General features: G+C 46.7%; 2 protein-coding genes across 13 annotated transcripts; one reads left to right on the top strand and one right to left on the bottom strand.

Moving 5' to 3' along the window:
- Positions 1–33,915: 33,915 nt before the first annotated feature.
- Positions 33,916–76,566, bottom strand: LOC119442484 (transmembrane ascorbate-dependent reductase CYB561). Of its 7 annotated transcripts, none has more exons than XR_007465717.1 (6): positions 69,109–69,487; positions 67,786–68,009; positions 57,330–57,538; positions 52,419–52,573; positions 42,792–44,156; positions 33,916–42,760 (listed from the first exon to the last, which is right to left on the bottom strand). XR_007465717.1 is itself a non-coding variant. In XM_037707384.2 (5 exons), exons 1-5 carry the CDS (start codon positions 76,507–76,509, stop codon positions 43,982–43,984), a joined length of 816 nt encoding a protein of 271 aa, XP_037563312.1. In that variant the 5' UTR covers positions 76,510–76,566; the 3' UTR covers positions 33,916–43,981. The 7 variants fall into 7 exon arrangements, 5 of the variants coding, with proteins under 5 accessions (XP_037563312.1, XP_037563314.1, XP_037563313.1 ...); XR_007465718.1 differs by having other exon boundaries at positions 33,916–42,776; positions 42,808–44,156; XM_037707384.2 differs by lacking the exon at positions 69,109–69,487 and adding an exon at positions 76,457–76,566 and having other exon boundaries at positions 33,916–44,156.
- Positions 72,576–142,625, top strand: LOC119442482 (beta-glucuronidase). Of its 6 annotated transcripts, none has more exons than XM_049662200.1 (10): positions 72,603–72,811; positions 117,011–117,109; positions 126,324–126,578; positions 128,227–128,342; positions 130,040–130,185; positions 131,249–131,439; positions 132,659–132,799; positions 137,711–137,883; positions 139,746–139,974; positions 141,013–142,614. In XM_049662200.1, exons 1-10 carry the CDS (start codon positions 72,710–72,712, stop codon positions 141,481–141,483), a joined length of 1,923 nt encoding a protein of 640 aa, XP_049518157.1. In that variant the 5' UTR covers positions 72,603–72,709; the 3' UTR covers positions 141,484–142,614. The 6 variants fall into 6 exon arrangements, 5 of the variants coding, with proteins under 5 accessions (XP_049518159.1, XP_037563310.1, XP_049518158.1 ...); XR_007465716.1 differs by lacking the exon at positions 72,603–72,811 and having other exon boundaries at positions 116,841–117,109; positions 141,013–141,680; positions 141,802–142,613; XM_049662202.1 differs by lacking the exons at positions 117,011–117,109; positions 126,324–126,578; positions 128,227–128,342; ... (3 more) ...; positions 137,711–137,883; positions 139,746–139,974 and adding exons at positions 82,958–83,212; positions 86,460–86,575; positions 87,852–87,997; ... (2 more) ...; positions 94,757–94,929; positions 96,245–96,473 and having other exon boundaries at positions 72,576–72,910; positions 141,013–142,625.
- The last annotated feature ends 1,554 nt before the right edge of the window (positions 142,626–144,179 follow it).

Genomic DNA, 144,179 nt, shown 5'->3' with positions numbered 1-144,179 from the left:
ACAAACATTAGCGACTCGTAGTATACAGACATTGCTTAAATAGATAAGTACATACAAAGGCAAACAGGACCTATCAACTATAATGATCAGAGTTGCCATTGCTCACATCGGCACGTAAGCGCGTAAAACTGCAGTGCCCCTTCCAAAACGAGAGATCTTGTAGAGAGGTTAGTGCCGAAAGCGTATTTTCTTTTATTATCGATCTATTGATGCAGACATCTATACAGACATCTGCCTTTTCTCGTCGCAGTTAGCTTCTTGTTCACTTTAAGTTGTGTTTTTTTTTCTTTCTTTTTTTGGCATACAGGTAGCACCTTAGGTTAAACTAACCTGGAAAGCCCTACATAATGATGTGAATGTCGCACATAAAGCTATACTTATCACGAAATAAGCAAATTAGACGCTTTGAGTACACGAATATTAAACAAACATCGTACGTAGGAAGAGAAACTGAAATAATGGAACCGTTGTCCTATTACTAGCGAAATTTCAGTGACCCTGGTGTCGGGCCCCTGACGTGGCGGCGTCGAAGACGGTCGTCGTCAGCGGAAAATTCGCGCCAATGTGCGAGCACACTCCGGCAACGTCGTCCCACTCCGGATCCGCAACCCCCATGCAGTGTCTGGCGCCTCTCGTCCGATTGGTGAGAGCGGACAGCAGGGCTCCCAGCGTCTCCACGCTGTGCGTAGCCGTCCAGAAGATTCCGGACTGCGCCACGGTGGCGTATGGCACTGCACGGGTCGTGGTCCACGACCGTCGACACACATCGTCGACCGAGACCCAGCCGTTAGCGGCGCTGCCGCCAGTCCAGGGCCCGACCGCCGATGCTCCCAAGCTTCCGTTGTTCGCGTCAGCCAGTATGAGCGCCGTGCCCGCCAGTGACACCAGGAAGCAAACTTGCCACGCCGTGGGAATCTTGCGCGACAGGCCGTGCTCTCGAACTTTGCGCCCGATGTCCGCTAGCGAATCCACGACGCCCTGGTTGTAGAGGAGGAACGTCTCGGAGAAAGGACGCACGCCTCGCTTTCCCGAGCTGAGTGGTGGAGGCCTGACGATCACGGCGCTGTCGTCGAGGGCTTCAAGAAGACGCAGGAACTCCGGAACGCCACCTCGGACTTCGGGCGCGTCGACTACGATAGCCAGCTCCAGGCCTGCTTCACTCAGCACCTTCTTTGTAAGCCTCAGGAACCGGCTCAGGCCATTGGGATCTGCCTGGGGCATTGGCTTCCAGGGAAATGCGACCGCTTCGTAGCCGTTCGCCTGAAGCAGACCGACCACGCGGGATGCAAGGTTCCGGTGCATCGTGGGCCCAGCACGGGTCAGTTTTTCGATGAACTGAGCGCCGCGGAATTCGACGAACAGCCACAGTTTGACGTAAGGGTTCCGCCTCTTGACCAGAGAGAACGCGCGGAATTGCCACTTGCCGGGTTGTTGAACGCCATAGTCGCCCAGCGACGCACAGCAGTAGGCGGCGTCTGTGCACAGGTGGTAAGGAAATAGATGCAGGTCGTACGTCACGTCGCGTCGCGATCTAGCGAGGCTGGCCTCGTTGAGAAGGCAGAACGACCTAGCACCCGTCAGGTAGGCGTCTCGCCGGTAGAGCTTGTATCGAGCGAACTCGTCTTCGACTCTTCCCACTAGAGCAGGGACTCTCGCACTCGGCATAGCGGGACGCTGTTGTGGCACTGCGGTGTCTTGGCGGAGAGAGCCGTTTGCGCTCTCATCCTGGGCAAGAAAACCTTGGCCGTCGATGCCGGTATCGAGATAGGAGCGAAGCCAAAGCACGGCCGTGACAAAGACTATGGCGACTGCGAGCGCACCGAGGCTGACAAATAGGCCGGCGCTCTCCGCCAGCAACGAACGCTTTTCCGCAGACAGAAGGTCCCTGCGGTCATCTCTCGTGCCAGTCTCGTGGGGATCGACGTCCTTGTCCAGCTCGGCCAGGAACCGGTCCTCATCTGAAACACCGCGTGTCACGCGATCCGGCGCCCCATATAGGTGCGTTAGCGCCCCAGCCCCTAGGAACTGTGCCGCACTTGCACTGCGATACATGGCACTGCGTTGTGGCAGTATCTCGCGGTGCCGCGCGTGCTTGCGCGTTCATCCGGCAGTGACCTCAGCCTAGCGGAAAGCAATACCTTGCACGTCACTATGTGCACGCAGGATTAAGCGCACATGTAGTTAGCGACTGTTTTTCACACTTAAAAAAATTTTGAAAAAAAAAACAGATTATTAATTGTATTCACTGTCGTAGCGAAATATCTTCGTCGTCTTCATCGATCTGTACATTTTTTGACACATAAAGTACAGTTGATAGGCTTGTAATGGCGCGAACACTTTCTTCAGTGCATGATTCTAACCAATCGCACCTATGCTGAAAGTCAATCAAACAAGAGTTATAAGAATGGATGTTTTTCATTTTTCTTTTCTTTCCTAAAACTTCCTCTGCGGCATAGATATTTATTTAAATAAAAGCGTGAAGGCTTTCTTCATGCAGAAATTGCTGTAGTGGCTTAGCGAACGTATCTTCCATGATCCAACGCCTATAATTGTCTCTGTGATCCGTTCGTAGCTTGGGAGCTCTTCGTATCCTTTCTCGAGTAAACCTCGTTCCTATGGGCAGAGTCACAATAAGTTGTAAATATCCGCTGTAGAAGCTAGAGAAGCACACTTCGGAGAGTTCTTGGTGTTTTATTAAGTTCTGAGCTGTGGTATAAAAAGCCCCCGAGCCAGAAGGAAAAGTCACGGGGCTTGGAGACGTGCAGCTACCGGAAGCCCATGGAAAACTACTCCATAATTGTTGTCATGTATGATTTCGAAGCATATCTTTCTCCGGTTGATAAGGTAGCCGTAGTGCGGTCTGTTTTTCTAAATGAAGGCGAAGACGAGAGACCTGGATGTATTGCAGCATGTGTGCAAGTTCACAAAAGCACACAAAACTTTAGAAAGAAAACAGACAGTGCGCGTGCCTTGGTAGAATGGAAGACACCCTCCATCCGAGAAAGACGACGGAGGAGCGAGCAGACACATGGTTAAGGTGCGTGTGTCCCGACGGAGAAATGACTTGGACTAAAAGGGTAGCGGGGCATTTCTTTGAGCAACAAACCTCCGTTAGAAGGGCAGTGAATTGTCCAGTAATTCAAGCTCGCCGGAGTATAGTCTCCAAGGCTAGGTGATACGGACTTTGGCATACATATCTGAGATTTCTGCAATCTGCGACTACACTGTAGACAACTACACGTACTCACTGCGATTGTTGCTGCAATTTATGTGGCCTCGTGGTGGCGCTGCGACAGCCGATTTGGTCGGGTAGCCGGAAGGACCACGATCATCATCATTATCATCGTTGTCGTGAATCAACGCTGTAGAAACTCTAACGGCTTCAGAAGTATATTAAATCTCAAAGCAAGACAGAGACCACGACAGTTACATACACGCAAGGGGAGAGAGAGAAACGGAGTGGGAAAGGCAAGGAGATTAACCCGGAAATATTCTGGTTTGCTACCCTGCACTGGGGGAAGGGGAAGGAGAAATGAAAGGCGGAAAAAATAGGGGAGAGAAAAAGCAGTCACGAAAAAAAAAGAGAGAGGAGGTTGTAAACGTTTGTGGGAACTAAAGTCTGTCAGATAGTCCACTTGAACGCAAAAACTTCATGAGTGCCTTGACTGACGCAAGATGTTGTATCACTCTGGCCACATGTTGTGGTTTAGCTACACTTCTTAGAGCAGAAGAACTCATGTCTAATTTCTCGCAGCCTGATAGGAAAGGATGGCTTGGAACGGGAAAAAATAGGGACTGAAATATATAGGCACCTCAACTGTTTCGTGCAATAAAAACAGAGGAAACCTGTCTTCGCAGGAGGTCAAAGTTGTTAGTCGATATCACGCACGTGATAATGTCAGAATATCACGTACTCTGATACATTGATAAACAGCGAGCGGAGATAGGATTCGACAACTGCCCCTATCATTGTAATTCGAGTGTTACTCTTTTTATTTCTGGGCACAAGCTCTCCCAATAAATAGATTATTAACGCAGTTTCTCACTGTCTGGTTCTTTACCGTCACTACAACAGGGACAATATACATGTTGTCACAAGTGGTTGTGATTCGCGACACGCTGGTGATGCGGTAGTCAGTAATTGTAAACGACGACAACGCTGTAGCAGTGGTAGCGCTGGTGCGGTTGTGATTAGTGACGGGCGGTTATGATACGTGACCATATATAGCAAAATATACTGCGACACTGTATTGCTCGAACTCTGCACAACTCATATTAGCCTCTTCCGTTTGCAGACCGCAAAGAAAACGAGATCTTCACGAGAAACTATTCATAAAGCTATGACACGAAAACTAAAGTCGAACGATCGCGAGGCATACAGTTTGTCGTCATACTGCAAACGTTAGGACAATGGATAGACGATATCGACAATCCGCGGTCGTTCTCCGAAGACGACGCTTGACAGGGCAAACACGCACGTACCTATATCGGTTCCGTTACCGTAAACGTAATGACAATGCAATCTTCGTGGCAGCGTTGCACACAGAAGGAGACGCACAGTATGACTCACTGCCCCTTCCATCCGAGCTTGTCCATTTAATTGCGCTCTGAAACAACGCACGTGGCGCGAATCACTGGAGGAGGCGCGCGCTCGCAAGAGCCCCAAACAAACCGAAAGCCTCAGACAGTTTTTTTTTTCTTCATCTCCACGAGAAAGCGTGGTGGGACACGACTACAGCCAAATTTCTCGTCCGTATCGCCAGGGCCATACCCATCTTCGACACCGATGTCCACGGCCTTTCCAATGGACCCCTCGAGCTCCCCAGAGAGCCCTAACATTCAAGCGGTGAGACGGCGTCCCAGTGAAGTGCGTTCATCTCCCGTTCAGTTCTCAATCTCTGACCGAGAGCAGAGGACGCCATGCTGTATTAGATTGAAAGGACGAGCACGAATTCTTTTTTTTTTCCTTTTTTTTTCTTCATTCCGGACTTAGACGCTCAACCCATACGCTAAGAGCCGAAAGAACGAACGACAGCGGACCTTGGAAGCGGAGTGCTAGAAATAAACAATGACTTCGCGCAAGCAGTCGTAAAAAATGTAAGGAAGAAGGCGAGGAGGAGAATGGTGGTGTCTGAAATAGAGGGGGGAGCGGGGTTTCACTTGCTTCCAGATGGAAGCATCGTTACCGAGGTCCCCCAATTTGTCGCCAAGACGCGATGGAACGAGAACCAATCAAGCCTAACTGTTTGTTGGAGCAGCGGCGAAGTGCGCTGAAGAACAGCGAAGTAAAGAAAAAATAAATGGATACGCGCTCACTTTTTCACACCAGGCACGAAACAAGTTAGAGAGCAGACAAAAAAACTGAAGAAAAAAAAGAGGATTTGCGTCATGTCTGGGCCTATACCATTTTTCCCCCTCAACCTTTTTGTCTCCGGAATGAGTATTGCGAGGATCGTGAAGTCTGCAGAAAAGCGGGACAAGTCCGTTTATACAAGTGCAGAAGGGACAGCAATACGTGTACACAGGCGTTATACTGGCAGAGCGTAAAACAGTTCGTGGTACATGCGCATACCTAATGAAAACTGGGTAATGCCGCGTGTAGACGAATAATTCTTGAGAAAATGTCCCGTTATGAAAAGAGTAGCGATGTCTCGCTCTTTTGTGCGGGTTCTGTGACCTTGGGTTTCCTTTGACGAAGCGAGCGAAGAAATAAAGGGCAATTCGCTTTCCGATACTACTAATACTATCTGGTGTTTCGCAACTCAGCCTGGTCTTAAAGAAATGTTCACTCTGTTCGTAACAGAAAAACCTTAGCTGTAATAATAAATACCGAGAGGGGCAGCAAAATAGGATCTCTATAACTTTTCGATAGTACGAAGGAGGCAGAAGCAACGACTGCACTAAAAATGTTGCGAGGGTCAGCCACAGAAAAAAAAAAAAAAAGGGGGGGGGGGGGGGGAGAGAGAGATTTGTCGTTTACGAACCGCTTCATGGTCGGCTGACTTTTCTCCGTATACAGCAGCTAGACCCCATTCTGCGCTGCGAACGGGGTCGACGGGAGCGCCTGCTCGGTCGTTTCGCGAAACAATCTGTCAGCCGACGTTGCAGTTCGGTATTAATCAAGGTTTGCCAGACGAAAGAATGGGTTGGGCAGCCTCGGAGGGCAGGAAAAGGAACAGGAGACAAAAGGGCCAGAAAAGGTCCCACACGCGAGCACATCCAGGGGGGGGGGGGGAGCCTGTTCTTGAAGGCCGGCTCAAGGAGGACTTGCGGAGGTCACGTATATCGCTTCAGCGGAGCGGGATAAATAAAGGATCCGACGCTGAAACACAGGCCCATCATTAACGTGAGGCCAACGGATCGGCAGTCCCGTCGACTTACAGAATGAACCAACGACCTGACGTAGTAACAGTATATAGTGTGCCTATATTATTTCTTTCCTGTCCCGCAGAATTTCATCTCGGAGGGAACGTGCCATGCGCAGAAAGCGCGACTCCTCAAGGCACGTCAAGTTCCTCGGTGACCTCGATATAACTAGAGAACGGTAACTAGTAATATTATTTGGGGAGAGTGTTTGGTGGGTCGCATGGGCTTAGTAGAGCGCGGGCTAGGCGGCGCTGTGGTAAACACAAGCAAAGTCCCGGTAGTTTCTTGAGAGGATATAAATCTGCCTACCTCCTGTGGACCTTCTTATTCTCTTCTTCCTCCTCTGCGGAATAGGTATAAATACGTAATAGTAGTATCCCTCCAGGTAGCGGCACATAAACTTTTTCATAGTAGGAGTATCACCGTTGGGTGGTCGTCCGATACTGTGTGCCTCTCACAGACTCACATAATTCGTACCGACCCGAATAATTTCTTCGTAACTCATCGATCGTGTTTTTTTTTCCTCCCGCTATCCTACATATATTTCTTGGGAATGCGCACAAATACACGGCGGCGATATCGGTCGTCGGCCTCATAAGATTAAATGCTGCGTCCGATATAATGAGATCGTATGCAAACAAGCAAGAAACTGCAAGGGTGGAATAGATAAAACACCCTATGCAATTTCGCTTCGTGATTCTTTTTTTTTTCTTTTCGCGGCTGCTAACAGCCAACTGACGCACTGTCGTTATCCACTATAAACCGAAGAGAACCCCGAAACCTCGGCGACGTATAGCACTCACACCCAGGTATCGGTCAGCTACCAACGGGCAGGCGGTTCGCTGAATAGCGATACGAGGCTTAAAGCAATTCGTCGATTTGTTAAAGTAAACGAGGTTTGCTGTAATGAAGCACTCCTGTCCACAAGCCCCTTAGGCTCGATACCCGTTCACCGCCGCATACTATACCGTGCACCGGCGTTAATAAGAAACAAGCTATCGAAAGGAAAGGAAGGGACTCGGAGGGAGGATCGCCGGGGTATATGTACGTATAATTCGCGAAACGCACGCGTGGCCCACTCCCGTGAAGCCCTCGGTATGCGCGTCGTACCCCATCTCGTCGTCGATTCGACCGGTCGTTAAAGAGAAAGAGAGAGAGAGAGAGAGAAAAATTGTCGTGCCGACAAGATTGGGATGGCAGCAGCAGCAACGTGGGCTTGGGCCCCGAAGTGTATAAACGATACAAACTTTCTCACGGGCACTATCGCTCCCATCGGTGCGTCCCATAGTTGCATTAAAAGGGAAGCGGGATCACGAGGCTCTCTTCTTTTTTTGCTGCCTCTCTTGGCGAGCAGCACAACCGCCGTTCGCCGTCGTGGTCGATGGTGATGAGAGCCCGTGCGAGTGCAGCGCGGAGTAATCGCCATTGTAATCGTCCCCGCGACCGCCCCATTCATTCATCGGCTGCCGCAGCTCGGAAGAAATCGCAGGGCGTAGAGCGAGCGGGAGCGAGCGTCTTTAACGAGTTCGAGGCCCCCTTTTATTCCCTCTCTTGCGTCGAGAAGCGCTGATGTCCTGCAGGTTGAGCGCGCGCCTTCGAGCGCGCGGCCGCCCATATACATAGATCGCTGCGGACCTCTCAGGCCGGCGAGAGCCCCGTAGGATAGCGCGGCGTCGATTATTTCATTGGGCCATTTGCATGCGTGTGTGTGTGTGTGGGTCGTCTTAAGAGAAGCGGAAGAGTATTACGAGCGTTATGGGGGAACGTCTTATGGACGTTTACCCGACGACTTGAGTGAGAGGAATATTCACAGCGCGGATGAGCCGCGATGCCGCTGCCCGCCGTTCGTGGGCGCTCAATCATGTCCCCATTCGACTGCCATCACTGACGTTATGGTCATCCGTTCTTCGAGTTCGGGCTTGGTTCGACTTCGCTGTTCAAGCCCGCTTGTATACACACCGTGTGTGTTCTGCGATGTGCGCTCATCGCAGAGCAAGCGCCTACATGTATTTTAGCGCCTTCGTATGGAGGAGGAGGAGGAGAATAAACATTTATTGTAGAACCAGCACTTTATGATGGTCGGGCCTAAGCCTCCCATGAGGGGACGTCAAGGGCTTGCCTCGCCGCCGCCTCACGGGCGTGCTGGGTCGCCCAGCTTCGGTCGTCGAGGGCGGAGCTCCGCAGAGCCTCACGCAACCTCGACGAGAGGGACGTGGTGTTATTGTGTGTGTACTGTGCTGAGCACTCCCACAGCATATGCGGAAGCGTAGCCGGGTGAGTGCCACACCACCCACAGCACTAACTTCAGCCTTCGTACGGAGCCTTTTCGAATTTATTCGGCCTAGAAGAAGGAAAGTAAAACCGTAATTAACGTTGGTGTTCGCGTACGACTGTCAAACAGGGGCAAAATTAGAAGGCCTAGAATGGAGGCAGACGGGATTGATGTGAGGAGTAACCGGCAGAGTAAAAATGCTCCTAAGTACCATATATAAAATGTAGCGGTACATGTGTATAAAAACACGAGAAATAAAGAAAATATTGTTTGAAATTGCGCAGAAATATGTAGGAGCGATCAGTTACAACACACTCGGAAATACAAATGAAACGTGCTCAAATAGACTGTCTATGAAAAAATAATATTCTATGGTTGAGAGTATAATTTTAGGGTTAAGAACAAAAATGCTGGTGGTTGTGCAACCAACGTTTTCTGTAAACTAGCTTGATTGAGACGTTGAATGCTGAGTTAATCTGTCACGATTTACAAGCCTTTGACCGAAATAGCGCGTATATGACTCGCCACTGTTGGCTTGACCTTAATTATTCTGTAGCTCATATCGATATCATCTCCACAGTGTAGACGGTGTTGTGAGGACGTGCTAATGCGTTTGTGTGGAATAAACAGAAAGCAATCTGTATAAATGAATATTGCAAACCTTTCCGTCTGTATTTCTATATGTCTCTGTCAAAACGTACAAGTATAAAGACACTGAATTACACGCTCCGTTACATTTTACAGTGCAATTCTTGTACCCTCGTTTGCCTCTGACCTTACGAAACCGATTGACCTTACCCGCTGCGAACTCGGCGAATCACGACGCTGCTTCCAGGTCGATTGTGATCCCGTTACGTTCTACACGTACCGAGCACAAAGCTATTCGCCGTGGGGAAAATTTACTCGTCAGAAAAGCGCTGTCGCGGCCGCAGAATAGTAACACGCCAGAAAGAATAGAGGAGAAAAAAAGGGGGTGGGGAAGAAGCAAAAAAACAAAAAAGAAGGACTGAGAGGCAGCGGGTATTCAGCGAGGTTGAAAAGGTGAATGAGGACTATGCGACACGTATACGGTGTACAGGGCGTCCCGTCCAAAACCGGCTCGAAATAGACGTTCCAAGCAGCGAGCACGGCAAGCGCTATACCCTCTCCCCTTGTCCTCCGGTTCGCACGCGTGAGCAGTTGTGCGAAACAAAGGAACAATACCCAGCGGAACGCGCGGCTTCAGCAGAGGAGGCGCCGGCAACGGAACGTTCCGCGAACGCTCTTTCCCGTCCGTTTCCCACGGGTGTATGTGCGTCTTTCGCTCCTGGATTCCCGATTACGAGGGCTCTAATTTAATTAGAGACGACTCTCCGGGTCGCGGCGGCCGAGGCACCCTGCGTCCCCCCGCCGCTCGTGCACCGCGGCTCTCGGCAGAAACGAGATTAAAACCGGCGGCGCAACAAGCGGACCTCGCGAGCTCTGCGCGCCCCCGGCCTGTCTGGCGCGTCTCGTGCTGCGCACTGCTGAAAGCTCGCTGCTTGCAGAGGTATGTTCAGCTTCAACGTGAAAGGAACAATGGCGCTGCGCGCATCTCCGGCTCGCAGAATGACAGCCGAAGGCTACACGCTTCCCAGCTTGAAAGCACGTTCTCCCGCTCCAGCCTGCAGTCTTCTCCACCATCCAAATGGTCCCCTCCCTAATGGTCGTTGACACCATGCAGAGACGACAGGGATGATGCTTCATTTCAGGCTATCTATCTATCTATCTATCTATCTATCTATCTATCTATCTATCTATCTATCTATCTATCTATCTATCTATCTATCTATCTATCTATCTATCTATCTATCTATCTATCTATCTATCTATCTGTTACCGCTGATGCCATCATGGCGTGCCGACGACATGAAAAGAGAAGACAAGCGCGTGTCGTCGTCTGAGTGCACGCTAAAAACGGATACCTGCCATTGTAGACGTAGCAAACAGGATCGCGAATGCGCCAGCCGTTGAGAAACGATTCTTGAGCTCTAAAGATGTAAGAACTATATAAAGCAGTTCTTACACACTAGCATTGCGATGGCGTTCCCATCAAGGACAAGCCTTCCCAAAGCTCTGAGACATGAAAAACGGATTTTCGTCGTTATTCCTGGCCTTCTCGTGACCGCTCGTGAAAATTTAAGAGACGCGCCAGATTGTTACAACATCTGAGCTGGTGCGCGCATCTTGTGCAGATGGATCTCCCGCATGCTCATCTGCTTTCGCCGTGCTGTGCGGAAATAGCACATAAGAACGTAACTACCCCACTCGCGGGGCAAGAAGGTTACGCTAACAAAAATAACGATAACTTGAAAGGGTTTAGAGGTTTTAGTATATAAGGGCGTTGGGTTAGTATACTTGAACGCTACCCAGATGGCGGTCCCTGGGGAAACTATAGCTCCGAGGACCAAATGGCATCACTTGCTCGCTGAAACCTGCGTACTTTCTTTCGTATACCTGTCGCAGAGCGCTCAGCCTATTTCCTACTTTGGTGTTCTCTGCTCTTAGCGATGCACCAAGACGCAGGGGTCCTGCTGCGCCGCTCCATGCACTTAAATCGAGAATACCGCGCGCAGACGGTGCAAATGCGGTTCTTTGTATCCGCCACGTAAGGCTTCAGAATTCCTACTAAGTTTACTAAGTAAAGAGCAAGAAAAAATTCGTCGTCCCTCCCCTTACCAGAAAATGGGGGTAAGCGAAGCTTGTCCTGGGTGCACCTTATGTTTGACGGTTATGTTTCTTGCGAGTAATTTGACCGTGAGCAAGGGAAGGTCAGGTAATCTGCTCTGCGTTGGTGGAGTGCCGCAGCTTCAGCGGCTCGCACCGTATATGATCCGCCCGTCGAAGACGCGCCCTTTCACGGGCGATCTCCCGTCGGCATTCGGCGAGAGCTACCTGTTGTTCGGGGGTACCCACAATGCGCGGCCATCCCATCGGTTTTCCTAGACTGAACTGAACGGAAACGAAGCGGTCACCGCGCGCGCGAGACCCTTTCCTGCCATTTCCCTCCCCGGCGGAAGTGAAACGGCTATAATTGGCTGCACACGTGGCGTGAGCGCGCGCCTATACGCAGCTGGCACCGTGCCTAATGACTCATGCTCCAGCGTCGGCTGAGCCGGAGTTTTAGCGTTACATCGCCGGCGCAGGCTAGTGTATACAAGCTTCGCTTGAAAAGGAGGGGGAAAGCAAGGAAACGTAAGCCATATACACAAATGAAAGGCGGAACACATCGTTATTAGCCGTGCGCCAACCGTGCTGCTGGTCTTGGCATCTGCATACGGCCTCAACTTGTTTGCGATGACACCCTCGTCGACGAATGAACGTACTCGTTCTCCGATTTAACAGAACATTGTCCAGAGGTTCATGGTATAGTTAGCATCTGTTTCCCAACATGGCAACGGCTTTCGCCTCGTGTGTTTTCTTACGTGCTTGCGTTTCAAGGAGGTATTCCCTTTCTCGTTCGTTCGTTCGTTCGTTCGTTCGTTCGTTCGTTCGTTCGTTCGTTCGTTCGTTCGTTCGTTCGTTCGTTCGTTCGTTCGTTCGTTCGTTCGTTCGTTCGTTCGTTTTTCGTTCGTTCGTTCGTTCGTTCGTTCGTTCGTTTTTCGTTCGTTCGTTTTTCGTTCGTTCGTTCGTTCGTTCGTTCGTTTGTTTGTTTGTTTGTTTGTTTGTTTGTTTGTTTGTTTGTTTGTTTGTTTGTTTGTTTGTTTGTTTGTTTGTTTGTTTGTTTGTTTGTTTGTTTGTTTGTTTGTTTGTTTGTTTGTTTGTTTGTTTGTTTGTTTGTTTGTTTGTTTGTTTGTTTGTTTGTTTGTTTGTTTGTTTGTTTGTTTGTTTGTTTGTTTGTTTGTTTGTTTGTTTGTTTGTTTGTTTGTTGTTTGTTTGTTTGTTTGTTTGTTTGTTTGTTTGTTTGTTTGTTTGTTTGTTTGTTTTCATTCCGTCTTCCTATATATAATATCCTTACTGAAAGGGCATAATTGCGCCCACAGTGTTCGGACAACGTCACATGCGTTACGCAACCTGTTGTGACGGTAGCTCTATAGCAACGGCGTCAGTCGGGCAACGTACGTCGCGCAAAATATCAAAATAGAACTGCCCCGTTGCCGTCGGACGAAAACGCTCGATCAGAACACGTTCTGGGAAGCTCAGCACGCCAAAAACCTATCGCACGACGTGGCCCCATGCAATTACAAACTTGGCAAAGGGTCAGCGTAGAAACAAAGTGGCGGCCAGGAATGAAGCCATGCACGATCATCACAGACGACATTACGAAGATTTCTCGATGGTCTACCTTATACCTGGAGACCGTTTCGCCACGCCAGTCGGAGTTATTGACCGTACGTTGCGATAAATAAATAAGTACCGGTCAGCTTTCCTTCTACATTTTTTTTTAATGTTATCAGCGAAAACAACGTGCGGGTAGATGCTTCCTCCATATAACACGTTATTCACTTTTGCTCTGATCACGCTACAGGCGTGTATTAAAGGTCCACGCTTTCGTGCGGTTCACGGAAGTACGGAGGTCAAGAAACTTTACTAGAAAGCGCTAGGTGAGTACTCCGGACTACGCGGGTGACATTGGCGACAATACGCGACAAACGAAACAGGTTGAGTGTGACCATGCAGGGCTACATTTACAAAATGCCTCGTACCCTCTCGCTTTGCCAGTCGCCTTAATTGACCGTCATGCAGCAGCGCGTTATAGATACGGTGGCGTGTTCGAGAGTCGGCGTTGCTGGCACGACATATTTCAAGGAGCATATTGCAAATGAAAACCGAAAAGGGACACGACCCATGCGCTACACACAGCGTAATTCTTGTTCTAGGACACAACACTTAACAGCTGTTATCTTTGCACTGTACCGCCTGCATTGAGAGGGAACTAACGAAATCAAAGCGGTAGGCACATTTTCCAATTTACCTTGCATTTTCCTTTTCACATTCGCCATAGTCTGTGACACTGACGGGAGTCGTCCACAGACCTTAAGTTCTTGAGCTATAGAACTCGCTTAGCGCTCGGTTGCGCCCAGATCTTGCACCGCAGTTTCAAGTAGTTTAACCGGTTTAACCTTGTATCGTGGTGTGCCGCCGGCGAGACATGACCAGAGGCTCCAAGCAAGAGGAGCGGAAGCGTCCCCGTTTATTCAACAGCCGTGTATATATACACTAAGTGGGAGAGGGTGTGTTCCCTCACCACCATCTGTCATGTGCGATACAGATATCGGTCACGTCACACGTGCCGTAGATGCGAAGCCAGCGCTGCGCCAGATACGATGCAAAGGTACGATACAAACCTTGTCTAGGGGCTTCCCCCTATTGAGCGTTTTATTCGCCAATAAAGTTGTTCTTCTTATAAGCTTAAAACGCTTTCTAATTGTTTGTTCCCGCTCGCGATTCGTTCCGGCGTGACATTACGTGTTCGCCGTTTGAAGGATCGCCTTTCACATCCGAAACTTTTTCTTGCGAGTGCGCTCAAACCTATAAAATGAGAATGTGCGACGTCATCACCCGATCGCTCCAGAGCGTTGCGGCAACGTCAGTGTGGTCGCGCCGCTCAGAATTCAAACTGCATTGGGACAATCAGCGGTCTCTAAAATCCACTGAACCAGCCTTCATTATCGTTAGCTGTAGCTTGTTATTGATCTCAATGACGCTTCGTTACTGTGTTAACAGAACTTTGCAGCGCTGTCGGAACGCTTGGCAAATGACAAGTCGAAAGTTGTGATAAATAAATGAGGATCGGTCAGCTCTCATTAATTTTCTTTTTTTTTTCAAATTCTCGTCGAAAGCAACGTACAGGTGGGCGATTCCTCTTTAACGCGTCATTCGCGTTTACTCGGATGGCGTTTACCAGGCGTGCTGGTTCCACCAAGAAATCTCCAAGTTTATTCTTATCTTACAAGTACTCGATATGTGCAGAGTTATTTGTCGCAGCTGGCCACTTTGGGGACAGCTTTCACTTACATTTTTAAGCAGCCATCTTGCGAATGGATGATTTTCGGTGATTTGCGGGCGATGAATGAAGTTCAGTTGTTAGTTCAGCCACCTTCCTGCGGCTTTGTCTATGTCTGCTTCTCGAATTTTTTTCTATTTTCAAGTTTATGGCATTCTAGTATACCCATGTACCAACTAGCCCAACAAGCCACTCTAATGACTTCGCAATGCCTGAGGTCACCACGCCTGCAAGGCCAGCTAGCTAGTTACAAACATTAACTGCTAACGCGAAACGGCCTGCAGGTTAAGCCACAGTGCAGTGCAAGAATGGCGACCCATCTGCCGTGGCATAGCCGGCAATCTCAGGGCTGGCCGGGCGGCGGAAGCTGCACACAGCGACTCGTACCAGCTGACCCTGGAATCCCATATTCAAGACTGTGACGCAGCGGAGCTAGTGGCATTCGCTGTGTGGCGCTCTCAGTGTATACTCTCTCGTAGGACGCAGAGATGCAATACAGACTACGTAATAGCTTCGACCCCGACTGTAACTTTCATATACCACATGATTTCGAAATGCAGTATCTTGTGTGCCTATACGCTTGAATGTCGCTTACACAAGACACTATTTACTTTTCTTTTTTTATTTTAAATTCATGTGTCAAGCACGTCCCACTTGCGGTGTTCAGGGGAACTCGGACCACTTAGTTTGTACCTGCACACGTTTTACAACTCCAGAGGCTTTCTTGAGAAACGCGGACGTCGATATTCTGAAAACTGGATTCTTTGGATTCGTGGGCGCTCTCGGCGACTGCACCTTTTACTCCCTTAAAATACGATAAGCTGAGAAAGTTGACTTTCTTCGATCTCGATTATGGTCACTCGGTGGCGTTAAACGCAGTCTCATCCGTGAAATCGGCAGTTTACTCAAGTGTGCTTTTTTTTTTTTTTTTAGACTGATCCACGGCTGATTTCCGCTAACCTGTCTAGGTCGCCCCTCAGGAGGTCACCACCGCTGGTACCCACGTGACCTATCTGCAAAGAGACGAACCGTTTCTGAATACCACTCCTTATAGCAGACGTTTTACGGTCGAAGTGAGCGATGTGTTGTATGAATGTTAACGCGTAGCATTCTTGGCATACGCCCAGACACTTTGGAGGGAACCGGTCCTTTTGCCACTTTCCCACATTGCATCGCCTTCGGGATTGGCGCACGTTGTAACAGCACAACTAAGGTTTCTTTGTCAAAGAAGAATGAATCAATCGTCATGCCAGCGTAGTCATCGTTGTCATCGTCATCGCGTCGTCGTCGTGCCGCCCTCATCGCCATCTTTGTCATGCCTTCGTCCTCACCGTCATATTTCCGTTATCATGCTACGCTTTCGTGCTTCTTTCGTGCTTTCTTCGTTGCCATCATCGACATGTTGCCATCGTCGAACCGTCATCGTCGTTATGCTGTGGTCGTCATTCGTCATCGCGGTAGTCGCCATCACTACATCTTCGTCGCTGTCGTCGTCATGTCATCACCATAATGTAAACGTCGTCGTTGTGTTGTTGTCTTGTCATTGTCATCACACACACATGCTCGCGTCACGCACACAATTGCTTGGCCAAAAAAATTTTCCAGTGCGTTAAAAAAAGAGGTGCAGAGACAAATGGACGGCAGAAAAGGTTTTTCTGTCGTACTTCTGTCTCTTCATCTCTCTTCATTGTTTTTTTTTTTATTTGACGCTCTGGAACATGTGTTTGTCTAAATTCCAACTAGCCCCACTCTCTGCCTTAAAGAGTTGCTTGCCTTGCATGGACACATTGTACCAACTGGTAACACTTTGGGCCACCGCAAACGAGGCTAGATAGCCAGCTACCCGCAAAATTCTTCGCAACACACTGATTCCGACAGTGCGTGGGATCCGCATATCGTACATATATATTTCTCTCTGTTGCCGATAAACCCTTCTAGAGATTGCGCAGCATAGACGCTCTTCTGCCGTCAGTGATAAAAGGCATTCGTCGACGCTGACGAGCACGCTATTCACTCCAAACTCTTTACGTTCTCCTCTCACTGTGAGCAACTAACCTCTAAACTGAAGCGAGATTGAACTGAAGCTAATGGAAGCGCTCGCCTCGCATTATACTTGCCTCATTATGTGAACCTTAAATGGTCTTGGATGACCTTGGTCGGTGTTGCGCAAAACCTAAGTTATAAAAGCCGCAAGCTTCTGTATTGCACTTACTCACATCGACGTCTGTCTTTCCTTGGTCCAAATTTCGTGCTGGCGTGTGTGCGCGTGTGGCTTAATGCTTCACGAGAGCTAGATCATTTATAATGACCGATGGCATATTCGCGGTTCTCTGTCGCTATCGGCCATATTCGATCCCGTTTCCTTTGCCATTGCTATGTGTACGGTTCCCCACCATAAACTTTGACTGATTGCTTCACTAACGGCCAAGAACTGTAGAGACCTTGTGGCTTCCTCACGAACCAAGATGAACTACGCTGAACGTGTCTGTCGCGACCTCTGTTATTCAAGCAGGTTGAAATGGGTGCAACCGAAACTTTCACGTTATGCACCAGCCACAATCGCCCCTTCGCGCTTGAGATTATTCGTCAATTCATTTTCTTACGCTCACGACACTTGTAAATAATTAGATTCGCGCATGAAACAGACGACCACAAATGGAATACGCGCATAGACGAGGCAAGCACTGCATTCCCTCTGTTATCGTCTGTTTCGATTAAAAATGAAGTTATTTACTACCACGCGCCAACTAGCCCAGCTAGACGCTCTTCGTAACTTCTCGACACTTGGAATGTTAGAGTTAGCGTTCCTGAGTGGTAAGAGCTGTCTCTTGTTGAGTGTCTCAATAACGCAGCCTTTCGTCAGCCAAGTTGATGATCCTTGATGAAAACTTCAGTATGCGCAGGCCACAATCTTTACGTGAGCGAATAGCGACACAGCATGGAAGAAAAATCTACATGAAATCGACGTTCGATAGCTTAGCTGATGAGGTAACTCCCCGATGCTGACTGCAGAAAATGAGGTTTCAATCCCGGCGGCGGTGACTGGAATGGCGAAATACTAATAGATCTATGTACTGATTTTTACGCGCACAATAAGAAACCCCAGATGTCAAAAGAAAATTTTTTTGAAAGTTTCCGCTACTGAGTCCCGCAAAGCTTTGGTGAATAATATGAGAAACGAGCCATCAGCTGTATTATCTACGAAACGCCGATGGTATTAAAATCGATGCAGTCGAACGCCTTGATGAGGAAATGCACCGCTACCACGAATATACAGGGTGTCCCAACTATCATGCACCAAGATTTAAAATATGCAAATGCCACGTAGCTGGACAGAACCAAGGTAATGTTGTTTGCCGTCGCTTGGAGATACTCCGATTATTTTTTGCATTCTGTCTAATTACACCATTAGTCTTAATTAATTAATCAACTTATCAAATATTATAATTAGATGAAAAGTGTCAATGACAAAATTGTAGAGCAACATGAGAAAGTACCGATGCAGCTATCTGTTGCTCAATACGTGCTACATAAGAGTGTTTTTCCGAGCGTTAAAGAAGCCAGCGAATAGACACAAAATTGCCGCGCGACTGGCCGCTCGAGGCACTTTGCGTGTGTTCGCGGGATTCTTTCACGCATCTGTCATCATCGTTTTGGCACGTAAAACCGCAGAATTATTTTTTAAATTTTTCTTTTTTTTTTTTTTTTTTTGGGGGGGGGGGGGGGGGCGTTACGACAAAGAGAGTGCGACGATATTTTTGATGCGGCGCTTGTAATATTGTGCCATAATGTGATCCAAGCCACCGAATTATTTCGATAAAAAGAACTTCATTGCAAAAATACTTAGCGGTAGCTGCGCTTACTATACACATAAGATGTGTATTTTCTTTCGGGGCATATTTGGCCCTTCGTAATATCAATCGTTGTAACAGCGTACTGTATAAAAGTTTAAATGTATTAATATCTGTCTTTATAGTTATTTTCATTACTACTATTTATTCTTATTTGGGAAACTGCTAGAACCACGTGACATGAATGACAGCAAACGGATGCATGCTATAATAACATGCTGCGTTATATTAACCAACTTCGCAATACGACAGACTATATTTGTCATACCCGAACGGCTGGCAGACACTGCACTGAAAGCAGTAATGCTTTTATAAGATTTAGTGCCATCTTTATTACCGCAAACCGACGCTTAGTCTAGCCGAAGAAAAGCAATGCTTCGGTCAAGGGCATCGAAGCAGCCCCATTACACGACTCTGGGTCACACACGTAGCATGTCGTATAACAATCCCATCGCCAGGTTCGTGCGTGCGTGCGTCCCACGTGGTGCCTGAGAGAGTGATCAGGGTTAAAAGCGAAGTGCCGGCTGGCGCCTTCGTTTTGCTCGGGGCATAGTTCAGGTCCAGTGCGCGCGCGTGCGGTCAATCAGACCCGGCCAAGCACTTGGGGAATTCGTGAGAGTTTGAACCCCGAACGAACGGGTTAGAGGGCGGGGATAAGACCGCACTGTATACCCTTTTCCAGCAGTGACCACTAACAGGCGCCCCTGGCGGGGTCACTAGCTCCTCAACTTTTGTTTCCCCTGAGGACAAGACACTTAAGCGGAGTGGTGCCCCGCCACGGAAAGCGAGAGCTCCCCCTTCCGCCGCCACCTTCTTAATTAGCGAAAAGACTTGTTCGCCGACGCGGCCTCCCTTCCGAGTCTCGAAAGCGTCGCGAAAGGATTGAACCGGCGTTGCGGGGCTGCCTCTCTTGCAAGACGGCGACGGGGAGGATTGTTGGCCGCGGTTTCGGAGTGTGTAGCTCGATGAAGAAGTTTGGCGTTCGCTGACCACCGCGACTTGCTCGCTTCGCATTCCTCTGTCGTCGGCGCCGACTTAAAGAGGGCACCCTCTTCACGTGTGTCCACTTCCAGTGTTGGGACAGCAGCAGTGGCGAATTGCTGCCTGCTCGGTTTCTTGTCAGCGGAAGAACTTCGCACGGAGAAGAAGGAGAAGTCTGGTGCCCCGGAGTGTCGTTCGCGAGCTCGCAAGAACTTTAACTTGATTCCTGTCCGGCCACAAAGGAAAGAAACCACTGTAAATGCGCGAAACGAAAGACAGGGAGAACGTTGCAGGTGTGGGCGCAACATTCTTAGTTACGTGCGTTCCCTTTGTTACAGAGTTTTCTCTTTTTTATCATAATTCTTACTTCATGAATGAGTGTTTTCAGTGTTTTCCTTTGTATTCTTTATTTCCCCCGTTTTTTTTACATATCTTTATTTTTATGTTATTTTTCACTCTGCATTCTAATCACTTGCAGTAGCACGCCAGACGTTTGGCTAGGCTCTCATACTTCCCACTTTTATTAAAGTCTCTCTCTCTCTCTCTCTCTCTCTCTCTAGATGCTTGAACATATGAGTCCCTTTATCAAGGCACCGACCGATTCGGAAGGTGAGCGGTATACACGTATAGGCTTGTTTCGCATCGCTTCGTTGACTCTCTCTTCACTTGTAGACGCCACAAGAGCCTCGTGAGTACGCGCCTGAACTCCTTTATCTTACAGAAAGTTTTCAAAACTTTCTGTAATCCCTCATTCATATCCAACTGAACTACGCTTGTTTGCTTAATGCTCACGAGAACTCGCAATCGTTGAGCTTGTTTAGTCCATGCATACAGTAACTCACTATCCGCACTCATGACTGTTGGCAGTATGGGTGAGTTTGAATGATGGCTTTTCGACCTCGTGGGTGGCTCTGTATAAGTTGATGCGTTGTCCGAATTCGCTTTTGAGCCGAAGGAAACGCGAGAAAAGAACACCTAATCAGTTCCTGTTTTGGTGTACTTCAACCATTGCAACGTCCGTGCAAGCTTGGTTGGCTGCAGTTGTTTAGTATAACACTAATGAGACAAACAACGCTGCTTACTCTGTGCGGATTCATCAGCGAGAATCTCGCACAAGTGTACCACCACTTCTATAATAAGGAAAGAAAAAATTATAGAACAGAAAAAAAAATCATGGTCAAACACATTCGGTACCGCACGCGACCAAAGCCTCTCATCAAGCTAGCGCCGGCGAATGATCGTCGTCGGCAGTGAGAGAAAAAAGAGAGGCCGTTTCATTGTCTATAACGAGGTAAACAAGCGAACTTCCTCCCTCGTCGGCCGTTATGACGTCCGCTTATTGTCGGCACGCTCACCGAACGCGGTGGCGCGCGCACAACGGCTGCAGACTGGCGCTCGCGCGTCAGGCGCTATATGAGCAGAATCATCCTCGTCGGACTGGGAAACAAGGAACGCAAACAGCCGGCTACGGCGCTTCAGCTGTCATTCCTCCTGACTTTGCTTCTTTTTTGTTCTTCGTCTTACTTTTCATCCAGTTCCATCCAAGAGCCAGGAAAAAAGAGAGAGAAGAGCAAACTGATCGGAAGAAGAGGGAAGAGGATGAAGAGCCGAGGATGCTAACAGGAAGCAGCAGCCACCGTGCAGGATGGAAGCAGGTGCGGCAGCGGCGAGCGGAATCACGCCGCGCGTTCAGGCCGAGCGCAGAACGAGAACGGCCGTCCAATTAGCAAAAGCCGCTCTTGTTTGCCGACCGGCTCATTGGGTCCCGGTGCGCCCCCGAGCCACCACGCATGGCGGCGTCGGAGGCGAGGGAATAAGGCACGCCGCGCTTCCCGAGAGCGCGTCCTTCCTGCAAGGGTTGTGAAGTGCCTCCCCGGCCGTAGGGAAAGAAAATCCCCTCGCGGCCGTTCCCTTGTTTCCTGGACACGATTGTTGCTTTAATTGTTGCATGCAGTACGCTGAAGACGCGACCTGCTCGATATCGGGAAGCGGGGGAGACGTCGACGTGCGACCCTATACCGCGACAACTTGTTCTGTACCCTTCCTCTTCTTTCTTAAAAGCGCTGGAAATGTTCAACGATGCCCAGGTTTTCAACTAACCCAACTTTCAGCATTACGTAAGCTCTCGAATGAAGTGATCGTCACTGATCTATCCAAATCAACGTGAGACTGCCGCTATGGGCTGATTGGTGCACATTCGGGTAACAGAAGCAGGATTATACATGTAGATAACTGGAGAGATCGATACGCAATTTTCCAAGCGGAAGTGCAAATCAAGGAAGAACTAGCCTCCAGTATTTGTTGGGTGTACGTTAGTAGGTCAACTTTAACCGCCATGGGGGTGTAGTGGTTTTGGCGAGGCGCTGCTAAGCCCGAGGGCGCTGGATCAAATCCCGGCCGCGGCAACCACATTTCGATGGGGTCGGAATGCAAAAGCGCCCGTGTACCTTGCATTGGGTGCACGTTAAGAACCCCCAGGTGGTCAAAATTAATCCGCAGTTCCCCACTACGTCGTGCCTCGTGATCATATCGTGGCTTCGGCCCGTAAAACCCCAGCATTTATAATTTGACCGGCCAACTTAGTTTACTCCCATTTTACTTCACCGATTCGAGCACCTGCTACCTCAGCAACGCAATTGGTTCCCGTCAGGTAATGGAAGAAACGGCGCTACACAAACAAAAGCGTCACACTTGTACTTTTTTTTTTTTGCACTTTCTTGCTTCCCGTCATTGTTGTCATGCTTTTGGCTCGTGTTCTCCCACTTTTTGTATGTCCAGTTATCAGCTTTGTTTCTTCTATTAAATGAAAAATTAAGAAAACGATTTGCGCTTATGAGAGGGCAAGTAAGAGTGCACCACCTCAATAAATGAAGCGATATGTTAACAAAGCGGCATAAAAGCGAACCACCTTACACACAGCAAATTTTAATTAAAGGCCACTTCTTCGCTGCTTTGTCTGGTGTTTTTAATTTATCCTTCATTTCTACAATTCATTTCTTTGTGTTAATTTCTCCAGTCGGCGGCACGCATAATCTGGTTTACCGCCTAGAGACAGCCGACAACGTGCAGTAAGACTTGCAGAAAGTAGTTAAATTCCCCTTTAATATATCTGTCACAATTCTACTTCTTGGGGTAGTTCTGACCTTGTCCTGTCAGCACAAGTAACACAAAATAAGTCGCGTGTGCTTTTTATATTAAATAAGGAAAGAACCAAGAACCATAAGGTTAAACGTTGCCATGGATGATGTCAGGATCGATAACTAAGAAAGACTCCCACTACACAACTTAATCGTTCTCTCTTAACAAGTAAATCCTGGTACATTGCGTGTGCGGAGCAACACAAAGTGAACGTTCAATTGATGCGAAAGCAAGGAACACGGGGCCACTAAGTGTATACGCTGTCCACGTCTCCTAAGCTCTACGCATCGTATCGAACGCGACGCGAAGCAACGACTTTCAACTGTGTCCCCAATGCACACAACTAGCAGAACAACCTCCCGCGAGAAAAAAGAACAAAAAGATGAGGGGGTCGCTCCCAAATAAGGAAGGCGGTCAGTCGGATTCCTCGCGTCCGGACAGTCGGCTCAGCCGGAGGCCGAAACTTTCGCGTTGTTATTCCCCTCGCGCCCTTCATTACGCGCGGACGCAGCGTATTGGCCTCGAGGACATACCGTGGCGCCCCCTCCGAGAAACGGCGCCGCTGCGTCGAAAGTAGGGTACTGCAGCAAACGGCTGCAGGTGGGTATAGGTTGGCATGCTTTGGCCGCGAGCGCTCAATTTTAAAAACTCCAGACGTAATTTCTGAGATATTTGAAACAGAGAACGTAAAGAAAATGAAGTGGGGGGGGGGGGGGGGAGGAGGAGGGTCAGCAAGGCGCGCGTTTGGTTTGCTGCCTTACAGAGAAGGCTAAAGGGAGAATTAAAACACGGAGACGTCGTTGGTTTCAGAATGTGTAACGATGCCTGCGTTGGTTTCTGAGCCTGCGACGTGCGAGGCCACGGTCCTAAAGCCCTCGTTTCCGGAAATGGCCTGGAATTCAGCAGGTTTCGCACAGCGCGAATAAGGTCGCGCTCGACATCGAAACGAGGACAACCACGCAAGCAGTGTTTGATGTCCCTTCATAGCTGCACGAGTCGCATGTTGATTGGTGTGCAATTCTGGTGAGGAATTAGTCTGTAAAGGCCGCCTCTAGAGGGCCAGAGGCTTTGCAAAGTTGAAGATGTGATGACAGTTGCAGCCGCAACGAGGAATCGAGTCTGTGAAGACAGTTCGAGACACTAAAGGTGTTTCAAGAAGTTCGCGTCGCGGGAACATGCCAATACCCTTTCGAGACTGCGATCCGGCATGGAGTTAATCAACAACATTAGAGCTGCCTTGTCGAGGTGTTGGTGGCTAAGTTCCAGTTTACTGTGTCCTCAACGCTCTCACTAACCCGAGAATTTTACTACGAGTGGGTCAGTGCCCTGCAAGAAAAAAGTCACAGGCCTGCGCGGCACACGCAGCACAGTTACAGCGTAAGCTGGTGGAGCGACTCAAGAGTAGCTCCAATTTGGGCACCACGCACAACAGGGTCTTCGCGGCAGTCTGTTCGCCTCGTTTTGACGAGAACGATCTGAACTGTCCGCCCGGCGTCAACGGCAAGCTGCGGCTTGTAATGTTCTCTGCACAGCAGTCTGCTGAGCCCGATCAAGCATTACAACTACAACTTACATGTTGGGCGCACCGCGTTTGCAAGCACCTTAACTAGATGGCGCCACCATACTGACGGAGGCTCGGCAGCTTGGGAGCGCGTTGATTGCGCGCCTCGTCTGAATTGCATATCGCCGTCTGCGCCTGCAGACTCTGCGTTTGCAGGCATCTTACCTAGATGACGCCACCATACTTGCGGCGGCTCGAGTCGTCTCTCCCTGCGTTTGCCTACGCGTACGCGTAGCGAGACGCGTATCCTGTGCTACGTGTGGTTGGGCCTTTAGGGTGTTTTCCGCGCCGCGACAGCAAGCGCTTGCGTGGCTCAGTGGTAGAGTATCCGGCTCCCACGCGGCGGGCGAAGGCTCGATCCCGGCGGGAATCGGGTACTTCTTTCACGTTTCCGGCGATGGCGGTTACGCGGCGGACGCCGGCGGCGGCATCATCGCGACCCGAAACGGCTATGGGAATGAGCCCATAACAGCTTACGCTGTAAAAAGGAAGCGTGATCGGGCAGCAGCGTATCCAAGTAAAACTAATCAGGATGTGGTCCCAACGGCATTTTCGAATGTTGGCCAGGATTAATTAATCGCTGAAACCTCTCAAACTTTAATTTGACGAGCGATGTGTCCCGACACCGACAACACAGCGACGATGGTATGGCCAGGTGCTGTGGGTGAGGGTGCCCGCGTGTGCTTCTGCGTGGGCGACAGCGTGGGCAAACTCCTACACGGGCATGAAGACATGTTGGGAGAGTGCCTGAGAAGGGGGCCACATGACTGGACAATGCGCGGGATGGTCTGGTCGGTGGAGACCTAAGGAGTCTCTAATGCCTAAAAAGCGCGATCCGGACTCCACTAAAGTGCAATTCCCTCTTTACTGATTTACGTTCTCGTGCAAATACGCGTACGTAAATGAAATAGGTATTTATTTGCATATTGCACATTGAGCTCTCTCTTGCTTGGTTTACGTGGTTACTCGGCGTAACGACAACCCACTTCGACACCGATCATTGAGATCATAACAACCCCTCGCAGCGTCTGTTCTCGATAAAGATGCGGGAACTGTTCAGGTTTTCTTACGGGCTGACCGGCCAGCGTCAGCAGCAAAGTCCTTACCAAAGGTACCTCAATGACCCGGCAGCCACTGGAAGATCTGGAGGTTGTGCTTGCAGAATGCAATTAACAGAATAACGCACAATGACAAGTTCTGCTGCCGTAGCCGTTGCTATATGGATCCCTTGAACTTGGTTGTAACAAGTAAGGTCGGGGTGACAACGGCACACGTGGAAAGGTTTTCGCACAACTATTAGTGCAACTAATTGCCATAAGGATCACCTGTAGCCACGCTGCGGAGTAGTAAGCTGGACAACGAAGTAGTGGGAAGGGGGGGGGGGGGGGGGTAGATAGAATGCCGCGTTCATGCCTCATGCGCTAAATTTGATGACGCGGAGATACAGCTCTAATATTTACGAGTATATTGCACAACCAATACGTGGCTGCTGCCCTAATTACCTCTCATGAACAAAAAAAAACATTTTGCATTACAGTGATTGCAATTGCTACGTCGTCACTCTGAGGCGCCCGCAACCGTCGCCATCAGAGCAGTGCAGTCCAATGAATCTGCGGCTTTTCTTCCTTTTTTTTTTTTTTTTTTTTTTGCAGACGATCGCTATTGCCGTATGCAATACTTGCGCATTGTCTGCCCGACTAACACCAAAGTCATTTTAATTCGATGGCAGAGTGAGTCGCAAAGAGCACCTGAAAAGCATTTAATGGGCCAGCAACTATAGCTTCATTTCGTTTTGTGAGTTTATTGCAGCTTTGCAGCACCAGCCACAAATTTGCTTTTTGAGCGTGTAACGTTTGTTATTCGTGACTCGAAAGTTATTGATATGCTTCACTTATTTCGAAAATTACGTTGGAAAGATTCAAAAGTCTTACATCTTTCCCAGTTGGTCTTCCAGAAAAGAGAGAGAGAGAGAGAAGTTTATTGATGGGAAATGCAGAGAGGTCGGCCTGAGGTAAATTCCTCTAGCCAGCTACTCGGCGTTGGGGAAAGGGGAAGAGGGAAAGAAAGAGGGAAGAAAGAGGCGCGTGATGGGTGACGATGACGAGAGAAGGAGGATGTAAAACATATGGCAAGCAATTTGGTATGCTCAAAGCCTGCAGTCCAGGCCCGTACTCTTTAAGAAAGTTCAGTAGCGCCTGGATGGCCTTGAAACTCGGTTGAGCGTCTGGCCAAGTGCCTAAAATAACGGCCTCCGACAACGGTGGGCTGTCGAGACGCGTAAGGCCATTCTTCAACCTTTGACGCTCTTCCACGTACTTAGGGCAGTGACAAAGCACATGACCTATAGTCTCATTTACATGGCACAACTCACAGTCTGGAGACTCGGTGCGTCGCATGAGGTGCACGTATCGGCGCGTAAACGCTACCCCCAGCCTTAGTCTGTGCAGAAGACTGGCACAGCTGCGTTGAATTTTCGGTGGTAGCCTAAATTTCATGGTAGGGTCCAATCTCTGTAGTCGTCTGTGTCGATTATCCGGATTGTCCCAGTGCAATTCTGTCGATTTTCGGATGACAATAGAGAGGAGGCAGTTGGCGTCCGCTCTTGAAAAAGAAATTGCAAGCATTGACTCTGGTTCTTCCAGTGCTTTCTTCGCTTCGGCATCAGCCAGTTCGTTGCCGTGTATACCAAAAAGAAAAGGTCAGCTAAATGCGGTACACAGTGATAGTGAACTAATGCGTTCGATCGTTTGCTTTAATTTGTTATCCATACTTTATAGAAACTGAGGATATCGCGTACATATGGCACTCATATGAGCCAAACAGTCATCCACAGATTTTCTGCCGCTTGATGCTGGTAATTGGCCACGAAAATGGCTAGGCCAGCTAGGTTTATAGGCGCTGTCATTGTAATATTGCCTGTATATCAAGTGTCTTTATCTATTTGTATTATTCCTTACGATCATTCATAAGTGAACTTCCGTTGGCCGCGTATTGAGTGATAAGCAACCCACAAGCGTTCATTTGATGTCGCCTGCTACACGTACCATCGGATGACGGCAACACCACCCAAGGGAAGTCCTACGCGTTCCGAGTGTGGCGTAATCTCACTGTGCTGTTTTGAGTGACATTTTGTAATGTCTTTGTGTGCACCAACAGCTTGTACTCATTCTTTAACACAAACTGTATGCATTAAGTGTACAAAAATATATGTTAACTGTACCACATGTTCATCAGACAAGGAGCAGCCGGCGCCATATATGTGCGCAACTTCCCTTTCTCTGCCATGCCAATAAAAGAAACTTTAAAAAAAAACTTCCGGTGTTCCCACTGAAAACAGGCAAATTCGACAAATTCAGAACAGAAAATATATTTTAACTAGTTCGTTTTGTTACATAGATTGTCAAAAACGCGTCATAGCATAATTGATCTCTTCCACTTTGCGTGGTACGACAAATCAAGGAAAGCTTATTTTTCACTAAGGGTGTATGTACTCGCATTACAAACACTGCTAGGCTCTCAATACTCGCGACCTGTGTTGAGTCTATCTGCATCCCAAGCCACCCAGGTACGTATATATATATATATATATATATATATATATATATATATATATATATATATATATATAAGAAGCACAACTTCGCGGTTATCTTAGGTTTATTTACCCAACAGTTTCGGTCGGTGGACCGACCGAAACTGTTGGGTAAATAAACCTAAGATAACCGCGAAGTTGTGCTTCTTATTGTTGTAAATACGCTTGGCCCATTGAAAAATCCAGTTATACAATATATATATATATATATATATATATATATATATATATATATATATATATATTCTTCCTGCCTGTCTGTTACCTTTGCCTTATTGACCTCGTTTCTTGTGTGCGCGCTGCAGTTTGTTTGCTCAAAGTGGCAATTTCCAACGCATGCAAAACATCGGTGGTGCATTCGGTCTACGGAGCGGTTACTACAAAACTCCGCTGATGTTCAAAGCGCCCCATCGCTACAGTAACATTTAACGCTGTAACACTATATTTACCACTACAATAACATTTGCATCCTACCACTGTGCTCCGAGAGCACATTTTGATCAACAACCAAGATGACCTATCAGAAACAAACAAAGCGTCCAAGCGTGGGATCGTGCCACTTTCCATTTATCCATCCTGGCACAAGACTTCCAGCTTTGGTAACGCTTCGAGCACAAGTTCGCTCATTTTGAGCTGCTTCGACCTGTATGCGTGAAAAACCCATTTTGCGCCTGTAAAGGCTGCACAACCACATATATAGGCACACTGCGGTGAAGTCAATCTGTCCTTCGATGGAGGCGAAATGCAAAAGCTCCAGTGTGTTTGCGTTGTAGCGCACGTTAAAGAACCCCAGATGGTCAATATTAATCTGGAGCCCTCCACTACGGCATGCCTCATAATCAGAACTGGTTTTGGCACGTAAAACCCCAGAAAGAAGAAGAAATCATCTGCCCTAACAGAGATACCAGGCATAGCCAAAGGACCATAAGGGAGAAGCTCTAAAGCTTCTGCAAAGATGCAGGCATCGCAACTGTCAACATCATTTATTGTCTTTTCAGCAGTGACTGCCTCTCCTCATTTCTACGAAACGCTGGGTGGAAAATTACCGTTCGGCCAGATAGCCGGTTCCAAGCAGCACATGAGCCGAATGCGGCTGAGGAAGTGTTTATATTTGCAACAAACGGACAGTATATACGTCGTACCGTAAGCAGGTTTTCCGTAAGCACCAAAGGCTACCAGCAGAATGGCGAGGTTCGGGCTATATCTAAAATGCGAACGTATACCTAATACGCTGACAAAAAGGAAACGAAATCAGCGCGCTCACCCGCAGTCCCTGCTTCTCACCTGCTTCAAGCCCGAGCCTTTCCCTCCTATATATAAGGCTATGTACGAGCCCATATTTTCCTATGCGAACCCCGCCAATGTCTCACTCATATTCGGGGCTAGTGCCATGCGGAGCAGCCTGCCTAGTCTCCACAACCAGACGCCAGCATAACAGTATAGGAAAGATCTCATTTGGTTGCATTGCGGAACGTGCAGCATAGTAGAGGCGAGGATATTTGGTCTTCCCCGTGAAGATACGCATGTCTGCTGCCACATAGCCAGAGGGCGAACGCGCGAATCTCAAGACCGTTCGCCGTTGAAGAGCTTAAAGTTTTTGCATCATGTAAATCAAGCAGCACATATGCACAGGCTAACGGCATGACGTCAAGTATGCATAATTTTTCCAAGTGCTGCAGATTGAAAGGGTAGATCGCACGTGATCAGCCAGAATTTCCTGCGATTAAGTCGCTGGGAAGAAATTCTGTCCTAGCAATCTACCTGAAAATGGAAATATTGTGATGTTACGTGCGCATGAGGTCATGAACATATGTCGTTGCGGGGGATCTGGAAGTGTATGGCAGTGTGCAGCGTGAACTGGTCATGCGACCTAACGCAACCATGCAATTTAGAGGAATTCAAGGGATGGATGCCCCGAGTATTCATGTGGAAGGAGACTAAACGCACAGACGTTGCAGGTACGTATGCCATGTACAGTACCTGAGAACACAGGTTTCACAGGTGAGCAACACTTGCGGAATAACGTGTGGCAATATGGCAAGGCTCTGCCTCGACGATGCTTCAGATGTTCAACAGATCCATTAAATAGAACTGTGATAAAGGCTAATTTTTGGTGCAGGGTTGCGAGTTTGTAAACTTATTTTCTTTTAAGCGGAGCTGTTCTAGCTAACCGTAAAAAGTGGCGCCTGCTGTCGCAAAACCTCGCCGAGCTATGACATCACTGCGTTGCCTAGCAACCACATCGCAGAGCGGCGTGTGCCTCGCCTCGCCTCCTCTCCGTGCCGTGCACATGTTGCCTTGACCTGGGACGTTAAGGCGAGGGAAGGATAGCATGCGCGCGGCGCGCGCAATGCTCGGCAAAGGAAAAAGGAAATGAGAGCGAGATAAAGAGAGAGAAACAAATTGAAGCAGCACCAACGAGGCAACGCGCGGAGATGCTGCCGACGCCGCCCGCGTTGCCTAGCCGCGCATGCGCCGAAGCAGTAGCGATGACGTCACCTCGCGTTGCCTAGTAACCGCCGGCGCAGGTGCGCGCTCGCTTCGCCCGACACAGACATGGCTCCTGCCTGCCTGCCTGCGTTTGTGGCATGTGATGAACGCTGTCGCTCGTAGGCGCTGAAGCGTCCAGCGCTAGTCATACAAATTTCGCGAAAGGGAAGGTACCTCCGAAAATGATCGCTTGAGAATACCTTCCCTACATGCGTAGTTAAGTTAAACCAAGTTAAGACCTAGCAGTAGCAGCCAGTAAGACTTGAGGATTGACACTTTAGCTATGCCTAAGCTTTGCCCGACCGAGTGCAAGCCCGCTTTTTTTTTTAACTTACTGATTTCCGACACTTTTTGTAAAAACTACGATACCCTGCATTAAACGCCTGCGTCCTACAGTTGGTGGAATTCAGCCTTTTCTCCTAAAAAAGGGTCCCTGAAACGGTTCGGACAAATGTTGTACACGCGTAGGGTAAAGCTACAGCAAAACGTTCGCGTCACAATTTAAGTGAAGCGTCTCATATTAGGATAGCTACGGACGATTACATGTTACCCTCCTCCCTAGCCATGTTCTTTCTCCTCAACTTATTCGCCGAGTGATCGGGACTAAGCTTCGCCAGTGCCTCCTCTATGGCTCTGCCTTCACTGGCTCCACGTCATGATGTGACGTGTTGTCGTCTACGTTCCAGTTGTCTTGGTAGCCAGCGCACGAAGGCTTTCCAACCTCTCCGAAGGCTTTCCAACCTCTCCCTGGGCGTCGATCCCCAGCGAGAGCGATCCAAGCAGCGTGCGTTGCGAGCGTTCTGTCGCAGCGCGGAGCGTGTCCGGTATTCCGGTAACCACAGGCGAGCTGGGCGTTTTCACGGATGGGCGGATGCGTGAACAAAAGCCCCTTCATAACTACCGCTGTTATGAAGGAGCTTTAGCGTAGACCTGAGCGGCCGATCGGCATAAAGTCCCTATATAGTAAAAGTACCGCCATCTACTCTTTCCTCCGCCGTCTCCTCTCCTAAAGCGCTTTTTTTTTTTTTTTTTTTTTTTTGGCGAAAACAGGTTGACGATGCCGCCCCTAGAAAGTCCACGTTGAAGCTTTCAGGCCGGGCGCGCACCGCCGCCACCGCCGGAGACTGCGGCTGCGCAGAGTGACTTTCAACATGGCTCTGAGGCGAAAAAAAATACAAATAAGTTCAAGCGCGCGCTATCGTCCAATCGGAGATACAGGAGAGAGAGGAGCGGCGTTGATCAAAGGATGGCGGTACTTTTCTTATATAGGGATTTTATATCGGCATGCACGGGCCAGCCACCTGGTGGCACATAGCTTAGCCAGCCAAAGACAGAGCTAATATTGTAGTAACCAAGTGTTTAACATTTTAAACGTGTTCAAAATTACGCTCCGGCCGAAAATTTGCGCCAGCAGCAAAGTAGAATCATAGCATGGTAGAATACACTTGGTTACTGGTTTGTGTTTGGTTGAGCTTTGTGCCACCAGGTGGCTGCACCGTGCAAGCAGTTCACCTAAATCACGTTTGCATCTAGGTTCATCCCGTAAAACGCCCAGTACACTTGCGCTTGCGTTTACCGCATTGCCGGACACGCTAAACTCTATTGTGGTAGTAATCCTTCGGCGTGAAGTTACGGCCGCAAACGCGTAGATGCTGGCGCCGTTTCAGTCCGATGCGCTGCAGCCACTCCGCTCGTCTGCTGCCTAGCAGAGGGGCAAGATGTCGCAGCTTCACATATTGCCAGTCGCTACCTTTGCAGCCCCCAACGCAACAATGGCGAACCATGGTGCTCGCGAGAAGAAAAAATGGAACCAACACTGACCGCGCAGCTCTCAACACGGAGCACGCTGTAACACAAGCAGACGACACTTGCTGTATGCCGGAAGTGTTTTTAATGTAGTGATATATCGTCCTTGTACATTCTCTTTCTGTGGCTTTCTTTTTATAGAAACAAAGTACGAACTATTACGAACACTTGTTAATCATAATGTTTGAAAAATTATCGATGACGCACCCTGGGCAGCCAGTCGGATAGCTCGCCCTACTGACGTCATATGGTCAAATCGCGTCACCTGGTCAGGCGCGGCTGAAAACTCGTAATGTGCCGTTTTAAAACCTTACAATAAAAGTTGTCGCAGTTTCACCTGAAAGGCGATGCATCAATTGCGATAGCAAATTTGAAGAGAGCTATACGGAGTAATGATAGCAGCTTTATCAGCTGTATAAACTTGGACATGCAGCAGCACCGGCAACACGCAGAACTGTTGTCGACGCCGTCGGCGTTTTGCCCGCGTTCGCTCAAAATGCGTGCGGCGTTGGTGACTGTTGCCGGAGCCTCTGATATAAATAGGCACTTGGTGCCGCAGCTAAACGTCGCCTCCCTTCCACGGCCTTTCGTGCGTCGGAAGAATGCACGTTTGCTCTACATATATGGTGATTGTAGAGGAAGAAAGAGAGGCCTACTTCTGCAGCCCTTAAGGGAGCACAGCGCAGAACGCGCGTTTGTTCTCCGCCGTGCGTTCACTCCCCGTGAAAGCGCGCGTCCCTCGCGCCCTTTCACTCGCACACACAGCGTTCGGCGCGCGGCGACGATTTCATCTCCATTGACGTCATACGGAACCTCACGGCGACGGCGACGGCAGAAATCTGCTTTTGAGTGTCCATATAATTGCTATCGCAATAAAATTACCCGCTTTACGTGGGATCAGAAGGACATACTCCAACGACTCAGTAGGTTTGTACATAATCGTCAAAATCGTTTCAGGGTCCATTAAAGAGGCCCTGAACCACCCCTCTGGCTTGGTGAAGAGTCCACGAGTAGCATATGATACGCTGCTGTGAACATCTCCTCAGCCAAGTTTTGCTGTCGTACGCGTTGCGTGAAGCTCGCAAGCGGAGCGCGAAGTCACCTTTCGCTCAAACGCTCTCTTCATAAACACGACCGCCTGCTCCTCACTCTCTTCTGGGGCGGTATTCTGTAAGAGTCTACCTAGTGAACTGTCCATTTCGACGACCGTTGATTCGCTGCTGCTTGACGTGCAGCAAGGAGACTGGCTGGCACCTTCCTGCACGTCAAGCAGCAGCGAATCAACGGTCGCCGAAATGGCGAAATGGACAGTGCACTAGGTGGACCCTTACAGAATACCGCCCCTGGACACTTTATTTCGTAATAAAGCGGATTACCGCGGCCGCCGCGGGGTGCCACCACGAGTCCACTGGCTAAGCGCACTGCGGATCGCCGAGGACAACAGCGTTTGGCTTACGTTCAATGCGTGGTAGGCACCAAAATCGGAAGTCGTAGCGTCAACGTTAACATCCAAAATAAAATTTGAACTGCGCGCCATGGCGACATTTAGAAGGCGGAGCATCGTGGCCACGCCCCACTCCGCCATAGCCTTCGCAGTGCAAGGCATTGAAGAAGGAACGGGAGCACATCAGAGACCGTGTTTGATTGCTAGTAACTCCGCTTCTGCTGAACGCATTAGAATACTTCTTGCGGCAAAGTATTTCTGAAATAGCCCATTTTCACTTCAAATGCCTTTCTCCACTTCGATAAAAAGTGGTTCAGGGCCCCTTTAAATGCAACGATCTTCATTCAGGTCGGTTAAACGGTTGTTTTTTGCCATGAGTATTGAGAATCGCAGTAGACCCTAGGTAAAGCCACAGCTACGCCGCACAAGATGAGACTGATGCACACGAATCCTGCGTTGCCCATTTGTTTTTATTTTGCACATTACAGACCGCAAGTTCACAAAGGAGACACATCCGGAAAGACAATGGTGCCGTACAACCAGCCTTGCATCAACAGCTTGCTCACCAAAAGCAACAACAAAAGCAGTGTCAGTGATATGAGCAACGTCCGCTGCATAGGCCATGCAATCTTACAACAGTAATTGACAACAGCGTGCTTCACAACAACCACGAGGAGCTAAATACTAGTGCACACAAACACAAACCCACAGTAGCAGACTTTTGCATCATATCAGCAAGCCAAGATTTGAAAGGAATAAATGTATACCAACAACCTAAATTGAAATACAAACAGGAAAATATAAATGATTTACATTTTATTATTTGACATTGTGATATGTCATGGTTATGTAGCCAGCCATTCAATGCGGGTATTAACCTAAGGTATAATGCGAAAGCAGGCATAACAACTGGCATAGGTCGTTCAAATTATGAACGTGGTCAAAGTGGCTAGTCATCCTTCTAGTATGCAAAAGTTCGGGTATCATCATCTTCATCATTATCATCAGCAGCAGCCTATATTTATGTCCACTGCAGGACGAAGGCTCTCCCTGCGATAAGCAAAGCAAAAGCAATGTTTTCTCCCGAATTTTTTGACGAAGAAAGGTGCAGTAGGCTCAACATCCACAGAATACAGCAGAATCATCATGGTCAAGTCATTGACATATGCAATGGCATGAGACAGATAAATAAGGTTTAAGAGGAAAGGTGTACTTAGCAAATATCAACATGGTAGGAACCAGTCTAATGGCTGAATTGTCAATGACAAGGGGACATGTACGTGATTTTTGCACAAGTGGGTCACTGTACAACCTCCCCTACAAAAGCTAGGCACAGACTAGGTGTGAAAAAAAAGTTCCCTGAAAGTGGCCATATTTTTGCCTTTTTACGTCATGTTAAAGAGACTGCTAGTGGCTGCAGCTGTCTGGCGCAAATTTTGACAGAATACTTGTTTCCTGCTGACCGTGCAAGCCAGATTTGTAGCTATCCCACTTCAGCTTCAGTGAAAAGAAGTCCTTGCTGCAATGACTGGATGATGCAGAGTAGGTGAAAGGAATAGCACAATAGCGACCACCAAAGATTTCTTTTTCAAAGCAGATCTGGCACAAATGCATTGCCTTCATAGCAGGCATCTAACTTGACTACTACTGCGCACAAGAAGAAATATTCTAGTCATGTATAATTTCAACTTTCTGGATCAGTTAATAGAAAAGTTATGCCCAGTTTTGCATTTCTTTCAATACAACATTTGTAAGGTCACAATGTGGTATTCATTCAGCACAAATCAGTTAAATTAAAGGAGCACAAGGCAAGTCCTTGTCCTGCCGTGCCTTTCATGTGTACGTCCTGGACTGAATAACATACTACAAATGCAAACCGACCTGCCTGAACACAAGTGTTGTCAGGTTAAACCAGTTTTGGCCCCAAAGCACCACGTCCAACTCATACACACACTGACAGGCATGGAAACAGACACACTGTTACTTCTTTCAACTTCGTCGTTCATGTTGGCAGCAAGAAAAAATAAGAACAAATACCGACAAGTGTACTACACACGCATGAAGAGAAAACCTAGCTTCAACAACTTTGTCAACAGATGAAGGATTAGTTACAAGACAATGTTATTGAAGCTCCACAAGCCAAAATTTTACTTTCTGCTATAGTGTGAAGATTAAGAAAACAGGCAGGTACCAAATTCACAGAGAAGATAGAAATCCAAGCAACACATTGCACTTTGCTAAAAAAAAGTATTTTCTTGCTTTGCTCACTGCATTTGTTACAACAAAAGTGTGCTCCACTGGAAATGTACAGGAAAGTCACCAAGATCAAAGAAAACACCTAATTGGTGTTCACACAATAACCACTGTAGCAGTTTAAATACGGCTATTTTTTGCTGCTGACTGCAATTGGCAGATCTCACACTCTATACCCGGACAAAGTGAACTTCGTTTAGCTGCAAAAACCAATGGGAGTTAACTGTCTGGAATACAAATCAGGTGTCCCCTTTCATATTTGCACACAGTGCACATTAGGTGGACTGGCTTTCTTCAACCATACTGTGTTGAACTGTCACACATACAGTCAACCCTCATTAACTCAAACTCTGATGTCTCGAAATATCGATTAAGTCAATTTCTTTTTTCCGGCCATGCTTTCCACCCATTTTTTCACCTCTTATCTCGAAGTTTTTGCATTGGACTCTGGAGATCTCAAAATCTCCACTTTGAAAATGCCAGGAAAAAGGCAACGGGGCAGTGTAGGCAGTGTCGCTCGCACGCGCTCTTTAACCGGTGGCATCTTGCTAGCCAAGTCAAACGCCGTGTCGGGCGGTGCTCCCAGCTCATCTTTCCCGATTCTTTCTATCACCAATCGCACGCACTTGCTCGGCTGCTCGCTGCCACTTTGTTCTGGCCTCGCGCGGCAGTGGTAAGCTGGGGTTTAATCTTGTTTTTCCCCTCTGTCAGTGATGCATTAATGTGATCGCAGCGTATTAACAGTGACTTTGCACAAGATGATGGGCACTTCTGAGCCAGCGCGATTAGCCCATTCGCTGCGTGCAGCAGCAGCCAGGTTCGCAGCGAGCGCACAGCATTTCAGTGAAATCGCGGCTTGATAAGGACAAGGTGAAGAAAGAAGCCCGCAAAAGCACGCGAAAAGTGCTGCGCAACTAGTCTCGTGGCATTTTTTCGTCTTTTGTGGGCTTTTTTCAAAGCTTGGAAACAACTTTTATGGAGGACATATTGAGCAACAGAGAGGATCAGGAATTTTTTCATGATTGCCTACAATTTGCTGATTGACAATTTGACTGATTATAATATTTCAGATGTTAAGGAATTAATAACAACTAATGTGATTAGGCAAAATTCAAAAAATAGAGCAACTTGCTCAAGCAATGGCAAAAAACATTACCTTGTTTTTACCTCACGTTTTTTTTAAATTTTGCCACAAGTTGCGTGGGACACCCTGCACAGTGAATAAAAGGTTAACGCCAGTGTTTTAACTTACTCATAATGCCTCTACTTCCTGACCTCTTGTGCAATGTGAAATGAATTTTTTTTTTTTTTTTCAAAGTGTTGCTACACATGACTCAGATTCCATGTTGTTCTCAACACAAGCTAACTGTAGGTATGAATTTATAAAAGCCTCCTTCTAGGACCTATAATAAGAGTTGTAAAGTGCTCAAATAAGGCCAGCATATGAGGCAAATATGTAGCACATACCACACGCAAAAAGTCCAATTTAAATGAATAGCATTCTGAATGTGTGCCACAAGATTTACAGCGTTGCCACACAAATAACTTGCAAAATTAGAAGGGAGAGGAACAAGGACGAAATGTGCAGTGTTTGTCTATACAAACAAAAGTGCTTAAAGCTCATATGAGCTCCTCCTATCCAGATTCAGTACATGCTATCAAAAACTTTACAAAAGTTTCAGTTATTTCAACGTGTTCTGATACGTCACCTTTCTAATGAACACCCCACACAGACTGTCTACAAAAACTAGGCTAATTACCATTGGAGGGCTCAGACTGGCTTAACCTCCACAAGATAATCTTCAAAAGAGTCCTCTGGGCAATGTGCGAGTCATATTCTCAGTAAACGAATTTCAATGATGCTTTCATCTTCGCTTAACATAGCAACCAGCACAATGCTTCAGAGACATTTGGTTAATGTCTCAGTGTTAATGTGGTCAATTCTATCAACATAGTTGATGACACAACACCAACATAACACTGAGGGGTAGTCCACCTAAGAAGAACATCTTGAGAGGCTAGCTCGTTCATGATTATGGAAGGGAATTACTTCATAATGTAAACAAAGCAACAATATACAAGAGGACACACAGAAATAGTGTAAGCACAGCACTGCACTATCCCAATCTAGGGGAATAGAGAGAGTGCTCTTTATTGAAAAGCACAGCGTTTGGCGTTTGTATATTCGCTGACATGCTACTCAGCAGGGAATGGAACCGAGAGGAAGAAAGGCCCTAGAAGAAGCAGAAGAATAGAAAAGAAATAAAGAGCAAAGGTTGCAGGTTTCCTAATCTTATTAGCAGAGCAAGTGTCCTAGGCGATGAAGGCAGATAATCTTGTGAATCTTGTAATACAAAAACTAGCATTCTTGATAAGATGAAGTGGGTGGGTCGTAGTTTTTAGAACAAGCTTATCGAGTCAATATATAAAAACAAGACAAAGTGCTTTGCGCTGTTTCGATTGGCTAGGCCATGGACTCGGCATATGCTTCAATGTCAGATAGCCTTGGTAGAGCATTTCCATATTCATCTGATATCAATATCGATCGTCTCTGTAAGTTGCCCACTCGAGCAAGACGTGCTTTCAATCTATGCGTGCCCTAATTCTATGCGTAATCTTCTGTGCTGCCCTTTCTTCACATTCGCAGAGTGATTCCCTTTTCTATTGCACCTAGATGTGGCTGCCAGCAACTTCTCGTTACACCAACTTCCGCTGCTTTAGTTTATCAGCATGGAATGAAAGTAATGTCTCCAGTAGTTATTAACAGAGAATAAAACTCCACAAAAACTTGGGCAGCAAACCACACAAGAAACACACGATACATATGGGTAACAAAGCAGGTGCATTTTAGATGTGCTTTAGTAGACAGTATCAAAGAGATACCACCCTTGGTTTCAGAAGATAGACATTCAGTGATATGGTATAAGATCAATCAACACAATGCAAACCTGCACTAACGTAACGCATTTTGGAGGCACATCAGCCTTTAGGAATTGATTTAAGATTCAGCAGTTGATACTCTGAAAAAGTGCCAAATTTACATTCATGGGCAGTGTAAAGATAACTCTCACAACCCCACTCAAACCCTGGCATTCAATGCAAACTGATATGTAGTGATAATCTGTAGTATAACGAAGAAAACTGACATCAAAAAAAGATGTGAATGTTTGCTGAATGAATTTATGAGAATCAAGGCAAAAAGATGAACCAAAATAACATAATGGTAGGACAAAGTCAAAAGCTTTCTGGTCCTTAAAACGCAGCTTGCATTCAAGACTGCCTAATCCTAGCATAATCTGCAAAAATTCAAAGTTCACTGACTAATGGGAAAGGCCATAAAGGAGCAAAATTTGAAGAAAAATCTTTGGGCAATCTGCAATTTAAAGGAAGACACGAAACATAGTAGCAACTACTGTTGTTGAAGTTGACAATCACTCTTGTTCAATAAACTCAACTATATACAAATTCATCGTTTCGAGCCGCCTTCGTGTCAAGTTAATGACAGTGTTAATGTTTTTTCTTACCATCATGGTATCACTACAACAGTGGCTACATTTCCTTCACACAGTAGTACAACACCATATAGAAATATCTATAAAAAGACTCTCTGAATAGTAGCAGGGGTAACAGATAAGCTACATTCACTACGACTAGACTAGACTCCGCGTACGAGACAAGATATATTTTCAACCATTATGGCACATCACAGCATGTTAGTACAAACATTAGGCTTTATCGACGATAGAGATAGAAACGACATATATATAAGCATACACATATCACGACATATCACGAAGATCTGCAATGCTTTTAAGCATATTAATGCAGCATTTCCATGGCAGCCCTCACACACTACAATCAACAAGACTACATTGAGGCCACACAATGACAAAAGAATTTTTCGTTTCACCAAGCAAAGAACAAACAATTTCATTTTGAAAATCCTGGCCTGCATTACATGAGGCAGCAAATGTAAAATTCCAGCTAAATAAAGTGCAAAGCAAGTATCCCACAAGACTATTATTGTGATGCATAGCTCTCTAAAGAATGCAACATAAGAGATATGCCAATTCTTCTGTATACAAATAGCTAAAAGGTAAAATAAACAAATACATAGCCAATATGCTATATCTTAAGATGATGCAAGAAAGGCACACATTTGCTATAATTACAAGGATTATCCTAATCAGCAAAGGAGATATCTAATATAAAAAAGATAAGACCCATCAAATATATTACATAAAGACAGACCACGTAAACTTAGGGCTCACTAAATCAGCAAAGCAAATCTTCAGGCGTAAAAGATTTATCATTCAAAGCATGATTTTGATAAACAAAGATAATAATACCTGTAATAAAACAGATACACGTACATAAACAAGGTCCCCTCAGATTGTTAAAACACCCATGATATTTAAACTGAAACAACCAAAACACAATTGACTTCATAAAACAGATGACAGGAAGAAAATGAAGAGAAAGATGCAGTGACAAAATGTGTCAGACCGGTACTACATACAATGGCCATGACAACAGTAAGTAGCCAAATGTCTCAAGACCACAAAACAAAAGCTGCAGGCCACAAATTTATAATGAAATGCATAAGATAATTTTGAAGAACTGAAATTCAGAAAAGAACAGCTTTACAACACAGAAAAATGTTATACAACAAAGCAGGTTGTAACACAGTATAAAAGAACAAATACATGTGACTGTAGTGCCTGTGCCATAAATACAACTTCAGGGTGATAGAACCGATTTGCCCTGCTATACGTAAACAAATGAAGAAGTCATATAAAGTCTCAGAGGATAAACACCGAAGTCCATCTCTTGTACAATGCACCCAATGTGATTTGCCTCCATATAATTTCTTGTATGTGATGTAAACGAATCTAACTTAACAAAGAGGCACCCGGCTAACATAAAATCCCAACTCTTTCCCCCCAAAGAATAAACAAAAAAGACGGGAAACTCAAAGGAATACTATGCTGATAGACAATTAGGCATGCACAACATACAAAGAGCATCCTGTTTATAATTTATCATTGCACTGTTAATGAAGCCTTGCCATCACAAGGGAGCACTAAAGTCAGCTAAGGAAAAACTGATTGCAAGCAATTTTAATGACTTATTTACTAACACCAGAATAAGTACAAGAACTGTACATTTCCCACTTCAGGTGCTGTCTTTCATTGCACAAGAAACAAAATATAAAAGGAAAGCAGCAAGATTCAGTTTAGGAGAAAACAATTTTCTACCCACTACAGCAAGCGCTGTTTACTTAGCTAGACTTAAAAAGAACAAATATAATTCAGTTCAAATGAAAAAAAAAAACATTTTTTTTTCACTCGGTACAACTGTGCACGTCTCAGGACACATTTTTGGCAGCTTAGAACTTATGATCTATTCCACTGTATGACAACCTAATGTCGAGGTGAGAATTTGTAATAATTCTCTTTCCAACAATCCCTCTCTCCCTTTGTTTCAGTCTCGTACATTCCGTAACAACACGCTATTTTTGCCAGAATTGACCGCTGAGCACTGCATTCACTTGCATGCACATGCCATCAAGCATAATTTTCACAAGGACAGGCTACTCAGCACAGCAGAGGAAAAGAAAATGAAAGGAAAGAATCATTACAAAATGCTGCCCTTACTGTGGCTTAGGCTGCACAATGAAATGAACAAAGTGACAGCAAAAAAGGAACCAAGAGATGTCAGGGCCATTTTTCAGAATCCGTGATGACATTCTTCAGGCAATTATCTTATAGCTTTATACAAGAAAAATTTTAAGTCGAGTAAATGCTGACAGTCATCTGCTCATGCGTGCTTCAGGCAGATAGCTATCAAACAAAGTGTTCAGTGAACTATGGTCTGCACCACAGATCCCTGTTAAGACTTCAAAGAACACAACAAATTATGCAGGTACATATTCATGCTTCACATGTTTTAAGCTGAAGGACAAACTTTCGATTAAAAAAAAAAATATATCAGCTTGCTGTAGAAAACTGACTTAATGGCCCACACATCAAAGGTAAACATGCGAGCTTCACCAAGCAGCTCTAAATTACAATGAATAACCGAGCACAGCTGGTGTAAGTACATTGAGATAATGATGAACCCACAAAAAAAAGTTCATGAGATAAATAATCAACATAAGAAGGGAAAGAGGTACACTAAACAATAACAAAATTATCGGAGCAGGGTAGCCCTAGAAACACACCAGGGCCTTTTTCCAGACATTCACAAGCATAAACATAACATGGCATAGTATTGTCAGCAAATGTTAAAGTACAAGTTAACAAAGAAAGAGTCACAAATTATGTGACTTCCACAGCACACCACAACCTTCTTAAATCAGAAAAATATAGGATAGATTCTCCAGAAGAGCTTTAAAAGCTATATTGAATATTGACTGACAATTGCTGTAAAGCATTATCCAAGATGTGCAACTTAGTGTGCCCAACTGCATAAGCCATCAACCCATGTCTGAGAGCAGCTCAAAATCAACTTCAAAATATCACAACGGTTCAAGTCAAAGTCTAAGCAAACAGTCAACACCAAGAATCAGTGTTATGCTGTGCTGTGTTGATGCAGTAGTGGCGTTGACATGGTATTTATCAAACAAAACAAAGCACAGGGTCACACAAATGAACCTACCTTCAAAGTCAGGCACAAACAAAAGCTGCCTTATGATCTTACAGAATAACTTAGTTTGGTTACAGACAGACTCATAACTGCTAGGATGTCCGCTTCACATTTAAAAATTATACAGTAGACTTCCATTAATTCGACTCCAATGAAATGGATTTTGGGTTCAATTCAATCCCAACCGAAGGTCCCGGCCATTGCCCATGCATTTCTATGGGCCTTAAATTTAGTTATTTTCATCCTAAAATTGGCCTTTGCCGGATAATTCAAACTTGACCAGTCAGCACGCACATGCCCGACCCCTACGGTGACCCCTACAGCGGCCCCTGTAGTGGCAGCGTTTGCCTTGGCGGAGCTTAAGGTACAGTGAATGTGTAAAGCACTTGTCCTCTCCCTTCGAAAATGCCTATTTTGGGCTCACCCTAAGGAGATTGTACAACACGTATTAGACCCTTGCCAATGTTTCTTGGTAAAAAATCTGGTGTGTGTTACGATTTCTACTTTGTTTAGGAGCTTTAATGTCATTTCTATGTTAGTTTTCTATTTTAGACACATAAGAAATTGACACGCATTTGATTCGGGGGCGTGTTATACTCTGGAAAATACTGCCAAATTAATCAGCATTGTAGTTTTTGTCTAGTTTAATTGAACCCGTCACATAATTTGATCAATTTTGTCGGTCTCATCAGGGTCAAATTAACAGAAGTCGGCTGTATTGTTACTTTATGTTTCGTCTTAGTACAGGAAATGAAAAGTTGTAAATTCCAATTGAAGCAAAAACTTAACTTCACTTGTGCTCAGCTTTTATGTGATATGCATCATCACTAATATTTCATAAACGTGGAGAGTTTTAAAAGCATGTAAAAAGAATTTAAGTTTTACGCACACAAAAAAAATTCATATGACTTGCACTTTTTCTATGATTTATTTCTTTGTATCTATTTCCATGCATCCCTTCTACTAGAGTTTCATCATGCAGCATGATGGAACCTATTTTTATCATTTTATCTATTTCTTTGATGAGATCATGGTTAATCTCACAAGAGAACTCTGAAGCAAGAATCCTTTGTGGCTTTGAAAAGTAAACATTAAAGGACTCCAGCAAAATAGCCTATTCATCAAACATGCAGAAAGCCACAGAACAGGAAAACTTGTCAGAGTTCATGGCAAAATGTATGTATAAGCACAAAAGTGTCCAAAAGAACAAAAGGGCACAAGTGAAATTCCACAAGAGAATAGTTTTTGAAAGAATCGCCCCCTCACAATCTCGAATTCACAAACTTCTCAGGAGAAACCCGAGGGCCAAGTCTCATTACATCATCTCCTGCAGAAATAGAAAACACATCTTCTTTTCTGGTTTCTTTAGACATATAGAGATATTCATGAGCAACAAACATAAGAGTTATGAGGACTTTTGGAAAGAACAGGAGAGATCAAAACAAAATCAACACACCCTACCGGATCGGCCAATTCGAGCCCCAGACATTTTGCTATTGTTCTCACAATGTGTTCAGAGATCGGTACTGTCAGTGTGAAAGCTACCTATATATTAAATCAGATCAAAGGGGCAGTTCTCAAAGCAATAGCCGGGTCTTAGCTTCTGTTCTGTCATTAATCAGTGGGTGTGTGTGCTTGCAAAGGCAGTGTCGCCTCCTCTGGCAAAGGCGTTCGACGGTATGATGTTCGAGTGGTCAGGTACACCACCATGGCGGCAAAGCACACCATGCACACCGCTATCATGTGGCCAAGCACAGCCTCGCCAGGTAGCGTTTGGTAGTTTGCTTTCCTGCACACAGGAGAGAGCAGCACAAACGTAGTCAGCTCATTCAGATAAACAGACACAGCAAGGGGATAGCTTCATCGTCAAAAATAACTGCTAAGCAAGACATACCTCTAATGCACTTATTATAAAATTGTGTGCAGCATGAACAAGCATAAATAATTGAAAAATTCTTACCCTTCCGCAGATATTTATTAATCATCACTGGTGCAATGATAAGTCAAAGGAGAGCTAACTGCCCGAGTGCCACAATGCTATCAGGGAACACACATAAAATGCTTCTACGTGGCACACTGTCCCATTCAGACAAAAATTTTGCATAGACACAGCCATCAGGGACATCATCATCAGCCTGCAGGAGATCAGTAGGCCTCTCCCTGCGATCTCCAATTACCCCTGTCTTGCGCTAGCCAATTCCAACCTTGGGCCTGCAAATTTCCTAACTTCATCACGTCACCTTGTTTGCTGCTGTCCTCAGCTGCACTCCCCTTCTCTTGGTATCCATTCTGTAACTCTAATGGTCCATCGGCTATCCGTCCTACACATTCCATGGCCTGCCCAGATCCATTTTTTCCTCTTAATGTCAACTAGAATATCGGCTATCCCCGTTTGCTCTCTAATCAACACCGCTCTCTTCCTGTCTCTTAACATTAGGTGTAACATGTTTCAGTTCCATCACTCTTTGTGCAGTCCTTAACTTATTCTCGAGCTTCTTTGTTAACCTCCAAGTTTCTGCCCCAGTATGTTAGCACCGGTAGAATGCAATGATTGTACACTTTTCTTTTCAACGACAGTGGTAAGCTCCCAGTCAGGATTTGGCGATGCCTGCCGTATGCACTCCAACCCAATTTTATTCTTCTGAAAATTTCCTTCTCATGATCAGGGTTCCCTGTGAGTAATTGACCTAGATAAATGTACTCCTTTACAGACTCTAGAGGCTGACATCAAGGACATACCCTGTCTAAAATCACATTTAGTGACAATACTTGTGATTTACTGACAAAGACAAAATATGTCATCTATAGCAGCTAGGCCCAAACTATCAAACTACTGAGATTATTCTTGATCATAAGAGACATAGTGATGTTCATCGATGAAGCTTGAGGAGTTGATTTTGCACATAAAACAGATTCTCAAGACTACTGACTTCTGCACAACACTACTCCCTGCAGTAGCATTTATGGGAACACACCAAACCACTGGCGCTCTTTGGCCACATCTGGCCCTTGCACCAATAAACTCCAACAATCATCATCACACCAAACCACAACAGACTTGGCAACAGTTGTTTGATGAGTCAGTGTTTTAAGACAACAATGTGCTAAGATGGCCAGCTGGGGCTACGCGCTTGGTAATGAGAGTATGCTAGAGCCAAGCACTCCCCGAGATTACCTGTGGTTTTGTAGCTTATCACTCCTAGAAATCCTTATTGGAGTAAAACACCAAATTATGAGACTGCACACAAACCCACATGAAAATCGGGACACACACATTTCTATTTTCTTCCAAAATGACTCATTCCTTGCGCAAATGATGCAGCTCCTTGTCTATCTTTTTTCGTTAGGAGGCAAGTTGCCTGGAAAATGTTGTGCCAGAACCTTCATCAAAATGTGGTCGGAAACCCTGCTCCTCATCAATGGGCCCACGCTGACATAGCTACCCTGTATTACTGTAACCACCAACAACTCCAGATGATTGACAGAATTTCCGCTCGTGTTTTACAAAACCAACGTGTCATTAACCCTTTCAGTGTCAGGTTCTTTCAGAGGTGATGCACCCCCAGCGTCAGGTTGTTTTGTTGAATATTATAAAACGAACACAATGGTCTATTTTTTGAAAGTGCAGAAATAAAGAAATGACACGGATAATGGCAAATGCTCTCTTGGTGTGCGCCTTACATTCCTCTCTGACAAAAGGAATGTCAAAAGAAACATGGTGGAACAGAAACACGGAAACATACTGGTACGTCAGCGACGCTAGAAGGGTTAATTGTCATGTCAAGCAAATGCCTGAACAACTTGTCTTGTCCAAAAGAGCCTTTCCCCTTGCACATAATAAAATTTCTAATGTATCCACTGATCGCTTCGCAGAGAACAAAAAACTTGAGCCCGGAACAAGCGTGCTTCAGTGGCATGCAAAGCCTGCCTTTGACCTTTGAAATGAAGCACACTCTCGTCAACCAATATGTCTCATTCTGGCATGTAGAGTGCCTGAATTTCTCAACAGGTGTGGTCAGGACCGACCACAGCGTGCATAGTCCCGGTTTTGTGTACTGATCATCTGCTGCTTCATTATCTGTGAAGCGCAAAAATTAATCCTAGGATGAACCAATCTATGCTCAACATATCACCAAAACTTGGTGGGCAGATGATATCTTTTGTTAACTAGCACATTTTCACATCTGGCTTCTTGATCACCTCTCACAATGTGACAAACGCAAGGAACACCAGCATTCCACTTCAGTCCATTGACTTCCAAAGATTTCTAAGATGTGTGATGCATGGTTGTTTCAGAATATACTGAATTGTAAAGCAGCTGGTCTCGGTGACAATGGGATGAAGAGGCTCTCCAGCAAGAAATTCAAAAAATTAGCCTACTACTACTCCTGCACCATCAAGTGAAAGAATCATACAAGGAGCATGGTGAATGGGAATGAGGTGGCGCCATGGGGGATCACCTTTTGTCATGCCAATTTTCAAACATGTGCTTAGTCTAAGCTCTCAGCGCTGTACAAGGATTCACCACTGTCGTCCAAGGACAGTTTAAAAATTGGCCTCACTCGAAGATTCTGAACTCTCTGCATCACCTTTTTTTTTTTTTTTTTTTTTAGTAAGACTTTAATCTTCAGCTTTCTCTACAGAGGCCACCATTTTGAAGAACACGGCAGGTCGCAAGAAATATATATATATATATATTATATATGTGAGTGCGCAATGAACCTGTTCCTAATATTAAGCAGTTTTTTTTTCTTATTTAGGATACCTTGCATGCCTCAGGGGCCTGTAAGATATTGAGTAAAGGGGGCCAAACATAAAGTGTGCGTGTAATATTCATTGAATGTCTCACATACGTCGAAGAGAAGCAACAGCAACAAAAGCCAAACTATAAAAGAATTCATAAGTGCATGCAACACTGGCAAAGATTAAACCTTTATAGTCGATAAATGTTAATAATCACACTAAATACCTTCTATCTACAAGTGTATTCAAAGAAAGAAAACTAGAATATTATATAGTATACAATATTAAGGTTGTATCTCTGAAGAGGAAAAAGAAAGTATTTAGAACAGAGAACAGAAAACAAAGAAACATGCCATATGCAATGAATGAGAGACAAGAAAGATCACTGGGTCATGCAATCATGCCACGTTCGAAAACAAACAAGGTATCTAGAGGTTTAATCAGCAAGCAGTGGTGCAACAGCAAAACTATGATTTGGAGCAATTTTTGCAGGAAAATCTTGCATTTGGAGCAGGAAAATCCCAATTTGGAGCAGGTAACGGGAAAAAAAAACACAGTTTTGGAGCACTAAATCCCAAATTTGGAGCAGCTTCACAAAGAACACTAACTCATAAAACGCCATAAAATTTACCCGGCATAATAAATGCACACGCCGACTTCGCATTGGATTTCTGGGGAAAAAAGTGTGTTCATTACGCGAGTAGTATATACGGTAATTCACATTAGTAGCGTAGGTGATGGCAGGGGCGCGATCGGAGATGGTTGTTCGGAGCGCGCGTTCAGTTTCGCCATGCACGGTTGACTTAGGCCGCGCCCGGCAAAATTGAATACGCGCTCCGAACAACGACCTCGATCGCGCCCCAGCAGTGCACTGCACGCAACTTTTTCTGCCAAACATGTGGAAAATACACATGCATTTTTTCGCGAGTGGTTTCCTTTCGTTTTTTTTTTTTTTTCTAGCAAAGTGTCGCAACGTTCCGGCGGTAGTCGAAACATGCAGCGACTGTTTGACAATCTATTGGCGTTTCGGCGGCGTACAGCGAAAATTGGCACCGTTTCATTAACGATGTGCCTGTTGCCACGTGGAAACGAACCCTTGCTAGTTTTGTGCATTGCGTCACCTACAAAGCTCACACCGTCAGTTCCAGGTCGCTTTCTGTACCGTACAAGCGAGTTTCCGTGGAGCATTCATAACCGCTCCGCTCGTGACCGCGTGCACCAATACGGCGAGGATCATGTTGAGTCAATGCGGCAATGGCGAACTGCTTTCATTACTGCAAGCAAAGCGCACTCCTTTTCTAAGCGAGATTTTACTGCATATACAACATGCCGCACTGCAACCAGCTACGAAAATATTCTTCGGCACCCACCACCAAACACAACGTCTCGTCTGGGCATGTATTTATATAAATACGGTGGCTAACGTAGTTCAGACCTCGTCTGCGCTACTAGATCGGACTGGAATGGTTAGCGATGTCCAAGCTGCAGGTTGCCAAAGCGGCCTTTGTTACCCGCTAAAACTAGCGTAACTGAGAAATTTAGCGGCTGGTCGGGCGTTTTGGCGCATCTCAGCACAAAAATACAAAATTGTATCAAAATGGCGCAATTGGTACAGCTGTTGCACCCCTGAGCAAGATAACTGTCTAGGGCGTCGCAGAATGTGTCATGGTTCAACTGGCATGCGATGCTGTCCATGAGAGAATTCCATAACCGGACAGCACATGGAAGTGCAGAGTAATCGAAGGTACATGTTGACCCGTAAATGCGGGCATAGCTGAAATGACTGTGAAGCCTGTGTGACATGGGGCAGGGTCGTTTCAGGCATGCTAGTGTTGTGTGAGTGGAATGAATGAATTTGTCAAACAGTGATAACAGGGCAATGTTACAGCAAATGTTTAAAGACTGCAATGAAACTTTCAGTTTGATGTGTGTTATACTGGGCATAGATAGCTGTAATTGTTTGAAATGAAGTGGCTAGCCCTATTCTGAATTCGTTCTAGTATTTCAACTAAGAATGTTTGGTGAGGGGACCAAATAGAAGAAGTGTACTCAAGCTGAGGACAAATGAGAGTTTTACAAAACTAGCTTGCGAACAGTGGAAGGGGGACTTCGTAGGTTGCATCGCAAGTATCCCAGTGAACCAAATTTTGCATGAAAATGCAACAGTAAGACAAAGGGGAGACAAAGTTGGAGAATATTAATGTACAAACAGTTTACAGATTAAGCCACACAAGGTGGTTGAAGCAATGTCCTGAGTAATGTCCCGGTCATCATTGTTGCCTTCATCCACACAGGGGAAGCAGCTTGTAACATATCTCTGGTGGACCGAGAACTGTATCGGCGCGGATTAATCAGACTGGGAGCTGGCTGAAAAGTATGGTTTGAGCCAGGAGACATGAACAGCATCAGGAGGCGGCAAGGAAGATCATGAAGCAGTCTAGCAGCATGATTTCATGGTTTACGTAGCTAAGTTGCCATAAAACCTTGTAAGCACCCACATAGTGTCACAAAAGGTTTTCAAAAGGACTGATACAGTGGCAGAAAATCCAGAGAAGGACTACGAAGCCAGGAGAGAAGCAGATGTGTCTGTGGCAACAGTTGCACCTGTTCTTCTAAAAGGATTCTGACTAATAAAGTTGAAAACTTGGCGATCTAACTCGCTGCATGAGCCTGAGCAGCAGTGTAACGGGCACATTTTGTACGATGGTGCATGACAGCAGCTAGGAATTGATGTCAAAAGATAAAGCCCAGTGGTGGCCAAACAATAAGTAAAATGGCAAGAAACCAGCAGTGTCATGGTGGAATGAATTGCAAACAAGAGTAACATAAGGTGAGACGCTACGCGAGAAAACTTATTACAGCAAAGCTACATATGACTCAGACCCCGGGATTTCTTCGTCTCCATCGACAGAAAACCATTCCACGAATTGAAGCGAAAAGTGCCTATCTCTACTGGAACTGCGCATGCAAGACACACCCCAGTATTCGTTTTAATAAAGAAAAGTACAAAACAAATGTCAAAACCACATGATAGATGATAAAGCGTGTTCGAACGATGCGAAGCACGTAGCATTCGCTGCACGTGTTTCCCAGTAAAGATTACAGTTGCATAAGATGCAGTTGCCTGGAAGCGGCAACTGTAGCATACAAAGCAGGGAGTGAGGTCACTACACATTCATAAGTACAAGAAGAACCCGCCTAGCAACTGATTTCATTTGTGTAGTGATAGTGCTATGGGAAGGTCGCACATAGTTAGGACTCCTGAAGAGCAGCGTGAACACGATGAGCGGCGACGGGAACAGCCACGTCAATATGCACAACGGCATCGTGCTCAGGCTATGCAGGATGCAGCGGTTCCTGCCCAAAGCAAGCCACGCACAGTAACGACGCCTGGCTTGTCTTGCTTCTCTTGCTGTCAATCATTTTATGCGCTAGTGCATTGCTCAATAGTTCAAGGCTATATCACATTGGCCTATCGGATCAGGTGATACCACAACTTCGCTCGCCAACTACCTTTACAGCGTGGATTGGAGCCACAATATTTATGTGCAAGCGAAGATGCCCAGTCTGCGAAATCAGCGAAATTATGTATGTTGCTACGAAGACGAGCTCCGGAAGAGGAAGGCACGTGAAGGTGGAGAAAAGAATCACTGCATTCGCACCCTTTCCATTTGTGCTTCAACCTCGCGGTGCTCGCTGTGCGTGTTTGTGGTGCCTCTTCTTTGCATGTGTAGCCATATGTGCTTTCCCTTGCGGTACACAAGGCATCGCACCATGGAGATCGATGTAGTGTCCGCAAATGCAATCACGCCCTTTCCGTTTGTGCTTCAACACCGCGGTGCTCACTGTGCATGTTCGCAGCGTCCATACATTTTTACGCGCAAGCATACATGCCCCATCTGCCAAATAGGCAAAGTTATGTTTGTCACCACGAGGCAAGCGAGTGCCGGAGGAGGAAGGCGCCTGGAGGTGAAGAAGAGAATACTTCTTTCAGTACTTATTTCGAATGCATATTTTCGTTTTTATCAGTGAATATGTATTCTGGTTTTAGCGTTGCTACTAAAATAAAATAATGTAAAATGACAGGCATAAGAAATGGCCCGTTCAGTCATCAAACTGGAGCAGGAATGAAGGAACACGCATACACAAGTACAAGCAAGTGAGCTACTGAGTTCACAGAGAAACTGTACATTTCACTTCCAATCAATCACGATTACTTCATCTGATTATAATATGCACACATGCATTTGAACAGGTTTTCTTCATTAATATGTGTCCTCTCATTTCTGTTTACCACCGAAGTTTAGAAAATGCCCTCTCAATGTTTACACTTGAAACAAGCAACCTAAAGAGGTGAAGTGCCGCGGTACCTAATGTTGGCCAATCAATCAAATGTGTTCTTCAAAAGACGACCGGCACCACGTTTTCTAGGGCAGCCCACTGCATATGTTCACACAGCTCTTGCTACAGAGCTTAAATCGTGTCAGTGCCACTAACAGCAAGCTTTAAGATGCTCTCGTAGATCAAGGAGTCACGGGGCATTTCACACTTCAAATTTGGGTCCACAATACGCACGTTAAACCAAGTCAGTACAGTGGTGTACCACATGCTATTTGAAACGTTCCTTACGACACTGTCATTCCACTTTTGTGCCACAACTTTATAGTACAATTGCAATGTTTTGGCGAGTTCAGACCATTTTTCTTCATCCACAAGGTCTAGCATGTTGGCAACATCATTGTGGTAGCCTCAATCCTCCTCAGCCCACCATTGCAAGAATCCTCCTAGCTGTATCACGAGCAAGGAGTAGACATTGCATACAAGCATGTATTCCAATTTAGCTTTTTCAAGAGTGTCTAAGTTGAGTTCAACCTTTTTCTCACAAATTTATATGAAGAGAGACCCGTTCGCTGGCATCTCGATGTGTCCGCGAGAACGTTTGGGAACGTTAAGGTAAGTCAGTTACTCGTGCACCCAGAAGTTCAACAAACTGACCTTTTTCAGTTAAAACCAAATTCAGCAAAATAAGTCGGCAGACTTTCATCGTTCTTTTTTTGGTTTAAACCAAAACCGTTGAACTCTACCTATATTTTTGTCTTCAGATACCTAGAGTGCTGAGCTGTGAAACATAACAATTACTTTCACAAGTGGTTGCTAGGTGATATTCAAAAGGCATGCATTTCGCAATTGACCGTTAATGTGACATCTCCAATTTATTGACAGGGACTGTAAGATTAGATCCACATGTACCATCAGTAAAACATAGATGACCCAAAAATATGAAAAGCGAAGTGCCACCAAGACTCACAGCGTGAAGAGGAGCTTCTCCAGGATCCCCATTAGTGCAGTGGCCACAGCAAGCACAAAAACGGCCAGTCCAAAGTAGATGTGCAGAGGCAGGTACTGAGCTCGCAACCACTGGCGCACTCCAGGAAACAAGAAAGCCACGAATCCACACAGTAGCTGCAATAGCACAAAATGGTGTCATTTCTATGTACTCTGTTTACATGATGAGAGTGATATGCTATCAGCAGCCAGCTACAGCTGCACCACAGTGCTCTGTTTGCTTACTTCTGTTGCAAAATAAAAGTAAACATATTTATCACAACAGTACACGACCAGCCTCTTTTGCTGGCCAAGCTCAAATGTAAGCATTCAAGCCAAGTATGTGTTAATACAGCCCTGCAGTCACACATTCCACAGTGGTCCCACACTGCTCTCAAGACATAGTTCTACAGCTTCAGCTATGAAGCAATCTCCTTAGTTGTCTAAATTCCAACCCCCCCCCCCCCCCCGCTGCAACGAGTCTGTTGTGACAGGCCTGGTTCAATCATATCTTTGAAATAAGCTATAACATTGGGTAGTGTCGCAAAGGTTTTCTATCTCTCACTGAAGAATTCCATCTGTTACTCGTAACAGCAGGTGTTGTACTGGAACAGCCCTTGGCAGGTGCTGCTTGTTATGCACTTCTCGGATCTTTCACATATTCCACTTGCCAATAGATGCCTAGAAATTTCATTTTCCAGAAGCAAACACTTCCCATCAACTTGGACAAAATTTATCTTACCGACAGCACCAGATATGCCTCCCAGAAGGTCAACATTGCTGGATAATTAAGGTTTTCTACTTTCTTACAATATGAGTGCTTGCAATGCTGCCTATTTCAATATTTGTGCAGGATTCAAAATACCTTTACAATAAGCCTCTGAACTTCTTGATCCTATATGTCCTAAGGGGGAAAAAGAACAATGGGAGCACCTAAGCAATTCTTATGATGTGTAAATGCAAAAGCTTTTACTTGTCGCTGAGTGTGTCACTGAGTTATGTCAATGAGTTTAGTGTTGCAGTAAAATGTTGCTGAGGTTAGTGATGCTGCACCATGTTTCCGAGTGTAATGTTGCTGCTTATGAGGTCGCAACAACGCAAGACGACAAAGCAGTCATACTGTAATCCATCAGTTGAGTTTTATTTGTGGAGTTCTCATTAAAGTAGTGTTTCACGCACATTGCATTGAGCGTTCTTTCTCGATGACATCACTTTTCAGCACAATGACACCACTTTGCCGAGCAATGACTACTTTTCTGAGCGGCACCATGGTGTTGACACTACATTTCTTCATCGGGTCTGCAGGTGAACTCCACCTCATATTCTGGGGGGATGACGTAGTCGTCATCCGATGGGTACCTGAAACATGTTGTATCTTATTTGTCATTGTCGTCCATGGGCTCCGGCGATAGCGTCTGCGGATCCAAGTTAATCAGCAGCAGCATGGCCTTGTGATCAGATTAGTATGTCGACATGTAAATTACTTTGTGTGCTGTGCATGGCATGCAGATGATGTTTCACTGCAGCAGACGCGTGCGATTCAACTTCGGACGATGACAACCCCATGAGCACCAGCTCATGCACTCAAGCAGTACAAAGTTGAACAGAATTCTCGAAAATGACCAAAAATGCTGCAGTAAATATGCTTGAAACTAGGATAGTTCACAAGGACATGCAGGGACATGAACACAAAGAAACAGGATTGAATGAGTGACACACAAACAGGTGTCAGCAGCATTTAAAGCATAATGCAGGATGAAAGGTGAAGCGACCCGCCATGGTTGCTTAGTGGCTTTGGCGTTATGCTGCTAAGCACGAGGTTGCGGGATCAAATGACGGCTGCAGCTGCCGCTTTTGAACCCCAGGTGGTCAAAATTAATTTGGAGTCCCCCATTACAGCATGCCTCATAATCAGATTGTAGTTTTGGCACATAAAACCCCATATTTTAATTTAAATTGAAAGGCAAAGCTAAGGTAAAAAGAGCTGTATATACTCGCGATCACGTTTGAAGACAAAGGCACACAATTGGTGACAAAGTCTGTGATCACGATTATCACTGCCTTTTTCTTCCTTTCACCCTTCACGCTGGCTTGAGTTTTCAATAAATGACAGTTCTTAGTTAGTGCTTCCCCCATTCATTCCTGTTTCTTTGTGTTCAAGTCCCTGTCCTTGTGTTCTTAGGCTAGTGCAAGAATGATGGGATAGTAAAAATTCAACTAATTTACTCTCTTCATATAGTTATTGGCAAAGCCACGCTATTGAGAATATAATAGATACTTGTGTTCCTTTCTACGTTCATCATATTGTACAGTCAAACTTCGATATAATGAAAATGTATATAAAGAATTATCGATATAATGAAGTGAGTCTAAAACCCTTTTCACTGATACCAGCGTTAACGAAAATATGCTTAGAAAGCATACTGAATATCATCCTTCTCATCATCAGCCTATGTATGTCCACTGCAGGACAAAATCCTCTGTCTGCGTTCTCCAATTACCCCTGTCTTGTGTCAGCTCACCCCACCTTAAGCCTGGAAATTTCCTAATTTTGTCACATCACCCAATTCTCTGCCACCCTGAACTGCACTTCCCTTCTCTTGGCATCCATCCTTAATTCTACTAGACCACTGGTGTGTGTCCTATGCATTACATGGCCAGCCAAGCTCCATTTCTTTCTCTTAATGTCAACTAGAATATTGGATATCCCCATTAGCTGTCTAATCCACACCGCTCTCTTCCCGTCTCTTATGTTATGCCTAACGTATTTCAATCCATCGCTCAATGTGTGGCCTTTAAAGGAGCCCTGAACCCCTTTTTATCGAAGTGGATAAAGGTATTTGAAGTAAAAATAGGCTATTTCAGAAATACTTTGCCTCAAAAAGTGCTTCAATGCGTTCAGCAGAAGCGGAGTAATTGGCAATCAAACACTGCCTCCTCTGTGCTCCTGTCCCTTCTTCGATGCCTTGCATTGCGAAGGCTACGGCAGAGTGCGGTGGGGCCACAACGCTCCGCCTTCGAAATGTCATCATGGCGCACAGTTCAAATTTCATTCTGGATGTTAACATAGACGCCACGACTTATGATTTTGGTGCTACGACACGCTAAACGTAAGCGAAACGTGGTTGTCCTCAGCGAGCTTAGCCAGTGAACTCATGGCGACCCCCACGGCAGCCGCGGTGTAGCCAACTGCAGCAACCAATAGTAGCCGCATATGGAAATGTGCTTTATTGTGAAAGAAAGCCCACAGAAAAGAGTGAGGATCATGGCTTCTTTTGAAATGAGAGTGTTTGAGAGAAAGGTGACTTCGCGCTCCACTTGCGAGCTCCGTGCACTACGTACGACAGCAAAACTTGGGTGAGATGTTCACAGCAGCGTAGGCTACCCGCGGACTATGTTATTTCACCAAGCCCGAGGGTGGTTCAAGGCCCCTTTAACTTCTTTTCAAGCTTCTTTGTTAACCTACCGTAAAATTCCGAGCAAGCGCCCCCACCCGTGCAAGAGCACCCCCCCCCCCCTAACTTCACTGCTAATTTCAAATTTCCGTGCCGTTCCGGGAAAGGGCCGTCCCCCCCACCTCCCCCCCTCCCGCTCCACACCAACACTGGCCTGCCACATCCAGTCCTCGAAAATAATGGCAATTCGGTAAATTGCACCGGTGCGCATCGGGGGGCCCCGATGAGCCATTTCATCGAATCATGGTTGTACCCGCGTTCCCCAGTGGGCACACGTGTGCATCGGGGCGAACTGCGGCTGGCGGTATGTAATTCACGGACCGCCGGCTGACGGTGAGATCTGCCTCTTGCACGGCACTGAGGAGTGCCGTGCAAGAGGCAGATCTGCGGCACAGCGACGTGACCACTCGGCAACGAGTGGTCGCGGCTACGCTCTGGCGTCGCCAGCAGCTTCACCGCTGCTAATCACTCGCCACCGATATCATCGCTAGGCCTTTTCTAGTTCACGTCGAATCTGTAGCTGACGGTGCTTCAGAACGAACCGTCGACGCTCCCAAGCAGCAATGTTTTGTTACCGTCATTGCCGCTTTGCCCTCATCTCGCAATAATTTCACACGATGAAGAAAACATGCTGATATTTGTGGCGCCACCAGCTGCGATGCTAGCATGGCCGAGCCGCGATTCGCTGTCCGCCGTCGGTAGCCATGCACTGCAGCTGAGCTTGACTTGTATCGGAATTCTCTTTAGTGCTAAACGTTTCACCGTGGACATGGTTTTTAGTAAAGTGAACATTACGCGTCGCTTTACTCTAGCGGACATAATTTTGCCGGGAATAGAAGCTGCATAACCAATGTTCATGTCGCCAGTCGCGGCGACGCATCGGTACAGCGTCGATGCGCTCTTTCTGCAGTTCTTTCGGTGGTTTTGAGAGTGATAAACACCACGAACAAATTTTGGCTTAATAAAGTTCATGTTGAATAACATTTTAATGCCATTCCCACTGCGCTTTTTCTTGTTGTTTTTTTGGGGGGAAAATTTTGTCGTCGCCATCTTAAATTTTGGTGCCCTTCCGGGATAGCGCCCCCCCCCCCCCCCTAACTTTGCCGGTAATTTCGACTTGCTTGAGGGGGGGCGCTTGCTCGGAATTTTACGGTACAAGTTTTTGCCACATGCTAGAACCAGTAGAATGCAATAATTGTACACTTTTCTTTTCAAGGATACCAGTAAGCTGCCTGTCATGTCTTGGTAATGCCTGCTAAATGCACCCCAACCCATTTTTATTTTCTGTAAGTTTTCTGAATTTTTCACGAGAAGGAAAAATATCGGATATATGATCATATTTTTGTGACGGATGTGAATTTGTAATAACAAGGTTTGACTTGGCATTATGCAAAACAGGCAACAGCTGCAGAATGAAGAAAGAAGTACTTGTGCATCACCTGCGCAGAAAAGAGGATCACGGTGAGCAGCCCCATCCAGCTGTGGAGCGAATAGAGGTTGGGAATGGGTGGACTGGCCAGGTTGTGCGAGTCAAAGACAGTCTTCAGGGCCACCACTGAAGACAGGAAAGCCAGGGCATGCAGGGCACCATGCAGCAGTTTGAGGCGTGACTTGCGCTCACTCCTCAGTGCACGGTATACCAGGATGCCTGCACACATGTCAAAAACAGGGCTTGCACTCTTCCAACTTCCTTGAGCAACAGAAGTTGTAATCATAATGTTTATGCGGGATAAGAATGAAAGGGGAATTATGACATGTGCAAACAGCTTCGAGGCCTGGAATGAATGTTGTTCAGTAAACAGGGGTGAAGCAGTGTTTGTGAGAAAGAATTCAAAGGTCTTCAAGCACTTTTAAAGGCCCAGACAATACATTATCAAGCAGCACAAGCAGCGTTACGTTTGACAGCTTGAAAACAAAATACTGTATTGAACAACTGTTGCGTTTACTCCTGAAGTTTGTCCTCAGGAGTAAACGCAATGCCTCGTCTCCTATTGGCGTACCCAGTCGTCAACTACTATGCCCCATTTTAGCGCATTATCAGCATGCACAAAGTTGGTGAAACAAAAGAATTTCCAGCGCAGATGTTGAAGGCCCTTCATTCAAAATGTGCAGACGCAGTTCATACTTATGTAATTGAACACCTTACGCACTAAGCGTCCTCTTGCCATCATCCGCAGTCTGTCGTCATAAGCAATCTTGCTGCGCACTTCCCTGGCCTCAAAGCTGGAGCCCCCAAGGTTTCCCTGTACTGCTTCATTGGCGACCCTGTCATGGCGGCCCGCTCTTAAAGTGTTCTATTGCTGGCTGACCTCGCTCCAGTGATTCCTGCGTTTGGGCTGTCAGACATATGACAGCATTGGCAAAGGTAAGTGTGGGGATGTGGACTGCTTTCCATAATTCACTGACCATAAGGACACGGTTAATGCCCAAGAGCTCTTGATTAAGGAGCATATTTCCGGCCCACCTTGATTCTTTGCATAAATGATCCTCATGCAAGAGTGTATGCAATATATATAAACATATATTTTTAAAACAAATTATATTAAGAAAAGACTAACATTTCGTTTACAAATTGATGCATTTATATAATGTCTGTTGATGACCTAGTTGGTGCATGATTTGAAAAAACGAAAGCACTAAAACAGCACGAAACGTAACCAAACAAGAAAAAGACAGCACAATGGCTTGTGTCTTTTTGTTAAGCCTCATTTCTAGCGCTCTTTGCTTTTCAAAGAATTTATATAAGCAGCAGCGTTCACAAACCCATAGGTAACAATGTAACCGATCGTGGCCCACCCTTTGCAGATTTATTCTGCGCATGCGCGAGAAATGCATTTTCCAACCAGAATATTGTTACTAGGAGATGTCAAAAAGGGTTTATGTACAATATTTACAAATGACAGCTAGTGGCACCACAACAAGGATGGTGGGCTGGGATACAGCTTGTCCGCTTTCTCGTCTGCTATGCTACTTCTATTTAGTCTGCAGGATAGGTGCATGGCTCATAACATTGCCCCCCGGCGGGGAAAGCACCGACTTGGTGCAGTAGAAGTACGACAGCACAGTAAAGGTTCACTGCACACACAGGGTTATTCAGTGTCTGAAACATGGTAGGGCTTCAGGTAGACGACTGGCACGATGTCAGTGCAGGGTTGAGCCGAAGGGGACGAAGACAATTGAGCGATTTCGTATATTACATCAGTGACTTGCGTCACACTCGATGTGGCCGGGTGTACAGGAACAGCAGCTTTTCAGCAAGCCCGACACGGTGCGCTGGGGACCAAAAAAGGACAAGAGACTCAGGGGCAAAGTGGGTAGTCCTGTGATGGCTATTGTATCAAGATTTCTGGTGGATCTGCGACTTGCTGAATTGAGTGCAGGCAACTTGACGTGCATGGTCAGCCCAGGCAATAACCTCTCGAGCATACTTGGTACCGGGGCACACGGAAGAAGGCACCGTGTCCATGGGCAACGCAGGATTTCGCCCGAATAAGAGAAAGAAAGGTGTATAAGCAGCAGTCTCATGTCTTGTTGAGCCAGAACAGTCGAGCAGAGGTGTGCCGGAATCACAAGTAAGACATCAGGACAATCAGGAAGCAAACTGCAACAATGTAAAGTGTCATCGTGTAGCACAAAAAGTCGGAGAGAGGCAACATGAGCCTGGGAGTTGAGACGGTCGATAATCTTGCGTAGGACCGGGTCACGGCGTTGTTCAGCAGCAACGATGAAGAGTTCGGAGATGGCAAGCACACAAGGACTGTAGTCGCTCAGTGCAGGTTCCGGTTGGTCAACGGGGTACCGGGAAAGGCAGTTGGCATCTTGATGCAAATGGCCTGATTTGTAGATGACTGTATATGAATATTCTTGAAGTCGTAATGCCCAGCATCCAAGGCGACCCATGGGATCTTTGAGCAAAGATAGCCAGCAGAGAGCATGATGGTCAGTGACGATGGTAAAAGTTCCGCCATACAAATAAGGGCAACATTTTGCGATGGCCCAAACAAGAGCGAGACACTCTCTCTCTGTAATCGAATAATTCTGCACAGCGGCGGAAAGGAGCTGGCTGGCCACAGTCCTGACCACGTTGACATTGAGCTATAACAGCGCCGATGACATGGCCACTGGCATCTGTACGGACTTCCGTGGGAGCAGAATCGTCAAAATGAGCCAACATAGATGGCGTAGTGAGTAGTGCGATGAGCTGTGAAAAGGCAGACGCTTGGGCAGGACCCCAGGTAAAAGGAATGTTTTTCTTGAGCAGGCATGTGAGAGGCCGTGCTATCTCTGCAAAGTCTTTCACAAAACGATGAAAGTAAGAGCAGAGGCCAAAAAAAAAGGACTTTGGCCCATAAACAAAATGATGACAATCCTTTTGCGAAAGCTTCAGGCACTTTCGCAGATCTTCCCTCTAAGTAATTGATTAGCACAAGCAACTCAGGGTCGTCCCGTTGTTGCTGAACGATGGCAGATCTGTCCAGAACACAAAGAAATGCTGTTTCTTCTTCTTCGAGTGGAGAAGCCAACTCTATCGGCGATCGAGACAAGCAGTCAGCATCCATATGTTGCTTTCCTGACTTGTACATGACTGTCACGTCAAACTCTTGCAGCTCGGACACGCCAATCCTCCAGAAGGATCCTTAAGGTTCGTCAAGCAACACAGTGAATGGTGGTTGCTGATAACTTTGAAGGGGCGGCCATACAAATATGGGTGAAATTTCATAACCACCCATACCACGGCGAGGCATTCTTTCTCAGCTGTGGAGTAATTTGCCTCTGTACGTGAGAGCGCTCTGCTTGCATAGGCAATCACTCTTTCCGTGTCCTCCTGCCGCTACACAAGAACAGCTCTCAAGCCAACATTGCTGGCATCAATGTGGAGCAATGTAGGAGCGGTCTGATCAAAGTGGGCAAGCAGTGGAGGTGTCTGGAGACGTTACCGCAAGACGAAATGCACCTTGCTCTTCGTCGCCCCATACAAAAGCAGCGTCGTCTCTCCTGAGGTGAGTTAACGGCGACACAATGCGAGCAAAGTCTGCAATAAACCACTGGTTATAGGCGCAGAGGCTGAGGAAGTGCCCGACAGCCTTTTTATCAGGTGGTACGGGAAACTGTGCGATGGCGGCAATGTTTTCAGGATCGGGACAGACACCAGCATGGCTGACGACATAACCAAGGAACTGTAGTTCCACAATGCCAAAGTGGCACTTCTCCGGCTTCAGGGTGAGGCCAGCAGATCATATGGACTGCTGAACCGCTTCAAGCCGTTCGAGGTGTTCTTGAATGTTGCGGAGAACACGAGCGGACATCTTGTGAAGAACAGGGTGTTCGAAAGTTGGTAACAGTGCGTACTTTGGCAGGGCAGGTGGGATACCGGCCGCATCAACAAGATGACCAATTACCAGTAGCGCACCCAGGATCTCTGCCAGGGGGGAGTTGACAGTTTGCCAATACCATCTAAACAGCACAATTTCAATTTCTTCACGGGAAATTGTCAAAAAAATGCGCTTTTTGCGAGTGTGCAGACGATTGTGCGTCTTACATCTTAGTTGCAGTACTCAAATGCGTAAGGAAAGAAAAGGGGTTTAACAAAAGGGGGGGTTAAGTCGGCCTCAGGGGGGGGTTACAAACCCTGAATCCCCACCCGTCGGTGCGCCACTGCCAATTACGGTGATCTCACGGCGTCCGAAGTGGCATTTGGAGGAGTTTAGCTGAAGCCGGGCGCTGCAAAACAGCTGCAAAATATCCGATAGTCGTTGGAGATGACTGGGGAATGTGGGCGAAAAAACAATGAGATTGTCAAGGTAACATAAACAAGTAGACCACTTGAACCCGTGAAGGATGAAGTCCATCATTATTTCAAATGTTGCTGGGGCATTACACAACCCAAAGGGCATGGCTTTAATCTGGTAGAGCCCATAGGGCGTAATGAAGGCGGTATTTTCACGATCCTGCTCGTCAACAGCAATTTGTCAATAGCCAGATCCATGGAAAAAAAGTACCTTGCATCATGGAGAGAGTCGAGTGCATCGTCTATTCGCAGCAAAGGGTAGACATTCTTTTTAGTTATCTTGTTCAGGTCCCGATAGTCGATACAGAACCACCAAGTGTTGTCTTTTTTTCTGACAAGCACCACAGGGGACACCCAAAGACTCGCAGATTGTTCAATGATGTCTTTAGTCAGCATTTTCTCAACTTCGGTTTGAACGACACAGCGTTCGGACACAGACACTCGGTAAGGGCACCTATGGATGGGTTTAGCGTCCCCAGTATCGATGCGATGGGTTACGAGTGATGTCTGGCCAAAATGGGGCAAAGAAAAATCAAAAACATCGCAGTAAGATGCTAACAAGCTGCGAAGATCGTCCGACTGAGAAGGGGAGAGATCAGGGGCAATCATACCGTCAAGAGGGTCGTCAAGCGTAGTACTTGGGTCCGGGCTTCCAGGTAACAACTGTGGAGCATCGATAGTCAGGGCCAGAGGGTCGTGTGCATCTAAAGGTGATATGCTGCCCAACGTGATGCCTTCGGGAAGAAATTGTGGGGCGCGTCCCTAGTTAAGAATCGGTATACACGCCCAGTTCTCCGCAACAGTATCAACAGAGTGAGGGAGCACAACACACCGCGTCAAAAAAAGCCTCTAGAGAAGGGAAGATCACACAGTCACCATCCCGAACAGGGGGCTCTGAGGTCAACGTGACATACGTCGTGGTAGCTGGTACCAGACAAACAAACTCGACAACACACAAACGCGGTGGCGATGCAGTGTTTAGGTCAGGTACTCAAGGGAGTTCCAACTGTAGAAGGCCAGATGAGCAGTCAATGAGGGCAGAATGGGTGCTCAGGAAGTCATGGCCGAGGATGACGTCATGGGGACACTGGTGCAGAATGGTGAATAGAACTGAGGTCTGGTGGCCAGCAAAGCTCACAGGCGCAGTGCACATGCCAACGACGCAAAGTGTACCGCCATCGGAAACGCGAATGACAGGCGACGTGGCGGGCGTAAGAACCTTACGGAAATGACAAGAAAGGCGAGCACTCATTACAGATAGTTGTGCCCCAGTGTCTATGAGCGCCGAAACAGGCACACCGTCCACTTCTACGTCCAAAAGCTTTTGTCGGGTAGCCAGGTTCAACGGAGGATTTCCGGGTTGGTCCGCCAATGCAGCATCACCTCTCGGAGCTGCACTGGTCACTTTTCCGAAGATGGATGACGAGGGTATGGCGACGGAGAGCGAAGGGGCAGCTGAGAGCAAGAACGCCGATTCTGTGGGGATGGCGAGCAGCCGTAGCATGTAGTCAAGGCAGGAACATTAGGGTGCAGTAAATCATCGCAAGCACGCAACGAAGAGGTCCAACTGTCTTCTGGGCGGTAAGTGTACGCCGGATGAGGTGACGACGGCCGGCAATAGCTACAATGGCAGGAAATATGGCCTATCCCTTTGCAGTAGAAGCATATTGGCCCGTGGTCGCACGTGCGCCAGTGGTTTGGATCGTGGTATCCAGAATAGGTCGATAGTGGGCAGAGAGGTCGAAAGAAATTGCTGACCATAGGGCAACTTACGGCATAGATGGGATGAATGCCTGCGTTCACCAACTCTTTGTGTACGACGGCTTGGATCAACGATACTGCTGGGCGAGACTCATCGTAAGAACGGGCCTGAGCCCCCCCCCCCCCCCCCTTCTTTCGTATTCATCGCTTTACCTTGATACCCTCTTTAAACAATTTTTTCAGTCTGCCACTGTCACACTCTTCAACATTCACCAGGTTCTTTAACAGTGCTGTGGCCCCTAACATTCCTATATCTCAGTTTACCTTCTCAAGGCAGCGCCGCTGCATGGACATTGCGGCCATTCACTTACCTCCCCTCCCACCTGTTTGTTGTGGCTGTTTCCTAGCTTCCCTGTACCCCCGTCCTTGATATATTTTGCCGTGCACAAATCGGCGTTCTGTAGATGTTTCTTTCTTGTCCCGTTTTTTGCACTGCTTTCGTTATTAACAACAAGCTAGCCCAACAGCAAGCTCTCCTCAAGTTTATTTACATAATGAAAGTCAGAGACAAGAAAAAGAAAAAACAAAAAGATGTTGGTGGGGGGGCTTATGCATTTCCTAGACAGGCAAGTCACAATAGTTTCGAATTATTTTCTTCCCCGCAGCATTCTCGACCATTCGGTCAAGTACCAGAAATGAGAAGCTCTTCGACAACACAAAGGCCTGATGGGGAGCAACAATGACCCCAAGTCACGCGCTTGTCCCATATTTTTGTTTGTGTGTAATGTTTAGCGCTGATGGAACCCCCTCAACGGTTATAGTTAACACGATCCGGAATGAGGAAGAGGCACGCCTTAGGTGGGGCCGCAATGTTCTGCCTGCTACAGGCGCCGGGCAACACTTTTCTCCTACTTTTCTCTCTTAAAGCGGCGCACTTTTTTGCACCCATTTGGTACAAGGAGTGTGGTGCTAAACATAGCTGCCCTAAACATTGTATTCAGGGGAAGGGGTGGGGGCTTCTACAGCTGACAAAAAAATTTTTCGTCACCTCTCTAACCACGCCTCAAATATGCTTGCAAGCAGCAAGGCCAGGCTGCATATCTCTTATCCACGGAGAATGTCATCAGTGGCGCACTTTGTGTGCGCAACCTGTGGGTGTGATGAGTGAAAGAAAATGATGCCGATGACGACGAAGTGTGCACGCGTTCTTTCGCGAGTGCACCACGCATTTGAGTGATCCCACCAAATCAGCGATGGCTCAGTGGTATTCCGAAGATGCATTGTGCCACAATTGGGCGACGTATGGCGAGCACGTGGCGAAATGCTTTGTGGCGAGTGACGCGCCTAGTCAGCGGGAGACGGAAGACAGCAGGCGGACGTGTCCGACGCCGACAATCAAGGCTCCAAGGAATGCGGCCGTCCATGGAGTTACCGCCCGACCATTGCCCTTGGCCAAGGCGTTCGCCAGCAGGAGTACTGCAGCTCAGTGCGTGGCGAGGCCTGCTGTGCTACCACTTGCCGCAAGCATTGCAGATCGCCGACAAAGTGTCTCCTTGGTCAGCTGTTCGGCGGAGCACCGTTCATGGCCTGGCTAATGGCTGCATATGCGGCGAGCCCTACGGCTCGCGCACAAGCTGTCCCCTGGGCAGGTTGACCGTTCCTGCAACGTGCACTGCGGCTCGGATGCACGCTGACTGCTGAGCGGTCGTCTACAGTTCGTCAAGAGCTATCTCCTCACCATCCAACATCGAGACGTGTCCGACGTCGTCACGTCATCGCCCCTCACTCCGGCAACCTCTCGTCTCCTGTCCACGTACTGTGAGCTGTTTCGAACTGTGTTTCTCGAACTCATAGCAACCTTAGTTCATTTAGCATATTATGTGTGTCATGTGCCGTAACATTCTGTCCGGGTGTAGTTTGGCTTTTTTATAAATGTAGTTTGCATTTTTCATCCCTGAGTCAGACTGCCTTTCCTGCGTCCTTTTCCTCATCGCGTGACACGACAAACAAGTGTGACGAACGTCCTCGTAATTTTCTTTACAGTCGGTGACAGGCGCAAAGCAAGGGCTGGTTGTTCTCCAAAGAATGAAAAGTCATCATTCTTTCAACAAGCAAAAATGTGCGGCTGCTTCAGAAGCTTTTTGCATGGTTGTCAATTTTCCCCTCTACAAAGTTTTTTTTTCTCTCTCTGCTCCCATAATTGCTATTTGCCTGTCATAGGCATACATGCCTGGGGGGAGGGGGCAGCGCCATGGATGAACTTGTGTGTTCACTTCTAAAACGCCTCAACACTGGCTGTCAACGGAGCTAAGGCCCAAAAAAGTTTCTGGAATCTTACTAGATACAATAGCCCGCCTGCTTTTGCCTCTTGAAATGGGCTCCTCTTAATTATCTGCTCAGCCTATTCATGCCTACTAGCCGGTGTGTCCCCTGCATGATAGGCAAAATGTATGAGTAAACTGCCCTAATATTCACTATTGTAAATACTGTAACTATTGTAAATAAGCCCTCTGTACTTTCTTGCACACGACCATTGGCTTTCTCCAATTCTGTCCCCTCTTTGGTGCACCATCCCCCTTTCTGGTGAATGTTCAGGTGTCAGCCATTGCTAGTGCGGCCAGCAGAATGCTTTCTTTCTTCCAATAAGCACCAATGTAGTTGCTTTTACCACAATGAGAAGCGAGCTGACACAGAGGTACCTTTCACGTATTTGTTCTTGGCGTGAAGTTGATAATATTTTGTGCATGTGCATTAGAGAGAGGATCAGCCACATGACAACACCACCTCCCTTCAGACTGCCACTGGCCCTCGACTTGCTTTCAATTTCAAGCTTTCCCTTGCATACATGTCTATTTCAGAGCCTGCCTCCTGAAACTTTGTTCCGTGGGAAAGGGGGTGTCAGAAAATTTTGGGGGGGTTTCGACCCCCCAAACCCCACCTCCTGGCTACGCCAATGCCCAAGTACCTATATTCTGTCACCTGCTGTATGACCTGGCCTCCTGGAAGCATCAGTGTTCCCGTGTGTCTTCAGTGGAGCCCGAGAAGCACAGCACTGCAGACTTTTTGGTGTTGAATACAAGTTCAAGCCCCACCATCTTGTTCACGCAGGTCTCAATTTGTGTCTGCAGTTGCGTAAGATTGTCGGCCAGCAGTGCAATGTCATCTGCAAAAACTAACTCAGGCAATTTCCACTGTTGTCTACAACCTGCGCTGACAAAATTGAGGGTAAAGCCCAGGCCCGACTTCAACAGCTCGCACTCCACCTGTGCTTGTATAGAGCATATATAGTCAACAGGCATCCTTGCTTCAACCCTCTGTTCACGTCTATCTCACACAATGTGACCCTGTTGCCCCTGCATAGGCAGCGAAGAGTGCTCGTCTATGTATGTGGCATATTAATATCTTGCAGGTACTGAAGTAGCTCTTGATGTGGGATGTTATCGTAGGCCTTCACCACATGTAGGAAGCAGCATAGCAAAGGGCGTGACTCCTTTTTTGCGATCTCTATGCGCTGGCACAATAGAGACAGATTATCTTCCAGCCGTCAGCCCTGGCGGAATCTGTTTTGGAGCTCCGTCAGGTGGCTGTTTGCCTTTGCCCATGCTCCCATCCATGCTTTCAGGATCTGGGCAAAAACCCCTGAAAAACACCCATGTAACTATGACCGGCCTATAATCTCGGAGCGATCCAGCGTCTCCACCTCTCATGTGAATGAGGGTGAGCTTGCTGTGGAGTCATTCTGGTGGTAGGCCATCGCCAGCGAGAATTCTACTGAAAATGTTACCCATCTGCTGGCTTGAATCTGGCCCCAGGTGCTTGACGACCCCGGCAGGTACGCCATTTAGATGACAGGTGCATTAGTGCGACCAATCGCCCTCTCAACAGCCATTCGGGATATTTGCCAGTCCTGATAATCCGCTGTGATCCCTTCTACTTCCATACTTGTAGAGACGCCAATATCTTCACTTGCTGTTTGTAGCGGTCCGTCAGCTGACGTAGGTAGTCAGTCAATGCCTGTTGGACATTTGGCAACATTTCCCCTGTCTCTTCGTCGCGAATCATAGATTCCGTTGGTTGGCTGTCGAGGGATGCCACGTATGCCCAGAATTTTGCTCCCGCCTTTTTCCCATCGTTATTGATTTAGAGAAGCTTTTTATGATCAACCTCAGATACCTTGCGTTAAGTGGTGGCCTGCATGCGGTGTTTTCAGCGGACATATTCTTTCACACTGCCTTGACAGCGTTGGTATCACCAGCTTTAACTGCGTGTCGGTGACAATTGGCGGCCTGTCGAGCCTGCAACACTGTCCAAATTTCCCCATTCCAAAAAAAAGTAGGAAACACTACAAAGTGACGATCTTCAAGACAAATGTTCCTGTGCTAGCCCATATGCAGCGGGGCACTCACCATTCCCATAAAGAAAAACCATGCCCAGAACCATGAAGACTGGGTGGTAGTTGAACTCCGTCTTGGGATTGCTGGGGCCAGAGAAGCCGCCAAAGTAGTGGCTCGTCCAAACCACCACCATGAGGACACAGCCCAGTCCAAGCAGCTGGGTCAGTCCATAGCCAAGAGTGAACCCTCGTAGGTCCTGGCCGACGTTCAGATCACGATCATATGGTTCCATCTTCCTGCAGGTATATTACAAATGCTCAATGAGATTGGAGATCGCCTTACAGAACAGCAACATATGTAGTGATCACAAGGCAAAGCATGCACAACATGCAGACGAAATGAATGGCCACCCATGACTTAACTTGTACACACATTTAAGTTTATCTTACATTTGATCAGACAAGCATTACTAAAGCAAGAAGCTGCTGTGTATAGCTCTTACCCATTGTCCTATGCTAAGACCTGCAGTTGCTGCAAACTTAAGATACTTAAATCCTGTTTTAACATACATGACTCCTGAATGACTCTTCCTATTAGATACAGTCACAGTTTACAACCTAAGTAATATTAGTCAACTGTGTCACTATCCTCCCTTGTTCAGAAGTTAGTACCAGCAAAACAAATAAGCTATACGCATTGGTTGAAACACACATGGTATGAGGAAAGGAGAGAACTACTCAACTACATTATCTGCTATCAAAACGCTGTTGAAAGCGTTCGCTGGATGGCACATGAAATTGGCAACTGGTATGCAAAGAGTCTTGCCTGCATCAAGGCCCATGACAGCGCAAGCTGCTATATGACAAACCCACAGAGGAAATAAGAGTGCCGTGTCATGTTCAGCAGATCAAAAAATTAGCAATATTCTGCCTGTATACTCAAAACAAGAGTTATGTTTCGAATTTGCTTTGAAGAAGTATAGTTACATTCACAATTTGTTTTAAATAATGCATTAGGCACTACATTTCTTGTCCTTCAATAGAGTGTACATCTTACAAGCACAGAGGAATGATTTTGATATTCTCTTTCTAAAGCCCTGATACACTGATGCGCGCTACTTCTTACATGTCGCTCGTGGCTCAGAAGTCGCGTAAAAAAGGAATCTATAAAATCTTGCAGGTCGTCCTGTAACGGCATAAATTATATTGCGTACACTTGACCACGCAGCGTAATAAAAGGAACGTAAATAGCAACCGCTCACCTAACATAAAGAACATTAATCTTACATCAAAATAAAATGCTACCTTAGAAATACGTTTTCACAAAACGTGACACGCGTCCATTAATTATATCACAACGAAACGTCAAAATATTAGCAATCAAAACTGTGCCCACATTGTTGCGTCTTGAAGCAATACATATTCACAGTCGCCAGCACCGCAAGAGTTAGTAATCACTCTCCTATTTGACATCGGCGGAGATGTCAGCTGTCACGAGGTTTCGCGCGTCCAACAGGAACCCACTGCCGCACTGCAAGCTGAAACCTTTGACATTCAACACTCTGGTATGACGCTTTCGGCCGCACAACGCTCAGCAGAACACACGCCAGCGTTCCTAGATCGATATGAAAGGTTGCGTGAGGTGTGTAGAAGCTGCCGGTGGGACGGAACAGGTGGTACAGGTAGAGCGAAACGTCGCGGAATCAACCATATGCTTCGAAACCTGTAGCGCGCTTCAGAATAAGAGAGGGTGAAAGGGGCCTGCTCGCGCTCGCACCAACTGCTCGCGATTGTTTGACATCATACCGGACGTAGAATGCGGCTGCTGCTCCCAGCGGCGACGATAACGTGAACTTACTCGAAAGAGGTAGATAAGATCGTGGAAGAAAAACTAAACCACAGAGAGCAGTTGATTGAGCGTCTTCTCCACTGCGACGGGCGGGGATAACAGTGTTGGATTTTTTTTGTTTTGACTTTGCACCAGTAAATCTTCGCCGCCAAACTTGGCCGCAGAAAGACGTGGTTGCTTCTCCTAAAGCCAGGGGGAGCCACAAGACGTGACAGCGATGTTTGCGCGCGCTTGCAGGTTCGTTTCAAAATGAGCCTTTCTCTGCGGTTTCAAACAACCTCCTGATCTGCATTTTCACGCGCCTTCTCAGAGTATGTGAAAATGTAGGTGGCGCTCAAGAACTGTAAATAGTGCCACAGCCTTACGACTTTGGATGGAATCGATACCATCCGGTGTCTCCGTGCTTTTCACTGTCTCTTATCAGACTGTTCAAGTGCATAGTGGTTAGTTTCAAGTCTCATGAGCGCTTCATATGGTTCCATTTTCATTTTGTAACTAACATGAATGCTGAATGATCGAAGCATCGCTGGTAGACAGCACAATTAATGCCCTGCTCAGCTACATGTCTAGCACTGCACTGCCTCGAAAAGCACAATGCACGACTTTCGTGGAGGTTGTCTTTCAGTTCTTAGAAGATGTAACTTTTTAAAGGTCCTTGTTTGTATACTATAAGATTACTTTCACAACATCCTAGCACATTACATCGTACAAGCGTGATAAGCAAAAATTGAATAAATAATAAATATATGGTGGTCTTTTTTCGTAGAATGTCCGCGAAACGTTCCGGGCTGGATATTACGCGAAAAGGAAAATACGCTTCAAGATAGTTTGCAGCGCACAAACTATCTTGCCTCAACTTGGCAAAGTTCGAGAACTTTAACTGCGCCACAGCGGCCCAAATACGAGATAGTATTCCCATGGCTGCAACAGCACGCCACTAAAGATAAGGACAAAGAAAAAGGAGGGCACACCACATGGCGCTTTGCGGAACGTGTGCCCCCCTTTTTCTTTGTTCTTGTCTTTAGTTTCTCTGCTGCAGCCATGACCAAACGTGTACCGACTTGCCTAATTATCCGCCCTTCCGGACGAGAAAATACGTCAGCCATCCGTTGACGCTGGAGCTCTGGTTCCGGCGCGGTCTTTTTTATTTTTTTAACTGGAACCTTGGCCTTCATTTCTTTCTTTTCTCCTCTTTCCAATAATCAACCTCTATATTACCGCGAAATTAACGAAAATGTAGTTTATCACTTTAAACCGACTTAGCGTTTTTCTATGGAGCGGCACGGCACCACCGCTGTGCTAGAAAGCGCCTGTAAAGATGGTGTTTTCTTTCTTATTTCCTTATTTGTTTTCCTTTTTTTTTCTTTGCTTTGCTTTAACTGCTATCATCAAGTTCCATCGTGAAAACTAAATTAAATTATGGGGTTTTACGTGCGAAAACCACCATAGAGGCACGCCGTAGTGGAGGACTCCGGATCAATTTCGGCCACCTGGAGTTCTTTAACGTGCACCTAAAAGTACACGGGTGCTTTTTTTGTATTTCGCCCCCATCGGAATGCGGCCTCCATGGCCGGGATTTGATCCCGCGACCTCGTGCTTAGCAGCCCATAACCACCAAGCAATCACGGCGGGTGTATCATCAAAACTAAACCGAATGGAATGCAGTAGTGAAATTTTCATGCACAGCAAGGACACTGTGCAGTGCAAGTGTGCAGCTCTTCAGTGTATGAGATGTTCGTGTCAGTTACGATAGCTCCTCCCCATAGAATAAAGAACCAAGTCTAGGAATTTTGTCATGCACACACTCCACAAAGAGAGAGAGAGGCCGCGTTGCTTCTTTGTATTTGCAAGGCGATCTTATGTAAATGGTTCTCCTTTACTTTATCCTCTTGCTTGTTCTTTAACCCCCCCCCCCCCTCAAACTCTTCTCCACTGCAGACCCTGGTTCAGCTGTCAGCAGACTGCGCTAGACAGATGATGATGATGATGATGATGATGATGATGATGATGATGATGATGGTGATGATGATGTACCTCTGTCATGGCTCGCACCCACTAAGGGGGATAGGCCAAGAATCGGGCGGCAGTGGGAATGCTAAAGAAAATTCATATTTGAAACAAGAAAACAAGAAACGCCAAGTAAAAGACAAAAAAAAAAAAAAAGGCAGATGTCGCACTAACTAGATTAGCATACGAGCGAGCAGTCAGACTAACTGAAAAGGTTACTGCGGTCAGAAGCAATTTTCCTTCCCTTCCTCTTTCTTTCCTTATTCTAATTATTTAAATAAACCGCTAATTAGTACTACTTGTTGCAGTTTTAAGATGTAACTGTCAATACGTGTATTTCCATGTATCTGTACTCGGTTATCCTTTTTTTTTTTTTTTTCAACCGTTTTGGTTTCTTTACCAACCGGCCCATCTTAGCACTTTATTGTAACTCTCCTTGCTTCGTACTCCTTTCGTGCTGTTGCCTTATTTATTTATTTATTTATTTATTTATTTATTTATTTATTTATTTATTTATTTATTTATTTATTTATTTATTTATTTATTTATCTATTTATTTATTTATTTATTTATTTATTTTGTTTTTTTTTTTTTTGCCTTAATTGCCTGAGTACTGCCCTCGATATTTCAAGACACTGTCAAACTTTTGCAACAACAGCAAAAACGCGCGTGCACTGGCTTGTATATATGCTCGAAAATCCTGCAGTATACAATACAACGTCCGCCCCCCCCCCCCCCCCTTTTTTTTTTTTTGCCGACCCTGCAGCCGCTGTGAATCCCACTACACGCACTGTACAAAGTTTAATAAGAAACCCGACTTCCTTGGCCGCATCATGTCAGCAAGATCCCAAACGCAGGAGAAGGCGCGATCTTGCTCAAATACGCATAAGCGAAGGAGTAAAAAGAGTCAACGCCAGCAATTTTCCAATGGGCCTTCCCGTAGCGATGATACGGGGTATCCGAACATCTGGAACGAAAGATAGGAGAAAAAAAACGAAAAAAAAAAAAAAAAACAAGAAGGCAGCGTTGACGATAAGCTGAGGCTCCCGAGACTGGATACGAGCTCTCGAGTTTCCACTGATGGTTCGGTTGCTCGCAAAGAGTCCAGTCGACTGCTCCGTCAGTGGATGAGAGGACAACGATGCGCTTGGACGCCATACAACGCGCTTTGGTGTTGATCGCGGCGCTAGCCGTATCCAGCGATGCCTCGGCGCTGTACCCTCGCGAGTCGGAGACACGGGAGGTGAAGCTCCTTGACGGGGTGTGGAACTTCCGCGCTACCATCGGTTCGGATCCCGAGGAGGGCTTCGTGAAGAAATGGTTCCAGCAACCGCTCTCATTGGTTTGTATACTGTATGCGCGCGTGATTACGCGCGTTATTGCGCGCGTTTCATCACTGCCTTTTGCTTTTAATGCGTGCGGCATGCTGTGTGGCGCATTGGATACAGTGTCTGGCTTCCACATAAGTTCCTAGGCACGAATCCACCTCCGTGCATTTCTTCCCCAACCTATTTACGCAACCTATTGGTTATAAGATTACCGAAATGGTAATTGATTACAAGTAATTAATCAGATACAAGTACAAGATACGTAAATGTCTGCGCCCTGACATGCTCGCCTGGAGATTACACCTCTAAATGTGTTAAAATGTTTATCGCGCATAAATTTCGCAAGCAGAGCAGCGCGATTGTTTCGCATGCCGTGACGTTATATATATATATATATATATATATATATATATATATATATATATATATATATATATATATATATATATATAGCTCAAGGATCGGCATAAATATCTATACTAACCGTTTTTTTTTTGCCAAGTATCCAGAAAAACAAAAGGCTAGGGTGAATATTTGCCTATGTCTGACACACTTCTGCCATTTATATCCACAACCGCTATCATATAGGAGGTTGTTCATGTTAAGGTGCATACACTTCAGTTTAGTTTGTTTTTACAGCGCGCGCCTGCTCCATTTGGGAAGTTATATACAGGGTGATCTTTTTTTAAAGTTTTATGCAATATTTAAAATCACCTGTGGCGGATAGCATAACTATTGTCATTGAGCTGGATTATTTGAAGAAGCGGACATTGCTAGCAAGAGAAATTAAAACACATGTTCAACTAATTAACAGAAAGATTACTAATTAACTGAAGTAATTACTACGGTACATCTTGCTATTTATGAATTGTAGCCGGGGAGCTTGCAAGACGTATCTCATTGAAATGAATTTCCAGGATGGTACCAGTTTCGAGATATTATTTCCCAAAGTGTGGAACGAAATACATGGGCGTTCAAGTTATTTTTGTGCTTCAATGCATAAAACAGCGTTTTGTTAAAAAGAAGTGGAACAGCTAGCAGTTTGATGGCGCATATCTCCAAACTGGCATCATTCTGGAAATTCATTCCAAGTGGATACGCCTTGCAAACGTACCGGCTACAATTCGTACAATATGTGCCGTAAATAGTTAATTCAAAAGACAATTATTGGAATTGCGTTAATTAGTTGAATATGTGTTTCGATTTCTCGTGCAACTAATGTCCGCCTCCCTGAATAATCCAGCTCAAGGACTAGAATTATGTTATCTGCAACAGGCTATTTTCAAAAATTCCATAGAACTTAGAAATGATCACCCTGTATAAAGCGCGGATAGTTCCGAGAGTTCACAGAACTGCGCGTGAACACGTGCGCTCGTACGCTGTGCAAAAGAAAACTTTTAAATTTTGTCAAGCAGCGGCATTCTAACCACTCACGGGAGCCGGTGCTAAATCGAGGGTACCAGCTACGTGTGTTAACTATACTGAACCACTGCATTCTTTTCTATCTCTCTCTCTCTTCCTTTTCCCTGGGTGGTCAATATACAAGACAATGGATCATGTGTGATATGTATTATAATACCGGTGTCACACGTACACGTCTGATTGCGATCGGGGCCGATCCGGATTAACTTGATCCTGATCGAGCGTTGCTACACGGTCATTTGCTATCGCGATCTTGCGTGATCCGGATCCGGACAGTCGCGATCAGGCCTCTTGATCGCTGCACCGATCGCTGATCTGCGCACCGAAGCGCAGTACAGTTGAAACTCGATTTAACCGAGTGATGACCACGCTCGAATTATTTGTTAAATCGGAAAGCTCGTAAAATCAAGACAGGAATATCCTCGGTCCTTCGAAATCTAAAATTGTAACGTAGCGACGCCCAAAAGCTAACACACGCCTGCGCGTGTGAAATTGGTACGTAAGAGCGCTACCGACTGCCGAGTGCGTTGTTCCGCGCGTGAACGAGGCGGGCAGCCTCGTGAATGCTGAATGAATGAATGAATGAATTCTGGGGTTCTACGTGCCAAAACCACGATTTGATTATGAGGCACGCCGTCGCGGGGGACTCGGGATTATATTTGACCACCAGGGGATCTTTAACGTTTCCCCATCAATGCACGGGACACGGGTGTTTTTGCATTTCGCCCCCATCGAAATGCGGCCGCCGCGACCGGGATTCGATCCCGCAACCTTGTGCTTAGCAGCTCAACATGCACAATAGCCGCTAAGCCACCGCGGCGGGTTCGTCAAAATAAAGATGTTTTAATGCGACAGCGTTAGGAGCGCACGCTCGAAGAAAACCTGTCTGTGTCAAAATTAGAAAATATCACCACTTCTCTTACTCAATTATTTCAGAAAAGACTTCATTAAATCCCGTTTCGTTAAGTTAGTTCCGTTAATTCGGGTTGATGACAACATTTAACCATACGGGTACCTGCCGGGGAATGTAAATTTCTTTGTTAGATCGGGAACTTCGTAAAGTCTGGCTTAGTTAGATCGATTTTTAACTGTATACTCTGAAAACGCCAAAAACATAAAGCGAAGGCAGCTCAGAAAAAAAAAAAAACATTTAAAAATCGTTTTATCAGCGACAGTATAAGCTGTAAAATTGAAATATTGTCAAAATTTAACCATACTTTGCAAATCTGAATTTGTAGCCAAGGAATTATACAGTTCTGATAGTTGCCGACGATCAGCAGATAATAATAACTCGTTCCGGATCGTTGGACCGTGAAGCAGCGACCATTGCCGATCGCGATCAAGAAATCCGATCCGGATCGACCCCTATCGCGATCAGAAGTGTACGTGCGACACCAGTATTAGTGCGTGGGCCATAGCATAATATCTCATAGATTTTGTACATATGATCTGTTAACACGTATGTGTGACCTTATAGCCAATGCACGCGTTCCTGAACGAGATGGGAACACGCAAACATATGAGCGAGGGGGAAATTCACGCCAAAATTAAGTCAGATTCTATCTTCAATCGAAAGTGCCTGGTAATAAATATTTACTTTCAGGCATCTCAGACTGAACGTCTGACGGTGAACTGATCGATCTGGAGACTTAGAGACAACAGTCTCCATAAAGCAAAACAGAAAAGGGGGATGGGGGGACAATCTTGCAATGAGAGATTTCGAGGCTTTTTTTTTTTTTTTTTCTTTCTTTTTTAATCAACAGCTTTCGAGTGTGGCCTAAACGTGGATGATAAGACAACTTGCAGCAGGTGGGAGGCGAAACCACATATTACACATTACGCGCGCGGTGCTATTCTAGCGCTGTCGGTTTGCTTTGCAGACCCCTTAAACTTTTCATAAAACAGAAATACGAAACAGAAAATATGAAAGAAAAAAATAAAGAGTTCGCAGGAGAAGGTGCGATTATTTCGAAGAGATGGCCATTAGCATGTGGGAATTACCAGAGTATAAGATGCCTCGTAGCTATGTCGAGGCAGAAACTCGTTATCTTTGACCCACCAATAGACGAAACCGCCCCCCCGAACTAGCGAACACAAAATACATATAAATAAAAAATAAAGCAACGTTTAATATTCACCTTGGTGGACCAAAAGGCCTTTCGACAAACGGAGGTCTACCCTCGGTATACATACAGCTGCTTCGGGAGGTGCTCCGCGACTGACGATTAGCGGGAGCGCGTTCGTTAACCGGTTGAGACCTCGTATCGCTTACACAGCCTAAATTTCCCTCGGTCAAGCGCCGCGCGTCAGCTATCGCCAACAGATACGGCCTGAAACAGACGAAGAGTTAAAAAATACCTGGAATCGCTTCCTCGAAAACAGCCTGCAGACATCTCGGCCGGTATCGCATATACGTCTGGCATATGCGCCTGCAGCAAATGAGCGTCACATGAAATGACTGCGCGGATGCGTGATAGTCGGAAGCAGATGTAAACGTGCATGTACATACACATGCCTACATAAGTTTTCTAAAAGCCGGTCACCGCGCTGAACATCTGCTTTGTCTAAGCATGGAAGCAGCAATGAAAAGTGCGTTATATACAAGGTGATCCTTGGTAACTTTTATAGAATTTTAATTAATGAATATCATTGTGGGGTTTTACGTGCCAAAACCACGATCTGATTATTAGGCACACCACAGTGAGGGGCTCCGGAATAAAGTACACGGATGTACACGGATGTTTTCGCATTTCGCCCCCATTGAAATACGGCTGCCGTGGCCTCGTGCTTAGCAGCCCAACACCATAGCTATACCAAATAACCACGGCAGGTTTCTATGAGATTTTAAAAATTCGCCTGTGGCAGATAGCATAATTCTTATCCTTGAACTGGATTGTTTGAAAAGGCGCACATTACTAGCACGATAAACCGAAACACATATTCAACTAATTAACAAAAATAACTAATTATATTTAATTAATGACTTTATGACACATATTGCAATTTACGAATTGCATCCCACGGGAGCGAAATGCTGAAAACACCAGTGTATTTAGATTTAGGTGCACGTTAAAGAACCCCAGGTGGTCCAAATTAATTCGGAGTCCCCCGCTACGGCGTGTCTCATAATCAGATGGTGGTCTTGGCACGTAAAACCCCATAATTTAATTAATTTACGAATTGAAGCCGGTGAGCTTGCAAGGCGTATCCATTTCGAATGAATTTCAAGAATGATGCCAGTGTGGAGATATGCGCCATCAAACTCGCCGTAAAAAGGCCCTGTTCCACTTACTTTTTTTAAACAAAACGCCGTTTTATGCATCGAAGCACGAAAGAAATTGGAACGCGCGCCCATGTATTTCGTTCCACACTTTGGGGAAATAATATCTCAAAACTGGTATCATCCTGGAGATTCATTTCAAGTGGATACATCTGGCAAGCTCACCGGCTACAATTCGTAAATTGCAATATGTGCCATAAAGTAATTAATTAAGACGATAATTAGTAAAAACTTGTTAATTAGTGGTATACGGGTTTCGATTTTTCGTGCTAGTAATGTCCGCCTCTTCGAATAATCCAATTCAAGGACAAGAATTATACTATCTGCCACAAGCGAGTTTTTTAATATTCTATAAAACTTAAAAATGATCACCCCGTATATATAAGCGCGACACAGCACGTGACGCTGCAACGGAAGGTTCTTTTTTTTTTTTTTGTGCGTCCGTATTGCTCGTGTAATGATGAATAAACTTGCACGTTCGTTTTGTAAATAAACTTTCTATACTGAGACCTTGATGTATTCAGTCATTCAGTGAGCGAGGAAGTGACCTGACAAAAGAAAGAAAAAAAAATGGAGGGGGAAAGAAATTAAGCACTACTTCAATACGAAAACAAACAAAACTCGCAATGTAATACAATCTTAGTGACGAAGCCGGTTCAACGGCCACTACACAGGCTTTCAGGATGGCACGTGCCACTCTCGTCAGGTCCCCGAACAATTCCGCTTCACAATAATCGCATGCAGAGGAAAAGAGAGTCGACGTACGCAATATGAAACCTAATCTTCTTTTATATGTAGCAAGTCTCAATCTTTTTGAGGGTGAACACGGGAACGCGTGGCCTTCTGAGCTCACAGCGCGGTTCAGCGGCGGCAACGAGAAGCATGCGCAGTGTGTCCGGCGTGCGCCAATTCTCCCGCCGCGCGCATTGCGTCACGCAAGCAAGTGCGTGTCGTCTGCTGCGCGCGTACCGCAATAAAGTAGCCGTGTTCGGGATTGGTGACGATGTTGAACTTCTCATTACGCTCCACGCGATGCATCAATAAACTTGAAAATATATGTAATGTTTTGTGGGCGTTCTCAAGATCATTGTTGATCTGTATCCAGGCCACGCATGCTCATGACACTTGTGGGCGTATTTAAAAAGTGGCTTTCGTCTTTGAGGAGCGTATATATATTCTTGCACATTACCGCATCTGTCAGAGCAGCAACTGAATTTCAGCATGCCCGCGTTCCCGAAGAAGAGAGGTGGAAAATCGTACAATATTCGCTCAAGGGATATTCACAGCGCTCCATCGGTGTTCTCGTGCACAGGCCACTAAAGACCGTCAACAGGATTATTCAGGCATTCAGCAAGGAAGACCGACTCTGTGATGCCCCACACAGGCGTCGACCAAAGGCAACGACTGAGGATGAAGACGCGCTTATGGTAGCTGCTGTCGTCGAGAACCCGTTCCAGTCCGCGAGGCAAGTGCGGGAGCAGCTAGATGTGGATGCTTCCCTTGCTACGGTCCGGCGACGCCTCCGAAGTGCTGGACTGCGAAATTCTGTAGCTGCACGTAAGCCAGTCGTCACTGCTTCGAACAAGAAGTCACGTCTCCAGTTTGCCGAAGCACACGCCTCATGTATGGCAGATGACTGGGGCCGAGTGATCTTCTCGGATGAGTCGACTTTTACAACTCGCCAAGACCAACGGATGCGAGTTTGGCGAACCAGAGGCACTCGGTAAGAAACTTTTCTTAATGCACGTTTGATTTTGCGAATGATGGTCAAAAATACGATTTCCATGCAGTTACGAGCCAGCCAATTTGCAGGGAGTCGCCGCGAGTGGCCGAAACTGTGTGAACGTGTGGGGCGCGGTGTCAAGGCATGGTCTCGGGCCTCTGCATCGCATAGAAGGTGCCCTTACATCGCAGCGATACTGCACAGAAATTTTGGACAATGTGTTGCTGCCCTAGGCCCTCAGCGTCTTTCCCGATGCCGACTTTATGTTTCAACATGAACTGGCGCCAGTTCACACGGCAAAAGTTGTCAAGGAACATATAGAAAATCGCAGAATCAGCCTGCTTTCCTGGCCGGCCAAAGGCGCTGACACGAACATCTGCGAAAATATATGGGGGTACATCAAAGTAGCCATGGTGCGAAAATCTGTCCGCCCAACGACTGGGGACGAGCTGTGGGCAGCCGTTCGACAAGAATGGGAGGACCTTCGAGCGCATCATGACTTTGTGCCAGCGCTGTACGCGTCACTGCCCTCTAGGATGGCAGCAGTCTTTCCGCAAAGGGTTGTATGACAAAATACTATCATCAAAGAGAAAATTATTCCTGCTTACTAATACTACTTCTAAACGGATCAATTTTTTTGTTGAACTTGCACCAAATAAAAGTTCGGATGTTTGTGTTCCCTTGCCTGTTCGTTGTACGATAAGAACACAGCAGAAGGAAAACTAAACAAAGTGAAAAGTTGAAGTAATTACGATAACTCCAAGCATAAGAAGCACAACGTTCTGGATTAAAAGCATCAAAATCGTGGTTTCTGTCATAATTTGGTTTCTATTGAGGGAAAAAAAACTGCTAGCAGACGACACACGCCCGCTACGATGACGTAATGAGCATGAAAGGAGCTTACCCTCCCAGAGCATGCGCGCAGATATTGTGGCTGCCGTCAGACGGCGCTGGTGATATAGAAAGCCACGCGCTCCCGTGTTCACCATCAAAAAGATTGCGACTGTACACCTTGAAGAACCCCAGTTGGTGAAAATGAATCCGAAGCCCAATACAGTGGCGTCTCTCAAAGCCGCGGTGTTACTTTGTGATGTTAAACTGGTTATATCCCATGAATCAATCAATCAATCAAGCACCAATTTTCCTGCATCTACAACAACGTTCGCGACGAACGTTGATATAATTAACAATACAATCTGATACGACGAACTCGTTTACAGGCACGGCGCACGAACAAGCTGCTTTATCGCGTGCGCCTGTTGGGTGCGTGGGGCGGAAAATCGATAACACGACGAATGCAAGAGCACACAAGCCCTCGCTTGTGATCAACGAACAATATAGCACTTATCCCTCACACACAAGATACGGTGAAGCCTGTTGGGGACAACATAATTCCAGCCCTTGAGCTGTATTGTTCAGAAAAGGCGGACATTACTCGCACGAGAAATCAAAACACATATTCAACACATTAAATATGCACTAATAACGAACTCATTAATTAGTTTACTGCAACGCATTTACGAATAGTACCCGGTGAGTTTGCAAGGCGTATCCACTTGGAATGATTTCCAGAATGACGCCAGTTTGGAGATATGTGCCATCAAATTCGCCGTAAAGATGCACTGTTCTTCCATTAACTTTTTTTAAACAAAATGCTCTTTCATGCATTCAAACACAAAAGCAACTTGAACGCCCAGTGTATTTCGTCCTACACTTTGACGAAATAATATCTCGAAACTGGTGCCATCCTGTAAATTAATTTCAAGTGGATACGTCTTGCAAGCTCACCGGCTACATTTCGTAAATTGCAATATGCGCCGTAAAGTAATTAATTAAGAAGTTGATTAGTGAAGTTTTGTTAAATGGTGGATTATGTGTTTCGATTTCTCGTGCTAGTAACGTCCGCCTCTTCGAATAAGCCAGCTGAAGGACAAGAATAATGCATGCTTTCTGCCACAGGTGACGTTTAAAAAAATTGGGGCAGTTTCGCACTAGTGGCGCGAAGACTGGATGAACAGCGAAGCTAGCGGCCCCACCTAGCTTCGTCGGGAAACGTTTCTCGTACGATCCGCACCGCAGTCTCTTGCTTTTCGCGGGCGCGCACGGAGCTAAGCGTAGACAAGTTCGTGTTGAACCACAGTCTATCGCACACTCGGCAACTGTGTCCAAACTCACTGTTCAGAAACTCGTGGGCAAACCGTCCGTCGGCACCTCCCGTCGCTATCCGCACTTGCCGCTGGAAATTATCCAGAACTCGCAGGCCCGAATCGTTTTGGCGACGGTTCTGGTTGCTCAAACGGGTTTGCTCCCTATCGCGGGTTCGAAACTCTGTGTCTTCTGTCATTCGCCGTCGTTTAGTCGCCGCTTCGCCGGCGCGATACTCTGGATCAGCCCGAAGTCGTCTCATCCGCTCTCGAGTAGCGGCGCGCTGTCTTTCGCGCCGCGCTTCCTCTTCCTCGCTTAGTGACGATCTTCCTCCGTCGCCCCATTCCCCTCCACAGCGATGTCGATGCGGCGGCGACCATGGCGGCGACGCGGAGCTACCCCTGGGACCTGACGTCACGGCGGTGACCAGTCCCCACGGCATGGTGACGTCATGGCTCGGCTCCCGCAGCTGTTGCGAGGCTCGGCGCAGCCGGTGCGAGGCGTTGCTAGGCGACGCATGTGACGCAATCGCTCGGCGAGGTTTTTCGGCGTACACCTAACGGCATAACCACCGGCTTAAACAGCTTCGCTGTTTAAATTGTCGAAAACGTAAAACTGATCCCCTCTTATATTGCTACAGCAGCTCTCCGTGTACGATTTACCGTGGTAATCTGTCCTTCCCCTTATCGAAAAGCGGATTGTGCCATAAGTGCGGAAGTGGGCTCTTGCGTGAAAACACGCAATTCATGTGCAGTAATTAACCTTTGCACTTTCAAAGCCCGGTAGCACGATATTTTGTCCGAGGCACCTCATGGCAGAACGAAGAATTAACGTCGAAATAACTTCATACGTTGTCGAGCGTTACATAAGCGGCAGGTGTAAGCGCCTTGATAATACTGCGCGCATTCTACTAGACCACCTCCGGAATTTCGGGCCCGAATGCACAAAGGTGTTGGCCATACGAATAAGACATGCGAAGACGACTGCCCGTGACAAACGATTCTTATACGAATGAGCAGCTTTACTAATTTCGCGCAGCATTGACGCTAGTTTCGCCAATGGTTTCGCCGCTGCTCGACTTTCTTTCTCTCTTTACGTCCCTTTTGCCACTTGTCCCTTAAGGCACCCTCTTCGGGAGGGCTATTAAAGCGCTATTTATTTATTTATTGGTTTATTTATTTATTTATTTCTATTTATTGTACCTTCAAATGGGTGTACTTGATCCCCCCCCCCCCCCCATTTCTTTCTTTCTTCTTTCTTTTTTTTTTATGATCGTCAACTGTCGCGATGGTCGAGCCACGAAGAAACTTTCCCAACACACAGTTTTTCTTTGTGGCGTCGGTTATGTGCTTTATGTAAGCTATATATAGTCTCTCGTACTCCATGCAGCCTCGTGCCATCTGACACGTCGCGCGTTAGGTATATGTTCCCTCAATTCTGAGTCATCCCAGCGCAAAGTGGGTAAGCAGTGCTCTCTCTCGTTTGTCGCAGTCGGGGCCGGTGATCCCGATGCCCGTTCCGTCCAGCTTCAACGACGTGACGCAGAGCAAGGCGCTGCGCGACTTCGTCGGTTGGGTCTGGTACGACGTGGCGTTTTTCGCTCCCGCTCGCTGGGAGAAGCTGCGGGGTTCCGGAGGCCTTCGCGTGTTTCTACGCTTCGGCAGCGTCCACTACGAGGCCCGAGTCTACCTGAACGGAGCTCCTGTGGGCGCGCACGTGGGCGGTCATCTGCCCTTTTCAGCAGAGGTAAGCCTTCATGCCTATACACTATTAGAACGGTCACTGCTGAATGGACACTTGTGTGTATACGCTTGTAACTGTTTCCACCACAACTCTCTAAAGTTGAGTTAAATATGGAACAATGAGTTGTTCTTGCAACTTGTGTTCCCGAAAATCATTTTGCTCTTAGGGCTTATCGCCTTCCACGTTATAGATTTCTAAGCCTTAATCCATGCCCTTCGTCGCTACAGAGACACGCTAGTGCGGCATACAGGCAATCCCGGTATACACCATAGTTGAGTTTAAGAAGCCTGGATTATGGTGCATTGTTTAGCGTTTGCAGTTTCATCATCATCATCAGCAGCAGCAGCAGCAGCAGCAGCAGCAGCAGCAGCAGCAGCAGCAGCAGCAGCAGCAGCAGCAGCAGCCGCAGCAGCAGCAGCAGCAGCAGCAGCAGCAGCAGCAGCAGCAGCAGCAGCAGCAGCAGCAGCAGCAGCAGCAGCAGCAGCAGCAGCAGCAGCAGCAGCAGCAGCAGCAGCAGCAGCAGCAGCAGCAGCAGCAGCAGCAGCAGCAGCAGCAGCAGCAGCAGCAGCAGCAGCAGCAGCAGCAGCAGCAGCAGCAGCAGCAGCAGCAGCAGCAGCAGCAGCAGCAGCAGCAGCAGCAGCAGCAGCAGCAGCAGCAGCAGCAGCAGCAGCAGCAGCAGCAGCAGCAGCAGCAGCAGCAGCAGCAGCAGCAGCAGCAGCAGCAGCAGCAGCAGCAGCAGCAGCAGCAGCAGCAGCAGCAGCAGCAGCAGCAGCAGCAGCAGCAGCAGCAGCAGCAGCAGCAGCAGCAGCAGCAGCAGCAGCAGCAGCAGCAGCAGCAGCAGCAGCAGCAGCAGCAGCAGCAGCAGCAGCAGCAGCAGCAGCAGCAGCAGCAGCAGCAGCAGCAGCAGCAGCAGCAGCAGCAGCAGCAGCAGCAGCAGCAGCAGCAGCAGCAGCAGCAGCAGCAGCAGCAGCAGCAGCCGCCGCCGCCGCCGCCGCCGCCGCCGCCGCCGCCGCCGCCTATACCACTGCAGGACGAAGGCCTCTCCCTGCGATCTCCAATTACCCCTGTCTTGCGCTAGCGTATTCCAACTTGCTTGCGCCTGCAAATTTTACCCCTGTCTTGCCCTAGCGTATTCCAACTTGCTTGCGCCTGCAAATTTCCTAACTTCATCATCCCATCTGGTTTTCTGCCGACCTCGACTGCGCTTCCCTTCTCTTGGTATCCCTTACGCATCTTGGCTTATACGCAGCAATGATGCTAGTACTAATCTTAATGCTTGAAATATAATTGATATCGGGCATCGCATGGACACACGGCCTACACCAGTGCCTCCTCTAAGTAATACGCGCGCCGTCGTACGCACGCAAACAGCATCCACTCGCTGGCAGAACACAAGCAAACTTATGAGCGGATTGTCCACGTCCTAAGAATCCCGGTAGGCTAATTAATGCGCTTGAAGTGTTCATATAATGGAATATCGCAAAAATGTATTTATCGCAGTCTTCACCTTTGCATGGACACACGCCTACACACATAGCACTTACAAGAAAGTGCCTGCGAGCGTGCAAGAAGTTACTCAACAGCAAAATGCTAACCTTTATAACTTTATAAATCAGTATACAGAAAGTGGACAAGCGTCCACCAGCATATAACGTGCGCACAAATTTTGCATTTGCGCTGTATATATGTGAACCCCAAGCGAAGCCGTGACCACGGCGACGGCAGGAATTAATGCGCTTGAAGTGTTCATATAATGATATCGCAATATGTATTTATCGCATCTTCACCTTTGCATGGACACACGGCCTACACACATAGCACTTACAAGAAAGTGCCTGCGAGCGTGCAAAATTTACTCAACAGCAAAACGCTAACCTTTATAACTTTATAAATCAGTATACAGAAAGTGGACAAGCGTCCACCAGCATATAACGTGCGCACAAATTTTGCATGTGCGCTGTATATATGGAACCCCAAGCGAGCGTGTTCCACGGTATTCAATAAAGCGCAGAGAGAAACGGTTGACTAGCAACGAAGTGCAGAAGTTGGTGAACCCGATCCAAAGCCCGAACAGTATGCGCGCCTCTGACCGCGAGACGCTCGTACTTGACGCGCACAAAGCCCGTGTATGCCCACGTTCTTTTTTCTTAATTGAAAGACATGCCCGGTTCATAGCGAATATTTAGTGAATGTGAGAATACATGCATCTGAGCGACTTGTTGCGGTCCCACCAATCAGAGGGAAGCAAGCACTTTGCATAATATGCAATTTCCGCCAGATGAATCCGACAACAAATAAAATGCCTAATAAATATAACAATATAATGACACGAAATATGATGACGATCGTTATTTCTTCAGCGTTTTACTCAAAGTAATTTAAGAGTGAATGAATAAATACAAGACAGTGACAGAGTGTTTTGGTTAATCTGCAGGAATATTCGACCTCAAGTAGCCTCTTGAATTGTAAGGACAATGTGAACAGAGCACTGAAGGTACACGTTGAACTGGTGGGGCTGGACGCTAGGGGGGGGGGGGTTAACTCGGCCTCAGGGGGGGGGGGTGTTACAACACCCTCCCCCCCCTTCCCCCCCCCCCCCCCCCCCCCGTCGGTGCGCCACTGGCCCGAACCGTATGTGCCTCTGACCGCGAGATGCTCGTACTTGACCCGCACGAAGCGCGTATATGCCCGCTCTTTTTTTATTATTATTTTGTACAATACTTTTTAACTGAGACAAGCCCGGTGCATAGCGAATATTTGGTGAATATGAGAATATATGCATCTGAGCGGCAGGTTGCGGTCCCAACAATTAGAGCCTGCGAATGCGGCGAAAAAGATAACTCCGGCAATATCCAAAGCCGGTCTGGGCGCCTGTCTCATGGATAACAGATGCTATATACCGTGTGTCCCAGCTAACATTATAGCTGGGACACCCTGTATGTATGGCTGACCCGCACTTGCTCGCCGGCGAACGGCTTGCGCTACTGGTCGAGTTTCTTGAATGCCAGCCGTGGGGATACGCCCAAGAGCATGACGGTGCGTGTCTCCGAAGGCTAATTGTCCTTTCCACAAACAGGCGCGTACATGCAGACAGTGTGGTTTGGCCGTTATCGTTATGCTATAGCGACTGCCACATGAGCTCGCCCGTGCCCGCGAGCTGTGAGGCGCATGACTGCATGAAGAGGAGGAATACTGCTCCTGTTAAATATCTCTCGTCACTATTATTCATTGCGATGGCAACTTTCCTCAGGTGACGGGAGTCCTCCGCTACGGCCGTAAGAACCTGCTGACCGTGGCGGTAAACAACACGCTAACCGCGGCTACCATTCCCCAGGGTACACTGTTCCGACCGAATAACACCAGCAGGTAAGATTAACCTTTTGTTTTTTAAGATGACGCTTGAGCATACATTCGTGCTTGTACAGAAATAGCAAATTATGCGAAAGAAGATGGCGCCTAATTCACTGAGGCGTTCGCACGTAAACATCCGCACGCGTCAACCGGTTGATTACCACAGACAAGAGCAACAATAGGATGCGTTTACATAAATTCGAAACTACAGCGAGTCGCTTTGTCCTTCTAGTGCAGAACATTATAGAATACACTACACTTTTAGCGCATCGCATTTACACTAGGTTGACCTGCCTTTCGTTGCCGCCGACGACCTGGCTGCAGCGCAAGCGTACGTGTTTTGGATATATACGTTACACGAGGACGCGTGTGAATGCGTTGTATTAGCGTGTCTCGATAGCAGTGACGCGGCGCTATCGAGGCACCGTATACGTTGAATGTGCGAAGTGCCAACGTTCCCGACCGACGTTCGCCCTGGCTGGAGCACCGCATGCACCAGTATGTGTTCGTTAAGATTATATACAGGGTGTCCCAACTATTATGCACCAAGATTTAAAAATACGGAAATGACATGTAGCTGGACAGAACCAAATAAATGTTGTTTGCCGTCGCTTGGAGATACTGAGATTAGGTTTGCACTGCGCCTAATTACATAATTAGTGTAAATAATTATTGAACTTCTCAAATGTTACAATTAGATGAAAAGTGTCAATGAGAAAATTGTATAGCAGCATGAAAAACTCCCGATACAGCTTTCTGTTGATCAATACGTGCTACATAAAAGTGCCTCGAGGGGCCAGTCGCGCAGCAATTTTGCGTGTGTTCGCGGGCTTCTTTCACGCTCGGAAAAACGCATTTATGTAGCCCGTTTAGAGCAACAGAAAGCTGTATCGGGAGTTTTTCACGCTGCCCTACAAGTTTCTCATTGACACTTTCATCGAATTGTAATATTTGAGAAGATAATAATTAGGACTGATTATGTAATAAGGCGAAATGCAATAAAATAATCTATGTATCTCCAAGCGACCGCAACCAACATTACCTTCGTTCTATCTGGCTACGTGAAATTTGCATACATTTAAACTTCGGCTAAAATTACCTGGGACACCCTTTATGTATACGCCGTACAGCTAATGCGATGTCATATTCACGTAAACAAACACACAGGTGTCAAGCGATTGCGAATCTACCCCTTACGGGCTGACAGTTTTGTGAATTTGGCGCCTGGATCGGTTCACTGGACTCCGCGTTGCCTCTGAAATTACTACCGACGTCGTCAATCCACTACCAGGTATCCCAACGGCTACTATCGCCTGGATGTGCCTTTCGACTTCTTCAACTATGCGGGCATCCACAGGAGCGTCGCTTTGTACACCACTCCGAGTGACTTCATAGACGACGTTCTCTTCGTGACCAAGAAGGCAACGGATGAACTCGGTGAGTGAATGCCTGTATATACGCCTTGTGCATTTGCCGTTGTTAACGTCGAGATCAAACCACGAGGTACCGCGTGCATGAGAGTCAGCGTTCTCGTTGGCAGCTGATGCTCAGTTCTCTCGCTGCCACTCGCGGTGCCAAAAGATTGTCAAACTTGTGTGTCTTCCTTATGCTTTGGCCAAGAAAGGCCGCGCCAAAGTTACAGGTACGCACGCTACCCTGATACGAGGAATCTAGAATTGAACTAAAGGCGAGGTAAGAGAAAAAGAGCAGTATTTGGCAGCGCTTAAGCAGCAGGTATCGGCACCTTTCGGGTGATCGGTGTCTTTACCTGCCATTGGCAGTTTTTCCCTCAGTAGTTAATAGGTCTGCTATTCATCCCCCACAACGGTGCAGCTTATATACCCCGCTTCTGAAACAGTTAATGCACTCTTTTACTCTCTGCATGAGTGAAGAACCTTTAAGAGTAACTGTTATTAGATAGGGACAAAGAAAGGAGACACTGATACGTGTACACGCACACAGCGCCGTGCGTCTGCTGCACGCGCTGATTTTGGAACACCCACCCAAACTGCCACGTTTATTAACTACTACTACTACTATACTACTACTACTACTACTACTACTACTACTACTACTACTACTACTACTACTACTACTACTACTAATAATAATAATAATAATAATAATAATAATAATAATAAAATTGGCTGAGGTGTAACTCTTGTAAACCTAGTTAACACGAGCGAAAGGTCTGTCTGGCTTTGTTTTGCAAAGACTACGCACACAGTGTTTAATTAATGCACACGTCCGCGCTTGGTAAGCTTCGCTATAACCTGCTAATCTGGCCTCCCTTTCCTCCGGTGTTTCAGCAGCCAACTTTGCCTTTGCTTGAGATTTCGCAGCCTGCCGTCCAGCTATATCTACTGGATGATTGGATTCATCCTGTCGTTTGCGCTGAAGCGCACGCACAGATGGCCCAGCCGGTGCGCCATCCATGGCGATATTGAGCGACCAAGCGCCGGCGATGCAGCCGTTAAACCTTCGCCTAGTCAGGTGGCACCGCAGCGGTGAGGCTCCGAGCGAGCTCAGCTGCGACGCCTTTCCGCAGTGGATCACGTGGCGTGACTTAATTAATACATGCCACATTTGCGCTCCTGCGGCTCGCGCTCCGGCAGCTCAAGGTCATTGCGACGCGATGGATGACCTTGCGAGACATGGCGTAGTAGAGCTTTCGCTCTAATAATAATAATAATGATATAATAATAATAATAATAATAATAATAATAATAATAATAATAATAATAATAATAATAATAATAATAATAATAATAATAATAATATATTCACAGCATTGTGCAACGTCCTCTACAGTACAACATGATGACTGTGTAACAACACTATACAAACACTGATCTTCCCATACTGCAAAACTCCAGCGGTGGTGGACTTCAGCGTTGACGTGAAGACTGAGAACGGAACGTCCAACTGCCGCGTGGCCCTGCTGGACGATCGGGGCGATGTGGCTGCTTCGTCCGCGGGCTGCGCAGGTCAGCTGTCCCTGAGCGACGCCAAGCTGTGGTGGCCCGTGGGCATGCACAGCGAGCCGGGATACCTCTACACGGCCAGGGTAAGGTGGCGTACGAAGGACACGTGCGACTTCTTTTGTATAAGGGGTGAGCTGGTTCGTCATGATGGCTCTACAATAGGAAAGCGACCCTATTTCCATTTTTGTATTGATTAAATAGTCTATATAGATTAGCCTTCCTTCGTATTTGACGGAGGAGCAGGCTCCCCAAACTTTATTTTCGAAACTGCTACGCTCATCTGGCGTGGTGGATTAAAAGTGCAGAAATGGGAAAGGCTTTCACTATTCAATAGCACCCGATCTGGCTTATCAGTAATGAATTATTCGACGTTTTAACGCGATAGCGTTAAAGGCCCCATGTCGCAGAAAATCCGGCGTCGGTGTCGGCGTGCGGCGTTCGCGGCCAAGAAAATCATGCCGAACCACTCTGACTACGCAGGCCTTCCGCGTGGCGCAGATGCGCAGATGAACTAATTGAATTTCTCAAAGTAAAATGCGCCAGAAAAATCGCAAAGTACGACTTAACTACAACCTACAGGTACGATAGCGTCTGATTGTAATTTGAATATACGAAAAAAAAACATAATTCTGTTATGCTACGTGGAAACTCACACACAAAGCCCTTTTACAACATTTATACCATTGATACAGCGGCGCCTCGCGGTTGGTGTTGCTTGCAAAAATACCATCCAGATGGCGCTCGCCTCCTCGGCAGCGGCGCGCCGATGCGAAGGTACAGAAAAAGAAAGCTGCAGTTGCCGGGAAGCCTGATGAACAGTCAGGGATCTTTGAATGCTATCGCGTTCCACTCTTATGCGAAGCTTAAGCGCCCACCATTTTTTTGTAATGAACAAACTCGTTAAGTGAACGTGTTTCCCGCGATATCGCCTGTCGTTGCCATCGCCCTGACCCTCCTCCTAATCATCGTCGTCATCATAGTTATAATGAGATGATTGCCATCGCCATCAGAACTCTTACAAACCAGCACAACTTCCGCTAAAACGTAACCATCCACTGGGACAGCGAGCCAGACAGCAAACTGGAAGTTCCCCCGGTGCTAATTAATTGGACCACTGTCACGAACCAACAAACCCCGCCGAAAATCAGACCTGAAATAGATATTTCTGAGAGCACATGTTCTCTCGAGAGGTGCAAATACATTATTGCGTCGTCTCCACCATCGCTCGACTCGACGCTCGTCACCGTGCGCTTTGCGCGCTCGACCACACTATCAACGGGCCATTTCTTCCGCGCAGGTGGAAGCCACGGTGGGCGACGCGACTGACGTCTACTACCAGAAAGTGGGCCTCCGCACCGTGCGGGTCACCAATGAAAGCTTGCTCATCAACGAGCGGCCCTTCTACCTGATGGGTTTCGGCAAGCACGAGGACTCGAACGTGAGCAGCCTGGACCGTGCATGGTGTCATGTTCAGGAAACGGGCAGCTGCGCAGTCGACAATATGGTTGCACGATAAAGTAACTGGCGCGGCCAATTAAAACGAAATTTCAGCCTGCCTAAAAAGCATATAGTTTAAGATAGCGTAGATATGCAAAGTAGCCTCAGTACAAAATTTTACGTTTGAAATACGAATGGATGCGTCATGGAAGGCTGATACTAAAAGCAGCGCTACTCGGTGAAGACGAGCGACCGTGTCAAACTACACAAAAACTGACCTATCAACCAAGGTCGACGCACTGAAATTGGGACATTCAGCTGATGCAGTGTTGCATAAGCGCAAAATATTTTTGCATTATTTGCATTGCTTCCTCCGTTCCATTGTCAGACCGTATGTATTTTCCGGACCCTCAAGTTCTGATATCAAGTATTCTGTTAAATTTTTTATTCACTTTTCTTGGCGTGCATGTTCGTCGATGTTGTCTTCTTTCGCCTCGACTTTGACGCGTTTTTCATTTTTTGACTAGGAAGCCAGGTGGACTGATACCGGAGATAGTGCAGTCTATGATCCAATCGGTTAATTTTCGAATATATTGGTGGTATTTACGCCTATACCGTTAAGTTTATGTGCTTTGCGATTAATTTTCGCGTTTTATCTCGTTGAGAACAACATTTTGATAACTTTTCTGGCTCGCTACGATGCTCTGGAAGCGCGAAAGGGCGGTTTTTGAAGACAATGTCTTTTTACCTGACTTCACACGGGTTTGACGTATCTGGGATCTGGGTATCTCGTAACCACTTCCAGAAAAAGAAAACGGTCTTTTAGCGCCTCCGGAGCGTCGTAGCGATTTGTTAACGGTATCAAAATGTAGGTAGGTCTCAACGAGAAAAAAAAGCGGTCGCAGAGTAGGTTAAACTGGCGATGCGGGCTCAATTAGCGCCAAGATAGTCGAAAATTAACCACTTTGTATCATATCCCTGTAAAGGGTGCCCCGCCGTAGATGTAGGCATGCTGTGGCAAAGCCGCCGTACAACACACTTTGGGAAATGGAGCGACTTCAGTTGAACTAAGTAGCAGGGTGTCAAACCGAGCCGGAAGTGAACCGTTATCTTCAGCTGAACCAGTACCGAACCAACTAATTATATTTTCGCCGTTTTGGAACCGAATCCAAACCGGAACTTACTGAAGTAACCGTTCCAAACCGGTTCGACAAACGCTTTAGAACGCCGTGTCGACCTGCTGATAGGGCACGTCAGAGGGAAAACGTTTGGCAAAGGCTCAAAGACTCTCATTGTCGGCAAACGATTCCCGCTCTACAGGAAGTCGAAAATAACTATATATAACCTTAACTCAATTCTGATGCTTATTATGTTAAATTTTGTGCAACCAAGGCTGCCCTTAGGGGAAAGGCGAAGTGAAGAGGACAGTATTTATGTTTGAATTATTTGCTTAGTCTATTTATCGCATAGATACATAATGAACTGATCTCAATTTATACCCGCCGGGGTGGCTCAGTCAGCTAAGAGGTTGTGCTGCTGAGCACGAGATCGCGGGATCGAATCCTGGCCGCGGCGGCCGCATTTCGATGTAGGCGAAATGCAAAAACGCCCGTGTGCTTGCGTTGTAGTGCACGTTAAAGAACCCAAGGTTCTTTAACCTTGGGTTCTTTGACCTTGAACACCTTGGGGTCAAAATTATTCCGGAGCCCTCCACTACGGCGTGTCTCATAATCAGAACTAGTTTTGGCACGTAAAACCCTAGAAAGAAGAAGAGGTCAATTTACACCAGACATTCGGCTACAATAACAAAAAAAAATTATTTCTTCCAGGGTGGTCTTGAAGGTTTGCGGAAAAAACACTGGCAAACAATAAAATGTGTCCTACTCTAGCATTTATATTGGTAGCAGTGGGACATCACGCTGGAGGAATTGAACGTACTACATATAGCCTTAATATTTGTCTACTCGACCTGATACGTGAGCAGGTCAATATTGGACACAAACAAGGACCTCAGTTGTTTGGTTCCCCCTGCCATTTGTTCCTCTGGCAGCTTAGGCACAATGTCCTTGTTTGAAACTGGACTATATATTCGGATGGGCAGAGAAACAGAGTGTCCATGTTTCTACCTTTCTTTCATGACCTTCGTAACTATCTTTATGCTATCAGTATAGTGATTGATATATGGTGATTGGTAAAATATGGTGATTGATATTTTCCTGAAAAATTCGTGCAAGCACAATCTTACAGAAAGTAATGTTTTAACTTACTGCGGGACCTCTGTAAAGTAGGTTACTGAGAGGCTCTGCGGCTCATTGTCAGGGAGAGTTAAGTCAGTCTCCAGATCGGCTTCTTCTGGCGTCAAGGAAAATGACTAGTCACTCGATGTGCTAGCTGCCTCTTGAACACCTATGTTCCCTTAATTGCCATATACTTAATTGCGGCGGTTCCTGGGCCATTTCGCTTATCCCGTAGTATACGTGCTTACACACAGTAATTGTATTCTAAAAAGAATATGAAAAAAACTAGTTTAAAAGATACCAGACTGTGTAGCGAATTATAAAGAGTAAATCTGCGATTAAAAAAAAAACGGGTAAAACCATGTAGCGCAGTTATGGAGGTGTGGGGCAGGCGTCCCACTCCTCCCTTCATCGTGAGTGTCCCATTCTTCTCAAGATCACATGAAGAGTCGTAAATTAAGATTAAGAGCACAGTGATAAAAAACAGCCCAGTAAAACATGCTTTAAGACAAATCTGCCCCTTTTTGTTTGTCTTCGGATGGCAACAACAAAACTGCTAATTTGTGCAGTCGAAAAGGCGATTTTGGGCCCACCCTCACTTGTCCACGACAAAGCGGTATTAAATTACTACGGAAACTATATGTACGGTGGAGCTATCTCCGATGGGTTTTCTGAACTGAGTAGATCAAGTGATGTTAAATGCAATTAAATGGAAACTGAGACATACACCCAATCGTAGCAATTGCGACGACTGAGTAGATCAAGTGATGTTAAATGTAATTAAATGGAAAATGACACATGCACCCAATCGTAGCAATTAATTGCTACAAAAGAAACCCATGCGGGTTCCTCGAAAGAAAAGCCTCGCAGTTGAAGAAAAATTGGTCCTGGTCCGGGACTCAAACCAGGGATCACCGCTTTTCCGCGGCAGCCGCTCTACCATCTGAGCTAACCAGGCGGCTAGCAGATGGCAGGTCGAAGTCGAATTCATCGACAACTCGAAGCAAAGGCAAGTGTTTGACGTAAAAGTTCAGCGGGAACTCGCTAGGTGGAGAGAAGTAATTAAATATAAAATGAGACATCCACCCAATCGTAGCAATAGCTACAAAGGAAACCTATACGGGTTCCTCGAAAGAAAAGCCTCGCAGTTGAAGAAAAATTCGTCCTGGTCCGGAACTCGAACCCGGGACCACCGCCTTTTATTCGTAGCAATTTCTACGATTGGGGTGGATGTCTCATTTTCAATTTAATTACTTCTCTCCACCTAGCGGGCTTCCGCTGAACTATTACGTCAAAAACTTGCCTTTGCTTCGAGTTGTCGATGAATTCGACTTTGCCCTGCCATCTGCTAGCCGCCATGGTTAGCACAGATGGTAGAGCGGCTCTGCTAGGAGAAATATAGTAGTCGATTCGATACTTCGCTCCTCCCGAATGCGTCATTTACTTCAATGCTATTTCAAAACATGATATCGGTCAACAAATTGGCATGGGCTCCATGGGCAGGTGACGTACCGTTATAGTTGCGGCGTTCACTGCAGATTCGTGGCAAGGGTCTCGACATGGCGCTCGTGGTGAAGGACTTCAACTTGATCCACTGGCTGGGCGCCAACTCGTTCCGCACGTCTCACTACCCGTACGCCGAGGAGATCATGGACCAGGCGGACGCCCAGGGCATCGCCGTCATCGACGAGGCGCCCGCTGTGGCCCTTTCGTACGTAGGCTTTACACTTTTATTGCGTTAGCAATTATATGGGCACTCAAGGCGCATTTCTGCCGTCACCGTCGCCGTGAGGTTCCGTATTATGTCCAACGGCAATAAAGTCATCGCCGCGTGCCGTATGCTGCATGTGCGAGTAAAAGAGCGCGAGGGGAGCCGACGATTGCGACTCAATCTGGCGCGCGCGAGGGAGGAAGGCGTAGAGCAAACGCGAAGTCTTCCGTCGCGCGAAAGGCGGTGGGGTAATGCGAACAAGGTAATTCTTGTGCGCGCTGACACCATGCTTGTTAATTCAGTTAGTAAGCGAATGTTTCCAAGTTTACACGGCCAATAAAACTACTATCCTTACTTCGAATAGCTGTCTCCTAATTTGCTATCGCAATCGATGCTTCGCCTTTCGGGTAGAACTGCTACTTTTTCTCCGCTCTTGACGAACTTGTGAGAATCCGAACCCTACACCCTTTCATCCTCCGAACTTTAACTTTGGCGAACGATTACCATTTTTTTAAATTATGTGGCCCCTGAACAGATGCGGAAATCTTGAGCATGGCCGCTCTATCAAGACACGCAAGCGCGCAAATGAATATTTGACAAATTGAGAATTTGCTAATTAACTGTTAAACTAATTACTTTACGCCACATGTTGCAATTTCCGAATTGTAGCAGGTGCAGTCTTGGAAAGAATTCTGAGGATGGCACCCCTTTCGAAGTTTGCGACAAAATGGGTCGGTGCTTCAATAACTACCGAGCTTAAGTCCATAAAAAGGCGTTTTGGTAAGAAGGTAAATTGAACAACAGTGCATTTTTACAAGATTGACTGCGCTTATCTCCAATTTGCTGCAAGTTTCAAAATTCGTTCCAAGTGGATGTGCCTTTTGAAATCACTGGCTTCAGTTCATGTATTGCAATATTTGCACTGAAGTAATTAGTTTAAAAGTTAATTAGTAAAATTATGTTAATTAGTCAATTATGCGTATTATGCGTGTAGTGTTCCAGCTCAATAAGTAGATTTGTGCTAAATACCACAGGCGTTTTCTTTTTAATTATTTTAACGTTACAATAAAACACCCGGTATATGGTTGATGCAGTCCACCAGGCATTACCTTCCTTCCCTGCAAGGGTTCTAGCCGCACGTAAAACTAACTAACCGACCAACTGACCGACCGACCGACTGACAATCACTCACTCACTCACTCACTCAATAAATAAATAAATAAATAAATAAATAAAATAAATAAATAAATAAATAAATAAATAAACCAATCGATCAATCGATCAATCAATCACTCGCCCACTCATTCTGGCGCAGCTCTTTCGACGACGCAATGCTGGAGCAGCACAAAGAACGCATGAGGGAGCTGGTGCAACGCGACAAGAACCGGCCCTCGGTCATTCTGTGGTCGGTGGCCAACGAGCCGAGGTCCAACAAGCATCCGGCAGGTCGCTACTTCGCCAGTCTCGCAGACTACGTCCGCACTATGGATGCCACGCGGCCCATCACTGCGGCCCTCAGCACGAATTACGACCAGGACCTCGCGGTGAGGACGCAGTCAGCGCGATGTCCGTCGGCACAGTTCCGCAGTTCGGCCTGTTAGGTTGATACGAGAAATATCTCTTCTCGCAACCATGCCTTCTCATAAATAGCAGAAACCTCATCACAAAAGCGTACATTGTAAACAGAAATGAGCCCAAGAGGGAGTAAATAGCTCGTTCTGTAGCAAATTCTCCACCAGGAAATTTACTTCACTCCCTTATATTGGTGTAAGAAGCTCGCACCACCCCTGAGTGAAGTTTTCAGGGAGTAGAAAAGAGCTACAATTTTATCCCTGTGTAAGTGGAGTATTTATGTGGAATAACGGGAGCTTCTTAAAAGGGGTCGGAGGCCTTTTAACAATTATCTCGTGGTCTTCTTTCTTATTATTAATTATCTGCGATTTCTTTGCGGACGGGAAACTTGCTTAAGTGTCATATGATATAAAATTTACGCTAAAGGTCTGCCTTTATTAAGAGGTTTAAATGAGCTATACCTAGTCCAAAAAATAGGCAAAGTTGTTTAGTTATTATTTCTGAACAAATTACGTCGCGTCACTTTTGTGGGAGTAAATGACAGTCTGTCTCGAAAGTATACTCCCATGTTACTCAGTTAATGTTAGAGGCACACAGTACTGTATCACTTTAAACTGTTGTAGTGTTTGTTATTAAGATTACTTATTCTTTCCAAACTCTATTTTCGTTACTTAGAAAAGGAAATGTATGTCAAATTCGTATATTTTTTTTTAATTTTGCGCCGATACTGCAGCTCAGGCACGTCAGTTTGACGTCACGGCAAGCTGTTGAGGAGCGTACCACCCATCTTTCTTTTTTGTGTATTGTATTTTGTGGTTTACCAATTGCCTATAGATGTGGGTTTCGATAAGTAAAAGGCCATAAGAACTCTTCAGCTTTTTAAGGAACACTAAGATAAATATGGTTATTTGTATTAGTAACAATAAAAAGGACAGCTGTATTAGTAAATTACCATTCTACATGCAATACCAAAAAAAGACACTGTCTTTTTCGGTTCAAGGACAAGCTTTTTGGTTCGAGACTCAAGGACAAACCCATTCTCTTCCCACGCGCTGCAGGGCGACCACATGGACGTCATCATGCACAACAATTACCCGGCCTGGTACAGTGACACCGGCTCGACCGAAGTCATCGTGCCGCAGATCGTGGACGAGTACAAACACATGTGGGAGCGATACCGGAAGCCCATCATGATAAGCGAGTACGGAGCCGCCTCTGTCGTCGGCCTCCACGCCGACCCGGCGTTCGTCTTCACCGAGGACTTCCAGACGGAGGCCTTCGGCTGCTTCCATCGGGCATTCGACCAGCTGCGCGAGAGGGGCTTCTTTTTCGGCGAGCACGTGTGGAACTTCGCCGACTTCATGACCACGCAGAAAGACAATCGAGTTTACGGGAACCGCAAGGGCATCCTGACGCGAGAACGCCAGCCTAAAGCTGCGGCAAAAGTGATCCGCTGCCGCTATTACAAACTGGCCAACAGGGCACTAGCAGATTCTGATGCCTACTGTGTTCCGGACGGGCGACCATAAATTGGGTGGGTATATTTACCTGGGAACGACCATGCAGTACACGGGGATACGTTTTTTTTTTTTTTTTTTGTAAATTTACACTGTTTATGCTGTACAAACACCAAAGGAAGGGAAGCGCAGTGGAGGACGGTAGAAAATTAGGCGGGGTGATGACATTAGGTAATTTCAAGGCGCAAGTTGGGATCATCTATAGTGCTAGACAGGGATTATTGGAGATCGCTGGGAGAGACCTTCGTCCTGCAGTGTACATAAATAAATAGGCTGATATGATGACGGTGATGATGATATTGATGATGACGATGATGATGATGATGATGATGATGATGACATACAATATGAATGCTTCAGCGTCTGTGCACGTATATGTGGCTGTGAACTTCTCTCCTTATCTTTATACCCGCTTTTCTTTTTTCAGTGCAGCATAGCCAACTGGGCTCAGCCTAGTGTTACTCCCTGTCTTTCCATCTATCTATCTATCTATCTATCTATCTATCTATCTATCTATCTATCTATCTATCTATCTATCTATCTATCTATCTATCTATGCTGAAGCTCTAAGAAAAAGCCAGCTGCTGCAATTATGTACTGCATTGATGAAGTAAAAGGTGTCAAGGATTCGACACAGGGGCATAGCCAGAGGAAGAGGGAGGGGGAGCACACTATGCACATGCGCCCCTCCCTTCTCCCAAATGTCTGTGTACCAAGATACCTGACATAACACGACGTACGACAACACCCGCCTGATTTTACTCTTCTCGCCCCCTCCCCCGGTCAAGAGCAAGCGGAGGAGGAGGTGGTCTAACAATGTGCCGCTTCTCGCGTACCTGTGCTCCTTACAAGGGCTGCATAAGTAGCGTCACTTCCGGAACGCAATCACGTCACCCCAAACAAAACCGCCGCGTTCCTTTCCCATCTTCACCACCTATCTACGACTTCTAGTTCTCTCGCTCTCTCTGTCTCTTCCACGCCTACGACAAGTGTGACGACTGACAGAAACCTGGATACCACTGGTGGTGGCTCCTCCTACCCGAGTTCATATGACATTTCGTGCGTGTTAGGAGTCATGTGTTACGTCGCGTGTAAGTCCCTATGAAAGAAAGCACGGGAATGGGCAGGAGGAGTGATTCCCACAAGGTATATTGCGAAAGCGTTCTATCTTGACGAATATTTAACTAGATGTCAACTCAGTGGCAGGATCGGCTTTTTTTTTTTTCGTTCGTAAGTATAGCTTAATTTCTATTGGTCAGCCGCGTCCAACACCGTGATTGGCTAGAATGTGCTCTAATAAGCACAGTTTTAGCGTAAGAACATTTTCGGAAATACGGGACCACTTTTGTGGCGTGAAGATACGCTTTACTAAAGTCACTTTTTCTCGTCTGGTACAGTTCAAGCTGAAGTCGCACCCCAGCGCAAACGTACAAAAATCAAAATAGTCCATATACGCCGTGAAACCGCCTTAAACGCGCGCTTGATTAGGAATGTCACCAGTCAATTTTCACAAATCAATTGCCGACTAAAAACAATATCGTCCGCGTCTCCCTAAACATTTATACAAGCGCAACTAAACTGCCCTCCAACAACTGTACTAAAAACAATAGCTCGCAAGTTCATAGCTGCGCCGCAGGCTCTACAAATTGTCGCAGCATTTTAGCGTCAGCGCATAACGTCATGCCACAGGTGCGAATTGTCCAGCCTAACGACAGAACCGTCCGTGTGAAGCACAGTCAGGTGCTACGAACAGTTGTCCGACGCCTGTTCCGACGAGACCGTCAGTCGGCAGGGGGTCCGAAAGGCCACAACATGGCAGCCTTCGTGCGCGTTGAGGTGCGAATGCAGATAGTAACATCGCCGGTGTCCTGAATCTGCACCTCGTCGTCCTGAAACTCGCTGGCACGCAGGCCGGACCCAACGCCGCTCAAGGAACAGCTCAGGCCCCACTCTAAAGCAAGCTCCGTGTGCGTGCGAGGAAGCAGCTGGCGGACCGCACTGGTCCCAGCTGTGGTCCCGGGGCTCTCACCTTTGCTCTCTACATGCGTCTCCTTCCGGGCGGCGGCCGCCTTGCGTTCTTTCTTCTTTATCTTCGCCAGCCTCTTCTTTTGGTGACTCTTCCTTTTGCCGTGCTTGCGACGCTTCTTTCGTCGCTTGCTTGGCGCACGCAGAGCGGTCTGGTCTAGCAAAACCTCGTCTTCAGTTTTCGCTACGTCTTCGACGACGGCTACAATACCACCAGCACGAGCAATGATACTGCCTCCGCTTCTCGAAGCAGCCACCAACGCCTCGGAAGCCGGGGCGTCGTCAAAAGACTCGGCCTTGCTTTGCGTGCCCACGCTCCGAACTTCCAGTGCTCCGGACTCGTTTGGACATTCAACGAGCTCGAGCTGCTTTTGTTCATTCTGGCTATAAGGCGGTGAACACGAGCCAATAGAAAACTCTTCCGTGGTTTCCTGCAGTGACTGGCTGTCGTGTGGCATTTGGAAAGGAAACCGCGTTGTACTCGTGCTCGGCGTGCATAAAGTCGGAAGAAAATTAACGTGCCGAGTTTCAAGGGGCTCGCACGGTTTCGACTGGGGTTTCCGATCAACGGAAGACACTGCTATTGCAGCAGCCGGAACTTTCGAGATTCTTTTTGGCGACATTCTGCCAAACCTCTGCTTAGGACCTCTTTGAGACAGACGTTCTGCTAATATCCCCCGAGTAGGTTCGTCTTCGCTCTTGTCTGATTCCTCAAACATCCACTTTAGATCGTCATACAGCCCATGATCCGGGGTCGCTGCAGGCAAGGCCTTCTTGAACGATTGCGACAGCGTACGATCCACTGCATGATCGGTGCATGCTCGAAATGCGGCAGGCTTCTGCGATGCTTGTGTGTCCCTGGGATCCGTGATCTCCAGGTCGTACAATTCCAGCTCACCGGGAGATTGCAAAGCATAGTTGTCCTCTTGCGAAGGGTCCCACGCAGCCACCTTTTCACCTATCTCTATTTCGTCTGCTGACATTAGGTCGAGGGATAACCTTCGCGTTCGGCCATCAAACAGCGTCGACCAAAGACCACGGTCTCTGACGCCCTCGTCTTCGTCCGAATGCTCGTCTCCCTGGTCATCCGCAGGCGAGTGCGGCGAAAGTTCATTTGTCAGCCGCGCCAGCTCCAGCTCTACGGCGAAGCTATCAGCCGGTGGTTCATATGTGGTGATCTCACACACGGTGCAGGTCTTCATCTTTTGGTTAACATCACTATGTGGTCTTTGGGAGCAACCATGCGGCATCACAGTGCGACCTTTATATTTCTGCGGTACTTCGTGAGACGATTCATACGTCTCCCATTTCAGAACGTCCAACTCGATGTCTTCAATTTCACTTTCCGAGACGTCTTCATTGCTTCTACGGTGAAACAGGTTTCTCTTGCTGGCTTTCTTGTTGAAGTTCAGTATGTTACGGACACAGAAAAAGGGGAGGAAGTCAGCACTTCCCGGCGCCGACGTCTCGGGCGACTCTGCAGTGCTTTCCAGCAATGGTGTCGGCCACACGGTGCACGCTTCGTGTTCCGTAGATACCGAGCAACCGTGTTGGCTCCTCGCAGCTTCCGCGGCTGGCGGTTCGTTACATGTTGAAGGCGCCTGAGAGCTGCGGAGCGAATCACTGCTACCCTGCCTGGATGGTCGGCTGCAGCTTCTAGGTGCTTCGTCACTAACGAACGTTGGGACGACCGGCTCGTCGACCGCTGTAGTTGCTTCCTTCTCCACGCCACTGCAACGCGAGCCTTCGCTGTCTTCATCAGGGTCTCCTTGGCGCACATCGCTGGCTGCTGTTGTTTGAGTGCGAAGTGGCCGCTCGCTGTTGTTACGACTCATCCAGGCACGCCTGTCGCCTCGAAAAGCCGGCTGGTCAGCACCCGATGTGCCTGGTTCACGCGAACCTTCTACTAGATCGCGGTTCACCTTGGATGGGGCCGCGCATTTCATGAGAAAACTGTACTTTGGCAAGTGAAGGTGCAACTTCTGAACGGGCGTGCCAACATCACTGTAGGCGTTCGTGCCCAGAGACGCGAAAATTCGCTGTGCAGTAGCGTAAGGGATTCCCAGCAGGCCGCACGACTCCCAGAGATGCAGCAGCACGACGTTGTACCTTCGGCAGAGCAGCGCCCACGCCGTGCCGTCATCCATGATTGCATGTCTTCTTCTTCTGTTGCATACCGCATAGAGAAAGAAAAAAAAGTTAAGAGAGGACACTCCGCGAAATCTGGCCTCAGGAAGTACGTCACGACCACGTAACAAACTAGTGCTCTCACCAAACGCCAGAGGACGCAAGTGCGAAAAACAAAAAGTTATCATCAATTAAACAGAATGTTTTTTACAAAATAATAATTATGCGCCTATATTTGACATGTTATTTATACATAAAAATAATTTATTCAAAGCACCTTACGTGGTTATTTTTGTTCAGCCGCACTGCCATAAGCAGCATCTACGATTTCGCGCCGAGAGTACTCGCCATACCAGCATGCGACAAGCCCAGGCCATAGCCTCCTCTATAAAATAGAGGAGGCTATGCCCAGGCATGACCATAGGCTTGACAGCGGGAAGGTTTCGTCAACGTCGGCTGCTTCGGTGTTTTCGTGTGTGAGACAGCAGGTGAGGTACGTTTTCAAGCGAAGCTTGTTGAATTACATGTTGTTGGGCTAGTTGGGGTCATTGAATCAGAAAAAGGTTACAACTGCGCGAATAAGACGCCATGTAAGAAACATAAACACGCCCACACGCGTTGCGCTTCGTGTGGGTGGGCGTTTCTGTGTTTCTTACGTGGTGTCTTATTCGCGCAGTTGTAATCTTTTTCTGGAGCTTGTGAGGACGGCGAGGTTTGCTAAAAAAACAGTTTGCGGCTGTATGCGGCGGCAAGACGTGAACATTGTGCAACGTATGCAGAATCGCGTTCGGCTCGATGGAACGGAACGCGTACAAGAACGCGTACAAGATTTCGCCCTAGTATAGCAAACTGGGGCACGGCGTCAAGCAGAGGCGACGCGTGCTGTGCGCTGAGCTCGGTGCGAAACACTAGGGAGTTTTCGAATAGCGTACGAAAAGCTTGCGGCGTAGCGGCGAACGCGTCGTACGCTCGCGGGCTCCCCTTAAGTGAAGCCCGCAACGCTACGCCCGCAAGCTTTGCTTTCGCTATTCGAAAACTCGAAAACTCCCTGTTGAGGAGCGGTCGCTGGGCCTCGCATGCTTCACGACGCGTTTCCCGAAGCCTCGGACCACGAATAAATCCTGGTGTGCATTTACTGACATTTTCAGACCGCGCTGATGTCATGCCGTCCGGCGGTCCAAGCTACGGCAGCTACTGCTGTGTCTCGTGGTGCTTGAACAATGGCAGAACCCACAAGAAGCCAGGGACGAGTTTCTTCCGCATACCACGGGACGGCAGGTGCGCTAAAGCTTTTGTATGGTTTGCATGTCTTCAAGGTTACTTTTCGTGCTTGCTCAGTGAGGCTAACAATAACAAAATCACTGTTCGAGCACTTCGCCTTCAGCTGATAGTTCATTGCCAATGCAGGATGACAGCATGGATGCAGTATGCCGGACGAGATGATCTCCTGAGTAAGCCGGCCAGCCTATTGTACGCAACGTACAGGGTTTGCAGCGACCATTTTACTGCTGAAAGTTTCATGGACCCTGGGCACACAAGGCTTACAAGAATGGCTGTTCCCAGTGTGCAACCAATTGCACCATGTAAGTGATTGACAGAAACTCAATTATCTGCGATAGCAGCCACTTCTTTTGAATCAGTGGTGACAGTTAACCTGGAAGATATTTGTAGCCGATGGAGAAACCTCGCTGTAGAAGTAACACTTCGAAAGTCTTAAATATTGTGAATTGTGGGCTATTACCTTCCTAACAGCTTTACATTCCTGTCATTCTTTTATGCTATTGACCTGTGCAACTTGTTTTGAAATACATTGAAGGGCTATTTAACGTTAACTTGAAGCCTTCACCCGCCGGGGTAGCTCAGTCAGCTAAGGCGTTGCGCTGCTGAGCTCGAGATCGCGGGATCGAATCCCGGCCGCGGCGGCCGCATTTCGATGGAGGCGAAATGCAAAAACGCCCGTGTGCTTGCGTTGTAGTGCACGTTAAAGAACCCCAGGTGGTCAAAATTAATCCGGAGCCCTCCACTACGGCGTGCCTCATAATCAGAACTGGTTTTGGCACGTAAAACCCCAGAAAGAAGAAGAACTTGAAGCCTTCATGCACATGTACACATATACCTCGTATCAAAGAAAGCTGGCACTGTCGATAATTCCACAAACCACAAATTGCTTGTTTCTCTGTTCATGCATTCTCTTTTCTTCCACCTACCAATTCATGCGTTTGAAAGGGCGGTTTAAATTTCCCTGTGCTACAAGCTTTGTAACTTGTACCAACTACACATATATGCAGGTTCTCTGAGCATCGCTTCAAGTAGTGACTGGGACATGACTGCAGAAGCCGCACTGCAAGGTGTGGATGTGCTTCAGTTTTTGTTATTTTAAGCCTCTTACTGACAAATTGTTGTTGTTTCATTTCTTTAGGGTCTGCGGCAGAGGCTTCGAAAAGCGGCTCCCACACATTGAAGTGCCTCGAGGAGCAGGGTGTGTACAGTGTCGACTTGTCTTTTTTTTTTCGAACTGAGTTGACTGTTGACCAAACCTCTACAGGTGGCAGCTCCCATGTAGCTGGTGAAGGAGTTCCTGCTGACTGCGTCTTGCTGGAGGAAACCTTGGGCAGTCGCTCAGTTGTCACAAAGGGAACATGTGTGACTGGTGAGTTTACTGTTTGCTTCAACACTTATGTTCACTTCAACAGACTATTGATATAGAGACTTCCGCAGGCTGCTCGCAAGATTGTTCCGACAGCAGTGTCCGAGGTACTGAACAAGCTTCACAAGACTCTCCAGAAGATGTGTCCTCCAACAGCTCCACGCCTGAGTGCCCTACAGCAAATGGTGATTATGCTGTTATTGCAGCTGTTTTCAATGTGCAATTTTATGTTTAGGACATTGTGAACAAACTAGCACCAATAAAATGTCATGGTGGGCTCTCAGTGATTTTCATTATTAGGGTGCCATTGTTAATGTTTTTTTTTTTCAATTTGTGGAAACGAAAACTTTGCACCACAGAAAGTTGGGCACCTTGGGTAAAAAAGAAGCGAAGAAAGCGCTCGTACGGGATTAGTTGCTGTTCGCTTTTAAATCAATTTTTGTTTATTGCAGTGCTTTGCTGTGTGCCAGCTGCAAGGTCTCCATCAAAGAAATACAAGCAAACCATTCGACGTCTGCAAGCCAAAGTAGCAGCACAGCGGAAAACTATCAAAAGACTGCTGAGGCAGCCTCACCGATCACCGTCATCGACTTCAAAGGCCCTTGGCATTATCCGACCGCACGTCACCGAGGAGGTTTTTAAACTTCTTTCTGCACATTTTCGCTTGAGGCCCAAAGGCAAGGGCAAGCGGTTTCCCGTGTGGTTCAAGAAATTTGCTCTTCACTTAAACTTCCGTGGTCCGGGAGCATACCGATTTCTGGCTCCATATTTTTCTTTGCCCTCCCGGCGTTCATTAAGGAGGTGGCTAGCCAATGTAAAGATGACTCCAGGCACAATTCCAGGAATCATTTCTTCCATTGCAACAAATACTCAAGCTTGGAATGAACGGGACCGAGTGTGTGCTTTAGTTTTCGATGAAATAGCACTCAAAAAGAATTTGTGTTATGATGCTGCACGGGACATTGTCCAGGGTTTTACAGATGATGGCACTGATCGCACTTCAACCATTGCTGATCGAGCAATGGTAGTTCTTCTTGTTGGTGTTTCGAAAAAGTGGGTTCAACCGGTTGCTTTTACTATAGGGCACACATCAACACCATCATCTGTTATGCATAACCTGCTGGTGTCACTCATTGTGGAGCTTAGGAGCATTAACATTGCAGTGAAAGCAGTCATTTGTGACCAGGGCAATTCAAATGTAAGTCTCGCTAACCAACTAAGAGTGACTGTAGCAAAGCCTTTTTTTGAAGTTAATGGTGAGCGGGTATATTTCATCTTTGATGTTCCACATTTAATTAAAACAACGCGCAATAATGTGCAAGCACACAAGTTATATATTGGGGATGACATCGTTGACTGGTCCCACATTGTAAGCCTTTACCAATCCTCACATGAGTTGCGGTTGCGATTGGCTCCAAAGTTGACTGAAAGGTAGTACATTCATCAGAAACCTTTTTCTAATATGAAGGTCAGCAGAGCAACGCAGGTCCTCAGTGCATCAGTTTCGATTGCTATCACGGCATTGGTGTATGCGAAAGTGCTGCCTGCCTCGGCCATCACTACAGCACAATTTTGTGATCGTATGGACAGGATTTTCGATGCCTTGAACAGCTCGAGTAAAAAGAAAACTTCGCAAAAGCTCCGGCATGCAATCGTGAAAGAGGATTCAGAGCTGATTGACTTCCTTCGAGGCCAGCCTCCCTGGATTGCATCATGGACGTTTGATGGCAGACGTCAACCACAAACCGTCGTTGGTTGGCAAATCACAATTCAGGCTATTTGTCAACTGTGGGACGACCTCTCCAAAAATTACAATTTTGAATACCTGCTAACACGCAGACTTCAACAGGATCCTCTGGAGAACATATTTGGCCACATAAGGCAAAAGCAAGGTTGCAACACCAACCCCAATGTAGCACAATTTATTTGTTGCCTGAAGCACATCTGCATAAGAAAACTCTTCAAACTGTCAGAATACGGAAATGTCGAGGATGATGAATGTGACCTCCTTCAGGAGCTCTCGCCATTCTCCCTCGCTAGTGCGTCTCTTGTGGATAATGAGGAGTGTGCACAGCCACAGCCTGACGACTTTCCCGCTCTAGACGATCTCTCTGAACTTGCGACCAACATTCACTCCCATATTATTGACGACTCCGCTACATATTATGTAGCTGGTTTTCTCATCAAATACTTTCTTCGGAATGCACGTGATACTTGCAGTTGCCCACAGATATTGATAGACGACAGCGAGACACTAAAGGGGACCCATCAGTATTTCACAATGCTCAAAGCATACCACGTCCCCAGCAAACTTTTCGTAAATCTAACTGTGCCATCGGAAGCAGCTTTTGAATACGTACAACAACTTGAATGTCACTTTCTTGCCATTATTGAGGCCACTGCACATCACCTGAAAGTGTCTGATGTTTTGTATCACCATCTCTCAAGTGTTGGCGATTTTCATTTCTGCTCTGCTGGGTGTCGCGAGAAGTTTCTGAAAATGTTTTGCCGGGTTCGTTTATGTTGGCATGTGCGTTTTGTGAACCGAAACTTAGATAGGGTTAGGTTCCAGTCTTCAATTTCAGGTATACAGCTTGACAAGTTCAAAGCTTAGCAATTAGCGGCTGCTTTACACAAAAGCATTCAAGTTGAACCGAATCCTGCAATAGCTTTGTTATAGTCATTACTTCGTTACATCAGACCTCACTATGGCCCTCTATCAAGTTCAACGGGACTAACCACTCCTTCGTTATGTCCATTCTTTTGTTTACCCACTATGAAGAGTATGACCTTAAAAAGAAATTATGCTTGGTAGCCTCTCTGTATTTTTGTAGCATATGCGGGCGAACTCTGCACGTTAGTGTGGGTCGTCGGTCACTATGTGCACTTTATCTCTCCAGCTCAAGTAATATAACGATAGCAAAAGCGCGTGTTGAAATATATTCAAGCGGGTAAGGAACACAGTATGAAGTGGGCATGGTTCACATTTTCATGCCTTTCGTATATTAGCTTCTCGTCAACCTCCTCACCACGCCCATCAAAACTTTTCATAAGATTGTCCAAAACTGCAGCTGTTGATGGGGTTGCGGACGCTGCCCCTTTATTATCATAGCTTGTGAGTCATAGCGCACTGTGTACAGCCTTTGTGAAAAATAATGACAGTGTTAACGCACTGTGTACAGCCTTTGTGAAAAATAATGACAGTGATAAGGCACTATGTACAGCCTTTGTAAAAAAATGATGACAGTGACAATGCACTGTACAGCCTTTGTGAAAAACAATGACCGTGATAATGCACTATGTACAGCCTTTGTGAAAAACAATGACAGTGATAAGGCACTATGTACAGCATTTGTAAAAAAATGAGTGATAACGCACTGTGTACAGCCTTTGTGAAAAACAATGACAGTGATAATGCACTATGTACAGCCTTTGTGAAAAACAATGAGAGTGATAACGCAATATGTACAGCCTTTGTAAAAAATGATGACAGTGATAACGCACTGTGTACAGCCTTTGTGAAAAACAATGACAGTGATAATGCACTGTGTGCCGCCTTTTTGAAAAATAATGAGCGAAAGTGGTTTTCTTCGGCTGTTAGCCCTCTGATACCGCTTTGTAGCACCAATTAAGGTCCACAATTTTGGATAAGTGATGACTACCATCTATTTCAACTTGGAAGCGTCACAGCAACGCCCAGACGCAAGTAACTTGGGCTCTAAGTTTTTGATGAGAGCGACACATAAGAAGAGGCAACAGGTCTGCAAGTGTTGTAGCAGAAAATCTGTCTTTCACATTGTGGGCAAGCTGCCCTACCTTTCCGAGGACGAACAGGCAACGTTGAAGCATCAAGTTCGCTTTTTTTTCTCATTTTGGGCAAGTTGCTCTTAAGAACAGCCAACACACTGTATTTTTGCTTTTCTGATATATTGTGTCGTGTGGTTTCTGTACGCTTTTTCTTTTCTGTGCATTACTTCTGTTAACCCGAGTCGTGACCCGGGACTTTATAGCTGTGTATACGTCACTTCTTCCTTCTTTATCAACTTTGTGCGCTGAGTTTTTGCCATAGATCCATATAGATCCTTACCCACTTGCCCAGTGCGTCATTCTTCACCAGCTTGTCGGCTACTGCCAACTCTAGCGATGTGTGCATTTGTGTGCTAGATGCATTTGTTGTCTACTTTGCATTTCTGTGCGATGTTCTTCTCATTTTGTGCTTTTTATATGCTCAGCCTCTACCTTGCCTTGGAATAAAAACATTGCGGGTACTCTGTCTCTTTGATTGATATATATATATATATATATATATATATATATTGACCGCTTGTTCCAAAAGAAAAGCGTGATGAATAAAGCCGTAGTGAATTATGATTACCTGCATATCTTTCTATTATAACTTAGTCGAAATAAAGATTACGTCATGACCTCAATTCGCACGCACAGTTTTGAGCTAAAACAAATAGGGAATCGCTAAATCAAAACGACAAACAATAGCATTGCTATTTGGGCGGAGAAAAGTGGTCTGAAATCATAACTTTCGCCATAGCCAAACGTCGGTTGCGCACAGTAATCCAAAATTCGCGCCAGTGAAACCGAAACGGGAAGCGCAGGCCAGTTGCTCTCACCAACCACCAGGTGCGCTAGAGTCGATTGGGCCGCCGGGGTCTATGGGAGTGTCCACTCTTTACTTTTTTTTTTTCTTTCTCTATGCATACCGAACGGCGCGAGGCTGACCCAAACTTCTCCCTTGTCCCAAGTGGCGCGAACAGACAGATAAATAGAGAAATGGCATGGAACCGTGAATTTTCCCTTAACTTAGCCTTGCATAAAATTACTACGGCCCTAGTCGACTGCACCTCGACGCAGTATCGCATTTTCCAGCCACTCATTTTACGGGGGAGGGGGGTTGCACTAAGTGATACCAGGGGGTGGGGGAATGGGCAGGCTCGTCTCTCTTTTTTTTTTTTTTTTATTCAAGGAGGGGGCTGTTGTCACAAGACGCCATAATATTGGTACGGGGAGGCAAACACAACAGGAAAACGTATTTACAGTATATTTACAAGGCGATCCAGCGTTCAACCATATGGCCGAGAGCGCGCGCCAGATCATCAGCGTCTTCTTCATCGATGCTCCTCTAGAGGAATCATACCATGTCAATATGAATACTGGTAATTCTTGTTTACCTTAATTTAACCACCCGATCCATTGCCAATCCTACACTGTGGGTATGCACCACAACCACTCAGGTCATCATCATCATCATCATCAACAACAATCTGCCAGATCAAGCCTTAGCTCACTGCTTACGCTGAACAATACTCAGCAATGAGCATGCCTGAACACGCGCTTTGTCCGCGAGCTTTACGCGCAGCTTATTATTTAGATTTAGTCAAGCGCATAAGTCAGCAAACTCACTCATGAGTCGACTCGCTCAGACTCACTCATACTCGGACTGACCCATAAGTCTGAGTCCAAGTGAGCCCAGCTGAGTTGCATTTTGGTAAGTTAGTGCGAGTGGGCCAGGCAGAGTAAACTTCTGGTGAGTCTGAGTCATTGAGTCCGGCTGAGTCGCAGTTTGGTAAGTCTGAGTGCGAGTGAGCCCGGCTCAGTAAAATTTGTATGAGTCTGAGTTCGAGTGAACCCGGCTGAGTTGAATTTTGGGGAGTCTGAGTCCGAATGAGGTCTGAGCAAAAAATATATTGTTGAGTAGGTCTGAGAGAGTTTTGTTTATTCTGCCGAGCTAAACACAAAGAAACACAAAGCTATAAGTTCGCGGCCGGGACACTTACAGTCTGATACTGCAAACATGACACGAGTGCATAAAAAAAAAAAAGATCAAGCTCGAGAATACGCGGTTCTGCACCGCAACTGCGATTTCCCCCACCCTTTCACGTACGCGCACCTCCACTTTGACCCGCGTCTTTCGTGGAGCACCAGCAGCAAAAGTCGGCACCTCCCTTCTACCCCCTTCATGTATTTCCTCGGCTTGGCATTAAGCAGTCTTGGAAGGGAAGTTAGGGAACGATCGTTGCAAAGCGTGAAGCATCCAGGCACTGCGCGCATTCCCTTTCTCTCTCGCGGCTAAGATCAAACAAGGCGCGCTGTGGGCTGCATTGTTGCGAGAAGCGAGCAAGTTCGACGCTGCATGAGTTTCTCCAGTTTAGTAAGTTTCGTAAGCGCAGTTACCATTCCCGTTCCGCTTTAATTCTGACCCTCCCCTGTTTTGCTTGGGCGCTGAGCCTTCGTGCGGAAGCAGTGGTGGCTGCCGTTTAGCGTGACCTGACACCATGGCACTGCTCCTTCGCTGGTCGTGCTGCTAAACTACGCTTGCAGCATTGTCTATGATGAGTGGTACTACTGTTGCCTCTGTGGAGCGACCGGTCGTTCCAAATTGTCAGTGTCTATAGCGCAACCTGCGAGAAGAAATAGGCGTGGCGGACTTTCAGCTTTGCTCTCGTGAATCTTGAGCGTCACCGATGTAGCTTTCGCGCGCACACTTGGTGCCTTGACGGACGGAAAATGCAAATAGCAGGGATCATGACGCCGAGCAGCTAGCCTCGGCAAGCCAGCCTCCTGTGATGCTGCCCCACGACATTCTCTCCAGAGCCAATCTGTGCAATTAGGTATATATTCTTCAGGAGTATGCCCGGGCCTGCACGGTTATTGGGCTTTTTCAAACACTACGTGGTACGCGGTAGGTTTTAGTAAAGCCCTCGTAGCCCGCTCTCCATTCCACGCGCTCAACGGATAAAAATTATTGCTTTCGCATCACCTGGCGAGAGCATATTCCTATGAGCCTTTTAAAAATATTTTTATGACTGTGCTTCAAGATATCACGTGACGCTCCCTCTTAGATCTTATCCATCCTCTGTGTTTGATGATCGCGTTCAGCGTGATTGACAAGAAATATGGTTGTCAGCTCAGCAGTGTCACTGCTGGAACTGCGCATCTGCACTTATGGTACATATATAATGTCACAGAGGAAGCTACAGTTGATTTCGTGGACCATGCAAGCAGGACTTAAGGAATTCTCAGCGCCTAGCGTTATGTCCGACACTTCAAAAAACATTACAGCGAGCTGGGCCTCTTGTGGTTCTGCAGTAAATCGTGGATAAGTGGCATTGCACATAGTCAAGCTTCTTTGCTCACAATTCCAGCAGGGCAAACTTCCATTTACGAGGCAAGCCTTCATTCAGTACAGTGCTAGAAATAATCGCGAACTACCAAAAGTGCACATGCGCCACAAAAACAAAAGCGTGTGTGCATCGCACGCACGCACGCATGCACAAACAAATAAGAATTAGCATATTCTTTAAAGATCCCTTTTGCACATTTTATCTTTAGGCGAAATAAATCCAACACTGCCATAGTCGAGCGTTATACTTGTTTGGTTCTTGCAAGACATCGAGATGAGCAAGAAATACGGAAATTTCTTGTAGCTTAACGACTCTCGTGCATACTCTGCCAATCCCTCTGCATTCTTTATTAATTAGTCTGGTATAAAGGTATTTTTTTGCATTGATTTGTTCAATTCAAGGGAAAGTACGAGTTGTGAGATCTGTGTGCCAAGAAGACCTTTCTGGGTCTGACTGAGTAGTTCCGAGTGAACCCAGCTGAGTGGAATTTTGCTAAGTTTGAGCCCGAGTATTCCCGGCTGAGTAGAATCTTAAGGAGTCTGAGTCCAAATGAGCCTGTCTGAATAGTATTTTCGTGAATCTGAGTCCGAGGGAACCCGGCTGAGTAGAATTTTGGTGAGTCTCAGTCCGAGTGAGCCCAGCTGAGTATAGATCTGATTAGTTTTAGTCCGAGTGATCCCGGCCGAGTAGAATTTCGGTGAGTCTGAGTCCGAGTGAGCTCTAAGCAAAAAATATACTTTGTGAGTGAATGTGAGTGAGCTCCGTTTATTTTGACGACCGATGGTGAAGCGCCTAAAAGCAAAGCAGTGTGGCACGCTTTGACAATAGGAACGGCACTAGACAATCAGTGACATTGTAAACTAAGCTCGGGGGTCGAGTAAATGGTTTATTTGAAATCGTAGAAAACGGGAGGTAAGAGAAGTATGGTAGCCTTTTCAGCGTGAGGGAGGGCGGGTAAAGCTTTTTTTTTTTCTGAAGTGATGGTGAGGTAGGGCAGATAATTTTTTTATAGATGAGGACGAGGCTGAGGGTGTTGCGATTGATATTTAGCACAGTTGCAGCGGCGGCTGTTCTCGACAAAGAATGCTGCACCGACAAACCTGCAGCGATGAAATGCCATTCATTCCCCTTCGTCTTTGCCAGGCCAGGAAGCTGGTGACTAGATCAGCCTTGCCTGAGACTAATGAACAAGCCGTTATGTTTCGTATCTTCGGCTGTTCGATCACTCAGAGCAGATGGGCGAGACGAATTCTGAGTCATCAGTCTAGTGCATCGTTAAACGGCATCGTCGCTCTTTCCCGACACGGTATACAGACTGTGACAGTCAAAAAACAAAAGATCTCACTTCGAGACATCAACCGCCGCCCTTCGTGGAAACGATTTACCACCAAGGCCCGTCTCCTGGCCCTGACAGTTGATCGTCATGGAAAGCCTCCTAAATCTTGCAAGGGGCCAACGACGAGAATTTCCGTGGGAAAGCAGTCGAGTTGAGGTTCCCACGTCGCCTATAGCGGTTGCCCGTATGCGGGGGCGGTTGCGCAACCTTGGAGGCGTAATCCGGCGGAATGGTGCAACGTCAGAGGCGGGATTTTGCGAACAGTTTGGTGGTTGTGATTGGCCGAAAAGAACAGTGAATTTCCTCAGCGAGAGAAAGGGGAAAACTGAAGTGCTTAAAAAGCGGACCTTCAGCGCTGTGAAGGTGTGCTCGTTCTTGCTTGTACATGGAAACCCTTTTTTGCGCCTCTTTTTACGTCACCAGCCATGTAAACTCGTAATGACCGTTCGGACCTTTTCATCGGGCGAGGAGGAAAGGGTGCGCGGCGAGCCTTTCCTCCTCTCTGGCTTGCGCGAGCCGGCGCGGCGCTGCTTGAAATGTGTTGCTGATCGCGTGTTGCGGAACGATTTGGAGATGTTTTAGCTTGTTATCCGTGAAATTTATGTGATGTCAGTTCATACAAGGTAGTCGGGGAAACACTGTGTAGCCTTTCGGTGCAGCGGTAACTACACTATGCGGAAATTTCTCTTAGGTGCGCAAACAAGCGACGCATACCATCAGCCGCGGTGTGTGTACGTGTTGTGAACTATTTGGCTGTATTGGATTTCACTGGACGAATGGAACCGGCGTCTGTGAATTGCCAGCGTAAATTGGAAATTTTTGACGTAATCTGATCGCATGGCGTACGGACTAAAACATAAAAGTACATGCTCGATCGTGTACGGCCAACCCAATGCGGTTCAGTATGAACCGACTAGCCCAGAAACACGTATAAGCTTTGTGTTTTGGCATTGCCTTTTTTTTTTTTTGTCCTGCAAAGCAATACTATCCGAAGGGGATCACATAAAAAGAAACCGCCGACTATTTGTGGGGACAAAGTTTCCGTAAAGATGCGTGAGTTTGTCGTAGAGGACGAGACGAACAAGACGGGAAAAAGAAAAAAAGAAGAAAATCGGTTCTCATCCTTTTCTTTTCGAGAAAAAAAAAAGAAACAAAACGTGCTAACGCCGCAATAAGACCTCGTATGGCCATGCTGCATGTTTGGGCAAAGCGCTATATAAAGTTCTCTTTTTTTTCTCAGACTATACATATTTTTTTATAAAAAGGCTATGCCCGTGAGACATCTGTCGTCTTCACATATGAGCTCTACGGCGAGGCAGAAATACTTTGCCGCTGCTTAAGATACACTGAAACAACTAATTAACAAAAGTGTCTTAATTACCTTGCTTAATATTAAATTGAGGGCAGTTGTTTATATAGAAAACTTGTAGGGCGTCACAACCTATGGCATACCTTTCTTTTTTTTTAGAAATCCAAAATATCGCGCGTAATTTCAGTCGCGCGGCAATTTTGCTTGTATTCGCGGGCTTCTTTCACGCTCGGGAAAACACTTTTATGTAGCACGTATTAGAAGTAGACCGCTGTATCGGGAGTCTTCCATGTTGCTCTACAATTTTCTTTTACACTTTTCATCGAATTGTAATATTTGAGAAGTTGATTAATTAAGACTAATTATATAATTAGGTGGAATGCTCTATTAGGCTGAGTATCTCCAAGTGACGGCAAAAAACATTACCTTGGTTCTGTCCAGCTACGTGTTATTTGCATATGTTTAAATCTTGGTGCATGATAGCTGGGACATCCTGCATATTTAAAATGCCAGTTCTTGTGGCAGAAATGAGGACAAAGCTGATAAAGCTGAGCATCACAATGGAAATGTAATCAGTCACATATCACAGGTGCCAGAGCAGCAGCTAGCAATCAGTATGATATACAATTTCCCAGCGCCGTTTCGGAGCCGGTTCAGAGCAGTTACTAACAAAAATGACAGTTTGGAAGAAGCGTCATTTCGAAGCGCATTTCGTCGCGGTGAGATTCCGTATAAAGTCCCAGGCCGAAAAAATCGTCGCCGCGCGCCGTATACCGTTTGTGCGACTGAAAGCATGCGAGGGTGAGCCGGCTGTCGCGGCTCAATGTCGCACACACTAGGGAGGGAAGCCGGCAGGAGCGCACCATCTTCCAGTCGCGCGAAAGGAGGGGAGGAGGGGGGGCGTGCTACGCCGCGCGCATCCGACCGGCCCATCTGCAACGGGGACAGTCCGTCACGCGCTGTGTTCTCGCGGCTTAGTTCGCGTTAATGCGAGAGGCGGCCACGAAGGTCAATTCACTCGCTGCTGCTACCGCGCTTCCTCACTCAAGCGTTTTGACAGCGAGATTCCGCGGTAATTGTGTGAGACGTGTTCATGTTTGCTTGTGCGTGCCACACCATGCTTGGTAATTTAGTTGGTAATTAGTACCTCGTGGCGACACCATGCTTTGTAATTTAATTGGTAATTAGTACCTGGTACTTGGTTGGCAGATGGTAATTTAAGATGCCTATGTTAACAAGTTTATACGTCCGACAAAACTACAATCGTTACTTCGTATAACTTTGACTAATTTGCTTTCGCAAACGAGGCTTCGCCTTACGGGCGAAACTGCAACTTCATTTTTTTTCGGTTATCAAGCTATGTATTACCGCGAAAACGAAAATGTAGTTTTTAAATACTTTATCACTATAAATTGACAGCGTTTTTCTATAGACGGCGGCACGGCACCACCACTGTGCTAGAATGCGCCTATAAAGATTTTGTTTTCTTTCTTCTTTACTTATTTGTTCTCCTTTCTTTTTAACTGCTATCATCAAGTCGCATCATGAAAACTAAACCGTATGACATGCAGTAGTGAAATTAGTAGTTAATACAGTAGTAGTAAAGATACTATGCAGTGCAAGTGTGCAGCTCCTAATGTATGATATATTCGTGTCAGTTATGAAATCGCCTGCATTTTCTCATACACAAACTCCACAAAGAAATAGAGAGACTGCGTTGATGCTTTGTCTTTGCAAGTCGATCTTATGTAAACAGTACTCCTTTACATTTATCCTCTTTCTCTGCCCTTTCAGCTCAAGACGCTGTCAAACTTTTGCAACAACACAGAAAACGCGTGCGCAATGGCTTGTATAGATGCTCGAAAAGCCTGCAGTAACCAACACAACGTCCGGCCTTTTTTGCCGACCCTGCGGCCACTGTGAATCCCTCTACACGCATTGTACAAAGTTTAATTAGAAATCCGACCTCATTATAATCGCATCCTGTCCGCAATATCCCAAACGCAGGAGGAGGCGCAATCTTGCATAAATAGGCATAATCTAAGAAGTCAAAACAAAGAAAGAGTCAACGCCGGCAATTTTCCAATGGGCCTTCCCGTAGCGATGATACGGGGTATCCGAACATCTGGAACGAAAGATAGGAAAAAAGAGACAGAGAGAGAGAGAGAGAGAGATCTCGATAAAGGCAGCGTTGACGATAATCTGAGGCTCTCGAGACTGGATACGAGCTCTCGAGTTTCCACTGATGGTTCGGTTGCTCGCTTAAAGTCGAGTCGGCTGCTCTAGCTGTCAGTGGATGAGAGGACAACGATGCGCTTGGACGCCATTCAACGCGCTTTGGTGTTGATCGCGGCGCTAGCCGCATCCAGCCATGCCTCGGCGCTGTACCCTCGCGAGTCGGAGACACGTGAGGTGAAGCTCCTCGACGGGGTGTGGAACTTCCGCGCTACCAGCGGTTCGGATCCCGAGGAGGGCTTCGTCAAGAAATGGTTCCAGCAACCGCTCTCATTGGTTCGTATACAGTATGCGCGCGTGACTGTGCGCGTTTCATCACTGCCTTTTGCTTTTATTGCGTTGGCATTTGGAGTGTCAAAGTGGGGGAAATTCGGTGTCGATTTAGCGTTAAATGCGAGACAGATGCGTCAGCAATACGTCGCACCTCACTGAGGTCCCGGATCCGCGAATTAAACCGCCTTCACCACGTTCCACAGTGTTTGACACAATAGCTCACTCGTCACACGTCCGTATATACAGTGTGTTTCACTTAACTTGGGCCAAATTCTTAAAATATGCAAATGCCACGTAGCTGAACAGAACTAAGGCAATGTTGTTTGCCGTCGCTTGAAGATACTCAGATTATTATTTACATTCCGCCTAATTCGATAATTAGTCTGAATTAATGAATCAACTTCTAAATTATTATAATTAGATGAAAAGTGTCAATGAGATAATTGTAGAGCAACAAGAGAAACTCCCGATACTGTTGCTCAATAAGTGCTACATAACAGTTTCCTATATTTATAGCGTGAAAGAAGCCCGCGAATACACGTAAAATTGTCGCGCGACTGGCCGCTCGAGGCACTTGCGTATGTGTATTCGCGGGCGTATATATATATATATATATATATATATATATATATATATATATATATATTCACTTTTTTTCACATGTGGATGCCAACCGTTGAGAGAACTTGTTCCTTATGAAAAAAAAAGGTAAGGTATATGGAAGGTCATAGACATTGTTTTTCATTGGGGACAAGTTCGCCCAGTGCAAACAGTTCGCTTCCGAAGTCTTTGTGTGCCTCGCCTGCCTTGATCACACGACATGTATTGTGTATTAGTCTATATACGCTGCTTCGAGAAGTCTCTACAAAGATAGAAAATCGTAAATAGAAAAGAAATAGAAAGATAGAAAATGAAACGAGGACTGAGGCCATTTGGTTACCAATTGGCCAGTGCACTCAGCGAAACGGAACGTGTACAAGCAGCTAAGAAAAGGAGAGAAAGTGAATAGTTCGTGAGCACAGGAGTCGCCGACGTAATGGAATTCGCGGAGCTGTACGAGTCACAGATGGTCCCTCAGTCCGCATAGGTACCTTCAGGAACCGCAGCAACGCTATTGTGGATTTTTGCAGCAGTGATGTGCGAGACCACGGTACTAAGATATTGTTCAACGAGTAAGGTCATCAGTCTAGATGACTTAAAGTGGTGCAGAGCGCAAGTCTTTCATCTTCGAGGGACGGGCAGTCGCATTTCAGGTCTTCTACTGTTTCTCCACAACCACAAGCATTGCAATGGGCGCTATCGGCCATTTATTCATATCAAGAAAGAGTACGCGTACGTGAACGCAACGCTCAGGCGTAAGCGATGAGGTCTCTGTAATTTCAGGCAGCCTGCGGCAGCCTTACTCTTTCTTTGTCGTATAATGTTTATAATATTTCCCATGCAACAAACCGTTCGGAATTCTATGAACTACAAGAACTTGTCCGGTTTCTGAATATAATAAAGTTTTACTACTACTACTACTATTACTACTACTACTACTACTACTACTACTACTACTACTACTACTACTACTACTACTACTACTACTACTACTACTACTACTACTACTACTACTACTGCTGCTGCTGCTACTACTACTACTACTACTACTACTACTACTACTACTACTACTACTACTACTACTACTACAAGAGACCGAATAAACTGAGTTGCTAATGAGTTTTGTTTATACATACCCCGGCGTATACTCCTATTTCGCGGAGGAGATAGCGCAGTCCGGACGCTGGTGCAGTCGGGGGTGCGGGCGTGCGTTGGCTGCGTTGGAACGAGCGCGGCCCTGGCTTTTCGAGCGGCACGCGGGGAGCGGAACGTCGCTGCCGGCTAGGCCACTTTTCCTGCTGTTGCGATAGGAAGGAGGATTCCTCAGTTGAAATCGGTGCGCCACGCGTATACAGTGGCCGCAACGGCGCGTATCTTTCGACGCCGAATTCGCCGTTAAGCAGCCAGTCGAGCTGCGACTGCATTGGACGCACACGGTCGTCGTCTGATTGGCTACGCGAGGATTCACGTAGCCGACGAGAAGCAGACTATGCGCGATGCGGGTAGGAAGTGTGCGTGAACGCAGTGGAGAGACATAGACAGTGTGTGGACTTCACATATATAGCCAAAGTAGTTCTACGCATCATTTCTCTCTAGGACATATCCAATGAGACAGTTCATGATAATAAGCTAATGATATGTTTGCGAGAAGTCTACACAGACAATATATATATATATATATATATAGCTGCCTTAAATTTATCTTTATAAGGGGCGTCTACTAAAGAAAGTGCCAACTCTGCGGCGGCGATAGCGGAAAGCCGCGAGTACGTACGGTGGTCTTCGACCCGCATCGAGGTCATGCCCTCACACATTTCAGGTGGATCGATGGCTAAAGTACCAATTTGCTGCTAAGCACGGGGCCCCGGGATTGAATGCCGGCCGCGGCGCCCGCATTTCGATGGGGTTGAAATGCAGAAAGGCTCGTGCGTATATTTATATTTAGGTACACCTTTAAGAACCCCAGTTGATCGAAATGAATCCGAAGCCCAACACATGTGGCGTCCCTCAAAGCTCCAGTGATGTTAAATTGATTAAATCCCACGAATCATTCAATCAAAGCACCAATTTTCGCGCATCTGCGACAACGTTCGCGACTAACGTATGCAATCTGATACGACGAACCCGTTTACAGACGCGGCGCACGGCCAAGCTGCTTTATCGCATGCGTATGCTGGGAGCGTAGGGTGGTAAATTGATAACAGGACGAAAGCAAGAGCACACATGCGCTTGTTTGTGATCAACGAACAATATAGGACTTGCCCCTCACATACAATATTCGCTGAAGCCTGTTGCATATCACATAATTCTAGTCCTTGAGCTGTATTATTCAGAAAGGCGGACACTACTTGCACGAGAAATCAAAACACATATTCAACTAAATAAAAATACGATAATTAACTACCTAATTAATTACTTTATGGCGCGCAGTTTATGAATTGTAGCCGGTTAGTTTGCAAGGCGTATCCACTTTGAATGAATTTCCAGTAAAAATGCACTGTTCTTCAATTTACATTTTTTTTAACAAAACGCTCTTTCATGCAATGAAGCACAAAAGCAGCTGGAACACCCATGTCCTCCACTTTGGTGAAATATCTCGAAACTGGTGTCATCCTGAAGATTCAAGTGGATACGTCTGGCAAGCTCACCGGCAACGATTTGTAAATTATAACATGTGCCGTAAATTATTTAGTTAAGAAATTAATTACTGAAATTTTGTTAATTGGTTGATTAGGTGTTTCGATTTCTCGTGCTTGTAATGTGCGCCTCTTCGAGTGAGCCAGCTGAAGGACAAGATTAATGCTATCTACCACAGATGATCTTTAAAAATTCAGGATAACGTAAATGTGATCCCCCCCCCCCCCCCTCCTTATATTGCTGCAGCAGCTCTCCGTGTACGATTTCACGTGGTAATCTGTCCTTGCTCTTATCGAAAGACGGATTGTACCACAATTGCGGAGGTGGGTTCTTACGTGAGAACACGCAATTTTTGTTCAGTAATTGACTTTGGCGCTTTCAAAGCCCGATATTGAGGCAGCACGTGATTTTGTCTGTGTATATGTCGGAAAGGAGCCTCATGGCAGAATGAAGAATTAACGTCCCGCCGGTGCAGGACCAAATTCATAAGTTGTCGATAGTTACAATAGCCGCGGTGTAAGCGACTTGATATTACTGCGTAAATTCTGCTAGACCACCTCCGGAACTCCAGGCCCGAGTTCACAAAGCTGTTGGCCGTACAAATAACACCTGCGAAGCCGACTGCTCAGTAACAAACGATTCTTATGCGAACAGCTTTACGAATTTCGCACAGCACTGACGGCGGTTTCGCCGCTGTGTGTGTTTCTATATGTATATATATATATATATATATATAATATATATAGTATATATAGTATATATATATATATATACAAATAAATAAGTGATCGACCAGTCTTTCTTTCTCTATTTTGCCACTTGGTCTTGAGGCACCCTCTTCGGTATATGGAGTGCTTTTAGAGCGCGATCTATTTATTAACACGAAAGTGTTTTATGCCGGGGTCAGCGACGAACTTCCTTTACAGCATGTAACGGATGGGAAGTTCGGCGCCAACGAGTAAAATAAGTTTGAAGGCGAAAGCATTAGATCTCTGTTTCAGGGTAGCATTGTGAGGTACAGAAAATATTACGTGACGATTAGCAAAGTTATTAATGATTGATTAGAGATTGGATTAAGGTGAATTAGGGTGTATTAGGTTGTATTAAGGTGTATTAGGGTCGACTAAGGTGGATTAAGGAGGATTACGGTGGATTAAGGTCGATTAGGGTGTATTAGGGTGATTAATGTGGATTAGGGTCAACTAGGCTGTACTAAGGAGGATTAAGGTGGATTAAGGTCGATTAAGGTGCATTAATGTGGATGAAAGAGGATTAAGGTAGATTAGGGTGGAATAGGGAGGATTCAGGATGATTGGGGTGGATTAGGGAGGATTCAGGAGGATTAGGGTGAATTACAGTAGGCTTTACAAGGCTTCCGCCTTCGCGTCTCTTAGGCAATATATAAGGACACCTTGGACTTTTGTTGAGAGGAATGGCGCTGCCATCTCGGAACGGTGAAGCGAAGTACTGCATCGTGACACTAACGAACTCCGACAGGGAGCGCTAAGGTAGTCACAGCACAGCAGAGGCTCCAACGCGGTATTCGCCATGTGCAGCGCCTATAGGGGCTAGGGTGCCTCGATGCCCAGCGCCGCCGTCCAGGGTGGAGACAACCCCGCTGGCGCCGCCATATTGAGTCACACGAGCTGAGACTCAGCTACGCTTGCGTTCATAAATAGTGTTACTCGCGGCGCACTTCCAAGTGCTTTGCCTTGATGAGGATTTTTTTATCGGTATCGCATCTGCACATCTTTATAACCAATAGCCGTTAACTCGTCGAAGGTCCAAGACGTAAATGTATGGCGCCGGGAACATGCCCCAAGTTGCCTAATTCAATTTACATTTAATATGCCGTGTGTATGTTTGAAATACGCACTATTTTTTTGCGCTTCGATGCTTGGTATATAAGGTTTGCGACCACCTGTGTGTGGAAGTTTTTCTGTTTCGCTGTTGTATTTTGGTTTACACGTCACGCCTCCTTTACCGTAGAAAGCCACTCGCGCACGGCGGTTAGTTTCCCTTGCGTTGCGCGTGCTCTTCGCGTTCGTTGCAATTATTTGACGATATCTACGCGCAATTTTGCTTTTTTTTTTGCCCACAAAACTGTGTGCTGACAGGATTAAGCTGTTGTAAAAATAACTGCGATGTGAAAATAAGGTTTAGTTCGTGCTGTAGAGAAACATGTAACGTAACTTGTCTGTGTCAATCTTGCGTAGTACACACAAGAAACTAAACGATGCACAAAATACATTTACTTATAATGTCTAGTACAATCAATCATGAAAGAGATATGTACATGAAAAATTCTATGTACTGTGTGGCGCCATGAAGGTTATGTTGAAAGACGAGATAAAAAAAAATTCGCAAGGTAGGCTCGACACACAATTCGGGATAGGGAGAGTTTTTTTTTTAATTTATTCATTACATGGGGGGGGGGGGGGGGTCAAGTGAGTACATCAACCTTATTACACACAATATAAATCGAAAACAAGAATGCAAACAAGAAAACGCAACCGCGGGTAATATTAATCAAGATATCCAGCCAGAATACATCAGCTACATCGAATACGTCGCATCAGCCAAACACATCGATGGCGAGTACAGAACATTTTATAAATAACCATTAGAACACTGGTAACTACATTGAAAAAATAAACAACACTGCATACATATCGCGTACAAAAACCGTAAATGAAACTAAGACAGTCAAATACAGATTAGCAATGTTTTTCACTTCGAAAATATAGTCCATGATGATGTAGGGCTGTTGACTTTAACAGACGGCGCCCATCCTGTCGATTTCCCTCGTACTGGTCCTCTTCAAAGTGTTTCTAAGTACAAGTAAAACAACAAAAGTGATTATTGATATGAAAAGTTGCCTTGTAAATACAGAGAACCCATTACAGTGCTTAAAAATAAATTTTCGCAGAAGTAATGCTGTATTACCTCGCTTCACACGTTTCGAAGAAATGCACAGGCTACAACAGACACCATGCCAGAAAGCGCCGAAACATTTTGGTCCCATGATGCCCCTTAACTCTACTACACCTGGGCACACCGTGCACAGGCATTTAAAGACCGTCACAGTATACCCACTACGATCGGGAATGAGCACGAATGACCATCGGCTTACGAGCACCACGCTACAAATATATTCGTCTAAAAATCAGCTATATAACGTAACAACCTGAGATCCGCAAGATATCTGCTGAGAAATAAGAGAAAATCACAATGCTTAGCTTGCCACGTACACAACAGCCGCTCTCCCCAGAAGAAGCACTGCGCTCTTTAGTCCCAAATAACCAGTAGCAAAAAAAGAAACTGAGTAAAAAAAGAAACAAGATACACACACGATGTGTGCTTCCCGTGATAAAGTAAAATAGGTGGTTTACATGACGATTTGTAGCTAATGTAAGGCTATTTCGCGGCGAACCATTTTCGTCAGTTCTTAAAATAAGGGTACTACTCGCATAGACTGCGCTGATCAAAACGGCAAAAGCCTATGCGACGCGCGCTCGCAAACCATAGGCTACGGTGCAGCATCGGTGCAGTGCTTAGTTCGTGAGCGAACGTAGGTACGTGATCGAGGATCAGAGAATACTTTCTTATTTATGAAAAACACGGTGCGATAGTCTAAACTTTATTGACACTTACCTCGCAAATGTAGAAGCTATCCGTTGCCTTCCAGTGATACCGCTTTATTTGGGCTTTCCATCTCTTCCTTCGCTCTGGGTCCCGGGGGAAGCGTAAACAACGAAGCCCTTTACGCGTCGATCCGGTGCACTTGGGAACACAACAGCCCGTCATGTCGACTCGATGCACTTGACAAGCTTGTCATTCGTGCGGCTGAACACTGTCCAGCAAGTAGAGGCGTCAGCGAAGCATCCGCGCGCACTGTGTCTCGAACTAAGCACCGGCACCAAGCACTCGCAACCGCTCGCTGTGACTCAAGATGGCGTCGCAGCGAGAAAGCGGCGGCGCGGGTGCGGTCAAAGGATGGCACCACCCTGAACGGCGGCGCTGGCATCGAGGCACCCTAATAGGGGCGCCACTGAAAGCCGCGTAGCGGCCGCCGTAGGAACCGCCATAGGAACCGCCGTAGGGCCGTGTGCCGGTTTCGCCTGCTTTCAAGGCAAGCATGGCTGAAGTGCGTGCGTGCGATTTTCCGCTTGTGTACCGTGCACATGCACGATAATTCCTTCTGCGGCGACAGTGTGCGCAAAGGAATTGCACTGTATAACAGTGTGTCCCACGTCACGGCTGTCTAGGACGACATTGTCTCCATACGCGCCAAGTGTTTGCCGCAGACGAGCATCGACAAGCATGCCTACGAAGTGGAGCTCATCCTAAGTATGTAGCTGTGATTATAACGTCCCAGCCGCTAGTGACTTCAGTTGTTGACCCGTCAACCAACGTTCTTTAGGCACACAGTTGCTTCGTTTACATGCCGTGTATTCTTATAGTACGTTGAGGGAGCGCTGTCGCACCTGGGAATGGTTCGTACAGGTGCGGCCACGTTAAAAGCCAGCGATAGTAAAGCTTGGAAACCAGCACGATGAGCTTGAGAAAATAGAACATGTGGGACTCCAGCAATAATTAAGGGTTGATCGTTTTTATGCTTGCGATCTTACCACTGTCTGCACAGCATGGATTTCACGTGTTCCGTCGTTAAACAAGTGGAGCATTTCGATGATTTCACGAGAGCACGCGAGTGAGATATCAGAAGAGGCCATAGCTGAAATTTTGCCACCCTGGTTAGCCAAGAGAATATTGCTTTTATATTTTATGTTATTTTTAGTATAACCACCATTTTAACACGAAAGTGTTTTATGCCGCGGTCCACCATCAACTTCCTGTTACGGATGTGACGTCACCGCGAACGCGTAAAATGTGCTCTCTCTTGGAAGGGATCGCGCCGCCATCTAGAAGCGGTGAAGCGAAGAACTGCATAATGACCCTAACGAGCACCGATAGTGAGCTCTTCGGTATATAGTCTAAGCGCAGCGGAGGCTCCAACGCGCCGTAGCCTGGTGTCGGCGGTGTAAGCATTCTGCAGAGATGACGATGCAATTTCCGCACATGGTTTAACTTTCGCGTCCGATTAGCCTGTGACACCTCGTCACCTACGGAGTGCAGCTTCAACATGCATCAGCAGTGCTTACACGCCGCCTACTGCTTCGCTTGCGATGGCACCAACTAAGAAAACTGCTGCGCTAAGCGGTGCTGAAAGGTAACAACGTCGACGGGCGAATCTCGCCTTGGTCCGGCGAGAGACACGCTAGCGTGACGCAGAACGCCTTCGCACGTTCGCGGCGCACGCTGCAAACTCTGCCAGTCGCATTCCTGAAGCTGAGCGCGTCGTCGCTACTCAACCGGCTGCCCAAGACACTACGGAGCCGGAGCAAAATGCTCGTATTTTCGCCGAAGCGACTTGCCAACAGAACGCCGCACGCCAAGCAAACCTGTAACATGGCCGCCGACCCGCAAATCGTGCGCCTTTCGCTGCAGCGGCCCGTGAGTTCACGAAGCAAACATGCAACAGCTTCTGTGAAGACACGTTTCCCTTTCGTGTTCTACCGATGCCTATGAAAGAAGGATGAACCATTATTTATTTATTTATTTATTTATTTATTTATTTATTTATTTATTTATTTATTTATTTATTTATTTATTTATTTATTTATTTATTTATTTATTTATTTATTTATTTATTGTTACCTTCAAACGCGTGTACTGGATCCCTTTCACTTTTTTGATATTCGTCAACTGTCTCGGTGTTCTAGCCATGAACAAACTTTCCCGGCACAGTTTTCCTTAGTGGCGTCGGTTATGTGCTTTATATAAGCTAAATAGTCCATCCTACTCCATGCAGCCTCGCATCATGTGCATGACACGTCGCGCACTATGGGCATATGTTCCCTCAATTCTGAGTCATCCCAGCGCAAAGTGGGTAAGCAGTGCTCTCTCTCGTTCGTCCCAGTCGGGGCCGGTGATCCCGATGCCCGTTCCATCCAGCTTCAACGACGTGACGCAGAGCAAGGCGCTGCGCGACTTCGTCGGCTGGGTCTGGTACGACGTGGAGTTCTTCGCTCCCGCTCGCTGGGAGAAGCTCCGGGGTTCCGGAGGCCTTCGCGTGTTTCTGCGTTTCGGCAGCGTCCACTACGAGGCCCGAGTCTACCTGAACGGGGCTCCTGTGGTCACGCACGTGGGCGGTCATCTGCCCTTTTCAGCAGAGGTGAGCCTTCATGCCTATACACTATTAGAACGGTCACTGCTGCACGGCCACTTGTGTATACGCTTGACGTAACTGTTTCCACCACAACTCTCTAAAATTGAGTCAAATATGGAACAATCAGTTGTTCTTGCAACTTGTGTTCCTGAAGATCCTTTTGTTCTTAGGGCTTATCGCCATCCACGTTATAGATTTCTAAGCCTTAATCCATACCCTTCGTCGCTACAGAGACACGCCAGTGCGGCATATACATCCCGGTAAACAGTATAGTTGAGCTTGAGAAGCCTGGATTATGGTGCATTGTTTAGCGTTTGAAGTTTATGAATCTCTAAAGTTCGGGTCGGCGAATAATACGGTACGCAGCACGCATCTTGCACAGCTTATCACGAAAGAGAATGATCAGCAATGATGCTCAGTACTCTCGGGGACAGAAGTTGGTGACCACGGCGACGGCAGGAATTAATGCACTTGGAGTGTTCATATAATTGATATCGCAAAATGTATTTATCGCATCTTCACCTTTGCATGGACACACGGCCTACACACATAGCACTTACAAGAAAGTGCCTGCGAGCGTGCAAAATTTACTCAACAGCAAAATGCTAACCTTTATAACTTTAAAAATCAGTATACAGAAAGTGGACAAGCGTCCACCAGCATATAACGTGCGCGCAAATTTTCCATGTGCGCTGTATACATTGAACCCCAAGCGAGCGTGCTCCACGATATCCAATAAAGCTCTGAGAGAAACGGTTGACTAGCAACGAAGTGCAGAAGTTGGTGAACCCGATCCAAAGCCCGAACAGTATGCGCGCCTCCGAAAGCGAGACGCTCGTACTTGACGCGCACAAAGCCCGTGTATGCCCGCGTTTTTTTTTTTTTCTTAATTGAAAGACATGCCCGGTTCATAGCGAATATTTAGTGAATGTGAGAATACATGCATCTGAGCGACTTGTTGCGGTCCCACCAATGAGAGCCTGAGAATGAAGCGAAAAAGATAACTGCGGCAATGTCTAAAGCGAGTCTGGGCACCTGTCTCATGGATAACGAATGCTATATACCGTGTGTCACAGCTAACATTAGCTGGGACACAACCCTGTATATATGTTTGGCTGACCTAGAGCACTGCACGGGCCGATTTTTGCGGCCCGGGCCCGGCCCGGGCCCGTTTTTACATTGGGCGGTCTGCCCGAGCCCGATCAAAACTTTTATGGCGAGACCCAGGCCCGGCCCGGGCCCGGAAATAATCTACGTTACCCGCCCGGCCCGGCCCGCCACCCCTTTACCTTAAGCCCGAGCCCGGCCCGAGCCCGGCTCGAAACCGGCCCGAACCCGGCCCGAGACCAAAAAATACATGTTTTTCAGAGTTGAGAAGCCCGAGAATAACTCGCAGAAAGCCCGAGCCCGGCCCGGGCCCGCGTCAAAAAACCCGAGCCCGGCCCGGGCCCGGCCCGAGCCCGTGAAAAAACTGCTCTACCCGGCCCGGCCTGGCCCACGAGCCGGGCCGAGCAGGAATACTGCTCTTGTTAAGTATCATCATCATCATCATCATCATCATCAGCCTATATTTGATGATGATGATGATGATGATGATGATACTCGTCAAGTATATCTCGTCAATATTATTTATTGCGATGACAACTTTCCTCAGGTGACGGGAGTCCTCCGCTACGGACGTAAGAACCTGCTGACCGTGGCGGTAAACAACACGCTAACCGCGGCTACCATTCCCCCGGGTACACTGTTTCGACCGAATAACACCAGCAGGTAAGATTGACCTTTGTTTTTTTAAGATGACGCTTGAGCATACATTCGTACTTGTACTGATATAGCAAACTATGTGAAAGATGATAGCGCCTAATTCACTGAGGCGTTCGCGCGTAAAACCGCATGCGTCAACCGGTTGATTACCACAGCAGGCCACCCAAGAGCATCAAGAGGAAGTGTTTACATAAATGCGAAACTACAGCCAGTCGCTATGTCCTTCTCGTGCAGTACATTATAGAATACACTACACTTTTAGCGCATCACATTCACACTAGGTTTACCTGCCGTTCGTTGCCGCCGACGACCTGGCTGCAGCGCAAGCGTACGTGTTTTGGATATACGTTACACAAGGTCGCGTGTGAATGCGTTGTATTAGGGTGTCTCGATAGCAGCGACGCGGTACTATTGAGGCAACCTATATGTTGAATGTGCGAAGTGCCAAAGTTCCCGACCGACTTTAGTCCTCGCTAGAGCACCGCATGCAACAGTATGTGGGCGTTAAGATTATATACAGAGTGTCCGAACTATCATGCACCAAGATTTAAAAATACGGAAATGACATGCAGCTGGACTAGAGCACTGCACGGGCCGATTTTTGCGGCCCGGGCCCGGCCCGGGCCCGTTTTTACATTGGGCCCGCGCCCGGAAATAATCTACGTTACCCGCCCGGCCCGGCCCGCCACCCCTTTACCTTAAGCCCGAGCCCGGCCCGAGCCCGGCTCGAAACCGGCCCGAACCCGGCCCGAGACCAAAAAATACATGTTTTTCAGAGTTGAGAAGCCCGAGAATAACTCGCAGAAAGCCCGAGCCCGGTCCGGGCCCGCGTCAAAAAACCCGAGCCCGGCCCGGGCCCGGGTCAAAAAGCACACGCCGTGCCCGAGCCCGACCCGAGCCCGGGAAAAAACTTCTCTACCCGACCCGGCCCGGCCCACGGGACGGGCCGGGCCCGGGCTTTCGGGTAAGCCCGAGCTCGTGCAGTGCTCTAAGCTGGACAAAACCAAATAAATGTTGTTTGCCGTCGCTTGGAAATACTGAGATAAGGTTTGCACTGCGCCTAATTACATAATTAGTGTAAATAATTATTGAACTTCTCAAATATTACAATTAGATGAAAAGTGTCAATGAGAAAATTGTATAGCAGCATGAAAAACTCCCGATACAGCTTTCTGTTGCTCAATACGTGCTACATAAAAGTGACTCGAGGGGCCAGTCGCGCGGCAATATTGCGTGTTTTTGCGGGCTTCTTTCACGCTCGAAAAAACGCCTTTATGTAGCCCGTTTTGAGCATCAGAAAGCTGTATCGGGAGTTTTTCACGTTGCCCTAGAAGTTTCTCATTGACACTTTCATCGAATTGTAATATTTTAGAAGATAATAATTAAGACTAATTATGTAATTAGGCGAAATGCAATAAAATAATCTGAGTATCTCCAAGCGACCGCAAAGAACATTACCTTGGTTCTATCTGGCTACGTGGCATTTGCATATTATTAAAGTTTGACTTAAGTTACGTGAGACACCTTGCATGTATACAATGTATAGCTAACGCGATGTCATATTCACGCAACCACACAGGTGTCAAGCGATCGCGAATATCCCCCTTACGTGCTGACAGTTTTGTGAATTTGGCACCTGGATCGGTTCACTGTACTTCGCGTTGCCTCTGAAATTACTACCGACGTCGTCAATCCACTACCAGGTATCCCAACGGCTACTATCGCCTGGATGTGCCTTTCGACTTCTTCAACTATGCGGGCATCCACAGAAGCGTCGCTTTGTACACCACTCCGAGTGACTTCATAGACGACGTCCTCTTCGTGACCAAGAAGGCCACGGATGAACTCTGTGAGTGAATGCCTGTATACGCGTTGTGCAGTTGCCATTCTTAACGTCTTTAGCCTACCTTGATGTACCACATCCATGGGAAACTAGCGTTCTCGTTTGTTGCTGATGCTCAGTTGTCTAGCTGCCACTCGCGGCGACAAAACATTGTTAAAATTGTGTGTCTTCCTTATACTTTTAGCGAAGAAAGGCCGTGCCAACCTTACAGGTGCGCACGCTGCACTGATACGAGGAATCAAGAATTGGACACGTGCGACTGAAGGCGAGGAAAGAGAGAAAAAAAGCAATATTTGGCAGCGCTCAAGCAGCAGGTAGCGGCACCTTTCGGGCGATCGGTGTCTTTACCTGCAATTGGCAGTTTTTCCCTCAGTTATTAATAGGTCTGCTATTCATCCCCCACAACGGTGTAGCTGATATACCCCGCTTCTGAGACAGTTAATGCACACTTTTACTCTCTGAGTGAAGAACTTTTAAGAGGAACTCGTATTAGATAGGGGCGAAGAAAGGAGACACTGATGCGTGTAGACGCACCCAGCGCCGTGCGTGTGCTGCACGCGCTGATTTTGGAACACCCACCCAAACTGCCACCTTTATTAACTACTACTACTAATGCTACTACTACTACTACTACCATTAGTAGTAGTAGTACAAGAAGAAGAATGAGATTTCTCCTACCAGAGCAGCGTGAGTACCTGTAGCCGTTAAACCCTCGCCTAGTCACGTGGTACCGCCGCGGCGATGCTCCGAGCGAGCGCAGCTGCGACGCCTCTCCGCAGCAGATCACGTGGCGTGACGTCATACCTGCCACACTTGCGCTCCGACGGTTCAAGGTCATTGCGACACGACGAATGACCTTGCGAGACATGGTGTAGTAGAACTTGCGCTCTAATAATAATAATAATAATAATAATAATAATAATAATAATAATAATAATAATAATAATAATAATAATAATAATAATAATAATAATATTCACAGCATTGTGAAACCTCCTCCACAGTAGAACGTGATGACTGTGTAACAACACTATACAAGCACTGATCTTCCCATTCTGCAAAACTCCAGCGGTGGTGAACTTCAGCGTTGACGTGAAGACTGAGAACGGAACCTCCAGCTGCCGCGTGGCTCTGCTGGACGATCGGGGCGATGTGGCCGCTTCGTCCGCGGGCTGCGCAGGTCAGCTGTCCCTGAGCGACGCCAAGCTGTGGTGGCCCGTGGGCATGCACAGCGAGCCGGGATACCTCTACACGGCCAGGGTAAGGTGGCGTTCCAAGGACACGTGCGACTTCTCGTGTACACGGGGCGAGCTGGTTCGTCATTATGGCTCTACAATAGGAAAGCGACCCTACTTCCCTTTTTGCATCGATTAAATAGTATATATAGATTAGCCTTCTTTCATATTTAACGGAGGAGCACGCTGCCCAAACTTTATTTTCGAAAGCGCTACACTCATCTGGTGTGGTGGATTAAAGATGGAGAAATCGGAAAGGCTGTTTCACTATTCAATAGCACCCGATCTCGCTTATCAGTGATGAATTATACGGCTTTTTAACGCGATAGCGCTAAAGGCCCCATGTCGCAGAAAATCCGGCGTCGTTGTCGGCGTGCGGCGTTCGCAGTCAAGAAAATCATGCCGAACCACTCTGACCACGCAGGCCTTCCGCGGGCGCAGAGGCGCTGATGAACTAATTGAATTTCTCAAAATAAAATGCACCAGAAAAATCGCAAAGTACGACCTAACTACAACATACAGGTATGATAGCGTCGGATTGTAATTTGAATATACGAGAAAACATAATTCTGTTACGCAGAAACTCAAACACAAACCCCTTTTACAACATTTCTACCATTCATACAGCGGCGCCTCCCGGTTCTTGTTGCTTGCAAAAATACCATCCAGATGGCGCTCGCCTCCTCGGCAGCGGCGCGCCGAGGCGAAGGTGCCGAAAAAAGAACGCTGCAGTTGCCGGGAAGCCTGACGAACAGTCAGTGATCTTTGAATGCTATCGAGTTCCACTCTTATGCGAAGCTTAAGCGTCCACCATTTTTTTTTTTTTTTTGTAATGAACAAACTCGTTAAGTCAACGTGTTTCGTACGATATCGCCTGTCGTTGCCATCGCCCTGGCCCTCCTCCTAATCACTGTCGTCATCATAATTATATTGAGATGATTGTCAGCCCCATCAGAACTCTTACAAAGCCAACACGACTTCCGCTAAAACGTAACCATCCACTGGGACAGTGATCCAGACAGCAAACTGGAAGTCCCCCTGGTGCTAATTAATAGGGCCGCTGTCATCAACCAACCAATCCCGACGAAAATCAAACCTGAAATAGGAATTTTTGAGAGCACATTTTCTCTCTAGAGACGCAAATACATTATTGCGTCCTCTCCACCAGCGCCCCACTCGATGCTTGTCACCGTGCACTACTGCGCGCTCGACCACACTCACAACGGGCCACTTCTTCCGCGCAGGTGGAAGCCACGGTGGGCGACGCGACTGACGTCTACTACCAGAAAGTGGGCATCCGCACCGTGCGGGTCACCAATGAAAGCTTGCTCATCAACGAGCGGCCCTTCTACCTGATGGGTTTCGGCAAGCACGAGGACTCGAACGTGAGCAGCCTGGACCGTGCATGGTGTCATGTTCGGAAAATGGGCAGCTGCGCAGTCGACAATATGGTTGCACGTTAAAGTAACTGGCGCGGTCAATTGAAACTAAATGCCTAAAAAGCATATATTCTAAGATAGCGTAGATATACAAAGTAGCCTCAGTATAAAATTTTACGTTTGAAATACGAATGGGTGCGTCATTGAAGGCTGATACTATAAAAGCATGGCCACTCGATGAAATCGAGCGGCCGTGTCAAACTAGACAAAAACTGGCCTATCAACCAAAGTCGACGCACTGAAATTGGGACATTAAGCTGATGCTTCTTCTTCATCCTGGAGTTTTACGTGCCAAAACCAGTTCTGATTATGAGGCACGCCGTAGTGGAGGGCTCCGGATAAATTTTGACCACCTGGGGTTCTTTAACGTGCACTACAACGCAAGCACACATGCGTTTTTGCATTTCGCCTCCATCAAAATTCGGCCGCCGCAGCCGGGAATTAAGCTGATGCAGTGTAGCATAAGCACACGATATTTTTGCATTATTTGCATTGCTTCCTGCGTTCCATTGTCAGACCGTACATTTTATTTCTCGACCCTCAACTTCTTATATCAAGTTTTCTGCTAAATTTTTTATTCGCTTTTCTTTGCGTGCATGTTCGTCGATGTCTTCTTTCGCCTCGACTTCGATTTACGCGTTTTTCTTTCTTTTTTTTTTTACTAGGAAGCCAGGTGGACTGATACCGGAGATAGTGCAATCTATGATCCAATCGGTTAATCTTCGACTATATTGGTGGTATTTACGCCTATACCGTTAAGTTTACCTGCTCTGCGATTCATTTTCGCTTCTTATCTTGTTCAGACCAACATTTTGTTTATTTATTTTTATTTATTTATTATACCTGAAAGGCCCCAGAGATGGGGTATTACATGAGAGATGGGCTTAGTTTAACAAAACAGTGATTCGAGAGCAGCCTTGACGTGATGTGCGCCAGAGTGGTGCGTGACGTCGGCAGACAGACCGTTCCAGTCCGTTGCGGTTTTCACAAAAAATGGTCGTAGATGGGAGGTAGTCTGCGCTTGGGGAGGATACACGGCGTTTCTGTGATTAATGCGGCTGGACGGACGATGAGCTGGTAATATATCTGAAATCTGGAGTGGTGAATGATATAATTTGTGAAGAAGACACAGTCGAGAAATATGACGTCGTGATTCTAGATTAGTAAGACCGGCACGGATTTTAATTCAGACACGCTTGCATGATAAGAATATTCAGAGTAAATAAACCGGGCTGCATGGTTTTGAACTGATTCAAGTGCATTAGATAGGTTATGTTGATGAGGATCCCAGACAGAGCATGCATATTCCAACTTAGGGCGGCCATATGTAACATAAGCTAATCATTTTACTGATGGGGGAGCAAGTCTTAGGTTCCGGTGGAGAAAACCCGGGGTTCGATTAGCGGCATTGGCTATGTTTATGACATGATGTGAACAAGTTAGGGTAGTTGAAAAGGTTATGCCGAGGTTTTTATATGATTCAACGGATGATATTTCGGAGCCGTATATGGTGTATTTCCCTGATTGGTGATGCTTTCTGCGATGGAAAGAAACTAGTGAAGTTTTTTTTTTTTAGTATTTAAAGACATCAACCATTCGTTACACCATACTTCAATGCGTTTTAGGTCATTTTGAAGCAAATCCATGTCTGAAGTGTTAGTTATGCGTCGATAAACTACGCAATCGTCTGCGAACATTTGAATATTAGAAGAGATCTCAGTGGGAAGGTCATTAATGTAAATTAGAAAGAGTAGTGGTCCGAGAACTGTGCCTTGTGGTACGCCCGAAAGTACAGAAGATCGTTTAGATGACTGCGTGTTAGCAAATGCAAATTGCTGCCGGTTAGTGAGAAAGCTACGTATCCAGTCTAGTACAAATGGATTAATGTTGATACGGGAAAGTTTTAGGAGCAGCCGTTGGTGTGGAACTTTGTCAAATGCCTTTTCAAATTCTAAGAAAATGGTATCTACAGGTACGTTCAAGTCGAGGTTAGAACTCAGATCATGGAGAAATAAAGCTAGTTGAGTGTCGCACGAAAGAGCTTTACGGAAGCCATGTTGAGCAGGATGAAATGGGTTATTGGATACTAAAAGGTTTACGATCTGAGAGTAAATAACATGTTCCATTAGTTTTCTACAAACGCTGGTGAGTGAAATGGCGGATAACTAGTGCACAACGATGGAGGACCTTTTTTGGGGACTGGAACAATCTTGCCTACTCTCCAGTCTTCCGGCACCACTCCCGATGACAAGACTGCTGAAAAATAGCACATAAAATCGCGCTCACATTTGTTTTCATGTTTTTCAGCATTTTAGAATTTATTTCATCGACACCAGACGATGATGTGAGTTTTAATGAATCAATTAGAGTCTCAATGCCGTAAGGACAAAAGGTAATATCAGGCATGACTGCATGATCCAAATAAGAGAAGCGAGCTAGGTAATATGTTAACAGGTTCAATTGTGAAGACGGAAGAAAAAGCACGCTTAAGTTGTTCAGCAGTTTCGCGATCGGGAACACGATGGTTTTGTTGATCAAACGGAGCTAATGGCTGGGAGTTCTGAAAGCGCGAAAGGGCCGTTTTTGAAGACAATGTCTTCTTAACTGACTCCACACGGTTTTGACGTATCTGGGATCTGGGTAGCTCGTAACCACTTCCAGAAAAAGAAAACGGCCTTTTCGCGCCCCCGGAGCGTCGTAGCGAGTCGCTAACGGTATCACAATATATCTCTCAACGAGAAAAAAAAGCGATACTTGGTCGCACAGTAGGTTAAACTAACGGTGGGCTCACAGCAGCAGGGCTTCGAACCGAGCCGGAAGTGAAACTAAAATCAAGCTGAACCGTTATTTTCAGCTGAACCGGAACCGAACCCGCTATTTAATTCTTTTTAACAGCGAAGCTGTTTAAGCTAGCTGTAAAGAGTATGGTGTTTCATAGAAAGCCAGCCGCGCCGTAGCCATGGCAAACAGCGAGGCCGCAGCTGCTAGAACACCTGGCGCAACCTACCGTCTGTGTACTGCGCATGCGCCGCCGGGGAAACGCGGGCGGCGTCGGCAGCAGCTCGGAGACACTGCGCGCAACCGGTTTCCGCCGCCGCGCCGAGATCTGCGCATCCGCCGTGATAACGATTATATCTGTGCAAGCGCTGACCTTGAGGCAACAGCTATGTAAGCGTGTGCGCGGCGGTGCTCGATCACGATCAGTAGAAGCCATGGGACGCCCAAAGATAGTTCGTACTCCCGAATAAGAGGACGCGCTTCGCGTTGCTCTCGTGGGGTTGTTTTGGGAAGCTGATAAATCGGCTTTGGAATTTGGCCCGGCGTTGGCGCCTCGTTCGCGGGGTTTGTGACACCGTAGTATACGTGCTTACATGCAGTAATTGTGTTCTAAAAAGAATATTAAAAAAAACTAGTTTAAAATATGCCAGACTGTGTAGCGAATTATAAAGAGTAAATTTGTGATTAAAAAAACGACTAAACCATGTAGCGCTGTTTGGGAGGTGTGGGGCAGGTGTCCCACTCCTCCCTTCATCGTATGTGTCCCGTTCCTCTCAAGATCACAGGAAGAGTCGTTAATTAAGCTTAAGAGCACAGTGATAGAAAACACACAGTAAAGCAGGCTTTGAAGATTATTGTTCATCCACAAATCTGCCCCTTTTTGTTGTGACTTCAGATGGTAACAACGAAACTGCTAATTACTTTGTGCAGTCCAAAAGGCGATTTTCAGCACACCCTCACTTGTCCCGACAAAGCGGTAATAAATTACTACGGAAACTATATGTACGACGGAGCTATCTCCGGTGGGTTTTATGAACTGAGTAGCTCAAGTGATGTTAAATATATTTAACTGGCCTCCTCTTCCAACTAGGGCCCCTCGATGTGAACGCCGGGGTCACGCGCATCGAGACACACTAAGCCTAACAGTCCCACTGTGAAACCCTGCTGAAGTCGTTAAAGAAGACCTTGCCTTCGCGGCTCCTTGGCATGGCCTCCGAGATTTGGCGCCGGTCGCTGGACCCCGTGGTGCGCTGAAAAATCTTGGAGGCGACATAACCGCTAACCGCCAGGTACACGTGTCGTCTGCTTAGGTGTTATTTAAATGCTGCTAATAAGAAGGTGGTGGCGTGGAGCAGAGGTAGAATACCCGGCCTCAAATCTGAAGGTCGTAAGTTCGAATCCTACTCCAGTCCACCACATTTTCAGGCATGAAGTGGTGCCTGACACCGGCAAGGAAAAAAAATATATCGCCGAGAGCTAGTGGGGCTATACTAGCTCAGGTGCAACCAAACTAGGAAGGCCCACTAAGCTTCATCGAAGTCACTCCCTCACCAGAACAGGAATTGGCCTCCCTGGTGCAGTATTCGGCCACTACCTCCCTCATGACTCCGAGGAAAGGGGCAATTGGAGATCGCAGGGAGAGGCCTTCGTCCTGCAGTGGTCATAAAATATAGGCTGATGATGATAAGAAGATCATACAGTTATACAATAGAGCGTTGCCAAGATTGCTTCAGTACTGCATACCATTCAATTATTACGAATTTAGCCAAAGTGAAATTTCATTGCCATTGGGCTTTAATAACGGGCCAGCACCGTCACTATCGCATTTCCCTTAGAAGAATACATTCGCATAACGCCGTAAGAACACACACACACGGCCGAATAACCGGCGTACTAACACGTTACGCAGTCGTATCGTAACAGTGTGCTAGCTGAAATAGTCCCCTCTTAGCCGATACTTCGCTCCTCCCGAATGCGTCATTTACTTCAACGCTATTTCAAAACATGATATTGGTGAACAAATGGGCATGGGCTCCACGGGTAGGTGACGTTCCGTTAAAGTTACCGCGTTCGCTGCAGATCCGTGGCAAGGGTCTCGACATGGCGCTGGTGGTAAAGGACTTCAACTTGATCCACTGGCTGGGCGCCAACTCCTTCCGCACGTCTCACTACCCGTACGCCGAGGAGATCATGGACCAGGCGGACGCCCAGGGCATCGCCGTCATCGACGAGGCGCCCGCTGTGGCCCTTTCGTACGTGAGCGCTACCATTTATTGCGATAGTAATTATATGGGCACTCCAGGCGCTTTTCTGCCGTCGCCGTCGTCGTGAGGTTCCGTATCAAGTCCAACGGCGATAAAGTCATCGCCGTATGCTGCATGTGCGAGTGAAAGCGCGAGGGGAGCCGACGATTGCGGTTCAATCTGGAGCGCGCGAAGGAGGAAGGCGGAGAGCAAACGCGGTCTTCCGTCGCGCGAAAGGCTGTGGGGAAATGGGAGGAAGGGAGGGAGGGAGGAGGGGGAGGAGGGCGGCGTTGTGCTCCGGAACCAGCTGCGTATTTCGCGACCGAGCGCAAGGGTAACTGGCGATCACGGCTCTATCTCGAGCGCGAAAGGAGGAACGTGGGGAGGTAGCGCGGGAGGGAGGGGACGCGCGGCTTCTACTCCGCCAGTAAGTGGGGACTTTGCCGCCCGCGGTCGCGCGCGCCGTATCTTGAAAGCGATCTGCAGGCGGCTCATACCTTTGTGAGAGCTGTGTTTTCGCTGCTCAGTTTCCGTTGAAGCGATAAACAGCATAAAGGTCACTTCGCTAGCTGCTGCCACCACGCTTGCTCACGCCAGCGTTTCGGCAGTGAGTGTCCGCGGTCATCGAGTGTGATGTGTTGGTGTTTGCTTGTGCGCGCTGACACCATGCTTGTGAATAGCGAATAAGCGAAGCAAATAAGTTAGTAAGCGAATGTTTACAAGTATATACGGCCGATAAAACTACTGTCCTTACTTCGTATAGCTGTCTACTAATTTGCTATCGCAATCGATGCTTCGCCTTTCGGGCGAAACTGCTACTTTTTCTCCGCTCTTGACAAGCTTATGAGAATCGATCGCTACATCCTTTCTACTCTGAGAAGCTGCGCCTTAAAAGAAAATTCCAAGGTCGTAAAATGCAAAGTTGGTGTGGTATACATGTTGCCACTACTTGCGGTAATGTTTACGTAGTCCAGACCGGCCGGTGTATTAATACTCCTCTAAAAGAGCATCAAAAATCACTCGACAAAGATAACCACTTACACCTAGCCAACCATTGCAAAGCTGTCATTGTAAACCTGTCTATTCTGATACCATGATTTTGTTTACTCACAGAAACGAACACGCGAAATAACCGAGGCCTTCCATATCAAAAAGCGTGCTGATATGCGCGTAAGTGAGCCATCTATAACCCTAACTGACAAAGAATTTGCCTTTTTGAGCGCCACCTGGTGTTGTTAAGATACGTAGAAGTTATGTGTATAGACCCTTTCACTGTTTACAAACATAGGCCCTGCACGGCTTCCGGTTTTTCCCTCTGACGTAGCTGCGAAGTTTAACTGGCAAAGAAGCAACCATGCGTTAAAACATAGCAGACTGATAAGGCACGTGACCGGAAGTTTCTTGGGGGCGGCGCGCTCGCTGCTGTTATCGCGAGCATGAAACCGTCTATATATTTTTTTCAAAATGTCTTTATTATTTTATTTCTATTCCGCATGCTCTTGCACATGCTCACTTTAGTCAGACTGGGTATGTATATGTGTGTAATTTCCCTCCAAAAATAAACTGAGTTGCGAGTCAGCGCCTGTCTGTTACCTTTACCTTATTGTCCTCGTTTCTTGTGTGCGCGCTGCAATTTCAAGATGATTACCTCCCTTCCCTGCAAGGGTTCTAGCCGCACGTAAAACTAACTAACTCACTCACTCACTCACTCACTCACTCACTCACTCACTCACTCACTCACTCACTCACTCACTCACTCACTCACTCACTCACTCACTCACTCACTCACTCACTCACTCACTCACTCACTTGATCAATCAATCGATCGATCGATCAATCGATCATTCTTTCATTCATCCATTCTGTCGCAGCTCTTTCGATGACGCAATGCTGGAGCAGCACAAAGAACGCATGAAGGAGCTGGTGCAACGCGACAAGAACCGGCCCTCGGTCATTCTGTGGTCGGTGGCCAACGAGCCGAGCTCCAACAAGCGTCCGGCAGGTCGCTACTTCGCCAGTCTCGCAGACTACGTCCGCACTCTGGATGCCACGCGGCCCATCACTGCGGCCCTCAACAAGAAGTACGACCAGGACCTTGCGGTGAGGACGCAGTCTACACGATGTCCGTCGGTACAGTTCCGCAGTTTGGCCTGTTAGGTTGATACGCGAAATATATCTTCTCGCAACCATGCCTTTTCATAAATAGTAGAAATCTCATCACAAAGGCGTACACTGTAAACAGAAATGAGCCCAAATGGGAGTAAATATCTCGTTCTATAGCGAATTCCCCACCTGGAAGTTTAGTTCACTCCCTTAAATTGGTGAAAGAAGCTCAGATCAGCCCGGAGTGAAGTTTTCAGGGAATAGAAAATAGCTACAATTTTCTCCCTGTGCAAGTGGAGTATGTAATAACGGGAGTTTTTCATTTCTTCGAGGGCGACGGTGCCTTTTAGCGATTTCCTCGTGGTCTTTTTTCTTATTATTTATTCACTGCGCTTTCTTTGCGGACGGGAAAGTCGCTTAAGGGTCGTATGATATAACATTTACGCTAAACGTCTTCCTTTTTGTAGAGGTTTAAATAAGCTTATGCCCAGCGAAAAAAAAATCGGCAAGGATGTGTAGTTATTAATCCTGAACTAATTAAGTTGCGTCACTTTTGTGGCACTGAAATAACAGCCTGTCTCTAAAGTATACTCCCATGTTACTCTGTAAATGTTAGAGGCACACTGCAGAGAAAAACTAAATCAGTTTAGGGTGACACAGTACTGTGCCACTCTAAATTGATTTATTGTTTCTTATTAAGCATACTTATTCTTTCCAAACTCTATTAAAAAATAAAGGTCGAAGTTGCATTTTTTCTTAAATTTCGCGCCGAAACTAGCGCCGGCGCGTCATGTGACGTCACGGATTCCAAAGGCTCAGTTAAATTTCTTGAAAGTTGTCAAGTTCAGTCCTTGGCTCTGTTAGAATACAATGTAGTCATCATTTACCGATAAAAAGAATGCCGGAAAAATACATGACGTCACGGCAAGCTGTTCTACAAGCAATACCAAAAAAGACACTGTCTTTTTCGGTTCAAGAACAGCGTTTTTGGTTCGAGACTCAAGTACAAACCCATTCTCTTCCCACGCGCTGCAGGGCGACCACTTGGACGTCATCATGCATAACAATTACCCGGCCTGGTACAGTGACACCGGCTCGACCGAAGTCATCGTGCCGCAGATCGTGGACGAGTACGAACACATGTGGGAGCGATACCGGAAACCCATCATGATAAGCGAGTACGGAGCCGCCTCTGTCGTCGGCCTCCACGCCGACCCGGCGTTCGTCTTCACCGAGGACTTCCAGACGGAGGCCTTCGGCTGCTTCCATCGGGCATTCGACCAGCTGCGCGAGAGGGGCTTCTTTTTCGGCGAGCACGTGTGGAACTTCGCCGACTTCATGACCACGCAGAAAGACAATCGAGTTTACGGGAACCGCAAGGGCATCCTGACGCGAGAACGCCAGCCTAAAGCTGCGGCAAAAGTGATCCGCTGCCGATATTACAAACTGGCCAATAGGGCGCTACCAGATTCGGATGCCTACTGTATTCCGGACGGACGACGGTAAATTGGGTGGGTATATTTACGTGGGAACGACCAGTGCACGGGGATAGGTTGTTTGTAAATTTACACTCTTTGTGCTATACAAACACCAAGGGAAAGGAAGTGCAGTCGAGGACGGCAGAAAAGTAGGTGGGGTGATGAAATTCACAAATTTCCAGGCGCAAGTTCGAATCAGATGGCTCAAGACAGGGATCATTGGTGGTGGTGGTGAAAACTTTATTGAGTCGTTTGAGCCTTATTAAGTTGTTCTTTCTCTCTCTCCCTTCCAGTGATCTCCAGTGATCCCTATTCCTAAGGTGTCACCTCATAGGGATCATTGGAGATCACTGGAAGGGAGAGAGAGAAAGAACAACTTTATTGGTTCATAAGGCAGGCAAGGGACTGGCGCCGACTACAGACGGACACCTTTCCTAACTTGCACCGGCTATATAAGATGTACAGCCTCCCGCAATTTTAGCTATATCGCGCGAGAACACTATAATATGGTCGTACCTCGTCCTGAAGGGAACATCGCATTAGACGACTCTTTCACAGGAGAGTGCTTAGTGCACTTGAGAGTACTTCTGCTGGTCTCGCTGGTTATCACCGCTTAAGGACGCTAAAATGAAGCGTGATGGACGCTCGCGCGATATACCTAAAAATGCGGGAGGCTGTACCTCGCTGGAAAAGACCTTCGCCCTGCAGAGGACATAAAAAAAGCTGATGATGATGATGATGATGATGATGATGATGATGATGATATACAATATGAACGCTTCAGCCTGTATTTACGTATATGTGGCTGTGAACTTCTCTTCTTCTCATCTTTATGTCCGCTTCTTATTGCGATAGCAATTATATGGACACTCCAAAGTGGATTTCTGCCGTCGTCGTCGCCGTCGCCGTGAGGTTCCGTATGACGTCAACGGCGATGAAATCGTCGCCGCGCTCCGGACGCTGTATGTACGAGTGAAAGGGCGTGAGGGACGCGCGCTTTCACGGGGAACGAACACACGTCGCAAAGCAGACGCGTTCTGCGCCGTGCTCCCTGAAGGGCTGCAGAATTAAGCGTCTCCTTCCTCCTTTACAATCACCATTATATTGACAGCAAACGCGACTTTTTCCGTCGCGCGAAAGGCAGCGAAGGGACGGGAGGGAGGGAGGGGAGGTGACGTTTAGCAGCGGCACCATATGCGTATTTATATAAAAACGTTGCGAGGCGAGAAGGTGGGTAAGGTTTCCGACGCAGCTCGACGAGTGTCCCATTCTGATCTCGCCGAAAACCTCCGAGCCGCCCCCAGAGGCACCAGCAACAGTCACCAACGCCGCGCGCGTTCGGTGCGAACGCGGGCAAAACGCCGACGGCGTCGACAACAGTTCTGCGCGTTGCTGGTGCTGCTGCATGTCCAAGTTTATACAGCTGATAAAACCACTATCCTTACTCCGTATAGCGCTCTGCTAATTTGCTATCGCAATTGATGCTTCGCCTTTCGGGCGAAACTGCGCCAATTTTTTTTTTCGCCTTTTATCAGTGCAGCATAGCCAATTACTGTGCTCAGCCTAGTTAAACTCCCTGCCTTTTCCACTATCTATCTATCTCTCTATCTGCCTAGTCTATCCATCCATCCATCCATCCATCCATCCATCAATCCATCCATCCATCCATCCGTTTATCTATCTGTCTATCTATATCTATCTATCCATCCATCCATCCATCCATCCATCCATCCATAACCTCGTTTTTCGTATGCTGAAAGAGAGATAGAGACAGAAGAAAGGGGAAAGGCAGGGAGGTTAACCAGATGGGAAGATATAGAAACAGAAGAAAGGGGAAAGGCAGGGAGGTTAACCAGATGGCAAGATTCGGTTGCTACCCTACGCTGGAGAGAGAGGGGAGGGGGAGGTAAAGTGACAGCAAAGCAGAGATAGAGAAAGAAAGGAGCACAGATACACAATCACAATCGATCACAGGTGGCACAGCACAGTAGCACTTGCAGCACTATAAACATCTGTCCGGGCTACAGCCGCTTGTACTAGTCTGTTGCCCTTAAAAACTGCAACAATGCCCTCGTCGCCCTCCACTGCGATGGCTTGTGATGTCGGCATTCTAAAATAAGTTCCTCTGTTAGAGGTCTTTGGTCAAAACGCGCTATCGCGTGTACGAGCGATCGTCTCTGTAAATTGTAGCGAGGACAGTCACAGAGAAGGTGCTAAGAGTCTCCTCGCTACCACAGTCATCACACGAGGCGTCGTCGGCCCATCCGATTCGGTATGCAAAAGACTTAGTAAAGGCCACTCCTAGCCATATTCGAAAAAGTAGGGTAGCTTCTCGACGGCAGAGTCCAGCTGAGATGCAAAGGTGTAGAGAGGAGTCTAAGTTGTGGCTCTAAGAAAAGGTCAGCTGCTGCAATTATGTGCCGCCTTGGATGAAGTGAAAGGTGTCAAGGATTCCACACAGGGGCGTAGCCAGGGGACGAGGGGAGGGGGGAGCACACTATGCACATGCCCCCCTCCCCTCTCCCAAATATCAGTGTACCACGATACCTGGCATAAAACGACGTACGACAACACCCGCCTGACTTTCTTCTTCGTGTCCCCTCCCCCAGTCAAGAGCGAGCAGAGGAGCAAGTGGTCTACCTGTCTGCCACTTATCGCGTGCCTGTGCTCCTTACAAGGGCTGCCGAAGTAGCACCTTTTCCTCAGGGATTTCCAGCAGGCATG

The sequence above is a fragment of the Dermacentor silvarum genome, chromosome 2 (assembly GCF_013339745.2).
Source record: "Dermacentor silvarum isolate Dsil-2018 chromosome 2, BIME_Dsil_1.4, whole genome shotgun sequence".
NCBI lineage: Eukaryota > Metazoa > Arthropoda > Arachnida > Ixodida > Ixodidae > Dermacentor > Dermacentor silvarum.
This window is presented reverse-complemented; position numbering and strand designations above follow the sequence as displayed.

What these genes read in the sequence shown, in the direction of transcription:
- LOC119442484 (XM_037707383.2), bottom strand. Translation starts at nt 69,185, where the DNA reads ATGTCAAATAGGAGAGTGATTACTAACTCTTGCGGTGCTGGCGACTGT. An exon ending in TGATCCTCTTTTCTGCGCAG is followed by an intron (nt 52,574 to 57,329) that starts GTGATGCACAAG and finishes GTGCTATTGCAG; the next exon opens with CTACTGTGTGGATTCGTGGC. An exon ending in GAGAAGCTCCTCTTCACGCT is followed by an intron (nt 44,157 to 52,418) that starts GTGAGTCTTGGT and finishes TCCTGTGTGCAG; the next exon opens with GAAAGCAAACTACCAAACGC.
- LOC119442482 (XM_049662202.1), top strand. Translation starts at nt 72,710, where the DNA reads ATGCGCTTGGACGCCATACAACGCGCTTTGGTGTTGATCGCGGCGCTA. An exon ending in ATCTGCCCTTTTCAGCAGAG is followed by an intron (nt 83,213 to 86,459) that starts GTAAGCCTTCAT and finishes AACTTTCCTCAG; the next exon opens with GTGACGGGAGTCCTCCGCTA. An exon ending in ATTACGACCAGGACCTCGCG is followed by an intron (nt 96,474 to 141,012) that starts GTGAGGACGCAG and finishes CACGCGCTGCAG; the next exon opens with GGCGACCACTTGGACGTCAT.